Here is a 114,127-nt window from a genome sequence, read left to right as displayed (position 1 = left end):
GTCAAAGTTTAAGTGCCATCCTGTGACAACGCCTTGCTTGTGGTCTGGTTTGGTTTAGGCACAAAAACCACTTGGTCAGGGTTCGGAAGAGATGTTTTGGCTTAAAATACCAGATTTCGGTTGCCACAAACACAGATAGAGATGGTCCGACATCTCATCAAAAACATGATGTTTTGTCGCAACCCACACAGCTGGAAATTGTCATGAAGTCACACTTACAGATGTTGAAAAACAGTCTCCAACTGTGGTCACTGAATTCCCAGCCTTGTCACCTGTTACTCCACCAATCCCTTTGACCTCAAGGCATGAAAAACGTGATATGTTTTATAGAAATGTCAGCAGCCTATGACACATACAAACGTCAATGTGATGTGCAGAAACAGCATTTTATCACCTCTTTTTTCAGTCACGTTTAGCTTCCCACAGTGCTCTGGTTTCATGCTGCTGTGCTTGTTTGAGTCATAGTTCATGGAAACACACCTCTTCTCCTTTGACAGATGTGGAGGCTGGAGCCTGTTATTTTAATGAAGAAGCCCACATTCACATTGGTTCAGTTTGTCTGCAGTGGATCTGAAGGTGAAAAGGTCAGTGGGTTAATGGATCCACCACTTCAACTTTATAAATGACCGTAGCCCTGCTGGGTGAGAGTGAAGGGGAGCAGAGTACAATGTTTTTACTTTTTGACTGAGTTATGTTTGTACTAACTGCATACTGGTCAAGGCCCCTCTACACTGGTCTTATCACTCCAATATTTTGTATGCTGTGCAGTTGATAATGGTGAGCCAGTGGATGTTCTTCAGGGTGCTTCAGACAAACACACACACACCTCTTTTTTATTACATCAAAACAAATATTGCAGATACATGGGACAAATCATCTGTAGGCCCCATGTTGACATTAGATGATAAATCTTACTGTTAGTACCTCTGTGTGACCTGGTTTTATTATGTGGAAAAAAACAGACCCAGGACGGATATAAAGCCTGGCTGACCTGAGAATGAACTGCCAGGCCCGTGAACCTAAACAGTGTTGAACTTTTCCTGAACCGGCCTCTTTGTGTCGAAACACCAGATGGAAAGTGTCTCTTTATTTCTCTAAGGGCCATTAAGACGCGGGTACTCTCTCTGAACAGTGTGTCAAGGATGTTGAGATGTGCTTTGGACTGTTGTTGTTATTGATGCGATCAGACACTGATGCCAGGCTGACATTTCTGTTTGTACTTCATCAGGATGCAAAGAAAGAAAGAAAGAAAGAAAGAAAGAAAGAAAGAAAGAAAGAAAGAAAGAAAGAAAGAAAAAAAAACAACAACAACACAAAGCTGTTAGTTTTCTTTACTGGGAGTCAGGTCCAAAATCTCCACGTTTACCCTGTGATTCAAGCCACGCTAATATGTTGCTGAATCATTGTTTTTCGTCAATACCCAGGAAATACAGTATATTGGTCAGTAATCAACTTAAGTTTGAAGGCTGGAAAACAAAGTCAGCATAGTTTACAAGTGGCCTGACCAGGAATTAAATTTAAAGAGCCTTGTTAGGGTCTCCCATTGGTCACAACTATAAGTCTGGAGTTGTTTGACCGTGGTGTAAATCTCCCCCCGACAGAGGGCAAAGGTTTGTTATAATGCCACCTCAGGGTTCAACCTGTGGTCACAGACGGTAAGTCGACTCAGCTGAACGCGGATCTGATGCAAAGCATGTGGAGAGGTTGACAGTTTGTTGTCCAAACCATAAATGATTTCCATGTAATCAGTAAATATGAAAGATCTTTAATATAATGCTGAGGTCTCAGGTTTTCAGTGATTGTGTTACTAAGCAACTGAGTTAACCCTCTAAATATTAGCTCTGCCATATAAATTTATTGTACCCTGCTCTGCCGTAATGTTAAGTACACCCATACTGGAGTGGGTTTATTAGTTCCAGGTGTGCTATAATAAAAGAAGTGGGACCAATCGTTCATGTTACCAGAATATTAAAGGATGAGTTCGCCCAAAAATTAAAATTCAGTCATTGTCTACTCACCCTGATGTAGATGGAAAGTGGGATGAAGTTGCTGGAGCTTCACAAGGAAGGCCTAACATCCCAAATTGATTTGGAAAAGACAATATTTACTCCCTCGACGTGTGGTCGAGCTCGTACACCCATTTCACATATGAGTGCTAACACTGTTTGCTTAGCAGCTACAGCGAAGATTTAGGCTTTAGAAGATTGTAAATAACGTCTTTTCAATCAATTTTGGACGAGCTGTACGGAGCAATTTTATGAAGTTTTTTGGTAAATGTTTTAAAGTCCCAATCTACCTCAGTTGTTTGGGAGAATGCTGTAATGCAGTCTTTCTGTGTCTGACTGTCTGTCTGTCTGTCTGTCTGTCTGTTGCAGATTAAATCTTTTATCCAAACCACCGTCAGCATTTTATAAATTATGCTGCACTGTTAAACTTCCAAACAACACAACACAAAGTAGTTAAATTAGCTTTTCGACCAGCTACTAGCATGCTGCTTACGCATCGATACTAAAAATGCAGTTATATTTCACAGGATAACTAGCATACTATAACAAGAGATGTTGACTGGAGTAACTGTGACTTGGACTCAAATCGACTCGAGTCACTGTTTTGATGACTTGCTGCTTGACTTGATGGAAAATAAATGACTTGAGACTCGACCTAGACCCGGAAGTTAAAGACTTGTGACTTGACCTCAGAAGAAATTAAGTTTTTGCAAAGTTTGTTTTTGTTTGGTTACGTTTAATTCACTGAACATCAGTAAATGTAACACAAATTAAATTCATTGTCACAGTTTTGAACAGTTTACATAATTTGGCCGATAATAATTAGACTATTATTAATACCTTGTCTTTTGTCGTTATGAAGACTGAACACTTACCTTAGGACTCGACTTAACTTCCCCAAGAAATAATGACTTGGGATTTGCTTGAGACTTGAACCAAATGACTTGAGTCACACGACTAAAACTTAAATACAATATGTGCCTCGGTCCAAAATATACAACATAAACTGCATTAGAAGCGTAGGAACTCAAGGAGAGTTAAAAATAATGTATTATTGAGTTATATGATATGAGAGTTTGTTTGTTTTATTGGCTTATAATTTATAAATGTAAGTTTATCCACTGTAGGTTAGAAGATAGGAGCTCTGCAGTGCTGTATACTAATTAATCACACACACACTTGCTCTACAGTAGGGTGTGTTGTGTTCGCTTGGTGGGTCAAACAGATTTTCTCAGAGTCTGATCAAGCAGCTGGCCTGAGTCAAATACCAGCCCATCATCCAGGCCTTTTGGGAGGATTTCACAGTATCTAGGTCAGCAAATGTACTGTAACAAATGATTCAAAGACACAAGATCAAAAAGGCTAAATGTTTCTCAAGGTATTTTCTGGGTTAAAACATGAGCGTGTAATTGAAGCCTACAGGATTACGGTAATCTGGTCGAAGGAATGTTTTATCTCATCATATGGTTCCTCTGAGAAGGTGCAGACCATCCAGCACAGACCGCTTTTTCCCCAACACTGATCCTGGATTGATGACGGCACAGAACAGATTAGTCGAGTCAACAAAGTCCGCTGTCTACCAGCTTCTCTGCAGCTCATTGTCTGGAGGGTAGTCGGCTTAATAGGCTGATTAAAAATGTGTTCTGTATCACCAAAAGCGCAAACAAACGTTGAAAAATTCAAAACAAGAACAACAACAATCAGTTCAGCAAACAGGAAAAAAGTACAAATGAAAGGATATTTTTTTTATCTATATGTTTTGAGCTTGGAAAGATCAGCTGTGGAAACTGAATTAAATCAAGTACTTTTATTTTTCGAGTACAATTCTGAGGTATTTGTACCTGCATGATGTAACAGGTATGGAGAGAAATACTGTACTAACAGGGGACCATTCATATTATGGCTACTTTTGATACTTTATATACATTTTGTTGCAATATCTTTAAAACTTTTACTAAAGTAAAATACTGAATGTGAGAATACTTGTAATGGGGTATTTTATAGTGCAGCATCTTTAGTTTTACTCACTTAAAGCACCAAAAAAATATTTATTTCAAAACAACAGGAGACGGTGGTGCACGGTAGTGCTCATACACGAGGTATGAGCACCACCGTCTCCTGTTGTTTTGATGTGGTTACTATTTTTCTTTTATGAATACAGCTGTTTGCAGGATGCATAGTGACGAGGTAATGTATCTAATTGTGGCTATGGAAGATTAATAACAAAATAAAGTGTTTGAGAGACGTTCATAGCCTCCACCACAACCTTTGAGGGTGGTGGTGGAAGCTAAATGCTCCACATGTTCATCGGCCATAGTTGCTAACTGTGTCCATCTGCAATTTGGTGTTGGCCAGGTAGAACCAAAACAGTAAAGTTGCAAAACAATAAACTTAAAAGATGCTGAAATGCCCTTTAGTGTTGAGGGGAACTGAAGAGTTTGGTGATCACTTTCTGTGGGTCATCATTATCGATTACACCTTACCAGTATCAATATTTAGGGATTGATCGATGTGGCTGTTTCAGGGCTGATGCCGATTATTAGAAATCAAGGAGATTGAAAACCGATATCTGGGACTGATATCCATTTGCAGTAAAAATGAAAATCTTCGTGTCAAAATTTTCGAACAACCAGTGATGAAATAAATAAAGTACAGTTTATTCAAGTACTGGTCTTACTTTACTTGAATATTTCCTTTTTCTGCTCCTTTGTACTTCCTCTCTAGTTACTAATTACCAATCAGTTACTGTTGTAGGCGGGACATTGTGTGAGAAGACGTTGCATCAGAGCCAAAGTAGCACATTATCAAATTACTTCATTTTATCGTCAATCTGACAGAAAATTCACCCGGTCCTCCCTCATCGATATCTCTATATAAATGATGAATAAGTGCAGCTTTAAAGTAGATTAACAGTGATTTTGTTGTGGGGGTTGGTTAAGTGATGCCTCTTGGTGTGACTGTGTTTGTCTTTTCCTAGTTTCAAACCACAGGAACACGTCTAAGCACATTACTTGTTAAATCTTTTCACATTCCTCTGAGTGTTGCTGCAGTAATAAATCCCACACAGTGAAACAGTATTAGAACTGCTGCACACAGCTGGAACAACTTTTACTTTACTCACTTTCACACCTGTGCCATTATTGATTATTTTGTGTTTGTCTTTTAAAATAAATGGGCTGCACTCTCTCTTCCTTGTTGTACTTTGTGTGAAGTTGGTTTAGTGCAGAGCAGTGTACCTCAGACCACAGAAAAAACGAGATGCTGAGGATGTGGATGAAGGAGAATGCGCACGTGCGCACGGTCCCTCGTGGCCAATCGTGTCCTCGAGATTTCTTTGGAGCTTTCTCTCCTCCTCGTGCCAGTGAGGATAAAAAGCTCACTGGACTCAGTCACGTTCGGGTATTTGTCTTGAAAACTCTCACTATGCTGCAGCTGCTGACCTTCCTGGTGGAGAAGCTCTCTCTTCTCTCCAAGTTCAAACTTTTTGAGTCCAGCTGGTCGGACCGTGATCTGGACCAGAACCGGGAGCGCCCCGTGCAGCGCGGTCCTCCACCTCCTCTCCGCAGGGGAGACCTGCTGGAGGTCCCCAGAACCATCTTCACCCACTACGGCATTTATTTAGGTGATCACAAAGTCGCTCACCTGATCCCTGACATCCTCCCTGTGCTCACAAACGACCAGAAGCTCGTCAGCTCTGTCATCACCAACAAGAGGCTCATCCTCGGCTGCATGTCCAAGTGCGCCACGGTGCGCGTGGACACCTTAGAGGACTTTGCATACGGCTCCAATATCCTGGTGAACCGTATGGATAAGGTGATGAAGAGTGAAGCGTTTCCTAATGAAGAGGTCGCGAAGAGAGCTGAGAAACTGATCGGAGCGATTCAATACAGTCTGCTGTGGAATAACTGTGAACACTTTGTGACCTACTGCAGATATGGATCTGCAGCCAGCAGGCAGACAGAGAAGGTAGAGTGACACTTTCCTTTAAATGAAGCCTGTGTCCTCTGGTTATTGAGTGTGTAAACTGCATAATTATTGTTTGATTGTTACAGGATGTGTTCAGTGTCGTGGCCACTTACTGCACAAACATATGCTGCGTTCAAGTCCTCACTCACTTTGTAAAGTGTGTTTGTAGAGTCAGCCAGGAGGCGTGTTGTCCTCTGACTGACCCCCTTGGTACTGTGTATGTACCCTGTCCCCCCCCAAGTTACCATTAGGTTTACTAAGTCACTCAGTCATACCTCAGATGTTTTGTGTGTGTCGATTAGTTTGAAGCGTAACTTATTTAGGAATATGCGCCCTGTGAACACAGTATAAAGAAAAATAAGGACATGAAACTTGATTTTGATAAAGGACCTCTCATCAGGGTTTCCTGCAGGAAAGGGATTAGCTAGGGTGGAAAAGTGACTCAGATCCTGACACATTCAGCCTAACCAATTAAATATAGCCCACCAGTGAAGTAGAAAGTACTTGAGTAAAAGTAAATGTATCGTGCTAAAATATTACTTCAGTAAAAGTAGAAGTCCAGCAGTGAAGTGAAATAGTACTTGAGTAAAAGTCTTTAAAGCTGCACCTGTCAAATTCATACTCCAAACAAACACGGGGCACAATACTGTTTCACCAGAGTAACTACTAACTGCTGCCAACTGTACTCAGGTAGCTCAGTTAGCCGTGCAGTTAGCAGTTTGGACTGGGTTCTCAGGACCAGGGGAGTGTCAGTGTCTACACCGTGAGCACAGGAGTTTTAGACCGGGATGGGCTGGGGCTAGCTAGTTAGCATGCTAACTTTAGTAGGTATCCCTGCAGCAAACCCAATAAACATCATTATGTCAAAACTTGTTTATGTTGATAATTTTAGATGATTTTTGAATGTTATCTTACATATTTCCCCTTCAAAGTATCTCATATTTAATCTAATTAAGTACCAACAGTACACGTAAAGTAAATTATACATATACTTACATGTATGTATAAACTGTGGGAGTCCACCAATGATCAGCACATAAAATAAATTAATTTAACAGTTACCTACTTTGGCTCTGATGCAGCATACAAACTCAAGAAACTAGAAACGGAAGTTATGAAAATAAATGTAGAGGAGTTAAAAGTAGAATAATTACCTCCAAAATGTAGTGGAGTAGAAGTATAAAGCAGTAGAAAATGGGACTACCCAAGTAAAGTACAAGTAATTTATAACTGTAAAAACAGTACTTGAGTAAATGTACTTAGTTACATCCCATCACTGAAATATAAAGTATGTCATCTGCTGTGTGAATCAGTGCCAGTGCTTAAAACAATGTACAGTAGATGGTCACTGAAGCTCTGAAGGAAACCCTGATAATACAGGGCAAAACTTTCATATTGCACTGCCAGTGGTGCACACATTCCCAAACAAAAATCTGCAAATCAGATTACTGATACTGAAACCTAACAACAGGGGACCTGGTTTTCAGGGCCACTAGGAGTTCGGAGGCCGAGGGTTTGCCCCTGCTGCGCGGGTGGTAATCCGGCTTTGAGTTCAACACAGGGCCGGAGCTGTAAAACCATCACAGGCTACCTCCAGGTTCAGAATGGAGGTTTAACTGTTCATAGAAAGTATTTTTATGTGAGGAAAGATGTGATTTAAACAGCCGCTTTGCAGGCGACAGAGGATCAGAACTGTTCTGTAGCCGTGGTATAAAGTTATATGAATCTATTGAGCAGAAAGTGTCAAATAATAACTGTTTTTCTTTCCTGTTTAGTTCTGTGGGTTCTTGAAATCAATCATCAGAGACCAGCGCAGCGTGATTGTCACAGTCCTTCTTGGAATTATCTCCATCGTCTGTTTCGGCATGGCACCCTCAACTACATTACCCACAGTCCTTATCCCCTTCACTCTGTGGATGGCTGGTTAAAGTAGTTCAGCACAAGGAGCCTGCAAACAAACTGAACTGAACTTTTACAGTACTTGGCAAAGACTGACCGCAAATGTGATGCCTTATGAGTCTGCTTTACAACCATACTTTAATTGTTATTGTGCAGACAACGTTTAATGTCAATACATTAATTAATAATAAAAATTATGGGGGCATACATTAATTCTTTGACATAGGAATACAGTTAGCGACTCATTTGAGACAATACAAATGTAAATATACAGTCTACAACAATATCTTAATGTGTTTGTATATATAAACAGTGGTTATTTTATAGTAGTGCACATAATATAATGTTGTAAATATGCGAAATGTGTAATAAACAATTTATTTTTACTTGTGTGCATCATTTGTGTGCGACTCTCCAACATCTCCAACCACATTAGCTCACCACAACCACAAAAAAACCTGAATATGTGTGATATCTCAGAATATATTTACTTATAGTGTAGATATACTGATTAAAATATAAACACTGAGTAATAATAGCAACATTTCAAGCACGCCTAAGCAGTGTCATCAACCTGCAGAGTCTCATCATTTTGGCTATAACACTGCACCTTTGAATTTTGCTATATATTGTGACGGATTTTGACAAATGTGATGTTACATTTCACATTCACATCATTACATTTCTGTACCTATATGACATGCATACATTTGTCTTAATATCCGATAAAGTGCTGAATAACGATGAGACAAATTTCAGGTGTTGCAGCCCCAAATAAAAGCTTTTTATTTGGGAACAATGGCTCAATATCAGTGACCTTTTAAAGGAGGATTGAACTTATTGCCAAGTCAGCCTTCTTAACGAGGACCCCTGACCTTAATACACCGCAAACGAGGCCCGAGTTTCAAAATCCAACCACAATGCAAAGTAATTAGAGAAAGCTCCTTTATTTCTGTCAAAATCACACTGAAAACATTGACCAATATCTAATCCTGCTCACCACTCTGGCCCCGCCTATTTCCCCAACATAAATAAAAAAGGCTGTCGAACACGTTGCTGCACACTGCCATCATGTTTCTTTACCAGCTGCTCAACTTTTTCTTTGCTGCTTCCAAAAAGGAGGAGAAGGAGGACTCTAAATATGACCTGTCTCTATACAAGCGTGGTGATCTATTAGAAGTCCCCAGGACATTATTCACACACTTTGGCATCTACCTGGGAGACAACCGTGTTGCTCATCTCATTCCAGACATCCTGCCTGTGATTTCCAAGAATACATCTGCAATCGCCAAGATGGTGACGAATAACCGCCTGCTGATGGGGGTCATCACTAAGGTTGCAAGCGTTAGAGTGGACAATGTGGCAGATTTTGCATATGGATCAGAGATTCTGGTCAACCACATGGACAAGGTGTGCAGCCAGCCGGCCCTGGACGGGGACGAGGTGGCCAGGAGGGCAGAGAAGCTCCTCGGCTCTGTCACCTACAGCTTACTGTGGTACAACTGTGAACACTACGTCATGTACTGCAGATATGGGATGGCCATCAGCTACCAGACGTACCAGGTACAGTCCTGCTCTCAGTAGAGAGATTAAAGGATGTGTTGACAGGTTTTCTGCTCATTAAAGATCCTTTACTATCCAATACAAGTGATGGAAGAAAGTGTGAAGAGGAATTTAAATGTTTAACCAAAGATAACATGACACTTTAACAGTCTGAGTTAGTTTTTTTCTTGCAAACTTCCCTATTTTTGTTTCCCCAACAAACTTGCCTGGCCGAGCTACAGCGGACTGATAGTAAAAGGGGAATATTGTACTGGAATAGGCGTGTCACGATATGCCGATATTGACAATAACCGTGATATTTAAAATTGAAATACTAACATTGTGTCAATAATACACACATGATAATATTGTTCAAATAATCCAGCAGGTCTTAAATCATTTCTGTTTCTTTCCGTTATCACTTTGCCGTAATAGGTGGGGAATAATGCAACATAACTGGTTGCCAGCCGCCATAAAACAATAGAATTGTAATTGTTCTTTCTGCACAGTCTCTCTCCACCTGCCTACACCTTTATTACATTATTTTAAGTGTAATTAATTTGCAGAAAGAGAAAAAACACGCAATAAGCATAGTTAAAGATGAATCTGATAGCATTATTTCCCCCCTACATCTTCTCTAGATATTGAGATTATATCATTAATGTGAATTCTTAAGGCAACCACAATCAAGCAGTTAAAATCTGATATGGTGACGGCCCTGTACTTAAGATACATAATAGACTATCAAGTCTGCCTAATGCTAAATACATGAGAAAAGGTTTTACAGTATACTCCTTATTTATAACATCTTGTCTAAAAAAACTCATTTGCACAATTTAGTTTTCAAGCAATGATTCAGAGATTTAAGTGGAAATTTCCCCTAGTGATCTTTAATTCTTCACAAGTGTTTCGTCCTTTGCATCCTGGAGATTAATGCATGCGAAAAGGCACATGCAAAAGCCAAAGGTATAAGGTTCACTGCACGTGCAGCATTTACAATGCTGCCGGTTATTTGCCTGGACTTAGTGAAAAACAGATTATTGCACAAATTTGCTTGTGGCACTCAGTGTAAGGCGACGTTACAGTAAATGTGCTTAAATGTCTTGACATTTGTCACATGAGGATTATTCTCACAGCAGAGAGTTGTTTGCTTCAGTCCACTGGAGTGGAAATTAACTTATTCATGAGGCGAGCAGCTCCATCTAGTGTTAGTTTATCCCCAGATTACTGCCATTCAGGAGCTAATGAAGACCTCCCTCTTGATAATAGACCTCCACTGCACTGCTGCTTAGCCTCAAATCACGGCTAATTCTCATTCTCTTTCTCGCAGTTCTGCACAACAGTACGGAAGATCGTTTGCAGCCGGATGACTTCCTATCTGACTGCTCTGTGTGGTGTGGGGATCATGCTGTATCTGGGCTGTGTGACGCCGCTGACAGTTTTACCCACTCTGCTCATCTCATTCACCATCTGGATGGCGGCCTAACGGCCTCTGGAGAGACGCATCATGAGAAAAGACTAATTTAACACACTAGTGGAAGCTGAAAACGAAGTCCTGCGGTTTAGCTGCGAGACTGAAGGCATTGGGAAACAAATGTGTTAAAAATGTCAGTAATTCACTTTTTACTTTTCTTTGGACAACTGGTTAATTTGTTTTTATACATTAGGTTTTATCTTTCTTTGCCTCGATAATCATCATTTTCAGACTTCTTTCTGTTAGATGTCTAATTTTGCAAGTTATTCATCATTAATGTTCACCAGGCTCTGATATTCAACATTAATCTCTTTAACAATAGCAGCTCATAGATTATAAATGACTCAGAACAGAGGCTGAGATAAAGCTTAAGAGATATGTGGAAAGAAGAGACTGACTTATGAAAACATGATGGAGAATGTGGATCGATGTTGCAGGAAAATTGTACTTCATGTATTTTTTTATTTTAGATTGTTAATTATATACTCACCTCATGCTTCAGTTAAAAGGCTGGCTTGGACAAAGTGCAATAAGTTTCTCCTTAATGGAACGCAGTATAATTCTGATTCGTCATAATGTGCTTGTCTGTCCATTAAACGTGCATTTCTACCTGCTTCCTGTCGTGTTTCTTGCATGAAACATAAAACCCTTTTATCTCCTCTGCTGTTTTAAAACTTCATTTAATACACGGTCCCTGGATCGCGCACAATAAATAAAGCATATACCTTTGTTTGTTTACAAATAAGGAAAAACTCCACAGGGTACCAGACGGATACACGTTTTGCTCGTCTGCAACTTGGTTTCAGTGGCGATGTCGAGCTATGCACAGCAAATAGCCTAACAGCCTCGAGAGAGATGGCCCATGAGAAAAAGACTCAAATTCACCAGGCTCTGATATTCAACATTAATCTAATTTAACAGTAACAGCTCATAGATTATAAATGGACTCTGACTCAGCACAGAGGCAAACTCAGAAGAGTGCAGATAAAGCTCAGAGCTATGGGAAATATTGGAAAGAAGAGACTGACCATCCATGTACACCATAGGGTGTCACGGCTGGTGTGATCTCATTGCAAGACGGTCTCTAGTGTAGTTTGTCATCAGTGTGATACAATATGGAGTCATAGGAGTAAAGAAAAAATACAATTAAAAAAAGAGGAAATATGTGACTGGTCAAGGTTAGCAGACACGGAAAAGACAGGAAGGTTTAATGAACAAAATTAAACTTAAATAAACTTAATTTACAGTGGTAACAGAAGCTGGAAGTCCATGAAAAGAGTGATCCAAATGAGAGAGGTCCAACAAAACAAGTATTACGAGGAGCTAACCAGGAACATGGGAGGAGATACCCAAGGCTAGGAAACCAACGCTGAGGAGACTAGGACTAATTAACTGATGAAAACACAGATGAACAAAGGCAGGACAAAAGGCGGGAAAATTACAACTTTAAGACAAGACTCATGAGAGAGAAACCTTCAAAATAAACAGGAAACGACAAAACTAAAAACCAAAACCATAACAGCAAGGCCCGTTCAAAGCCAGCTGACTGACAGCTTGGCCCTTCAAGGAAAAGCTAAAGAAAAATGTATTCTCTCGGTTATTTCTCCGTATATTTCTGATTTATCTTCTTATTCTTTTACAGATTTATTCTTTTTTATGTCACTCTTCGACTCCATAACACCACATTTATGTTACGCTCTAGCTAAACGAGTCCTCCAGTTTACAACCACAATACAGCATCAGCAGTGAGGATCTCAAAGTCTGGGGGAAGAGCAAGGAGGCTGCTCACATCCGAAGCCAGAGACCATCAATGAACAGAGACAGAAGTTACAATCTTCCCCCCATTTATCACCACCTGTTGCCACATGAAGAAGGTTCAGCTGAAGGTAACTACAGCTGAGCCACATACACGATAACCTGCTGTAGTAAGTAGACCTTGAGGTAAGTCTTATCTTATTTACAAGTTCATGTATGAATCTCTTTAATCAAACTACAGTTTACCTGGCAGACGTCCAGGATAGGATATAAAAAGGTAACAAGGATCACGTGGTATAAATGTATCCCTTCAACCTGAGTGACACAGGTAAAGACCGGTGCTAATGAAGGATAACCGTCTGGACGTTACTCTTCGGCACTAATCCCGCAGTGAGGCACTAAGTATTGATTCCAGAGAGGCTGATGTAATGGGCTCTTCTATTAACTTCTATTAAGCGGAGTGCAGGTGCACAGCTCCTGCTGAGATTGAGGAGTAACTGAGTTTTGTCACCTACGATATTAACGCCTTTCAGCTTTTAGCCCAGGATTCACGGAGGGAAATCTGATTTTCATATCTATATTCCCACAGCGAGCGTCTCCTTTTAGCCACAATTAAATGCATCGAACACGGATCACATGGCTGCTGTAGGAGGATGGATCTTTACTAATAGCACAAATAAACACTTTGTCTCCAGGATGAAGTAGGACTTGAGGCTTGGAACATAAACATAGTTACATTGTCCACCAGTCATAGGGGCCATTACAAGGGAAAGAAGCATTACTGTACTCTAAGTCCCGATTCATTTGTTTATTCAAAATGTATGCTTTTGTGATGGTTTGATAGATGTTTTATCCTTTTAACGGTTGTGACTTTCTTACTTCCTGCTATTTGAGCGCAGCAGTAATTCTCTATTTCCTTGTTTTTACCAGATTTTTGACCCACACCACAGCCTCCGGGGATATTAAAGACCCAACATTCCAGCTGTCAGATGGTTCCCACACCATTTAAAGACTGGTATTCACTCAATTCAATTATTATCCCTCCAGCAGTGGTCTTGTAGAAAGATTTCGATTTAGGTTCAGATGTAGTAAACATCTCCTCTCTTTCAGTTTGTTATAGAGGTTCCTGTGTACGTGAAAGAGCTTAAACAGAGCGCTTCAGACCGAGGGGGAATACAGTATGAGAAGACTGGTGTGATTTTTTTTAACATTTAACATTTCTAGTAGTAGAAATAAAATAAAATTATGAACCGGAAAATGAGCATATGTCTCCTTTAATATCCTTATAAGTAATCTACTTAAAGTGTGCTGTTTTTGATGTACTAACGATGTATTTAATATGATATAACATTCGTGAAAATACTATTTTGAGCCACCATTTAAGATGCACTTACATATAATTCAGTACACATATAATACACTATATTCCAACTATTTAGGGCCCGAGCAGTGAAACTGCGAGGACCCTATTGTAATTGTAATGATTATTATTATTATTATTATTTTCCTTTGTCCGTCATGATCGCATTTTTCACTGCCTGAACATACCCCAAAAGTCACCAAACTTGGAATATAGATCAGACCTGGCGAAAAATTTTAGAATCTGTTGTCGTTGTGAATGTCCACCACTAGGTGGCGCTACAATCAAGGAAAGTGTGTTTTGCCTAATAACTCCCACATACTTTGTCGTACATTCAAAAACCTTATGTCCACGCATTCAGTGAATCTTGCTGAATCTCCTGATATAGGCCAGGCCCATTTTTGCCTGGCGTTTTTTTTCACTAGCTCGCGAAATGTCGCAAACCTACTTTTTCGAACTCCTCCCAGGCAATTTCACCAATTTGCTCCAAACTTTGCACACAACATCTGTGGACCCTCCTGACAAAAAGTTATCAAAAGAATTTTGATATTCCAAAAAATACTCAAGTTATTAAATAACAAGTTCCTGCAGATTTCGTTCCAAACAGGAAGTGTTGCATATCTCCACATTGGTTTGTCCAAATGACGTCAAACTCAGGATCCTACTTCCTCATGAGGCCCTAAGGCTCTGTGCTAAATTTTGGTTGATGACCACTAGGTGGCGCTCTTTAAATTGAACTATTTTATATCTCGACATCGGTTGGTCGGATTAACACAAAACTTGGTACACTCATTGCCACTGCCCTCCTGAGGACAGCTGACAAAGGGGTGACCGATCTGACACTAGGTGGCGCTTTGGTGGCAGTTTCTTTTTATATTTGGCACTGTGCCCACACCATAACACTTATGGATATGAAATTGACAGGGGTGGTATAGACCGACCCCTGTAACTCACACACCAAAAATGACCAGCAGGTGGCGCTATCATCAACACAAACCGTTTTTGCCTAATAACTCCCACATACTTTGTCGCACATTCAAAAACCTTACATCCACGCGTTCAGTGAATCTTGCTGAATCTCCTGATATAGGCCACGCCCATTTGCGCCTAGCGTTTTTTTTCGCTAGCTCGCGAAATGTCGCAAACCTACTTTTTCGAACTCCTCCCAGGCACTTTCACCGATTTTCACCAAACTTTGCACACAGCATCAGTGGACCCTTCTGGCAAAAAGTTATTAAAAGAATTTTGATACGCCAAAGAATACTCAAGTTATTAAATAACAACTTCCTGTGGATTCGGGTCAAAACAGGAAGTGTTGCATATCTCCACATTGGTGTGTCCAAATGACATGAAACTCAGGACACTACTTCCCCATGAGCCCCTAAGGCTCTGTGCAAAATCTTGGCCCATGACCACTAGGTGGCGCTATTTAAATTGAAGTATTTTATATCTCGACATCGGTTGGTCGGATTAACACGAAACTTGGTACACTGATTGCCAATGGCCTCCTGGAAAGCTGACGAAGGTGTTACCGATCTGACACTAGGTGGCGCTCTGGTGGCAGTTTCATTTTATAATTGGCACTGTGCCCACACCATAACACTTATGGATATGAAACTGATTGGGGTGGTATAGACCGGCCCCTGTAACTCACACACCAAATATCACCAGCAGGTGGCGCTATTATCAACACAAAACCACTTTTTGGCTATCAATTAAGACATGCCCGCACAATAACGGGGCAATGGGTCCGGGTAAGGAGCACGCCCCGACAGCAGCACGGCCCGACCCGCGTGGCCTGCGAGGGCCCGTTCATCGCTGCTTGCAGCTTTAATTTAAATTATATTTTGAGAGCTATTCAATCATTACAAATTCAAACAAAAATACTTATAATGTCTTTTCAACACATTTTAATTGAATTATAAATAAATGTCGTATTTGATAACAGTAATCTCTTGAAAAATCGATTCTTTCCTGGAGGGTTTACTGGGGAAACAACTGGGTGATACTTCTGGTGCTCAGTGGAAATAGCGTAAATAACAAAGTATCATAATAGCAATAATGACAGTGTTAGTGTTCACTGAAGAAAAGTCGCTAACCTAGATCTTCATGCATGAATGATACACAGTACCAAGTGCGACTCCGGTTAAGACTGGACACGCCGGAAGATTCAGTGGAGGCCCTCACAATTCTCTGTTTTCTCTGAGTGTTCAGGCAAAGTCCACCACTGTAACAGTATTATCTTCACAAACGCAGACGACACCCATCTGTATGCAAATTAAACCTAACAACTACTCACAGCTCTCCAGAGTACTCGCACACAAAAATGCCTTTTATATTTAATTGGCTGCAAATTAAATCCACCCAAATATTATATGTGAATGACTGGCCCGAATACATGTATGTCATGTACATTTTGGCGATAACTACCGCCAAGGACTTCTGTCGGGTTTCTCTAAGCCTTAACTCTCTTTTTTTAGTTTTAAGCAAAACATAATTGGACAAACATTTTGTCCGTAACAATGCCAAATATAGACTGTGACAGTGGATGAGCCTCTGAATATATGAGAAAACTAAGCTTGTTTTAGTCTTTAGGACCAAGTGAGGATTACTCTCCTATGGTATTACTTCTAACACATAAATTGTGCTTTATGCCCAGAACACTTCCATTATAATACTTCCTCTTATATTCATTTTTGGGATTTGATTATATTGATAAATCGTCCAAAAAACCCAGCCTATTGTTGTGGATAGTTGATCCGGTCTGATGCATGACTGAGAAATTAAGACACTACAGTTGTTGTTTTCCACAGCTTCAAGGTTAATTATTGGACTGCAGCTGAATTAAAAATTCATTCTTTTAACTAAATGATGAACAGTGAGTCAGAGAAGTAGTCAGCCAGCAGACGAAAAAGACTACTTGAGCTGCCTGTGAGGAGGAAGTGTTGTAGACAAGTCTAAATTGACTGTATGGACACACTAGAGGACCCGGGTGATCGTGAAGAGGAAGGACAATGCTTCAACGTTATTTGAATGCAAATGTGAAGCCGCCGTGACTGAAGCTGTATCAAGATCATCTAATTTAGATTCATATAAGACCCTGCTGTGTCTGGAGTTACAGACAGGTATTGAAGTAAACCCACTTAGAGAGGCGTCCTTTAAGTGAAACCTGCACAGCCATACGAAGAGGAGATACCTTTAATCTTATGACGTCCCCGCTGCGAGGCCGACTTTTGTTGTATGTCATCCATCCTCTTTGTCCCCTCATTTCCTGTCACCTCTCCACTGTCACTATCAAAATAAAGGCAAACACATCTGTGAAACAACAGTATGTGTACGGAAAATGAAAATGTCATTGGCACAATAATGTCAAAACCAGCTGCAACACCTAAATGTAATTGTTGATGATAACTGTTACTTTGGCGCACTGATAGTGGTCATGAAAATGAATTCAGATTGAGCCTATTGATGACGCATTTACCTCAAAAATCAAGGGACAAACGTCACTTTTAATGACAAAGAGCATCGGTATCACTAATTCTGGCCCTAGGAATGAAACCTCTATGAGTACGGTCCATCACAGAGAGCATCACGACTAGATTAATGTTACAATACTGCAGTAAGGTCATAAATAGCTGAAATAGCTAAAAACACAATAGCTGCCTGGCATTGAAAGAACAACCATACAAGACATCCATAAAACAACATCCATAAAAGAGCTGAAACCTTTAGAAACACTGCTACAGTTCTTTAATGACGGCAGAAGAAACTTTTTCTCGTGCTGACATTCACGTTTAAACAAGGTTACTTATCACTTACTGTGCGCTCAATCTTTGGGAAAATATCTATTCAAGGTTTCCTGGTTTTTCCTCATTACTCCACCATCTGTGTAGTTGCACCATGAGCGAAGTGGGCTTTTGCCAGCGATGCTACTTGACAGTAACTCGATTTCCAATGGCCACATGGTGTCTTGGTTTATAACAGTGGTAATCAAATTATGAGCCCAATTACCAGCCTGAGGAGCAACAGTTTGGAATGGGTCAGCTGCATCGCACTGCACTTTGAATGGTAAACTCTCATTTCTGTTGACCGTTATGTAAAATGTGACTTCAAGTGAGGTCTCTAATGATGATGAAACATTTGTCTAAACATCGTTTTCAGGCTCAGAGTCGAGTTTTACGCAGGGCACTCTCTGTTTAAGTGAAGTGGACACAACATTTAATGAAGGTGTGTGTGTGTGTGTGTCTGTCTGTATGTGTTGGCCCTGTGTCCGACTGGCAACCTAAAGGTGTGCCCCTGTTTCTCGTCCAATCTGTGCTGGAATAGACTCCAGCCATCTGCGACTCTTCACATGATGCACACACATAACTGATGGATGGGTGATGGTGTTCGTTTCACTCGGTGCTCATGAAATTGTTAGAAAGTAAATGCAACCATGTTACACAACCACTCGCAACTTATATTGTCGCAGGAAAGATGGACACCACATCTGCCTCCAGTGTTGAGTGTCACTTTATCATATCTCTGTTTCAGCTGTGACATCCCGGGTCCTCGTTGATCATAGAATCAAGAAACTTACCCTCAACAGTGGCATACCTTCATGTGTGAATGAGTTCTCCCAAAACAACAAATATGATCTTAAGGGAGTACCAGTGGCAGTCAGCACTCCGAACCTCTGTGGTCACGTGGTTAACTTTGTGAAACTGTCGCTTTGTTAGGTTTAGGCACCAATACTACTTGGTTAGGTAAAAAAGATCATAGTTAAGGTAAAAAAAAGAATGTTTGTCATGTAAAAGTTGAATTATGCACAGTGCATGACTGAAGTTAAAGTGTAAATACACAATTTTCCTTCGGGCCCGTGTCCACATAGCATTTTCTTTAAGGCAGAAAAGTGCTCAGGAGTGGTGAGATGAAGCGTTTGTGCGCTGAAAGAAAAAAAATGCTAGGTTGACACAGGCCCTTATTCCTCCCTCTCCTAGCATTTCCCTGTGGTATTACCGTCGTCTCATAGACAGCTTCAGCAACATGGATACTGTCCAAAGCAAAAAACAACCGCAAGAATCCCACTTTGACTTACGTAGAAAGAATGCCAAGCTTTGTTGTCTATTTTACTCTAAATTGAACCATACTTCACAAAATGAACATCATGCTGTATTAAAGAAGACTTGAAAGAGATTGAGACCATAAACTCATCCGGAAACTGTGTGCTGAGTTAATAAATCAGGTGAGAAGTAGGATTGTTTTCTCATTAGCGTACATACAATAAAACATCTTATTGAAACCAGTGGACTCGCCCCCTGCTGGCCAGAAATAATGCAGGTTTACAGCACTTTAACCACTTTTGAGACCCAGAAGCTTCGTCTGTAATCATACAGTCGATGGTAAGAAATAGTCTCAAAGAGAAGACGACATGTGTCCGACTGGAAATTGTTCCATAAACTCCTTGAAAGTCTTGTTAGTTTTTACAGACAGGGATGTAAACTTAAACAAGGTCACACAACTTCTATTTCATTTATTTTTTTATCTCTCATCAACAAGGGAGAAAGCTTGCCTTGATAATTGTGTATTGTTTGGACGCGCAGGGAACAGCCTGAGGACCTTAACATGCACAGTATGAGGATCTACTCCTACCACCAGCCAGATGTAGTGAGCAGCATCATCAAGGGAATCCTGGTGCTTACTGATCCTGACAACCTAGCCAGAGCATGCTGACTACTCCTCTGGGTGACATACGCCCTGAATCTCAATTAAACCTTCCCAAACTTCGAAAGTCTTTCTTAAACTTTTTTTTGTGGGACTTGATACACTCCACCTAACAACTTTCAAGGTTGCTCTAGCCTTGAGAGTCAAACATGGCTGTCGGTATTTGCACTTGTGAAAGGCTGTTTTGTTGTACGGTTCGAGAATGTTACACATTTTTTCGGAGCCTGATGAGAGCCTTAGGAGAGCCACTACTGGGGTCAGAAGTTTTGGTATGTCAATAGCTTTTTATAACCTTCAGACATTTTATCACTTTAGCAATACTGAAAGTACACCAAAGCTGAAGTACTTTACAATTCATTGCCACTGACAGAATTTTTGTACATGGGAACATTTATTTGGTAATATGTTAACCGATTATTTAATTATTTAATTTAAAACAGGTCAAAATAAATAAGATTGAGGACATGAGGCTCTTTCCTGCACATGTCATGCAGTTGCAGGTGTAGTTCATTTCTGGAAAATGATATCTTCAATCTTATCTGACAACCTGCTGTCCAGATTTAAAATAAAATGCCTCCTCATTCTCCATTATCTTTATTTGATAGTAATGAGAGTTTGATAGTATATGTAGAGATGTTGGCAGCAAACAATCAACTACTTTTTAGTTAACAAAATACCCAAAAGGCTTAAATAGGCTCGATCTTTTTAAATAAACAAATGGCCAGGGATGAGCAGGCAGACAAAGGATCAGTCTGATATATTATGAGATAGGAACAAATATTTTTAATTGTAGGCTTAGTCATATGACACACAATAGACCTACACCTTCTATAATGCTGCCTATAATGACAGGACAAGATAAAAACCTCTTTCTCTATGCCTTTTCATGTTAGTCCACAGAACAATGTGGGTGTGTTCTTAAGAAAAACAACAATAAACGCTTCACTTCGGTCGGTAACGCGCATTGTGACATGTTACATGACATAACTGTAGTAATACATTGCTGAAATATTACTAGTAACGCGTTATATTTTTTTATTACACGTTATCACTAGAATAAATGCATTACTGTAACGCGTTACTTTTGCGTTACCCCAAACACTGTCGATTGCTGTCTGGATGTTGAGAGATTTTCTACACGTACAGCAAATATTCATTGTTATTCATTCAAATACTGAGTTCATCCAAATTAAAATGAATGTTGCAACATTTTTTCCACAGTGCAGATTATTTGATTCTCGCTTATGTTTGCAATATTCCTCAGTTTGACATCAAATCTTTCATTTAATCATTTAATTTGCACTGTCTCCTTCTGTATCTGGTCTGCAGACGCGCTCTCGCTCAGGACGAAGCGCATCGAACACGCCTCGTTGTGAAGCGGTGAGACATCATCCCTCTGTTTGAGGATGTCGGTGAGGAAAGGACGCGTTTCCCTCTCTGCTCCTCAACCCGCCTCATCCGCCCGGCTCTCAGGCTCTCACAGCGCAGGTAATGCGCTCTCGGTGCCAAACGGGCTGCAGTGCGCACTGTTGCGCGGACGCTGTTCCTTCTTGAAGAGCGTGTATGAGTGGTTTATATTGTTTTAGTTGTGTGGATATGGCGGGGAACAAGAAGTATGTCTTTCAACAAACTTCCGTGGAGGCAGAAACAATGAGAGGAATCTGAAAATCTCACTCTGGATATGAAGGTGAGGGATCTTCGATGTGATTTAGATTTTATGATTCGGACCTTTTTCAGTGCGCAAACATCAGTTTCTTCACCAAATGCTTGTATATCGCTGTAATAATTTATTTTTCTTATAAAATAATCACTCAGTGATTACCAACTGCGTTTTAACTCCCAAAGCACTTTTATGGCGTAACCAGCCATGAAATACCAGAATTAATTAGACTGGGATATTCCCATAGTAATTTTCAGTCAAGAAGCAGGCTGTCATTCATCTTTACTCCTGACAATCCGGTTTGTGTCGTGAGGAGACAAATAAAAAGATGATTTTTAATAATGATAATTATAAGATGCAGTTGCAGGAGAAAACTGTAGCTGTGGTTCACGTGTTTCATATCTTCTTAAGGGGAAAATCCACCCTAGAAATGATCATATAAGCTGGAAAACAGAGCAGGTTGATTTGAGTTTTTGGGTGACTGACACTATAATCTCATATAACTTAGTTTTATTTGAAGATAGATTTGGATTTAGAAAATGTGTCCATGCTGCATCAAAATCCCCACAGCTGCTGTCAGAGGGTATCTGAGAAACAGCTCCAGGATTCAGGCTCCTGAAGGCACCATCACACATGCAGTGTGTCTCTGTGATTAAAGAGGACAAATCAAAGATGTGCTGTACAATATTAGTCGTGTGACATGTTTTTAATTCTGGTTAGAGTGCTCGAATGTAACTTAACACATTAACTTAACAAAATTGAGGTACTTGGGTTAGGGTTAGGGTTTTGAAATGTTTCGTGTTAAAACAAAACCTCACCCGACTCTCCCATCGCCATGGGGGTGACTAAATAATGACTGAATTTTCTTTTTTGGGTGAACTTATCCTTTAACTGAAGGAAATGTTCCCTTGAAATCTCCACATAGTTCAGAAATAATACTTCCATCGAGTCACAGCCGTCTGATGCCACAATTTCCACCAATTTCAATTATTTTTGGAGAAATACGGTAAACATTTTGCCATACTGTTGCCTGTAAACTAATTAAAAATCAGAAACATAATTGACTTTGTCTGGGTCACAACATGTGCTTCTTACAGAGTGACTTATGGGGACTGTCGGCCATGGATACAGCAGATCAACTGAACACGACTCAAATGGAAGAACTGAAATCTTCCAACTGCTGCGTGACTGCAGACACAATGCATGACGAGAACTTGCTGAAGCTGGATGACAGCACGAAGCTGGTCGGAGTTCAAGTCGTTCTCATCCTCGCCTACAGCACCATCATACTGTTTGGAGTCACTGGGAACTCCCTGGTGATATATGTCGTCTACAAGTTTAAAAACCTACGAACTGTCACCAATTTCTTTATCGTAAACTTGGCTGTGGCGGACCTGCTGGTGAACATGCTGTGCTTGCCTTTCACTCTTGTCAACACTCTGTACGGCGAGTGGAAGTTCGGCCAGGTGTTGTGCTTCATGCTGCCCTGCGCTCAAGGCATAGCAGTTCACGTGTCCACCATCACCATGAACGTCATCGCGCTGGACCGCCACAGGAGCATCGTCTACCACATGGAGACCAAGATGTCCAAAGACATGTGCACTGTGGTCATTGCCATCACGTGGGCCGTCAGCGCCCTGTTGGCCAGCCCTCTTGCCATCTTCAGGGAGTATGGGACGTTCGATATTTCGCCGGACACGTCTATTCAGGTGTGTACGGAGAAGTGGCCGGGAAGCAGCATGAACGGAAGCATCTACAGTATCTCAGCGTTTCTGGTTCAATATGGTTTACCGCTGGTTATCATATCCGTCGCCTACATTCGCATCTGGAATAAGCTGAAGAAGACTTGCGGAGGTCGAAATGACCGTCACCAGCGCAGGAAGAAGACCACTAAGATGCTGCTGACCATGGTGGTGGTCTTCGCCGTCAGCTGGTTGCCTTTCTACGCCTTCCAGCTGGCTGTCGACATCGACAGCACCGTGTTGTACATGGAGGACTTTAAGCTGCTTTATACCGTGTTTCACATCATGGCGATGTGCTCGACGTTTGTCAATCCCATCCTGTACGGGTGGATGAACAACAACTACAGGACGGCCTTTCTGTCAGTGTGTAAGTGTTACCAGCCCTCCAGTCTGAGGCTGGGATGCTCCGAAGGCAGAGAGACACAAAAAGTTCAAGACAGGGCTTGTACGGATTGCAAATCAACAAATGTCTAAGTGGCACAGTCGGTTCACTAAAGAACGTTTGAGGAAATGTGAAGTTTGTATTTGGTTTTGTGTTGAATTCTCCAATCAAGGGATGATGAAAAATGTCAACTAGATAACCATCACTAACAGTTCAACAAAGGTGGGACATACTAGCTCTCATTTCAATCAATAATGGGAGTCAAACTATGATAGATGTTTTCAGTCTGTTAGTCTTGATCTATTACATGATCTGACTCTGAAACTTGAGCACAGATGGGTCAATCTTTGGAGCGCTGGTCATTTTTTGTCTTTCACTTTTATTCAGACTGATTTTCCTTCTAAAGTCTCTCTGAACATTGTTCTCTTGCAGCCCAGTCGCCAGAATAAAATACTGGGAGGTAACGTTTCTGCAAACCACTGATACATTCACATTTATGTGTATTGTGCATAGACCAACATTTGTAAGTGTGAAACCACTAGGTATTTTTAAGGAGACCTCGGGAACCGGAATCCAGGCTTTGCATCCAGTCTGTCGCTAGGTTTAGGTGACAAAAGCACTGTGGTTAAGGTTAGGGAAAGATATTTTTAGTTTGTGAAAACAGTCACGACATTTAAATCTGTAGGATTCAGTTTGGTTAAGGTAGGGAAAGACTGATTAGCTCTTGAAATAGTGATAGACAGAAATCTTCCATTTTAAAGTTGAGTGTCATCACAGAAATTGACAATTCATGCCAATGTACACGATTCCTATCCATTTCGTCACTAATTAACAAACTGCTTATTCTGGCATACAGCCTGCCTTACCTTATGGGTGAAGTTGCGCTGGTTTTCAAATTGAACTTTTTGCATTTAGTACGTACTGCAGCTGCCCTGACAAAGTACGTACTGTTGCATGCAGTGTGCATACAGGACCTTTGTCTTTCCGCACCTTAAACTTCGAAGGATAACAAAAAGGAACATTCAATCATTATCTACTCACCCTCATGCTGATGGAAAATTCATGATGATTTCTGGAGCTTCGCAGCAAAACAGCATTGCAGCATTCTCTTAAATAACTGAAGTAGATGGGGACTTGTTTTTTGCTTGTGCACCCGCGTGAGATTTCAGCTTTAAAAGGTATAAATAATGTCTTTTGAAAGTGTGCAATTTCAAGGCCTCTGCAGACTTGGATCACAATGGATGAGCTGTATGGAGCTCTTACATTCTCACTTCATTGTCTCCCTTCTGAAACCTCTTTCACATCTTGAGAATTGAAACTACAATGCCATTGTAGAAAATGAAAAATTATCACATAAAGCCAAACTTTTGAAATTCAACGTCATTTTATATCCTTATTGTGCTTCTCTTCTCGTAACTACTGTATCAAGCTATCATGTAATTAAAGTTTAATTCTGGATCACAGCTGTAAAAGATAATCAAAACACCAAAAACAGGACGAAGAACCAGCCAATAAAGTGCAAATCACGATACAAACCAGAAGAATGATGATTTGTGCATACACATATATCACTTTAAATGAAACTCTCACGTATCTTCTCAAACTGTAGAAATGTGAGTCACTACTTTCTACTCTGTACATACATGAAGATGTGTGCAGGAATATCTGTATACAATGATGCAGTCAGTAATGACCTTGCAGCATCATTTTAAGTTTCTGAGTACCTACTATATTTATAATAGGTAACACAGAGGCACATAGTCCGAACAGCTAGACCTTGACATCAATTGAGAACATGTGACAATCAAATACCTTGAGCTTGAACAATTCAGCTCAATCTATCAACCATTAAATCTTCCACAAAATGGTAATGAAGATACTTGACCTCCCTGTGTATGTCAAGAGCCTCTTCACTTGAGTTTAGTTTTGGAGACAGTCATTTTCCATCATTTGACATGATCATTCATTGTTGCGCTGCAGGGAAAAAGTATAAGAAAATCATCTTTCAACATAAAATGATTAAAGTAACAAAATATAATTGTATCCTGTCGCTTTAAATTAGAGCCTGAACAACACTTGATTTTTGGGGCCAATGCTGATACCAATATTGGGGAGTAAAAACTTCCAAGATCAACGTATCGGCCGATATATGTACACATATTCTTTGCATTATTAAACAGTTGTGAAATAGAAATGTAATAGAGGCAGGATGTTTGCAGTTTTATCAGTAAACGTGTCTAAAATGGCATCAGTGCACTGAAACAGTAAACTTCAGAGTTTTATATCGGCCGCGTATTGGACAACGTATACACTGATACTGATATACCTGTAATAGGGCAATATCAGCCAACCGATATATCCTGATATACTGCCACCACCAGTGGTATCATTTGAAGTCATAACCAAATCGGCAGAATAGATATTGGCAATGCAAACCACAGATTTGTTGAAATTTGACATTTCATTCTGTTGCAACTTCTCCGTTCTTAAGGTTTAATTTTGTATTTTATGCTGTGTCTATGCTCTGGTTAGGTTTGGCCACAAAAAACACTTGGTTAGGGTTTGGAAAACATCACGTTTTGGCGTAAAATACCACAAACACTGCTGGAGATGTCCCAGGTTCTCCTTAAAAGTATACAATGGTGTGACGCTTACTAATGTTGAAACACAGCCTTCTCCCATGTAGCTCCACCACCATCCTCTCCAACCTCAATGATATGTACAAATGTGAATGGATGAGTAATTTGCAGAAATGTTAGCTGCCAGTTTTATTAGATAAAATACTGTATATCTGCTGTAAACGTAACAAGGCAGTTTGTTTTTATACTTGTGTTGTTGCTTTTTTCTAGATCAATCACATCAGCTGGAAAATGAAGTGATAATTGGAGCTTTTGTATATATCTGCCAATATTAATGTGTCATCAGTGTTGAGGAACTGTATCTAATTAAATGTTCTTTAAGTTAAATGTACTGCTGCTGTTAACAATCAGGAATTTATCAAAGGATGAAGGAGCTTAATTTAATCAAGCCAGTCAGGGTCCACGTACATGTACAGTAATAGAGGCATGAGTGCCTTGAATTCTTATATGTATATTTTCACATGTGGTTAGTGACATTATACAGTGTATATCCTGTTATGCTAATAGTGAAATTAATGCATCCAAACGATGCATTGCAATCAGTGCAATTAGTAGAGCGCTTTCAAATGAAACTGAATTTTAAATAGGCAGCTACACCAACTTCAGCTAAATATAAGCTGTCTTTAGAGCTTCAGCTTACTAGTGTGCATCTTTTATATACTACAGGCTTATTAAAGGATAAGTTCACCCAAAAAAAGAAAATTCAGTCAATATCTACTCACCCCCATGTTTTGTAATACACAACACATTTCTGGAGCTTCACAGCAAAACAATGATGCAGCATTCTCAAGGAGACGGGCGGGGGAAATGGCTCCATACAGCTCGTCCGGCGTAATCCAAGTCTCCAGAAGCCCTGAGATACCTAACTGATTTGAAAAGATGTTATTTACACCCTTTTGAAAGCTGAAATTGTACCGCACCTTGTCTGAAGTGGGTGCACAAGCTCAGGATGTAAATAACATCTTTTCAAATCAATTTGGGATCTCGGGACTTGTGGAGACTTGGATCACACCGTACAAGCTGTATGGAGCAATTTTATGTTTTGTTTATTTATGTCCAAATCTACTTTAACTGTTGAGGAGAATCCTGTGACGCTGTTTTGCTGTGAAGCTCCAGAAATGCTTTGTGGACTACTGTGGGGGTGACTTGTTTTTGCGTGAATTTATCCTTTAAGTGCTTCTGGCTAACATGCTAGTAAACTTATGACAAAACAATGAGTCAATGAACAGATAACTAATCATTTCTGAGTGAAACTGTCAAACATCGATTGTCTCCTGACGATAAAATGAAGCTAATCACTGACAAAATAATCTACAGCTTAACTGAGGCAGTGTGAATCTCTTTGACATACTAGAAGTTGGATTGTCTTCACAAACCTTGTGTTCGTTCTGGCTGTTGAAAATGATTTTAAATGAACTGTCGGGATTCAGACATAAATGGACTCATGATGTGGCAGAGCCGCAGCGTTTTTGTGATGATTTCCAGTCCTTTCAGACACTGTTAATATACGACAAATGTTGCTCAATGGACATTGAATGGACACGTTGGTGGTGAAGTCTACTGCATGCTGGAATATGGAAATAAATATCTTATTTACATGAATTCACAGCACATGTCATGACATACACGTACATACCACCAATTACCCTTTACATTGTGTGTTTCAGCTTTGACGTTTATGGGGTCAGTGTGATCGGGTCTAGTCCGAGCTACAGTCGAAGCGGGATGCAGATGTTTATGTGCATGTTTGCATTACGGGCTCAGAGGGAAACTGAAATAGTTCCTCCTCCTCCCCGGCTTGTCTTTGTTTGAGGCGAGCCTCCTAATTACCACTATTTGCTTTTACAATGATTACACCGGTGCTCAGGTTCTGAAGAGCCCTTCCTGTTGACCAGGTCCTCACTGATTTTACTCTGTGCATACGTGAGGGGCCGAGCGACTGGGGCATTAGCTCCACATGTCCATTTTTAGTAACCTATTCATGGTGTGTCCAGCTCCAAATCAATAATTGTTTCTTTAACTGTCTGATGTTATTGAGCAGCTGCCACATAGTGTTCCCCTCAGGAGGAGGAGGCATGCTAATCAGATAAATGAACAATAGCTTTGAAACTAATTAAATTCCTCCTTGCTCTCGTCTTTTGGCTTTCATAAGAAAAAGCACTTACGTCACTCCCCCATGTCTCTCCCTCTTGGCCTTGCATCCATGTGTATTAATATTTGATTAATGACATTTTCTCAGTGGACTTAGCATCGATTTTTTTCAATTAATTGTACTTCTACAGTGAAATGTTTCAGTGGAGCCGGCAGTGAAACACAGCGTGACAGCATATTCATCAGAGATGGTTCACTTCAAGTACGAAGAGTCTTCTTGGAGATGGTGGCTCACATGGCTTTATTTAGCCAGTTGAGTCTGTTTAAGTGGGATGAAGTTACTCTACATGATGTTTCAAAGGGTACGCTAATGCTGGGAAGATGAGTTATATTAATCAGGTGTTCAATTAGAAGAATTATCGTGACTTCATTAGGTAAAACTGCACATCATGTCAGTGCAGTTACATTTTTTTGGACAGATGGACATAAAATAGGACATTTTAAATCTAAATTAATTTTTGGAAATAAACCCTGCTGAACAATCTGTCACACACACACACACACAACCCTGACATAGTATTGCCTTTGAAAATTGTTTTACTGAAGCTAAAAGGTTAGCAACAGTTCACACATCCAGCACACGTGGAACAACGCTAACAAAATAGTCATTATTTTCAGATTAAACTCAACATGCCTGGTACACACTGTAGGCATTTCTTAATCTCAACACATTCGACTCAATATTTTAATTTGACTACAATGTGTTCTGCTGTTGTGTGGCCGTCAAAGAGCTACAAAAATATGACACTTTAGCTCCCCCTGCTGTCTTTACAGCAGCAGGAGTCACTTCTCTCAATATACAGTACAGTGTGTGCAGGACTGAAGCAGAGATGTGAGCTACTTGAAGCACGTGGAGTTTTGAAGGTTTATTAACCAGTTAAAGGCTGACATTTAATAACCCAGTATAATCACATCATAAAGATTGTGTTTCTGACTGTTTCAACATTGTGTTACACATGTACTGACCTGATGCAATTTTTTATGACTGCACCAATTTTCAGGTTTTGTTGATTATTATGTGTAGTGTCAGTCTGTGTCAGTTTTAAAAACTCAACATGACTGAGTAATGATGGCGTGCTTCATCCTCAGCGTACTCATACTCAAAAAACAGAAAATGGCTCCATGCAGCTCACCTGGCTTTATCCATGTCTACAGAAGCCCCTAGACCCCAAACTGATTGAGCGGTTGAGCTTGTGCACACACTTCAGATTGGGTGCACGCTAATGCTTTTAGCTCAGCAGCTACAGTTAATATTTTTGTTTTAAAAAAGGGTGCAATCTTGGACTACAATTGACAACAAACGGAAACCAGAACGCTTCTGATACAAAGTCCTTGTCCCTTGCCTGTAGATTCTGCATTCACATGCAGATATCTGTTTACAGAGATTATCCAGGATCAAAGTGGTGCCCCAACCAACCCACACATGGAAATGTCAGAAGTGAAAACAACCTCCATCGTTATCATTTTTAAAAATGTTTTCTTTAATGTGCTTTCAAGGACAAATGTCTAAACTAATGGAGACAGTAGAACAGCCACTGGTAAACATTTGCTCTCCCTCCCTTTTCTTTTATATGTGTGCAAACATTATATATACAGAGTTATTCTGCTTTTGGCCGAGACTATATTTCAACAGATGCGGCTTCTCATCTCTAGACTTAACATGCAGATGACATCTTACAGTATGAGCAGAGGTCTTTATTGGAAAGACATCAAATTTTGAGAAAGGGGCAAGATGGAAATGGCAAATCAAGCGAGTTTAATAATCACTGTGGCCGGGCTCTTCAAACAACCAGACACTTCAATTATCACCTGCCAAATGTTCCAATGCAGAGGTGATTTACTGAGTCAAAACATCAGGAGAAAGTGTATCATTAATCAAATATTATTGCACACAGACAACACATCAAAGTGCAGATAAACACAGATGTAGGACGTAGAGTGTTGGCCAAAGTGTGTCCGTTCATGTGTTTGTGTTTGTGTGCGTACTCATAAGAGGGGAGGCTACGGAGAAGGAAAAGTTGTGATGAGGTCGTGTCCCTCCGGTGGTCTCATTCTAGCGCGAGCGTGAGTCTCACAGTACAGCTGCCCCTCCACAAAGAAATAACCCTTCTGTTTGAGGTTGACGTCACAGTCGGAGCACACGAAGCAACCAGGGTGACGATATTTGTCTCGTGCCTTCACCACCGTCCCGCTGCAGCACAAAAGACAGAGAGGGAGATGTCATAAGCAAAGAATGGAGTGTGATGTGAAACGGACAAGATAATTGAATAGTATAGTAAAGTCAGCAAAGGCAATTTTGAAAGACTCTCCTCATGTGTAATTTTTTGATTTACACTTCCTGTCTTTGTCTTCTTCCCGCCTGTTTTCTGTGTTCACCTGTGTTTCATTTGTTAATTAGTCCCAGTGTATCTAACATTAAGGGGCTGTTTACATGACAATGGTTGTCGAGCATCCCAAATGCCTTTTAGCTAAACTGTAACACAACTCGTCCTATGAAGCATCTGCAACTGGTGTATTCAGTTACTTGATAACACATAAAACATAAATATGTATCATATTTAATGACATACATGTTATTGCATCAGATGATTACAGTGGGTTATTAAGCATGTATTAGCTATAAATACACATGTACAAATGATAGATTGTGAGCACACATTATTATATATGATTGGACTCATTGGAAAAATGTAAAGCTCTTCATCAGGATTTGAAAAATAGGCACAAAATGAGCACAAAGGAACAGTGGTTTTCTTTTTCTTTCCAAACAAACAAACAAACAAACAAACAAAATGAGTTCTATATTGTTCAGCAATGTTGTGTAAAGGCAGACCTTCAATGAAAATGCCTTTATGAAGCTTGTTCAGCTTGTGTATGTTCAGAGAAAGGGCTGCTGATTAGTTTCTCTATGAGCTATAGGTTGTGGCGTCACTGCAGTGGTCTGTATTGTTCCCGTTCTCCGCCCTTTGTATTGTATTGATTTGTTAAGGCTCTGAATGCGAATAACAGATGATTTTTTTTTTCTACTTTTTACTTACACAATCCCATTCCCACACTTGTCGCAGACGGGCAGTTTCTGCAGGTTTCCTGTGGGTGGAGTGGGTTTGGTCGTGGGGGCTTTTACTGTCCTGGTCACAATGGGACGAGTGCCTGCCCACACGGGAGAGAGAGACCAGTCAACAAAACAACCTTGTACTTATACATGACTGGAGGCCGCAAATAAAAACAAAACACTCGAGATGTGAGGCATGGACACTTATTATTGTGTAGCTCGCATCAAGTCAGTTGATGACGTAAAACATGAAATGTACTGTCTCTGTAGTGTTTTTAATTGAATATATATACTTTTTTAGAATCACAGTTGTATAAATACCCCGCGATGCAACTAAATCCTACACATCGGACCTTTAAAACATCTACAGTATGTCTACAGCGAGGCATTCTGTCTTTTTTAGCAGACGGTAAATATATTCCACTGTAGCAGTAATCTTTTCAACCTGTGAGATGTTTTTGTGTTGTGGAGGAAATCGTTTGTGAAGGAGGAAGAGCTCACCATCACTGTCAATAAACTCCTGCAGGGCTTTGAACGAGCCAGACTGTCGAGGAGCTTGAGGCTCCTCCTGGTCTCTCTGTAACATCTGGTACACGTCAGAATCCTCAATGCTGGTCAAAGTCCTGGGGCTGAGCACACACAGACATACAGTACAATACCTGGTCAGGACGCAAACACAAAGTGCACACTCTACTTTCTATGATGGTCTGTACGATAGTGACAAATTAAACTTCTTTCTCCCAGATGGCTAGAAGTTACGGTGGCCCTGCGGGTCAGAACACAACATTTTAGAAATCACAACATTTTGGAAAAACAAAATGTTGTGATTTCTGAAAGGTCTTCTTTTGTGAATTGTTGTGTGTTTTTAAAAGAAGTTGTAAAGTTTTGTGAATTGATGTGTTTTGTGAAAAGCTGTGTGTCTGAATTGTTGTTCTGTGTTGTAAAATGTTGTTGAGTTTTCTGAATTGTTGTGAATTGTTTTTATGTTTTGTGAAAAGCTTTTGTGTTTTGTGAAATGTTGTGCTTCGTTAGAAGTTGTGTTTTCTGAATTGTTGTGTTGTAAAATGTTGTGTTTTGTTAAAAGTTGTGATTTGTTAAAAGTTGTGAATTGTGAAATGTGGTTTCTGAGTTATCGTTGTTTTTTGTGAACTAATGCTGTGTTTTCTGATATGTAGTTGTGTTTCTGAATTGTTGTTGTGATTCCTGAAATGTTGTTATGTTTCCTGAAATGTTGTTATGTTTCCTGAAATGTTGTTATGTTTCCTGAAATGTTGTTATGTTTCCTGAAGTGTTGTGTTTTGTGGGTGCGGCTACAAACTGAAGCAGATCGGTTGAGAGCAAGCCAGCCGGAGATTACAGAGTTAGAGCATGGTGAGTCGATGCTTAAAGGAGAAAGAGGTTTGGATGCCGAATGTGTGATTAGCGAGAACATTCATCAGCCGAAGCGTGCAGAGAAACACGAGAAAGGAAATCATGTTCTATTATATTATAATAGAAAACCTAATGTTCTGGTTATGGTGGCTTTGGATACATTACAATGAAATCTACATCTCTATTTTCCATGTAAGAGTAGTCAGTTGACATGACTTTGGCTTGATACGATATATGTCTTATTCAGAAGTCGTGGTTAAGCCATGGAAAGATGAATTCCTGTGGGCTGTGGTAATATATTCTCAGCGTGACACACCATATATCAGGTAGCCTAATGAGAGCCACATGAACGAAGGCTAACATGCTGCAGCACATCTGCGGCTGTATTTAGCTGCTCTACTTCATCTGACGGGACTGGGCAGTTTGGGAGGTGAGTCATGTAAAGAGCAGGTTGATGACAGTAAATGTAACAGCAAAGCAGACAGAAATCATGTTGCTATATTTGTAGCCCTGTGATGCTGTAATGATTATTACACCAGAAAATACAACATGGATGGATGAAAATGGACTCTTTGCTAATCTTAGAGCCTTTTAGCAGGGGGGACAAACATTTGGCTTGAGGTTGGCGCCAGAGAAAAGGCTATTATTATTAAAACAAATGGTTATTTAATCAGTTAGTTCGTTGATAAATTATTCTAAACTCAGTTCAGCTTTTTTTCCCAGAGCTTTTGACTGGAAAAAGCCGGTTAGTGATCTTAATTTCTCGCCACTGTCGTGCTTAAACTGGAGATAGAGTTAGAACCGTCACCTCTCAGGCTTTTGGTGAACCAGGCCTCGGATCTGTCCTTCCATGGCGTCCTGGATGTTGCCGGACGAGTAGAGGCCTATAGGAGTGTTGTAGGCTGCACTGACCACCTGCCGCTTCTCATCGAGGTTCGCCGCCGCGATGAACGGCTGAGCTTTCCGGTTGTGAGCGGTGCCAATAGGTTTAAATTCCTGTAGGGGAGAACAAGAAAGTGAGGACACTGTTGAGGGAAAACGTGAAGCCATTTCTCACACAAGGCACACAAACCTGCTGCTCGGCTTCCAGGTTGATTTTAAACGGGTGAGCTCTGCCCTCATCGACAACATTTGGGGACCACAGTCTCGGTTCATTCCTGGGAATTAAAAACAGATCCTGGTCAGAAGGTCACAGAGTAAATGATGAACTGACTGTTGTCAATGAGTGTGTGTGAGTTTTACCATAATCTCAACCTATAAAACCTCATAAATAGGGTTTAAACTTCCTGTCACACCATAGGATACATTAAAAATCAAATTGAGCCACAATCACAACCCGTACCAGATTTTACACAGTAAAAGCAACAACAGCACCATGTGTAACCACAACAATGGCCTTTAAACTTAATTTACAACTGAATGAACAGCTGCCTGACACAAAAATGGAACAATATAATCTTCACAAACACTAATTATTGCCAGGCTAATGGATTTAATTTCATTATATGTGCAGGTGTTGCCTTTACTGGGTCCACCACCTGTTCCTGTGCATGTTTTTTTGTTTCAGCGTATAACCTTTCGATAGTAAGACAGAGCTGACTGATGGACTCTTTTATCTTGTTCTGAGCTTCACAGTGCATCATGTCTGAGGCGGGGACTCCCTCGATGGCCAGGATGACGTCACCGGGACACAAGCTGGCCGTGGAGGCCTTACTGCCGGGGGTGATCTGAAGGGGGAGAAGAAGAAAGAATACATTTTTATTTTTATTTTATTATTTGGAATAATGGTATTCATTCCCTCGAGTAGAGTTTCAGAGGTGTGCCCAGGAGGACCAAAGATATTTAAAGCCAGGCTCGTAGTGGTTCAGCACCTTTCTTAAACACAGTGGACACAAAAAGTTCTTCCTAAGACCGTTTGTTTTCATCTTGAGAAAGCAGAGGCACGGATTATTTCAAGGAAAAAAGGAAGAGAATGAGAGCAGAGCAGCCTTCTCTCTTGACTTGCTTATTCGCTGCCCTCCACTTTTTTCATTACTGAATATGAATCCCTTGTAAATAAATCCATAAATAACAACAAATAAATATTTTCTATGTAATAACTTTGGAGTTCCAACCAAACACACAAATATGCTTTGCTCGAAATCAACTGATGTCTCTGATCATCGGGGGTCATGAGAAGTTCGGGACCTGAAAACAGAAAAGGTTAAAAAAAAATCCTGATTCAGCACATCATGAAGGTGAAGGTAAATAAGTCTGTTGTTTTAGACAGTAGGGCCCAAAAGTTGCAACTGAAGAAGACAGTTGTTATGTCCTGCTTTCATTCTATTAAAGTTGCACTATGTAGTTTTTATGCATAAACAAACTAAATAAACAAACTCTTTGTTTTCATGACTGAATAAACAAACTGACCTGAAAGGACAACACAGTTTCAGACTGTTTTACTTTGTTTATATGTGGCGGACCCTGCCACCTTTCTAGCTTCAAACAGTGTTCTGGGGACCTTATTTTCTTCTGAGAACAGCTTGTTTATTCACTTATGGAAAAAAATAAATAGTTTGTATTATTACTTCATTAAAAATGCAATATGAAAGAATTGGCCACCTGTCAAAATCATACTCATAACAAATAAGGGGCAACATATGACCACAGTAACAACTATTTGCTGCTTACTGAAGCTGTTAGCTGGGGAGCTAGCTGTTCAGACTGGGAGCTCAGGGACCAGAGTGTTAGTTGTTTACACCCCTCGACCAGGAGCTTTGAGTAGCTTTGGACCTGGCCAGGCCGGAGCTAGCTGGTTAGCACGCTAATCTTAGTAGATAGCTCTTCAACACAATATGTAGAATTCAGTTCATTTTTTAACTTTTGCTTACATATTGCCCCTTTAATATTGTAAATATTAAAATCCTGGGTTTGAATTTCCTCTCCAAAACTACATACTGCCCCTTTTAGAGGTTCACTACTATAGTGAAAGAATAAGATAATATACTGACATAATAGTAAGTTATTTCACAAAACCCCCAGACTTTCACTTTCTGTCTCTCCGTAAAGCTTTTCTCAGCAGCCCAGTGTTTACAGGTGGGGCAGCCTTGTGAAATGCTTTGGTCTGTTCTCCATCACCCGCACTTCATCTCCTAACACAGAAACTCAACTGCATGCCCCCTCGTTCATGCTCCCCTGCTGGGATCACAGCTTTATATAATCATTTCCATTCTCTTAAGTCTCATCTGGCCTAAATACTCCTGTAAAATACAGAAGTTCACAGACTCCACTGAGAAGCCCAACTATTCAATCAAACTCAAATCAGAGACGATTGAAGCCATTCATGACTTGAATCTACAATTTTTTTTCCCACCACACGCACTCTGTAAAACACTAACTGCTCTCTGAGATGCAGCCGGAGGGCTGCCGTTACAGAAAGGCCTTGCCCTGGTCGGTATGCATGCGTGCAAACCGCCCGTCTCTTGTCATGGAGATAAAATAAACATGTGCTGCTTCCCACTAAGTGACAGCATCCAGATGGAATATGTATTCTGCCGGCCAGGAAGTGATCAAGATTAATAAGAAGTCCCCAAGAGGGTCACGGAGAAGATCTCAGGAGGCAGCTTCAAACCCGACCGAACATTCCCACTTACACTACACAGGCCGTGACCTATGCTCAGCCATATTACATTACGAGACATAGCAAACTTAGCTACACTGGGATGTTACATTGAAACTTGAATGAGGTCATCTGCCTATAAATAACCGTGGATGAAAGTGCTGAGGGGATGTCTCATGCTGCCAGAGAGGGAGCAGTAATTTACAGCAGAGCGTTTGTTGGACTGCTGCTGTCTGTCTGTGTTTTACTGCTCTGAAGTGTGTTACCTGAATCCGAGCACAACTATGCTTTTTATTGGATTCCTTTGTTTCAGCTGTCACGTCAAACGTTTGTCTTTATCTTTCTGTCTGTGTTTTCTTTTGTGCTTTATTCCTTCTGTCCTTCCAACTTTCCTTTTCTCCTCTTTTCACCTTTTCGGTTTCCTCCAGCCTTTGTTTATACCTTACGTCTTTCCCTTTATCCTTCCTCCCTTTTCTTCTTAAACAGATCTGCAAGCATGGAAATCCCCAAGAACAAAACTAAATTCTTCTATTCTCAACTGTGAGAAAATAATACTTGTGTTAGTTTTATAATTATTGATTATTGAGAACCATTCGGTCATACCTTGCCTACATACTTTTATGGAAGTAAAAAAAAAATCCAAAGTAAGAATGGATGATGTAAGGAAAGAGAGAATCCAGTCATGACATTAAGCAACCTACTAACAGCTGCTCTCTTGTCAATGTGTTCATATTAACAATGGATCAGATTATCTATATCACCTCAGCTCCACAAGAGAGTTTCAGCATCTTTAAGCTCATCGTTTTGTTTTTTAGATCCAGTTACTTTTCTTACTTGCTACACTGTCATTTAGTTTTCTTTCATGTCACAGCAGGCAACAAACAAAACTTTTGCCAGAGACCAATTAAAAGATGAATTGTCAAAATTGAGGCAGCAGAGGCTGGGGTTGGGTACTAAACTTGGTACTTGGTACTACTGAGTACCAATTTACTGGCAAACACTATGCAAGCACTGTAACAGTGACGACAACGTAACAGACAATGACAGTGCTGCTTCTTCTACTTTGGATAAGACCGACGACATGAAGCAACGGCCTATTGTTTCCCTCTAATGTTCCTTTTGACAGTTATATATATTTTTATATATAGTCCAACACTGTGCTGATATTCCATCAGTTTCTACATTTTAGTCCGGCTATTATGGTTGAGTTAAGTGCACAGAGTAAAAACAGTTTGTACAACGGCTTCAAGGTCCTTTAACAGCTTCCTCTTTTGAAATGCTGGTGTTACACTCGATTTTGCATCGAATGTTAAATGTTTATTATTACAGAAAGAGTAAAGTATTGGAAAAAATAACTGTTTTGTACTGATAGATTCAAATGTCAAAGGTACCCAACCCTAGCAGAGGCTAAGATCTCCTTACCTAGTCTCATGTATGGGTCAAGCTCCAATAATGCTGGATCCTACGCTCCCCATAATGCAACTGAGTTGTGCCCTCCATTAGATCCTCCCTGCCCACAGCCCAATCGCCAGGATGAAATGTTAGCAGTTAACGTTTCTGCAAACCCCGGATACCTCCAAATCTGTAGGTGTCATAGGCCACGTACCATATTAACATTTCTAAAAAAATGAGGTCATATCATGTACATATTACATATTCATGACCGGACCTCTATATTGGGACATGGAGGGGATGGTGGAGGAATTAAGCAAGAAGGCTGCCAGGCCAGTAACCACAGTTTGAGACTGTTTAGAGATCTTCAATGAGGGACCACAGTGTTTCAAAATGTATAAACATGACATCACTGGATATTTTTAAGGAGACCTCAGGTCAATTTCCAGCTGTGTTTGTGATGACAAAAATAGTTTTTTTCAAGTGTTTTTTGTGCCTAAATATAACACACCATAAGCACAATGTTACTGCGACACAAAATTGAAAATTTAACCTAAAGAAACATAAAGGATCAACATTTTGGGTTGCTGCTTGTTAAATGCACATGCTGAGAAAATCACGATGACTTTCTCAGACTGAAATAGTTCCTCCAGAGCCACAGAAGACACTATACAGCTATTTTTACACTCTAAGCAGTACTCCCCATGACATGAAGCTCAAGTAAACTGATGTGTAGATTCGGCAGAGTGCCCCTTTAAGGCTGCAGTCCTCTGAAGAAAAAGATGATAATCACTTGTGTTTACTTTCCTCGACCAGCTGGGAACACCGGTGGGACATAAAGAGGAGGATGTTCCTGACCAAACATGGCAGTGAAGGGAGACACTGGGCTCACTCCCTTAAATAAATCCTGAGGGTTCAAGTACAGAAACAATTCCTTTGAATCTCTCTCACAGTGTATTGGTGAGGTGTTTCGTCATGTATCTTCTCCTCCGATTTATTTTTACATGAATCACTCTCTTAGATTTTCTTACACGTGGCGTCTTGCGTTTCTGCTCGCATATTGTTCACACACCCTAATTCCTCTCCTTCCTCGCCCATCCAGTCCTCTCTCGTCACTGTTCTCATATGGGCCACTGAGTGTCCGCTAACACAACAGGTGTGAGGTTATTGGGCAGAGCCAGTGGTTTGGAAACCTAACTATGCTTTTAGTCAGTTGTAGTTCCTGAGGTCTTCCTCTAAATATAGACGCACATAACCCCAACAGAGCGGGATTACTGGGTCCCCTCACATCTGATCCCAGAGGATACAGCAGATAAAAGTCTGAATGCTGATGAAGACACCACTGTTCATATTCCAGCCCTATCCCAGCTGGCAATGTACGTTTCTGTGAACCATGTATATGCATACACAAAAAGTTTTATGTTGCAACTTTATGTACTAATAACATTGTGCTCATGGTCTGGTTGGGTTTAGGCACAAGAAACACTTGGGTAGGGTCAGAAAAACATCTTGTTTAGACTTAAAAAACCCTGCATTTGTCGCCTTAAACACAGCTGGAAATTGCCCTCATTAAAAATATCCAGTGGTGTCATGCTTACAAATATTGAAATGCAGTCTCGAACTACAGTAACTGGCCTTCGGCCTTCTCGCCTGTGACTCCAGCACCATCCCCTCCAACTCACGATATGACAGCCAGGTCATAAACATGCAATGCGAACATGATATGACATGTTTTGTAGAACAAAATGGTATGTAGCCTGTGGCACATACAAATGTGAACGTATCAGTGGTTCGCAGAAATGTTAACTGTTAATTTATCCCCGTGACTGGACTGGGCAGCCATGTTTATCGTTTATTATTGTTGTTAAGCAATGTTTTTATGATAGTAGATTGAGATTTATGTTTATGTGTCTGTATGTTATATTTCTTTGTATATCCTGACTTTTATATATATATATGTGTGTGTATATATATATATATATATGAAGATGGAGAGGCTTAGCTTAGCTTAGCATAAGCACACCAAAGGTAAACAGTTAGCCTGGCTCTGTCCATAGTTACCAGATCAGCACTTCTAAAGCTCACTAGTCTTAATCCATGTAAAAATCAAAGCGTAAAAAACAACTTGATGTTTGACAAAAGAGTTCAGAGGCTCCAGGATTGAGATATAAAATGTTACTTAGTGAGTTTAAAAGGCCGTGGTTGGCAGATTTTGCTCCCTTTGGACAGAACCAGGTGAGCTCTTTCCTCTTGCCTCCGGTCTTTGTGCTAAGCTAGGTTAGCTGGACGCTAGCACCAGCTTGCAACTCCCTTTAAATGGAGTAAATTCTTCTAAGTAACCTTCTGGTTATCTCATGATAACACGTGGTTCTGTTTGGATTGGATTGTGTTTGGTTGTACTTTGTGCAAACAGGAAATACCATGTTAATTCCAGGAAATTATAATTTTATCAACAGAATCTGATCTGAATCAGCAGCCATGACCTTCTCAATCTTCTTCTTTTTACCAAATGTCTGTCGAATGAATCCTTTGTTAATGCAGAGAATCTTTAACTTGAGTTACAACAACGATGACAAGCTGCATGATGCTGAGCGGTGACCTCACACTATGAACAGCTGCACTGTTAATATAGATGCATATAAAGTAACACTGTGCTCATCTTCTCCAATCGCAGACGGATTCATTCTTCCATGAGTTGACTCCTGACTCTGAATGTGTGGAACAAGTTTGTCCAGACATAAAAAGTGGATTTTTTCTTTTTTGTTTTTTCTTCATCAGGTTTTACTCAAACTGAACCAACAAACTCTTCGGGATTGTTTGGGAATAACGTCATAATCTCACTGTGCTCCTAAATTCCTTCGCCTGAAATCCACTCAATGAGACATTCGTGCTTGTGTTTGTGCACATGTCAGAGTACGATGTAAGCTGCTATTTGTATCTAAGCCTCTTACATTTGCTGTGGCACAGGTGCAAACCACATACCGCACTGAGTCCGGACAGACTCTTTCTAGAATGAACCCTCCTGGGAACACAAACACTGACTCTTCTGGACTGAGGACTCCTCTAAGGCCTTAAGATTATACATTTTGACTGATCAACGTTAGTCACAACCACAAGTAAAGTTTTTGTTCTGTGAAGTCATTAAAAAGATAAATGTCTCATCATCATCTGTTCTCATAATAGAGACATCCTATCACTTACTCACCCTGGAGATGGTCAGGGGTTGGTTGAAGTCCTTTCCTCCTGTCAGGCGAAACCCCCAGGGGGCTGGACCGTCCAGCACAACATTGAGTGGCATGACCCTTTAAAGTCTCCCCCCGCTGTTAGATAACAACAGGACAGACAGATAACTGCTGTACACTGCGGGGGACAAAGTTAAAGAGCAAAGGAGAATCGAAGTGATGGAGATTTTGAGCCATGTGGGAGGGTGCAGGGGGAGGAGAATGGACAGACACCACCCCAGGAGTGAAGCAATTGGTCAGATTTTTGGGAACTGGCTCCCACCGGCACTTGCTCGCCAGTTTTCCTATTTCTGCGGAGCACTTTCTCTTACTGTATTTATTTTCTCTCTTACTACTTCTCTCTCCAAAAACAGGCCAGTGTTTTTCCTCTTCAATCAGGTGCTCCCACTCAAATCACAGCCTGTGAACACCTACACGGACACTTGTAGACAGAGTGAGGATGTTAACCAGCAGCCCCCCCCCCCCCACTCCCTCGCTGCTTCTCATCCCCGGGCAGCTCACAGTCTGGCTGGCCTCCTCTCGCTCTGGTTGACGGGTCTTGCTGCTCCTGTCCTTATTTGGTCTGGAGGCGCAGCTCCACTCTGAGGCCCTCGAGGTCCCACAGGAACATTCCAGCCACTATTGATCTGGATGGGACCCAGGACTCTCACCCCCGAGCTTATTAACACTTCAGTTCAACACATAATCACTCTTTTTCTCTCCTTATACCAGAAACTAGGTCTGTTTTTCTCTCTTGAACTAAGCCTTGCCTAGAAAAACCTTATTTACTGTGATCTTTATGCTTTATCCAGCCAGCTGGGGATATTTTTTCGTTCTACAAGCACCTCATGTCTGCATCATATCCAAAAATATGAAAAGAAATATACGAAAAAGGCTTTAACAAACTCCGAGTGAGGCTTCTTAATCTATACGTCAACACTGATAGACTCTCTCCGAGTTTCCACCATGTAAATGAATTTAAAAAAAAAAAATCACACCACAAAAATCCCTCATCTGTGCAGCGTGTTGAAAGTCTGAGTCCAGGCAAGTATTTCAAAGTGGATTAGAGTCGGGGTTTGTTTCTGCAGTTGCCTTGGCGATGTAACTCCCTGACAAATAAGGCAAGTTGATGATGATGATGTATTCATACTGCACAACGTCTCTCTCTGGAAAGACATGTAAGAGTCAGCAGCTTTATTCGTAGACTCATTCTCTCTTTCTCTCCGTGACTAATTCTGCAATAAAAGCATGTGAGCATATAAAGCCTTTAGACAGCTACAGTGCCTCAGACACTGTCTCCTTATGTATGTTTTACCTGCTCCACCTGTGAAAGAGTGACTGATGTTGGATAAAGTGCTTGAAACTGCTTGAAGTTGTAACTTTTATATTGGCTCAGCCAGGTGATAGGATGCCAAGTCTATTTACAGTCAGGTGAAACATGAGGCTTTTCTGTGCTTTCCTCTAATGTCATCCCTCTGTAGAATGACATCACCCAACATAATTTGGGTTGTTTACAGCATGTAACTTCTGATTTAATGTGATGAAGTGAAATAATGATTTTGTTTGATTGTATTCATGTACTGTGTATAAATATGTAATTTAACACAGCTGCTAGGTGCTAGAGAGCTTAACACGGCTGAAAATGCTTTAAAAGGGCTTGAATTTGACTACAGAAAATATGTAGGAACCCTGAGTTAAAGGATAAGTTCACACAAAAATGCAAATTCAGTCATCTACAGTCATCTTCATGTGGACGGGAAGTCAGGTGAAGTTTCATAGTCAACAAAACATTTCTGGAGCTTCGCAGCACAACAACATTGCAGCGTTCTCCTCAACAACTGAAGTCGATGGGGACTTTTTCTTAAAGGTCCTTTTTGTGAGAAAAGTTCATTTTTGAGTCTCATTCCCCAATTGGTCAAAAACTGACACTTTGGGATGGCAGCCAACCCATCTCAGTTTTTGATGAGTTGGGATTGAGACACAAAAATCAACTTTTCTTACAAATTGCACCTTTAAAACGTAAGACAACGGAAAATATCATAAAATGATTCCACACAGCTCATCTTCGGAAACTCTGAGATCCCTCAATGATGTGAAAAGACATTATTTACACTCTTTTAAAAGCCAAAATCTTCACCGCAGCTGCCAAGCTGTATGGAGCCAATTTTTGTTCAGTTATTATCAGTTATCAGTTATTTAGGAGAATGCTGTAATACCGTTTTGCTGTAAAACTCCAGAGATGTTCTGTGGATGATTAAAACTTCACCCAACTTTCCATCAGCATGTGGGGGAGTAGATGATGACTGAATTTTCGTTTTTTGGGTGAACTTATTATTTAAGTTCAAGATTTTCATGAATCTCCAACTTAACAAACTTTTATTCATTCATACGTTTTGCTTAAGACTTAGTAGAAAGAGTACTTCATCTCACGTTGTAGTGACGCACCCTGGAGCTGCAGCAAGCCTGGGACAAGCCTGGTGATATTTTATATCATTAACATCAAGTATTGTCTGTATTGCTAAAACCCATCAGGGAGCCACAAGCATTTCACTGGGTCACACGTTCCCTCATTAATCCGAACATGGGAACTGTAGTTTATTTTCCTTTCATTTTCTCCCATGCACCTACCTAGTCCCCAGACAATACAGCTCTGACTGTGAGTGCATGTCTCTTTGTGTTTATGTCTTTTGAAGATGGAGGTCTTGTATTCCAGTTTTTGCAGCTTTGTTTGATAGATTAGTCATTGCTGTTTTTTTGATAGTTTAGGGAAAGAAGTTCTTTGAGTGGCCGGCCGTGACTTCCCAAATCCTTTTGTTCTTTACGGTCAGGCCTCCAGACTCCCAGAGTTTTGGTTGATTTATTCTGGTATTATTTGTAAAACAAAAAATTATTTATTTTTGCAAACTTGTTCTCGGGTATGGCGTCTTTTTTGTAAGTTGCTGGACGTCAGTGCCCCAGAAAATTAACGTTTTTTTAAACCTTCTAACCATCCGTGACGTGTTTCAGTAGGAATGTGGTTGGAGCTGAGTGGAACAGAGAAGGAAAGTCAGAATGTATTGAGAGATGGACTTGTGAATTGGATGGTTTCTGTCTTTTTATGGGCTTTGTGGACAATTGGAAAAATATATAACACCAGCCTTGAAAAGCTATGAAAATAATCAAGCAATAACAGCTTTTTTCAGGTTGCTATTTAAGTTTCACCGCTCATAACAGACTTTTTATAGCATTGTGCCAAATGATTTCATCAATTATGTACACAGCCTTTTTCTTAATGTTTTCAAACTTCTCTCTTTAGTTGGCTGATTTTTACTGCACATTACCGCCACCAACTGTCACCCTGTGGTACTGTGTGTAACAGAGATATAAATGTGTATCACGTCACCTCTACGCTTGGAGTGAAATATTGGAAAAACTCTGCAGTGTACCTTTAATGGTCATAAACGAGATTCCCTTTTCAGTCCTCAACTTTTCTGTTAAGCCGAAAAGAGAAAAATAATTAGGAATATTTCATCTACCAGCTGGATTTTATTAGCAATACAGCCCCCGTAAAATCATCCAACAAATGCTAAGATATTGTAGAAATACTTAGGTCCAAGAGTGTGCATTGAATTTGATATTAACATGAATAACATATAAGATTTACAGTTTTATTACATGTATAAACATATCAGGAGTCAAACTCATGTCTTCAATCCAAATCTGTTCCTAATGTTGTATCAAAGGCAAACTAGAGTTTGTGATCATGTCCTGTGCACACGTCCCGACACGTTCCTGATGTTTTCTAAACTATATATGCATAAATTAACTTTTTTTTGCATCACAGAAGAGGTTTACATATACATGGCTATTAAAATTAGCGAGTTGGATGTAAGGCAGCAATCACCAACTCTACTGAGTCTACCTACAGTAACTTGAGTTTAAATACGTCACTGGCTCCTAAAACAACAAATAACTGGAGGAAAAAAAGGCCTACATGCCCGGCTATGTTCATAACTTCTGAAAATTAGCACCACTGATGGAGAACGTGAAGAAAGAAAGAAGGAGAAGAAACCAAATGTGATGGTGGGTGAGAAAAAGCTGACTTTATAAAGCAAGTGGATGTTGGCCATTTTACAGCTCTCATACAAAAGGCTTACAAAAACACCACAGACGCCAGACACACACACTCACTCACACACTCACGCACACACACAAACACAAACAAAGTGTTCTCACACCAGCTGAAAGAGTGGATGACATGGAGGTGACATGTGATGGGTGAATGATAAAACAAAATATATCTTAAGGTGCTTCAACAATTGTTTTTTTGTCGTCAGTGTCCATCCTATGTGAAACACGTAAAATGAGAAAGAAAATAACATAAATCACATTCACTGAGCATGACAAGATACGATGGAAATTGCCAATAATTCCTAATATAGTATATAACTACATAACACAGTGACAACTGGGTTAAAAGATGCCACCAAAGTCTAGTGGAAAAAAACTGCAGTTACATGACTGAAGTTTCTGATAAAATGCCGTCTCATCCTGCATCTGGCTTAAATAATTCAACATAAAACATCATGACAACTGGCATTAATCATAGCCCATCAACTATAGTGTTACTGACAATTATATTTTACTTGACAATAAAAAAACAACCCTTCAAATATGTTGAACGTGTCATTTCTATCCCTTCTAAAATCGTCTCATAACACAGTTTGACCAGCACTTGTCCTCTAATAAATATAATACCTAAAAGGTTGGTGACCTTTTTGCATACACTTTCCAAACATGACCAATATACCCAGAAGCCCCACAGTCCTATTAACCTCTAATGTGAAAAATCTGAAGTGAAATTTTGAGCTAAAACAAACACGAAAATGTGTTAAAGTTTTGTTAAAGTGCATCAATCCTAGTGTGAAGATGTTCATGAAGAAAAATTTTGTGTTTTCTAATCTTAAACTTTAGATCTATCAGGTTTAGACAGCGAGTACACCAGCGTCAATGATACTTTTTGCCACTTTTACATAATTTGAGATAATGATGTGTTTCTGGACAAATATATACCCAAATTCTTATGAGTCAATCAATACCTCGGGTAACACGTAACATTGATACACGCACAGTCTTTTCTGTGGGAAGTGACATCCTTTTACCTGAAATATTGGCTGCATGGCTGCAATCCCTTCAACACAATTCATATACAACAGACCTGCTGACAGAATACTGTTTTTACAACACTCTCTGCTCCGTCTTTGGGGATATTTGTGATTGAACAGTGAAATTAAATGTAACAGGTGTTTTTTAAATGTGCGGAAATAAAAAAATAAGGTGATAGTTGTGATCTTACTGCCCTTTAACAGAAAGAAACGCACCACTGCGGTGTCGTTTTCTATCACTGAATGTTTGCAAAGTTCCTTTGATATCCTTCCAACACTGTGAAAAGTTAAAGGTCACTGACTGGAGCACAAAGTTTGGGTTCTCCATGATAGAAAAATAAGGATAAAAAGACAAGATTAAAAAAACAACATTATCTTTATAGAAGTCTTCCATTAAAGATGGCTAGTTAGAGCTAAATGTTCTGTCTGTGTGAAGCCGACAAGCCACACATACACGCAAACACATAAATGTGCGACACGTCTTGAGGGACGGTGTGAGTGTTGGGAGGTGGCGTCCTGCGGGTGCTGTGCTGAGGGCGATGAACGTGTCACAGAAGGGGGCGGGGCCAGGGGCGGAGGAGCCTGGAATCATCATTATAGCTGCTTCACGTAGTTTCCTGGGAAGGTTCCAAACAACTTGCTCCTCCGAGAGGTCCCTTCAAAAACAAAGAGCGATAAAAAGGAAATGGTCAGTGCTTATAACTCTCGCTGAAACTTGGCGGCAGTTCTCACTAATATTATTCCAGCTCACTGCAGTCTGGACATCAGCCAAACCTGGAGATCAAACTGAAACACATGAAAAACATCTTTAGAGGGCAAAGAATGTAAATATTAGCATGATTAGCAGATTCTCAGAGTCACTGAACTTTAACTGTGAGGTTATAATATATGTGCTGGGATCACAGTGCCATCTAGTGGAAAATAAGGTTAAATACGCCAGATATGGATTGACATCTAGCTACTGAACACAAATTATTTACTTGCCTTCTCTCTATTGTACTGCTCACTCAAGTCCTCTACTGCATGTGTTTTTGTTTTCTGTGTTTGAAGCAAAACAGAAAACCCAGAACTCCCTTTTCTTACCAACAAACCAGCCATCATCACACTTCTCCATCACATCCACAACGTCGCCCTCCTTCAGCTCCAGCTCATCCTCGTTGCGAGGCATGTAGTTGTACACGGCCTGGTACCTGTGTTGGAGAATGCGATGGTGAACTCACATCCACGATAATGCAGCAGTAACGCTACCTTTCTTTTTGTGTTTAAATTTAATACCCATAAAGTTAATGTAAATTTAAGTTAAACTTGACATTGTTTATTAAGTATGTATTACTTACAGTTACTGCACACAAACTGTATACCTTGCTAAGCCTATAGTAAAAAACACAAACAGTCTTTTCTTGGGTAAATATGATTAAAAGTAAATATCACTTACGGGTCTCCTCCACCTTGAAGTGCGTCCTGTACTAATCGCTGTAGAAAAGACAGAAACAGACAGACAGTTAAAATGTTTGTGAGGCTTTTGGATTCAGAGTTTCTGGAGGTAGAATGCAAAGACTTGTCTGCTGTTGGTGACAAATTAGGCATAATTTCATAATCAGAGGTGTGACCATTTCCTTTAAAACGAATATAACAAGGCAAAACCAAACAAACACTCAGGCCTTGATTGAGCAGAGAGACTAAAAGGAAAATCACACTGCATTTGAAAAACAGCAAACTTTACTTTACATGCTATTGGACATGTGGTGAATGATGTGTGTATTTCTAAAGATTTCCTTCCTGCACAGTCAGATCATGGTTGAATGAAGACATGCCCCCCTACCCTTCGACCTCTAATGGAGGACAGATGGGACCTCCGGGACAAGATGGGGCTACGAGGAGGTTTACCACCCACAAGTGGATCCTGCTTAACAGGCAGAAAGACCAGAAGGATCACAACAATAATCTACAACAATAACTGAGTCAGCAGGCTTCACTATGAGCTGAACACACAAGCATGGAGGCCAATAACGTGCTGTAAAATGTCACCCAACATGCCGATTCCATTGATAATTCACCTCAACATAGAAGAATACAACCTACACGAGCAACACACCAATTCAAGAAGGTTCTCTGCTGTCCATAACTCATCCCCATAGCACTTACTTGATAATGTACAATTTATGTTAGTAAGCCACGGCTGCAGCAAACAAGTATTTTCCTCAGCTGTTAATCTGTTGATTCATGTTGATCAATGCTTCAGTCTATTTTAAATCCATAAATAGTGAAAAACGCCCATCACAATCCACAAGAGCCCAAAGTAACATCTTGAAATTGTTTTTAGTTAATTTTACACTGACTACGTTTACATGCACAAAAATATTCCAGTTTTTTTGAAAAGCGCTTTAGTCCCTTCCAGATGAGGAGGCGAGAAAGGGACAAGAGTCAAGGCAACACATGTTGACCAAAATGTACTGAATGTGCTCAACTAAATATGACGTGGCACAGCTGCATCATCCTAAATGTAAAAGAACACCTGCTCTGCACCCACCATGGCCTGTGTGGAAAAGAATCCCACATAAGATACATGTGCATCCGCCCTCAGCACCTCCAGCAAGCCTCCTCTCTCCTCAAAATGCATTTTAAGGAATTGAGACATCCTTCAAAATGGCTGTTTGAGATCAATTTCCAGGTCACAGGCAGGAGGATGGAGGAGAGGAGACAAGGAGGCACACAATAGAGAAATGAGAACAGCCTGTGGGCTTTCATTTGTGCATGCATCACTACCCCAGCCTGATGGCTAGTTGGTTTGTGTAAAATGCATCCACGACAACACACAGAGCTGACCGTAAACAGGCTAAAGGCAATGTGTCACAAAACTGTGGTAAAAACCCAAATTGAGTATATTCTAAATGCACAGCTATGTTCAAAGAATGCTCCTAAAACCTGGCAAATATCGGTATATCCCACTTATCTTAATCAGAAAATACTGCATTCAGAATAAGGCCTATTTCCGAATATCCAAAATGAAAATTCTGTTTATCTGCGTATCAAATAAGGAATATTGTCATATTCTGAATAAACTAGTATGCATGTAAATGTAGGCAATTATATGAGGCAGAGAAAATTGTCACTGCATTTTTCCTGCTTAGACAACATAAACAAATAATCAGATGAATCACAAGAATCACAAAATGTCGTCCATTAATATTCTGTCAGTTGATTAGTTGACAAAGTTTTTCCACCACAGTTTCAGCTGTACTAACATTAACGACACAAAAGTTAGAGGCGGGTATTATCAGATGAGCTCTTGTCATAACCCTTGGCACCACAAACACGATCTAAATCAACGGTATCATCTCCACAGTGCAGCTTTACCTTCACCTTGGGAGACCTACGTCCTGGATGGGGTACAATGGGGGGAGTAGGGGGAGAGCGTGGAGTGGTGAGGGGAGGAGAGACAGGTTTATGGGAAGACAAGGCAAGAGGGGAAACAGTCACTTCTGAGTCAGGGCATGATGTGACCGGATGAGAAAGACAGGGAGTGACTGAGACAGAGCGCTGTGAGGGAACATTCGAAGATGAGTGAGAGGAGTGCAGGGGAGGAGGTGAGACAGGTGGAGAGGGAGAGACTGGAGGGAGTGGTGACGTCATGAGGCGAGGAAGGGATGGGGGCCGAGGGGAGACAGGGGGAGAGGGAGGGATGGTGTTATGATCCTGCTGTTGTGACCGTGAGAAAGAAGATGAAGAAGGAGTGAAAGAGGAAGTAGAAGATGACGAAGGAGGGGGAGGTAAGGAGGTCAGAGGTGGTGGTATGGAGGGTGAGGGGAGGCCGGGGTGAGGAAGCTGTGTCAGAGTGGAAGGAGAGACGTCAGCCTATGGAGGTAATGACACACACATCAATTATGAAGCTGAATCACTGATGCTAAAAGCTGATTTTGCTGTATTTGACAGAGCCCCGGCAGAGACATGGAGGAAAATATTTTACATGGAAGATTTCTTTTTTTAAAACACCTTCTTTTGAGTGTTATTCTAAGAAAACGTTAGCATTATCCCAAGAAATGTTCTGCTTATGTCCCACCACGATAAATCCTTAAAAAAGCAATTAACTAAAGCAGTTTGTCTTTTAAGAAGTGATATTTTAAGACCTGAGCGTCAAAAAATAGTTCTCCTAACAGGTACAGTAAAGTATCCATTAACTGCTCACTATAGAGTAAATTATTTGGTTTATTATACAAGTAGAAGAAGGAGGAATCCTCGAAAGAACCATTGTCATTTAATGTGTCTACAAATCTTGAGTTGTAAACAGCAGGTGATCCGTGCCATACAAAATATTTTATTTCCTGTGCCTTCCAATGTGAGTGGGCATGTTTGTTAAAAAACGCTCTGTCTGATTAGAAACAAAACATTAAACACAATGCACAGATTTGACTGGCTGAGTAGCATCACATGAAGTATTAGCAACACATGCAATTGGTCTTTCAGTTTCCTGATTTCCTATTTTTTTCAGTTATAGGTCCGAGTCTGCCTACTAGTGATCTTGGTTGGACGTAGAGGGATGGCAGGTAAACATGAAGAGCGCATTTTTGTCATTTTGCTAACAAGGGCAATGGTGTCCCCCCTCAAATAACCTCCTGGTTATAAAATATGCTAACGGCAGTATTTTTAAATCACTTTCTTTTATTACAACATGGGCTTAGGAACACTGTAAAACTGTTGTTGGTAAACACAGCTTGTAAGTGAATAACTGAATTCTGTTTTTATTTACGTTTTTATATTTTTTTTTTCAGCAAAAAACATGCCAGACACACTTTAGAGAACTTTTATGTATGTCTTAATACATGTGTGAAGGGGATCTTTAACTTAACTATCTTTAACCCTGTTTTATCCACAACTCCTTCTCACTAGCAGAGTTTCACTACAGAGTTTCACTGAGCACAAGGTCAGTCAGAATCACTGCAATGGATGAGAATAATAAAACAATAAGTAAACTAGGACGCACTCCTCAGCTGTTTAGTTATTTAAAATATAACACATTGTTTCTCTATCAATACATTCAGGCTTACCAACAATTACTAAGTAACACAAGGACACCGAACATCAAACTCCTTAAAGAGAATACAGAAGTTGGTCTGTTTTTCTTAGATTTAAAATATTTGCCTCCATCTCAATTCCAGGGCGCTGTAGTGTTTGCAAACTCAACAGATGCAGCTCACACCATGCTCTACCTGTGGACTGAGTCTCTTGTTTAAACCTTTAATGTCCTCCTCTTTGTCCTCTCTAGTTTCGTCCTCTTCCTCAATGAACAACTCAGTAAATCCCCTTCCTTTCACCGATGGTGGTCTCTGAGACTCGACGGGCGGCTCACTCAAAGTTTTTGACCGCCCTTCCCATGTGATGGAAAGAGGCTCCATCGTCACAGGCTTGTGAAACAGCACCTCTAACTGAACGCCGCCTGCCGAGTCACTGGCTGGGGACACCGTTGTGGGTTTCACTGCTGGCTGATGGGATTCTTCTGACTTTAGCTTAAACCTGCACTTTGATTCATTGGTTGGTTTAGCTGGTGGGAATTCTACAGGAGATAATCTTGAAAAGTCATCTGTACTAGTGCAATCATCCAGGATCATGGACAACAGCTCATCATAAGGGTCTTTAACATGCAGCTCAATATTGTGGATTTTGCTGCTTTTGTTTTCTTGCACATTTAACTTGTGCTGCAGAGGAACGTGTGTGGGTGATTTGATTGGCTCTGGCACTGTGCAGTACAACACCTCTGGCTTAGAAACACGTGAAGTTTGGGCTATTCCTTTGCCAGTGTCATACTGCAGTGAGGAGTCTGGCACTGGAGAGCTAAATGAAGAATGAGGAAGGGGAGGAGGAGGAGGAGGAGGCGGGGAGAAAGGCAGGGTAGCTTGGGTGTGACCTAAACCCTGTCTCCCTTCTTTAAAAAGAGGAGTTCTGGTATATGTCTGGGCTGGCAGGGCAAAGCCTTTATGTGAGGGCACAGGTGAGGGTGCCTTAGGCTCCTGAACCTTTAGGAAAGGTGCAAGGTCAGCGGGGAGAGGTGGTGGTGTGGGCGGTACAGGGGTGGTTGTGAGGGAGCGAGCTGGAGTGGGTGCTGATGAGTCCAGTGTGAGGGACAGCCACTCATTGGTGATAGCTTGCAGGTCAAGCCTTCTCAGCGGAAGGTGAGGGGAGGGGAGGTCACGAGTTGTGGAGGATGGGGGTAGATGGTAGAAGGGCTCCATGAAGGTAAAGTGAAAAAGAAGGAACAATGTAATTTATAAAAGAGGAAGAGAAAGTAAAGTATTTTGTGTATGTTTTATGTCATCTGAGGGCTAAACAGAGCTTAAAAGCTGTATTTACTCCATTATACAGATGATGTGTTTACTTATTTATTTAAGTATTCACGAGGAAGTAAAATGTTTGTTGGCATTTGTGATGTGGTCCACAACTAACACTGCTGTCAACGAATATAAACAAATAACCTAAAATAAACAAATCAGTCAATTTACTTATAAAGCAGCTCAAAGTGCTAAATTCCTTGAATTTTAAAACAAATTGCTGCTTTACCTCTATTGTATCGTTTTTACTGTCATAATGTGTGTGTAGTGGTTCCCCTACCTTGATGGGTGTAGAGCTCGGTGTCCTGGTGCCAGGGTAACCATGTGGGTCTATGTGGTGGGTGGAGCTCTTGGACGGGGAGCGCTTGACGATGTCAACATATGACACAGGAAAGATGCCCTGTTTGGTTGTGTCTGGGATCTTCCCCTCATACCAGTTCTGGTCCACCTGCCTTATCACAATCACTCTCTCACCCTACAGACACGGAACACACCCAGAATAAACACATGATTTTTAACTGCAATACAGCACTGTTAAAACAAATAAAAGTCCACAGTATTGACCATTATGCTCGCCTGCTATTGTTGACTCGCTCAGGTTGTGTTCATTTCATTAAATTTCCATTTTTGTGCTTCTACCATGGCTAAGTATGCTACGTAGCTAAGGTTTTGTTGTGTATGTGTTTATTTTGAATATTTATGACTTTGTTGTGCCATAGATACAGAGCCTGCTGCTGTTTTACTTTGAAAATTGACCGAAAGCTCTCTTCCCTTTCTGTGTCTGACTTCCTGCCTGGCTTGATATGCTCTGTGAAGCTTGACGTGGCTCCTGAGTTTATACAATCACTTCAAAGTCTAACTAATACATTCAAAACAGTATAGTTCTTCATGAAAATTCAAGGTTTCTTCATAATTATAAAGTATTGTAAACCATTATTTCACCTTTTTTATTGACACAAAAATACTACCTTTCTAAGAGACAGCTCCACATTAGTATCAGCATTGAAGTTGTAGCGAGCTACTCCCTCTCCGATCTCTCTGACATGTGCTGGTGGAGGTGGACGAATGGGCTGCTGCTTCTCTGTGGACGGCATCCTCTGTTCATGTGTGTTGAAGAAGGAGAAAAATCAGTCAGGCAAACTAGGGCAGAAAAAGATGCATGTCTACAAGACTCACATAGTGTTTCTCAGTTGCACACTTACTTCTACATATGACATGGGGAATATCCCAACCCGTCCGCGGTGCTCCCCTTCATACCAGTTGTTGTCTATCTGCCGGATGATGTTCACTGAATCGCCCTTCTTAAATGTCAGCTCCCTGCAACATGTTCATGTCAAAAAAAGTGCCAGCACTGACCGCCTCAACCAGCACAGCACATTTCATTTAAACAACATCAGCTACAGAACTTCAGCCACAGAAGCAGGATGAAATAAGATAAAGTACAACAGAAATGCAGAAAAGCTTTTTTCATGCTTATATTTAAAGACTGGAAACAATAAATCAGTTAAAGCCATCCAGGTGTGGTGGTAAAATGTGACAATGAAATTATCTTTTGAAAGAAAAGAAACTTTATGCAAGATATGCTTAAGAATCTGAAGAATGCAATGAGTCGAGATGCGCTGAAATGCAGTTAGGCATTCATGCTTTAAAGCTTGGCTTCCTTCTGCGTGCGTTGTGCATTTACTGTACTCACTTAGCTGTCTGTGCCTTAAAATCATAAATGGCTCTCGCAGGCTGTTTCTGATGGAGGAGAGAGAACAGAATAAGTTGTGTCATCTGTTTATGGGAGACCTAAGAGATGGGAGTGAGAAAAAGAAAGCCGGCAAAACATATAATATAGCTTTTGAATTTTTGTGAGAAAATGTACATGTGCTGTGGTATCTTCAAGCTGAAGACAAAAAAAAAAACAACCTGAAAAATATTTTTATGGTGTCAACCAATTGTCACACATTATAATTATAATTATCTTTGAATGATTTGGTCCTACTATAGAAGTGCACACTGGTGTTGAGAACACTAGAAATCAGTTTCACTGTTGTACCTCTCTGTCAGATCTTCTACTCTGGGGTGTGAGGCGTCCATCCATGCTGGAATAACACCTGGAGACATCCTGGTCTGTGTTTAGCAGAGACACATAAAAATGTCACAGGAGTTACCATGGCAACAACTATTACACCACATGCATGCTCACAATACAAAAATGTGCTTTGGAAAATTACAGAATGGTACAGACATGATGTCATTCCAACAGGTAAATAAGGGAATGAAGGCTTGGAGTCAAAAACAGGTGTGTTTTATTTCCATTTAAAAGGAAAAAACATGGAGAATGTGGTTCTCACAATGTGACACATGCAATCCTACAAAAAAGCTCAAAACACAAATGAAACAAGGGGAATACAGCCCAAAGGTATGATACAACCATTAACAAACATGAACATACAAGCAAATGGCTTGAGGGAAGGAATGATATAGGGATAAAAAGGTTATTTCATCAAACTGCAAAACAGACAAACAATACAACAAAAACAATAATCAAATTAAAAACAGAGGGATATTTACATTTATTTAATCCAACCAGAGTAATATACTGTAAATTCTCAATTATTTTGTTAAATTCATTTGAGACACCTGCCCACTTAGCAAAAACATATCCAAAAGACGTCAATTCAACGTCTGTGATGTCTACTCCATGCAGCGATAGCTAGAGGGTGGATTCCAACCCTGAGCCTCAACCTCAGTACCCTGCATGAGGCATGCACTTTAGGAGGTGACCCATTTATCAGCTTTATCAAATACCATGTTTTGGTCATCCAAACGTTGAACATTAGCCTACCTGATGAAGGTTGGATAACCAAAATTTATAATAATACCTTCAAATCATTTTATTGCAAAGTTTCAGATTAATAGCCATACAGCAGGTCAAGTGGCATAATTCTCCCATTTTAGTAGCAGACCTTTAATGTGAAACAAAGTGTTTAGTTTCACTGTCAACAGCTTACCACAGAATTAAAGAATGGTCGTTACTTTAATACCAGGTTTTACTTGAGAGTTTACAGCAAACAGGTGTCAAATAAATATAATAAAAAGAACAGTAATGAATGCATCGGCTGACCGATGAGGGGACAAGGGCAACATGACCAAACAATACTGAAAGAGACATTGAGATGAATGTATGTGGATTAATTTGGGGTGGATATGCATGCATGTGTCTATGTTTATGTAGAAAAAAACTATACGTAGGTGGCTATATTTAAAAGTGCACATGAGCATATTTGAGGTGTGATGCGTGTATTATCTCCACCTGAATAACAGAGACCATTTCCATTGCCCTGCTCCTCGCCATATTCATTATTGTTTGAGGTGTCTGAGTGGCGTCCGTAACAGGCACTGATTGGTGACTGTAGCCGTGGTGACTGTAACTGTGGTGTTGGGGGATCCCCTCTATATGAGGCATACCCAGTGGGACTCCCATCTGGGTACAAAGATGCAGAGGAGTGACCCCCCTGCAGACAACCCCTCCTCCCACGCAATGAGGAGCTTCGTTCAGGCACATTTGGGAGCAGTTCGGCCAGTATTCTTCTCAGGATGCTGTCATCAGGTGCCCTACTTCCTCTGTGGCCTCTCTCTGCTTGAATGTGCTCATAAATGTCTCTCAAGGCTGCATCTAGTGCTTCATAAATGGCCTGTTTGGACTTGGGTCTGCTACCTCGATCTCCGCCTTCACTCCTTCGTCTGGAGGTAGGTGGTGAGCCCTTTTTCCTGCGGAAAGGCACTGGGCTGACCAGGAAGGCCAGCTTGGACATCGCTTGCTGGGACTGTGAGCTCTGGATTTGGGAATGGCTGCTGCGGCTCTGCTGTGAAGGTCTCTGGCGCTCCTGGCGTGCTCGTTCTCTCTCGTGGCGTAGCATTGTTGTAAAACGGGTATAAGAGGCTGGGCAGCGGCCTTTGCAGGTGCTGATGAGGTGGCGGTGTTGGTAGCCTTGGTTCTGGCCTATACTTTGGTGACCAGGGTGGTGGTGGTGATGGTGGTGGTGATGACGGAGGTGGTGGTGGTGATGGATGGTGGAAGAGCCATACAAGCTCTCAGAAGAGGTTAGTGAGCAATGGTCAAAGTCACTCTCACTGCAAAATGAGGAGCCCTCCACCTGGATAAAGTCACTGAGGTCTGACGCGACAGCGTCTTGTTCACTGTCAGAGTAGTCTGGGTTGGCTTGAGAGCTTCGGGGAACAGAAGGAGCAGGAAAGGACTGCCCACGACTGGGCTCGGGTCCAACCCGAGGCTGGCCCTCAGGTGGGCTACGAGGTCGATGCAAGTGATCCATGGTGTGGGGTACTGTTCCACTGTTGCCGTTGTTATCTTCCTCAAGTAAAGACTCTATGGAAAAACGGCGTTTAGGAAAACTGGGTGTGCAACCACCACCACTGCTGGCTCGAGATGATGAGCCACCTGGTGTGGTAGTGCCTGAAGGCAACTCACCATCTTCCAAGTTAGGCATGGATTTGGACTTCTTAATAAGGCGCTCATATTCAGTAATGCGGTTTGGCACCATATCACGTGGCACTTCCACGCCCCAGGAGGGTGTCCAAGGAGAGAGGCGATGCCGATGCAGGTGAGGTTGGCGCTCTAGGTCCAGGATGCGAGCACGGACAGAGCGGATGACTTCAGATGGGATGAGCTGAGCTCTGTCAATCTGGTGCATCTTACGATAGAGCTGGAGAAAGCCCGGTGAATCATGTGCCCGTCGCCGGTGGGGGCGAGTCAATGAGCATGTGGAAGTGGAGCCAGTCGAACCTGAGGGATTCCCATCACAGACCAGTGACCCAGCACTTTCTGATCGTGTGGCGTTGCGCCTGCCTGAGCCAGAATGCCCATCATTGAGCAAGTCATCACAGCTACGTGATTTGAGCTTGCCAGGGGAGGGTGGTACCTCCTCCGCACTGCTCCATGTCTCAGGATTCTGGCGTTTTTTCTGCCAACTGTTCTTACAATAGACAGACTGCTTGGAGGAGGAGCTGCCTTCCTGGCTGCCATCCTCGTGGCACTGGTCAGGGTCAGAGGGGACAGGGGGCAGACAGGGGCCCTGATAAGACCCTGGGGAGGTCAGACTGTTTGAATACATGTTGCATGCGTCCCCACCTTTCAGATGTCCAATAAAGAGCAGCGTGGTGAAAAAGAAGAAGGAGGAAAGCATGTTAAGCAGTAATACCCAGCAAAAAGGTGGAAGAGCTGGGGAGAGGAAGAAGAATTAGTAGAGAAAAGAGGGTAGGGAAAAAAAGATGACTCGATGCTTTTTCTTCAGACTTCGACCAATACCAATCAGAGACACTTATGACCAAGACAGACTGACTTTATATTGAGGAAAACACAAGAAATATTCTTTGATTTTCTGGCGATGTGGTAAGTACAGTACACACATATGACAGTCTGGGGAAAAGCAGGGAATAGAGAAACACAGAGAAAAGAATATCGAGTGAAAAGGAGATGTTGTATGTATGTGTGTGTACCTTTGGCTCTGGAGGGTGAGGATGGTGAGGAACGAATCACAGGTTTCTTTAGGCTGCTGCTGGGTCTGTAGGCATCCACTGGTTTAGGGGAAGTTGCAGCTCTGTTCTGAGACTGAGCATTCACTTGGGAACTTGATGGCTCAGACTTCCTTCTCTTCCTGTAGTCGCTGGCAGCACTGCAACACAGTCAGACATCAATGACAACTGCTTTCAGAAAACTATGCACTGATGAATGCAGTTACCACCAGGTCAATTGAATTTGAGGTACCACAAGTGTCTTGTGAGTATATTCTATTTTAATTTATTTCCTGGATCATCAAGCCTAGTATAGACCAAAATATAATAAATAATGACAACGTGAATAGTGTTTCACATCTTTAATCACCTCTCTGAATGAAGTGAAAACACTGTGAAACACTTTAGTTTAGAAAAGAGTCAAAGATGAAGACAAATTAACTATACATTTATTGTTACTGTAAGGCGGAAGTTTCTTTTCCAATTTTTTTCATGTCTAACTTATACTGAAGGTTTTTATAGTCATGCATGGAAAGAGAGAATGTTACAGTCTGGCATTAGTAATGCATTTTTAAGAATAGCCAAGCTCACCTAACTATAAATTAGGCCATTATCTTTGTGTCCGAAAGATGAGACAACAGAGTTACCGTAACTTCTCTGATTCAAAATGTCTAAAAAGTAATGGGCTTTCTATTCAGAGGAAACCCACTCAATGTCACTTAAAAGAATTACATGGCCTATTCATCACATCCCATTTCTGCCCTTTCTGTTCAGCGAGGAGAATGCGACTGAATAAGCAGGCCGCTGGTGAAAGGGACTAGGACAAGGAGGAAGAGTGGGGGTTGAGGGAAGGAGAGGAGGTGAAGGGCAGAATCAATAGGTTTGCTGGGTTAATTTATTCTGGCTCAGTTAGTGGGAGGGAGATGCAAAGCGTCCTGCCTTCAGTGACAAAGGCAAATAAAGACCAAGAATAAACCTTGCAAATCATCCTCAATAGAAGGCACAGAGGCTATTTGCACCAGAGCGGAGGCAAGAAAGAGCAGTTTTGATTCCTTGCTGAATCACAACAAGAGCCACTGCTGCTGAGAGGATGGGGGAGAGGGAAGGGGTTGATGCAGAGGAAAATAAAAGAAACAGAGTTTACCTCGCAGGTCTCTCCGGAGCCTTGTCAGCAGGAGCGATGTGCAGGGATGTCTGAAATAGGGCAGACAACAAAAGGGAAAAGTGAGCTCCGCAAGAACAAAGACTCGAGGCAGAGCAGCTCACAATGCACAGCCTGCATGCGGTTGTTGCTGTGCCACTCTTAAATCGCTCCCCCAGCTTAAGGTGCGGTGGATGCTGGTTCCACATGGCACACCTGACTGAGAAGAGGCATACCGGTGTAAGTGACGAAGATATATCTCTGCTCTCTCGGGCTTCTCTGGAGGATGATGGCAAAGGTGATCTAGCAAAGGATGTTATGAGCTGAGCTCAGGGGGGCAAATGTTACCCTGCAAAACCTGGCATGGATCAGCTGGAATGGGTCTTGGTGGTAAAAAGGGTTGATACACTATCATAGCCTCTGCCTCAAAGTCTCTTCAAGGAAAGGCTAAACCATAAACTGCAATCACATGATAATTTTGGAAACATGGAAACATGATTTCAGTGAGATAAATGGGAATGTGAATTTGACTTGTTCCATTGGCAGATTTTTCTTTAACTTGTTTCAAGCAAGACACACCTTGTAACATTGTCTTTTATTAACTCATTTTTTAAGAGCCATTTTTTTCCAGGGTATATCGGTGCTTGTGGGAATGTAAGGAGATTGAAAGATTTTGGAGTTCAGTGATCCGATATACTCTATCTCTCAAAATACATCATCTCCTAACCTTAAACATGCCTAAACTGTATATAATAAGCATTTATCCAGTCAAATATCCGATAGAGAAAGAAAAACGACTGATCCATGTCTACTACAGTAGGCGAGCACTACTTTTACACAAGTCTGGGTCTTCAGAAACTCCCTTATATAGTTTGGAAAAGATTCAGAGTTTTACAACATTTGGGAGGTGTTTTTGGAATTTGTTAAAAATGGTGATATTGAGGAGGCATGTACATAGATTGTGTTAAATGCATAAAAGCAATAAATTAATGATTAAAAAAAGATCTAGACCTCACTTTCAGCGGAGAAAGATGTTAGCAGACAGCGAAAAGAAATAAAACCAGTGTATACGGTATAACCAGCAGTATTTCATATAATGCCAAGCAATAAGATGAATGGCATTTTAAAGCTACAAGGTCAACAGTCTTCAAAAAGCAGCATCATACTCATTTTGCGGTGGATGGGTGGATGGACACTGAAATGTTGCCACCCTACATTAGACTCATTTAAAGCAATTATATCTTACATTTTTCTTCACAACATAGATTTTGATTCCTGTGATTGGTTAGAAATTGTGAGATTAACAACAATACTGGAACACTCATGAATGTGAGATTACCTCAATGCGCTGGCGAGCGGAGATGTCTGGATTATAATCCAGCCGTTTTTTAGGAGGCTTGAGCCCCAAGCAGCAGCAGTAGTGAGCAGGAGGAGGAGGAGGAGGAGGAATAGAAGGAAGGTGAAAATGAGGTGAAGGAGGAGAAGCAGTGGTGACATCATGGGGAGAAACCAAAAAACAAGAAACATGTGGAGAGAGTGACACCCGTTAGAGAATCTGAGTAACCAGAGATGGACTAGTTCACAAACGTTGCACATGTGCTTTACATGTACAACGCATACATGTGCACACACTCCACACACTTTTACATACAAACACACACACACACACACACACCTACATATAATACATGTTTGTTTATAAGCACATTCTATTGCTGCTTTATTCTGATACTAATATTATAATAACAACAATTTAACTACAGTATGTTGATGCTACCAACCTTTATATCACAAACACACACACACACACACAGAAATGTGCCCATGTACCACACACACATGCAGAGTGTGAGAGCAAGCTGTGAAGCAGAAGGCAGAGTGAAGCACAAGCTGCAGTGTTGTGTTTATTTGAGTGCAAAGAATTGTACGATCAAATGCTGTGATTCAGTGCTCGTTTACAAAAGTGCAGATAAACTAGTGTTCACTCAGTCGGTCAAAACTTCTCAGGACTTCTTGTGTCACCTCAATAAACACTCAAACACTGAACATACTGTGAGAGTTTGTCCCAGCTGGACCAGTCAGTGCATGTAGGGAAACCACCTACACTCTAAGGGCTTATTCAGTGATGTGAAACATTCAAAATATTGCAGGTAGAAATCTCAACTAACAGGCCAACATGACTGTGGGAAGTCATGGCAGTTCCAGATGTGATATTTTCACCTGAACATTTCGAATAAGCCCAACAAATCATCAGCTGATGTCATGGTGACATGGACAGAGGCATGTCCTCATGACACTTTGTAAATCAGTCATGTTGGGGTAATTTGATCCCCGATCTGTGGCTAGAGGCAACCCCTGCCCTGAGCCACCAGGATGTTATTACAACTGACATCCAGCAGAGGGCGCTAAAGTATTTAGCTTGAAGTTATGAGGAGCATTCCTCCACCAAGAGTGGAGATGAGCAAATATACTGGTAGAAATGAATTAATGATAAATTAATAAATAGGCTTAATAATAGGCTGATTAATTGACGCACATTTTAGCATGTGCAAGAGATGAAGAAACTGTGCAGAGTCAGATTGTTATGTGGAACTAAAGGATAGTCTTTATCAATAGAAAACTAATTGTTTGCATATTTATAAATGTTATGATATATCGATTGACTGATCTGTGCCGTTTAACCAGGTCATCTAAAGCATAGGGGGCATCTAAAGGAGGCTTTAAGTCTTTTGACCTATTTTCTTGCTTATTTTTGGACAAGATCCAATAAGAAACCAACGGAAATAACAACTTCAATACATAAAGGTTTGTGTGTGGACATTTCAGTGCCTGCTAGCCACCAGACCAAAAAACCCAGCAACGCAGAGACATAACACAGCCCGTCACAGGGGTGGGGGGGAGCGTGGGGGGTCACAGCACCCAACAACTACCACATGCCCAAACAACTAGCCCCACCCAGTCTATTGGTGTACACATTAAAAAAAACATGGGTGGGGTGGAGAGAGTGGGTGTATGCCTATGGCAGGGTTGTGGTTCAGGGAGCAGCTACGGCCCTGACTTACCGGCCGCCCAAACTCCAGCTCGGAAAAGAACTTATACCAAGGCTCGTTCTCTAAATCTATGTCATCATAGGTCTGGAAAAGCATGACAGTGACAGAGAGAGGAGGTAGAAAAGAGACAGAAGAAAGGAAGTGTGGAAAGAAGTGACACACAAAGAGAGACATGGACCTCATGGTTAGGAATGGGCCAAGGTGGCACAGGGAGATGGGCACAGGATGAACCAGGATGAAGATATAGACTGGCTCATGGGGACGAAGAAGTGATGCGAAAACCCATTTCTTACAGACGAATCCTGCTAAGAAATCGTGCTTCACCACTTTAACTGGTTTGACAGTTATTCCAAAACATTACGGCATCCATGTTATTTGTCAGACAGCATGTAATAGTGCTATATTATCAGACAGTAATTAGACTTGTTTACACTAAATTATCTAACATGCACAGTCCAACACTTGTCACCGTTAGGGACTGAAGAGGCAGACTATTTCAACACCTCGGGCCTTTGGAAAAGATATTCATTCAATTCATACACATAAATTAACAGGGCTGTGAATCCGATGACAGAATCACATTACCACTGCCTTATTTCTAAGCCAAAGCACAGGTGACAGATAATGAAAATCAGCATGCTACTTTGAGCATTACATATCTAACAGCCAACCTCATTATCCACACCTTTGTGCGGGCTCAGTGGATGGCTCACTAAATTCTCACCGGGAGAACTCATTACATTTAGGAAGAGAAAAGGGCACACATTCAACATCGCCTCCAATAACCCCGGGTGATGCTCATATTGCTTTACATTTTCATCATTGTAACCTGAAATACCTGATCAGCGTTAATGTACTATGACTCTTGTGCTATTATGTTCTGTGAGTAATTACTTAGAGAACTGGGAAAACATAAAACGCTAAACTGGCCAAACAGATAATATTTCCAAATAAGAAAATGACTGAACTTTTCATTATTAATCTTAGGTATGTGTCTTACTATATTACTTTCTGTTACTGTTCCTGTGAATTACTCTATTGTTGAAAGATGCTATAAAAACAAATCACTCACCCTTGTAATCATCCCCAACAACACCCAATATGTTTAATAATGGAGGTATTTAAAAGTCGGATTTCACTAAGAGTTCAGAACCGACATGTCTCTTTGATTTTGCAGCATGTCAGCTGCCACGCAATGTTCAAATACTGTCTAACATCCACCAATTTCCATTTATGTAATGCCAGTGTCATGTGCTTGTACTGTATGTAAGTTTAGATGTTTTCTTTGATATTTTTGGTTTTACCACTTACTTCCCTTCCCTCAAGAAGCTTTGCCTTTTGCCAGGCTGTCATTGTACATATCAATTTGTTCTTAATGACCTACCTAAATAAAGGTCAAATAAAAATAAAATAAAAATAAAATGCCTAGCATGTAAACGACGGACAAATTGCCTTTGGGAAGCCAAAAATCTTATCTCTGCTGATGTCACACGATGGATTATTAGACCCAGCTCTTCCTTTGTATCGCAGATAGATTCATCCCATCTGACAGTTTTTCGATTTGATTTGAAGATGTAAGTATTCACATGCAAAAAAAGTAGACAGATAAGCAAAAACAATATTTTCTGCTGTGTATCAAGTTAATTATCTATGTTAATCAATGTTGAAACTCCAACAAGACAAGCTTTCTTTCTACTTGTTTCCTTTTACACACTTCAGCATGTACTAGAGTGAAGAGGCTTGTTCATTTTAGAAGCTTTGTTTCAACCGTAGAAATGATGCACCGCTGGTTTACTACACTGTCTGCTCTTTCTAACCCCGTTCCCACATGAAACTGGAGTTTTCACGCCAACTGAAACACTGCCAGGAGATGTTTTGTAGGTGTTGTGGTGTCACATGTCTCCTGCTAAAAAGAGAATTCGGCTTTGAGACAAATGAGTCATCCTGTTAAAAAGTTAAACCTAGAGCGCTCACACTAGCACTGTAGATGCACACACAAAAGAAAAAAAGAAACAAACAAACAAATAGAGTGCTGGATAAAACACTGTTGTTTACTGTCGCTCATAATTACCCAAATGGACATCTAACAACTCAAGATCAAGATTTTGTTGGGTGCCATTTCTTTCCTTGAAGACTGGAGAAAAAAATCTAAAAGTACATTCATAAAGAGTCTCTGACAGCAGATAAGCCAGCGTGGGTTCACTTCTACTCTCTCCAGCTTTCTCCTTTTATTGCTACATCAGGAACTGACTCATGCATTATTGCCCTAGGAGAGCTCTCTCCCTCTCTGCAGTCATTACAATAAACCTTGACAAAAACCTTCTCTTGTCAATCTTTCCCCACATAACTGACTTCACTTCTATAACACGGTCTCCATTATCTTGTCCTTATCTCACATACATCATGTCTATTATTTTTTGCCCTCCTTCTACACAGTAATTATCTCTGCTGTCTGCTTTGTCATTCACCCCACACAGAGCGAACAGCCAACACAGCCACTAAAGGATGCAGCGCTGGAAACCTTCGCTTTTAAAACGCCCACACTGTGTCTGGTGGAAAGAAGTCCAAGCAAAAGCCCATATTATGAAAATATATTTATCAACACAGTAATGTCTAGCAGGTAAAAAAGGTAAATGTGCTCAATTTTTGAAATGTGTTTGTTTTTTTTCTATTCTATAGCTCTTTCTCTGCCGTGCATCATATTTACATCATATTGCTTCATGTTTGGTTGTTTTCCTCTTCAGAAATGGACTTTCTATTTAGCTCCAAAGTGAAGCAGAGCAGCAACGGAACAAATATTTCACTAAACAATAACAAGATTAACTACAACAATAGTAACAGAAATGTATACAGTAATAGAAATAATCTTCCAAGATGTTGGGGCTGAGGAAGTGAGCATCACGTCTTCTAAATGTTATAAAGAATAAACTTCACAGGGCTCACAGGTTAAATATGAAGGAAGGCAGTAAAATGATGAAGGCTACCAACTTTTAACAAACATTTTTAAAATATACTCACTGGTCTTTCCTGTTCCAAAATAGAGGACTTCCCGGGCTCATACTCAAAAATACTCTTGGGCTCTGCACGGTACTTTCGTGTGTCCACTTTTCTGTTGGGAGGTCCCCATTCATTCCTGGTGATTAAAAAAAAATAAAAAATGGAAAAATAAAAAAATCTTACATGTTTTTTCATCAAATTTTAATAAACAAAAATACAAGATATATTGAACCAAAAGATTTCTAAATGTAGAAACATGAACAAAATATATCCTAACATGCCATAACTTATTTGAACTATGCACATATTATATCCATTTTATGAGCAATGTATAAAGGTGTTTTGATCTGCAATAGAAATGTTTCACCTGTGCCTACATTGTTTTTTTTTGTTTCTTTTTGAGAATCTTCAAATGCTTAATATGCTCACAACTACAAGAAAAACTATAATCAAAACTACAAAATACACTATGCTCAAAAGTACTGACTCTGACTATTTCTCTCAGTCTCTCTCTGACAACTATCAACCTGCTTCTCTGCTCCCCTCCTGCTACTCACTGGCACCACTGTGGGCTGTCACAACAATTTGCTGCACACGTATCGTAACGTAACATAATGACGTCATCACGTCAAACAACATCGACAAAGAGCTGAAGTGGAAGACACAAGCCATGGCTTTCTGCCTGAATGCTCTAGCTTTTATGGTTTATTTTTTGGAAAACTTTAAACAGGATCATGTAAACAATGATCTCCCGGGCCATTTCAGGGCATCATCTGGTGCCACCACCTGTTGTTACCACGTTTTGCATCGCACGTTACGTTATGTAATGAAGTACAATGTGATGAGGCAGAACACAAAAATCCTTAGCTTTACATTGTAAAAAGAATGACTGTTCTAGCTATTATAATTTATATTTCACATAGATTTAATTAGGATCATGTAAACAACGATCTCCTGCAGCCAGTTGAGGGCTGCCAGCAAAAGGTCAGGTTTCTTAATGTAATCTATGGTGTGTGAATTTTTATGTGAGCAATAAAAGTTAATTCAAAAGATAAATATAAGATGCAATCAATCCCATTCATGAGGTCTTGTACATTTCAATATTGACTGGGTGCCAGTATTGCATAACTAATGAGGTGTAATAAATGAAAAAAAAAGAAAAAAAGACAAAGCTCCTCTTACGAATCAGGCGAGTCTTTCTCGCGGTCACTGTCTCTCGCCCTCAGCTGGAGGAGAGATGGCATGGGCGGAGGCGGTGGGGGTACAGGGGATGGTGAAGGCTCCCGAGGCCCCAGATGCCCTCCATTGTCCGAGGGGCTTTTGGTGAGAGGCCTGTATGTATGTGTCCGGGGAGCAGGATGGGCCATAGTGGGGTTTGACGACTGTAGGCTGTAGTCATCTGTTAAGAGCAGGACAGAGGAGGGAGAAGTGATGAAGCAGAGCAAGCCAGACAGGAGGAGACAAATGGGTTGGGAAGAAATTACTTATCGTATAACACACATAAAAACATCTCTCACCACTGTTTATGACAGCATATGTTGCATTGTATGTGTCAGAATAGTCATCATCTGTAGAAGAAAGGCACAAAGAGTGATTGGGATACACATAAAGTATTTATAGCATAGAGGGTACAAATTTGTAGTCTCCTCTCTGGGGAGAACAGCACCTTCAGTCAGCTTGAATACAGTCAGTTACAAACTGAGCAACTTTTCACAGCGGGGGGGGGGGGATCAAAACCATCCAAGCAGCATGAACTACTTCTCTGTTTGTCCACAAGCCCAGCGTGTTTATTATTTATTTTATATATATTATTTTTTTATATTTATTTTGACGATATTACAACTGCGATAAGATTCACTATTAGTAGGAGTGATTTTGATAATATTTTGATTAACTGTGCAGCCCTATTTTCCAATTTGTCTTTTGTTGAGTTACTAGAAGGACAATAACAGCCCACAGAAGCAGCGTGTCCACCATAATTAGGTGTAACTTTGAGTATTTGATTCAGTCTGAATTCAAAGCTGCTGTTTTCTGCAAATGAGAAAACTACACATTTTCTCGACACTTTTGCAGGGAGTTCCTGGAATACTATTATATAAATTCAAGGGAATTTGTGAATATGTGAATATTCATCATGGGAACTCTTCAAGATGCATCATAAAGATGTTTTTCAGGCGCACTGAATAATGAAAAATTGCATGTGAATGTGTGTGTGGCGCAGTAGAAGAAGCCTGAGCAGTTATGAACAAACAAGCCTTGTACTGACTGTGCGATTCTGTCAAGCCCACAAAATTAGAGCAGATTTCCCAGGACAGCTCAGCGTCTATTAGAGGTTTCTCTCAATTTCTCCGCCTCTCCAGACTCTCTTGCTCTCATCTAATGAGTTCTGGCTCAGAGCTGCTCTGGCACTTTTGGTTTAACAAGAACCGACATGCAAAGACAAAGATTACAAACATGCGTGTATGCATGACCAATTCTGCAAAAGGGTCTGATGATCAAAACATCAGATAACGGGACATTTCTGCTGTTCTGTGTGATTCAGTACAGACTTACCTGCTTTGTGAACCTTGTGGATCTGTTTGAACATAGTTTTGTACCAATCCTTAGGCCTATCCACCGTCTGTGAAGAGAGAAATAACCATAAAGATTAATGTGCCGTGAAATACAACATAAATTGGATAGCTGAAGATAGAAAGTAGAGAGGGTTCCCACCATTTTATAGAACATTAGTGAGTAGAGAAAAAAAACAGCTTTTCTTGAGATCCATCTTTCACTCACAGAGAATTTAACTTATGGTGAAATACATGAATAAATTATTTAGAAGATACATTTATCACATTTGTACGCACTCTCCATGACTTGCCTTTAGGAAATGTTGATTGATTAAAAAAATCCTCTCAAGAATCCTTTACATCAGGTTACTTAACTTAATTCAAGGTAACTGCTCTATTGAGCAGCTATAAAGGATAAGAAACAAGTGTGAAAAGTGGATTTGCTTGGTTCTCTCACACACTCTCTCACATTTTTCTCTTTAATATGCTAAATGCGGGTACTTAATATCAAAATCCCTTTCCCTTCCCTTCCTGGAAAACTATTATACTTTTTGATGATTTCCCTGCACTTGAGGGACGTTTACATACATTTATCCAATCAAATGTGACAAGCTCATCCCCCTCATAGAAAAACACACTCAACTGTCCAGCTAGTTGGTTGTAGTAGCTAGCAGAGCAATATCACAGTAGGATTTGTGTTTCAAGGAACAAACTCCCATGTATCCAATATGTAATATTAGACAGATGTCTTTTGTGTCAAGCAGCAACAAAAATGTAGCATGATGAGTTTGAGTTAATTTGCCCTACTTGACAATGCACATCCTGCGATGTGACTATTGTGAATGCACATTGCAATGTCGATGCTGATATGATAAATTGTGCATCCCTATGAAAAACATTATCACTCATAAAATCTACATTTGTTGAAGTGGACATATTTCAGCTTTTAAGGATACTCAGTATATATACTGCCACAAAATCCAAACATACAGCCAACATGTTCACAAAAAGACACGTCAATGCTATCAGTAACTTGATAAACTACTACACCATTTGGTTTTGGTATGAGTGCGTCCTATGCTATGTTAAGGTGATTGTGCCTTCTTTCAGAAATCATTGTCAGCAGGCTTGATTTTGCAGAACAGAACCAAAGCAGGAGCTTCAGGTGCTCTGGCTGGAGAAACCCTGGTATGTGTCTCTTTGTGTATACAGTATAGATCTAACAGCCACTTCAAAAAAGAGCTATCAAATGGCAGAGAGACTTAATCCTCTCTTTATTCAGTAGCACTAAACAGCGAGTCTGGACTCTGGTCACAGAAGAGGCGGTTTGGCTCCACAGTGAAGGAGAGCGTGTGACTGAGCATGTAGCATTGGCACGGCCATGAGACGGGCCAATTACCACTTCACTCTCCATGGCTACCATATAAAGTGTCCACAAAAATGTTTGTCTGCTCACAATAAGGAGCATCTGTTTTTCTTCTCTGCTGTTTTTTTTTCTTTTCACCTTTTCTCTTCTGCTTTTATTGGCTGTCTTTCATTCTTCCTCTTACTTTCTCTGGCTCACTCATTCTGTGGTTTAACATGTCTGCCTTTAAATGCCGCTCTTCAAGAAATGGATAACTGAGTGGTACTGGCACGAAAAGCCTTAACACAGATAACACACAGACACACACTTTGACGAGTAAGCAGCAAGGAGGACCTTGCAGTACGAAAGTAAAGTCCTTTTCTAAGCTCATCTTTATAACTAGCTCACAGAGGACGAGTAAAAGAGATACTCAGAGATACTGGGAGCAAGAAAAGGCTTTTAATGGAGTCAAAAGCTGCTGACAGCTGAAAGTAATCCCCTCTTGTGAGCATGATCACATATCAACACAAGAGAAATGGGTCAAAAGACACTCCCGTGCAACATTACAGTACCTAACTGATCCAGTCTGCCGCAAACCAATGAGTTCAGCTCACCGTGCGGATGGCAATAGGGATGCCAGACTCATCCACGGGGCCGATGCCTTCATAATGAGGAGCTTTAATGAGGGACACCTTTTTCTCTTCTTCTGAGAAGCTGGCAATGGGCACAGTGCTGCTGACGCTGGTGTGGCCCGACATCACAGACTCTCTGGTGACTGACTCGCTGCCCTCTGGATACAAGGAAGAAGAAGAGGGAAAAGAGGAAGACACACTGTCAGTTGTAGCTGCTAATAATCAAAAAGGAATTCAAATTCTGGGCAACAATGCCAGCGAAGATTAACAGCTCTTTTGTTTGCTTTAAAATGTGACCTTAATACCCTAATTGATGTGGGTCAACCATGATGATAATTTGCTAATCCTTCTTGACATATACTTAATTGAAAACAGTTTGTAATATCATGTATAACAAATGAATGTTGATATTGTCCAAGAATGTTTCAATGCAACATGTGGTGTCGTCGCCTCAAATAAAGGGACAAAAGACCAGTGACTCACCTGAACTCCTGCTCTGTCTCTGGAGCCCAGTGTGGAGTGAGACGGGGGGAGGAGGGTAGGACGGGGGAGAGAGGGGCCTCTGTGGATGGCTAGTACTTCCATTCATTGCGTGAGAGAGGACCTGACCCTAGGAGTGACCCACAAGCCAGAAACAAAGATAAATAGTCACTTCCAATCACAAATGGCATAGGAAAGTACAAATGTTCATCTGCTATAGTGGAGAATGTTGCTGCTCTGCCCTACAACATTAGATAATGAGTGTAAATGTAAAAAACAATTAGCGAAACAAGAGAATGATTAGTTTTATGAATCCATTATTAGTCAAAATATTGATATAAAACTTAACATTTCAAGAGGTATGGCAATTAATGTACATGTAGACAGATATTGGGGCTGATATGATTCTTAGGAACTGCTGAATCTGTGACTGTACAATGTAAGAACAGTTAGTGAGGGTAAGGGGCACTCATTGATCACTTCACTTCAAAACAGACAGAAGAGATTAAAACAGTGACAGTAAACAAACACAACTCTTTCAAATTCACATACAGTTCATCATAAATTAGTTGCGACATAAACAAACGATAAACGGACACGATACAGTTACAATGGGAGGCTCTTCAGTCGAATGCTCTCCCATTCAACACAGGAACATTTGACTTCATCTGACAGAGGATAAAAACATTTTAATTAAAAGGCCTGTGTGTTCAGATTAAAAATTCATGATAACTCTAAAACCAAAAACTACTGTACCCATCAAGCAAAGCAACAATCTGAAAGTGATGAATACACTTTACAGCAACACACAAACACTCGGTGGAAAACCCTTATTGTGAGTGTATCTAACAGCCTGTCTACACAGGAGACGTTTCAGCTCTGTTTTTTATTTGACTGGGTCATACGTGTCTGATGGAACTGATATGTTTCTACTCTAAAAAAATCCAGCTCTCTACAGACTTATTTGCTCAGGCTATACATGCCCAGCTGCGACCTATAGTACAGTTTTATGCTTCAAGTCTATTTATTTCTGTAACTTTAGTGTAGGCTTTGAGTGCTGACTTGCAATCAATACTGTGTCTGAACACATCCTGTGTGGACAAAGACAAAGCTCTGAAGCTGCTGCTGCTGCTCTGCTAACATACTGATCCAGTCTCAATCACAGTCTTACAACTGAGAAGAAAAACCTACACGTGGAAATGCATGCCATAATATAAAGATGTGCAATTCTCTGGCAGGGTCCCTTATATTGATTCTCAGGAAGATGAAGCTGAAAGGAAATATTGCTGCAGTCCTCACGTATGATACATTATAAAACACTCAACCTGTCTTTCAAGATGCAAGTCACCTGCTGCCAGCAGCTTCCACTCTCACTCTGCTACAAGTGCTGAAAAATGGTTTTCTTTCACCATGAATATTTTATGTGAACTGGCCTTTAAGAAACAGTATTGATTGATTGCATTGGATTGCAAAAAAGGGCATAACAAAGAGAAACATAGACAAGCACACAAAGACATATAGTTCTAATGAGTACAGACATTAACATAATAAGGGAACAGAGTGGGCTGAATTTATTTCTGGTATCTGACAGGTAGGTTGTAGTTGGTGGTTAGTGAAAGGTAAAAATCGATAGTAATAACACATTTTGTGAAGGTCTGTTTCAGCCATCCAAATGAGTGTGGAGAAGGAGGGAACCATTTGTTTTTGGTAATGATATGTGTTACAGCAGTGACATGTTGGGATAATTACGTTAGTGAAAGTGGCTGCTGCAGCAGTGGAGGCCACAGTGGTTGTTAGCACATCATCAAGGCCAGCAGTGGATGTGTAGGCAGAGACATGGCTGAGGGTGGGCGATGGTGTGGGTGAGGCGCCAGGTGAGTCCAGGCTACAGATCTGTAGCTCATCCAGCAGCCCCGCCGTGGACGACGAGTAGTGGCTGAGGGCTGACACCGTCACAGGGGAAGCCGAGGGTGACACGCAGCCACCGGTGCTCACACTGCTGACGGTGGGAAGGCTTGGCTCGCTGACTGCAGCAGCTGTGCTGCCAGCTCCACTAGGAACATATGGGGTGGGTGATAGAGTCTTGGGCATTAGGCCTGACAGGTAGTCGAGTGAATCTGAGCTGTGGCAGCGATAGGGGGAGTGCCGTGCTGCGGGGTCGAGGGAGGGAGGCCCCTGGTGTTGGAGGGAGAGGGAGTTGATTGGAAAAGGAGGAGAGGAGGAGAGTGCTTAGTGATATTACTCATTAGCCACGTTGTCACAAAGGATGTGTGGAAGTAACACGTGAGCCTAACAGAAGGTGAAATGCTGTTGTGAAACCACACCGGGCGTCACGAGGCTGCAGCATCATCTTCCGAAACGCGATTAGTGCTGTGAATTGAAGAGGCTCTGTTAGTTCAAACTGGAAGGCAACAAATACACAGACAGTAAAAATAAAAGTAACAGTTGGTTATCACGCATACAGTGTGAGTTCACACATATGTAGAACCATAATTAGTTTGGTTGTTGGGTTGGATGGCAGCACCAAGACTAACAAACTCAAGGGCAACACACACAAGCAGCATATAACGTGCATTAAAACAACTGCACCTCTGTATCTTGACTACTTTTTCTGTTTGTTTTATTGATGGCATGTGCCAGTGTGTTACCCTTTAATCACTCTTGATGTCACCACGATAAAAACCCAAGGATGTTTTTATTATAGTGAGACACAATCATTGCTTTCCTTTGTTGTATTGTTACTGTATGTAGTCAGTTATGTACCAAAAGCTGAGCAGCAGAGGGTCTTGGCGGTACTGCAGGAGGAGCCTTCGTTATCTCCACCTGGGTTGGACCTGCACTTGGGGTTTGTTTTGGGGCTTGATCGGGGACCTTGAGCTCCACTGTGTCTTTTGAAGACTCTGGATGTTTCAGATTCTCCGGGCCCAAGTTGACAGAAAATGAGGCTGTCTGTGTCAGGGGTGGAGACAGGGTGGGACCCTTTTGTGGAGGGGGGAGAGTGAGTGGTGGGGAACCTGGGGTCTTAGTTTGGGGGTCAAGGTAAGAGTTGCCGTGAGCTGGGGGGTCAGGGATGGTGACAGGGGTTAGTTTGAGGGAAGACACCTTACGCTCCTGGGACTGTGAATTAGTGGTGACAGATGCACTACAGTTGTCATTTGGGACAGTGGACTGGTGTGTCTCTTGAACTGGGTCTGTACTGGTCTCTGAGTAGGAGTAGGAAGATGTGCTGCTAATAGTGTAGGTCTCTTTCAAGATTGCTTTCTCATTCTGAGTGAGGGTTAGCGTTCCTGGGCTGAAATCATTGGCCAGTGCAATGATAGAGTTGTAGTCTGGCGGATTAGTGCCAGTGGGCGAAAAGTGGAAACTCTCTCTCCGGGGGGGTGGCAAGGGCACGTGATTGCTATCCTTATTGGCCAATTAGAATGCAACAGCCAAGCGAAGTTCAGGCAACAACAAGAAGAAATCATCAGTATAAAGCTTGATACAAATCATCAAGTTGTTCCCAACACATACTCAGAAATACAGTTTGGTTCTGTGTAAATTATCCATAATTACGATGGTTTCTGGTCTCATTAAGAATATCATTTTTCACAGAAACAGGACTTTTTCTCTCTAAAAAGCATTAAACATTTTAAAATGTAAACATCTGTCAATGTTGTGTGTTCAACATTTTACCTGTGTTGGAGACTTTTTGTCCTGTAGGTTGGGTCTGACGCTGCGAAAGCCTTTGGCAGCAAGAGATGAGCTGCTGGCGTCTCCATTCTTAAGCCCATCTGTTACACTGCGTGACCGCCAGGAATCTAAAGATAAGGTTAATAATATTACCGTGACGCTGTGTTTTAATTAAGTTTTCTGGTCTGCGACGGGGCGTTTAAAGCTTCTTTAGTCATGTACAATCAAGATTCTCCACCTGAATTCACCATAAGTTGAGAGACTTACCCAAGTCTGATGAGTGAGAATCACTCCCTGGGGAGGAGAGGAGACAAAGCAAAAATAAATTACATGACTGAATGTGTTATAATATTCATCCCTGAAATACGTCCATACCACTGAAAATGATTACATCTAAAGTAGACGTCTTCTCACAAAATGCTTGTGAGAATGTTTAGTGTGACAAAGACAGAAACAACACAGAATAAAGAGGGAAAAGTACAGGACAGTACAGGGCTCTTTTATAAAAATGAGTACGGACCGTATAGCCAGCAATAATGAGCATCTGTTTCGTTCTGTGATTACTTTCGGTCAGACTCATAGACAAGCAATTGAAATGATTCATGTGTATAAACTGTTATTTAGAAAGTTGGAGGAGATCCTGATTTATGTTGTTTTGCAAGACTCCTCATATCTCTGAATCTCTACAACAAAGGTGGCGAGAGCAAAGTTAGCACGACCCATAGAGCCACAATAGCCACATTCATGGGAAATATGCCAGGTTTCTACAAAAGAAAAAACCCTGAATTATCCTTGAACCAAATTCTTCTTGAATGCTTTCATACACTCATGGTTAACATTTTTCTGATTATGGATATGTCTGTCAATTTCTTCCACATGTCTGGTTATGTTAGCTAGCTCACAGAAATGTAGATGGCCCATGCTTGGACGATCCACTCCACAGCACACAAAACACTCTAAACTGATTTGTTAACCTCAATTCTGTGGTGTACAGTGTTGAAACCATGCAGGAGAGTGATTTCAGTATAGGAACCAGCGTTGTTCCTCCATGTATAACAGCATGCTGGATGACAATGCTGACTGTATTTTCCATCCCTGCCATGGCTGAGGGTCGCTCTCAAGCTGATGTCTGCACATCTCCTTCACAATAATACTAGTGGCTGCCCACGGGGTCCTAAAGCCCTCTGAATGGTGGTTTGATCAGTCTTACCATACTCCTACTCCTTCTATATCTGATAACAGTTTGTCAGTAGAGTACCCTGCTTTTGTTAAAAGAAAGCATATAATGCTGAGATGCCTACGTGGGTGCAGCTGTTAACCTGGATGCTGACAAGGTTCAGGCACGAACACTGCTCTTTCAGCAAAGAAATAAAATAGGCAGCTGAGGCGACCAGCTGTAGCCTCTGGAAAATGAGAATGTACTTAAGGTTCAGCTTTTTCCCTCGCTATTTAAAATCCTCAGTTATTTGTCTTAATGTGACCTGCAATTTCAAATTATGTGTGAGTAATAGGATAGTTTAGAATGAAGGGGCTTATTAATACAGCAAATTTACAGTAAGTTTGCATGCATAAAGCTTAAAAAGACTGAGCAGGAAAAACTGAGCCGAACAGTGCCAAAACAGAAGGCCCATCCAAGAACATGTCCACATTCTCCAAAGCTCAGGGTCAAGGGAGTTGTGCCATGTCTAACCAATCCATGCTGACAGAGGAGAAAGAGTAATAGGGGAGTAAAAGAGGCAGGAAAAACAGTGATGAAAAACACTAGGACCACAGGAAGAGCGGAATAAACTACCCATAAAGGAAGGGAAATTGTATGGAGCAGACCAAGTGCATGACATATGAGAGCTGTCAAAAGGAAGGAAGATTAAAATCAACAACATCAGGTACAGTATGACTTATGACTGATTTAGGAAGCAAAAACAAGCCCAAGACGGAAGAGGCTTAAGTAAAGGAAATAAAAGAATTATACAATGAACTGATCAGCAAAAAATAGCATCCCACAATCAAAACATTGCTTAAGCTGAAGCAATATCAGGCAGATGAAGCCCAAACATGATTCTGGAAAAACAACAAGCCACTTTTTCAGACTTACCTCATTGCTTTGACAGTTTAGTTCAGTCAGTATCTGCAGTGGCTTGTATTTTAGCTATTTAATTGTTCTTATTCAAACATTTTAATTTAAAGTGTGGTCGTGAGTGTTAGTACCTGTGCCTAGATTTGGTGAGCTCTGGACCCTCTTCATGGGAGAGAGTGTGAGTGACAAGGCCACACTTTTGCGAGCAAATCCTCCGCTATCTGAGAAATCACAGCCAGGCAGGTGATCATCGAGGCAGAAGCAGCGGCGCACACATGCACATGCATATAAACAAAGGCACGAATGCACACACTTTCACACAGAAAGGCTTCCAGCCAGAAACAAAACAAACAAGCAAACAAGTAGAAGTAAAGCACATGCATTTAAAGAGCCTGATTTGTACTGCATGAGCTCAGGATATTTGATGAAACTGGTGCAGAGCACAATCACAAGGTTTCATTGTAAAGTAGAAGTTTGAAGATGCCCTATTGCATTAGTTTACACTCGACCATTTCTGTCAGATACAGTATGCTTATGACACAGGAATCATGTGTATCCTGACTTCAGTAAGACTCCTGTGATATATGAAATTGAAATGAAAGTGGGACCTTTAATTACAGTGGAAAAATCAAGTGATCAGCCAATGTTTTTCAGGGCGGATGCAGATTATTAGTAATTATGGAGACCGATAACCTGCATTTGGAACGGATATACATTTGCAGCAAAAATGAAAATCTACGTGTCAAAATTTAGAATAATCAGTTTACTCAAGTGCTGTACTTCAGTACAATTTTGAACTACTTGAACTTCAGTCTTTCCATTTTCTGCTGATTTAAACTTTCACTCCACTACATATTGGAGGTATATTGCACTTTTTTACTCTACTTCATTTAGTTAATAACTTGTTCAGTTCTGTTATTGTTCAGTGTTGATAGGCTATTGCTTGACGTGTAACCAACCACATTCTGTTGTGGACTGGACGATCAGTGAGACCGCAGTGTGGTGATTACAAACAGTCAGAGAGTCAACTGAATCTGAGCCAAAGTGAAACCACAAGCTAACAAATGCTTCTCCACATATTTTTTGCTCACTTAAGGACACGGCACTCCTGTAGCAAACTAGAATGTACAATATAGGAATATAGGAAGTTTAAAATCTGTGACAATTTTGTGGAAAGTGGGGGCTCGTCTGGATCAAAGTAGTTTGCTAGGAGTAAATTAGCTTCAGCATAATGCAGCCTTTTTAAGTGTGTGTGTTGCTTCCTTCTTCATTCGACAGTGCCACTGATTTGTAGTCTTGTGGGAGTTGTTTTTGTTGTGTTGTTTTGTTTCTCCATCAAATTAATTTTCTGTTCCAAATGTTATTGGTTGTTTTTCAACACACAGCACAGCTATTTTTGTATTGTCTTCTAGATTGTAAATAGAGGCAAACAACCAAGATGAGTCAAGCTACCACTGGCAGAGTGTTGGTGTGTGGTGTCTGAAGAAGACTGAAAGACGGATTACTCATCATTGATTCTCTGGCTGAAATACACACTCGGGATGACTGCCAAGTTTAGGACAGAGCTTTGGAAATGTATTAAAGGAGGAGTACGTCACTGTGGTTAAAAGCAACAGGCTTACTATACTTATTGATGCTTTAACTCACAATAACCCAGGCCCAAAATGGACCGATACCAAAGTGGTGAAACAGGGTCAGGGTTAGAATTACAGAGTCATGCCAGTGGCAGAGGAAAAGTAGCACACATAGCTGCCTTTAAAATAGCTGGGTGGTCTGACATGTGGACAAATATTTATGTTTTTATTACAGAGTATTAAGTGTAAACAAAAGTTTTATGTTTATTTATTTTGTACTGGTAAATACAAGATAAATTTTAAAAAAGAAAAATATAATTATTCAACTTGAATGGACATGAAGCGGATGGATGATTCCCCAGAAATCACATATAGTTTGTGGTTTGTGTATGTATGTTTGTGTCTGTGTACTTGTATACCTGTATTCATATTGAAGAGCACTTCTTACTGAGCAGGGGGATACACTGTCCTGGAAAGCAAAAAACAAAGCATTTCAGACACAAGAATTCAAACATTCCAGAATAAATATCTTCGACCCTCTACAAGATTTCCAGTAATTTCCACTCACAAACTGATCTCCCTGAGACTGCAACAATAAATAATTGATGGATTGGAATTCTGAGACGCAACCTCGTTTTTTTGTGTAAACTCTCTAATATGAAATCTCTAATCTAAGCATTTATTTTGGAAATCTGCCAGTATCCTGCTGGCTGCTGCCCACAAGGTCATTAGCATTACTTTGATACAAATCAGACATTGTAAAGAGCCAACATCACTGTGCAGGGAAATTCTGGAAAGATTAATGATGTTTAGAAGTAGGAATGCAGTGTGCTGACATACCACAGTTGACTGCAAGTCAGCTCAATTTTAAACTCCTTTCACACATTTCATTTTTCCAATCATGAGAAAACCAACCAGGCTGAAGTATATATCTCCTACAAATGAAATGTGACAAACCGAGGGTTGAACTGAGTCATAAAATGCAAAACTGAATTTCCAGGCAAAATAAAGAGCCATTAGACCTGAACCACCATCCACATCTCTGATGTGTTCACCGATTCTTTTGAAGTGAACTGAAAAGCTAGTTAATATGGCCATGGTTCAGACTGTAGGCAAATCAGACTTGCTTCTTGAATCAGATCTTCAAGTCAGATTGTTTCACTCTCCAAACAATCACACAGTCAAGTCAAATTTATTTGAACATGACTGTCCAAAGACTTTTGTAATCTGTGTTCTTTTCGACACAGAGACACTTTGAAATCCAATAAAAGCAACCAAAGCATCCGAACTGAGATGCATCTGTAGAAATGTGATTTAAATCTCATTTCAAGCCACTTGAAGCCATTTTGCTTCTCCAAATGTAGTCTGGATCTGAGTTGCAAATATCACATTTTCTTTGGATAAAAGTAATTTAAGGTGTTTTCAGTATGAACAGAAATAGGTGCGATTTGATGTTTTTAGATCATGATCAATCTTGAGGGCATCCAAAATCTACTTTTCAGGTTAATTTAACAGATTTGTTCTCATCTTACTTCGGTTTCCAAACTTCACATAACCTCATTAACTAGCAGATCTGCACTACGTGCACAAAAGTGGTGTAGCTAACTAGATATAAATGCTGTTTGGACAAATTACATCAAATGGCTCTTCCTAATATATTGAATATAATGCAACCCGAGTTATATCTAGTTTAATGGCAGATAAGGAGCTTGTGCCACAAAGATGATCTTTAACGCAGTATTGTGTTTTAATTGTGCAAAAGGAGAAATTCACAGGTTATTTCAAGTCTGGCTATAAGCATTTGTGTTTGTGATTAATAGAGCGTTATATATATATTTTTTTTACTAACCCTTAAACAGAAATATACGTATAACTGGCTGTGACTGTGTGCAGCTAAAAAGGATATAAGCAGCAAAAAGAGTTCCTGATATCTGTTATTAACAGGTGTGGATGTGCTTAATAGCAAAACAACAAGCTCACTTAAACACTTCTGAAACAAATCTCTCTTCCTTGAGTTACCATGCAGCAATGTAAAAATGTAAAAGATGAAATTAAATCAACTCATATTGCCTGTCATGTTTAAAACAATGCTTAACCCAAAGCCTAAACCCCTGGAATCCAAATGTGGGAACATAACTTATCTCCCAGCTGAGTGAGAGACTTAATGACCTCAGCACATACTTCACGGCACATAGATGAAACATAAATAACTTAAATGGCACTGATAAATGATAGAGAATGCCATGATTACTTAACTGTACCCATATGTGATGTCTGTCTCTTGCTATATGGAGACCTTTTCTTGGAACTGTTGCAGCGGGGTGTATGATTGATATGAATGGGGCACACATCAAAAGCCAAAGGCACAGCACGGACTGTTGCATCGCTGTGCGAATGCATGCACGTGTGTCATCACGGAACTTAGTATGTATGACAGATACTACAAGCGACAGCCTACAGTGGCTGCAGTAGGGATCATACATGTCTGGTATCTAAATAACTATGACATACAAAAGGCTACGTTTGCTTTACACACATACATGTACTGTTGTTATGTTTTGGGAATGTGATGTATTGTAGCTGTGGTTTGTTTGTTGTTGTAGAAGGCTCCAGAACTCTTGAAATGCTCCGAGACATTATGACTGGGATGATTTCAGTATCTTAAAACCAAGCAAGATGTATTTCTCCAGTTGAGGTTGGGGGAGTTTGATAATACTTATCAGTGATTTAAGAGAGCAATCGTGTTTAAATAGGGTGGTTAAATGGCCGCATTACTTTTTTGAGACATATCCTTGTCTATTTCATGCCCCGAGCCACTGCCTGAGGATCTAAAAGCAGCTGGAAATGTCAAAGTCTTTAAAAGTAAACTTAAAACCTACCTTCTCATGCTGGCTTTTGATTAAAAATGGTTTATAGACATTCTTTATTTTATTCACTTATTTTATTGTATCTATGTAGTAAATTGTATTCTATTTTATCTTCTAATGTCATCATTACCATCATTATTCTGTTTTTGTATATATTTATTTATTAGTTTGTTTCAATGTTGAGCACAGTGGAGCAAAATGCAGAGATGTTTCGACTATGCCTTCATCAGTGCACCAAGTAATTAAATCTGTACAAATGATGAAACACTAGTGTACATTGAAAGTCTTTGTAAACAAGCACTTGCTTACGAGTGATGAGGGATCTCCCTTAGACATACAGGCTGTGTACTGATGAAAGCATACACACAAATTAGCAGTTTGTGCTTTAACTCATGTTTCATCCTTCTGAGCATGTGTTACAGCTCTGAGTACGAACAAACTGACAATAGAAATGATGCATTTCTAAACTAGACCCCATTGCACATTGAGCAGGAAAGTACTGATAATTGTGGCTACCATTTACTGGGGCTTATTTTGGTAAAGGTATGCGATCATACCCTGACCTGAATGTGTAAACTGCTTGAGCAGTTGGCTCTAGTGATGAGTGGCATCAGATGTATAGAGTAACATTAACAAGTATTTGACCATGCTTAAAATTTTACAGGCTCGGCTCAGATGAGAATATGGTAAACATCCATCCATCTCATTTCTCAGATCCTTTCCCCATTTTAACAACTGGTGAAGACTTGTAATATGCACTCTCATAAAGAAAAATATTTTCAATATGACAATGTATAGTACTGTTACGTTGGTAAAAAGACAACTTTACCATTATGCGATATCACAAAGATATGTTTCTCACTGTGGCAGTAACAGCACAAGCACAAGGTTTATCATTAGTATTACAACTAGATCCACACTGGCTGATATTACAGATAACTTATCAGTATATATGTTACGTTTTGTCACCTAAACGCTTATCTTACTTTGTCTCACTGTCTCCATGCTGTCTTAGGAACGATAGTTCACATAATAGTTACACTAACCTCACTAATTAGTTATGCATATGGTGTGATTAGTTATGCATGGGTAGAAATTTAGAGTGCTATGATTGTTTGCAAAATGTAGTTTCAATTAATACGAACAGATTTATCTCAGCTACTGCCAGATGTTCCATTAGGAGGTAAATAAAACCTTTATCTCAAAGACCTAGCACTGGCTACATGGAGATAAAAACAACATATTGTACCATATAGGTTAACATAATTCACAAAGTATTTCTTATATGAATATATGAATATATGAATACGAATATTGAACTTTGGCAAATGTAAATGGGGGCAGATGATAGAACATCATGCATGGTCTTTCAGTAATACTTACAACAGCTTTTAAGTACTGTAAATCACCCTCCTACAATTAATAATCATTAATATACCCTCATTATCTACTTATACCACTATGAGGATTTCCAAACAAAGTTAATGCTGGTGAAAAGGAAGTGCTATCACTTGTGTGACTCCATTAAGCCATACATCGTGGGATACTTTCAGTCCCTCAAGACCTTATCCTCACCCTCATACAGTATGCCCTCGTAAATCTATCTCTGAGAAACACACATACACACACGCACTGGGGTAAATCATGGGTCTGGCGTCGCAGGCAGTCGGCGTCCAAATGATGGTCAGATTATAAACAGGATCATGTTTCTTGGGGACAGATCAGCGGCGACACAGCAGCTGTGGCCATGGTGTAATGTTATGGCTGGACATGGGAAGAAAACTCGAGAGGCTCTACACCTCTGAACAACTCTGACTGTCCAGACAGACTTTTAAAATATTTTTTAATGCAAAAATGTGCAGCACTCTCTGAAACTGATGATAGATCACTATTAGCAGCTAATGCTTTTCAGCATGTGTATCACGGTATATACTGGAGGGGTGCCAAATGTTTCCATAAATATTCAGTGAGTTGTGTAAGTGTAATGCTCCAAGGGAAGAAGTGGGAATAAATGTTGACAGAGCAAAGATGGGTTACCCTCCCTTTTTTATAATAATGTATAAACTTCAATGTCAATTCCCAGAACTCTTCTCTACATTGAATGTTGCTATATCTTCCCTAAATGAAAACTAAATGTGCTAAATAAATGGATAATAAACAAGAGACCATTTCTAAAGAGTTGTTTGCAATTCTTGTCCTAGTTTTGTTGGCCAAAACATTTGGTATGTCAAGTTTGTTTCGAGTCACTTTATTTTCTTACTCTGCCGTGGTTTATCCCCCGACTGTAATTTAGACATTGGTGGGCCACTCCGGAGACTAGTGTGTATATAATTACTGAGTGTAATAGCTGTGGGACTGCAAATACACAAGTCAGAGCTATAAGCCACAGAAAGTCATGACGTCCAACACCACAAGCCCATCAAGTCTCATTAGTCTGTTGAGTGACCCACTGGGACCCATACCGTTCATATCAGTGGACTTACAGGGTTTAAGCCTCCAATCCCTTTTAAACATAAGAAACTGTAGTCTATGGTAGGGAGCTCATCTTACTGTTTCTTTATTAGAGGAACATTACTATTTATATGAGCTCATCACCAGAAAATGGTTTCTATCATGGCATGCCCAATTTCCTCCCATTTGACAACAAGAAAATTCACAAAATTTGACAAAACACATGAAACTAATTCAATTCTAAAGACAAAAGATAAGTCACAGTGAGTATATGGGAATTTCCATGAGTAATCTTTCTCTCTTTGCACTGTTACAATTATCTCATTAAATGAGCATGTAGACAGCACTTAGATGACAAGGCACGGGTCAAGAACTTTCAATGCTACTAGAGAATGAGGTTAAAGCCCTTATCCCCCTTATTAACAAAAAAGGAACATTAAGCTAGGTCATTATACTAAGAGAAATGTCTCGACAAAACAATAACATGAATAAAAATGTGACGCAGACAGTGTAATGGAAACACAATAGGAAGGAAAGAAAAACACAAACACATCCTCAAAGAGCACTTGCCGGGATACCATTAGTCACTGGCAGTCCGCCTCGGCATAGACAAAACAAGTGTCTGAAAACAAATTGCTCACCATCCTTCCGTGAGAAAAATGATAGCAATGAAAACATAAAAAAATAACAATGATTTAACTAGCTGTACCACCCAATCTTACCCAGCAGATCATCAGAATATCACTGGTAGATCCCACTCCCATAGCAAAAACATTCAGCAGAGGCTGCAGTAACCACTAGCAATGCTTTATGGTACTGTTTATTTACTTACCAACCCTTTACTTTGTTTGCCTTTTGTACTCAAGTGTTTCCCTTGGCAGTAGTTTATCTATTTTGGTGGGAGGGACTGCTTGCAATTGCTCAGGAGGAGAGTTAAAAGGTCTTACTATTCCTGTTCATGAATTAATTCCTTCTTCACTAGCTCATGATGATGTCTTCCCTTCATTCATAGCTTGTTCCCTTTACAAGACAAGAGACAGACTCAAAGATTTACCATTCGGTTATTTTTCAAAGTTTCTTATTTCAGTTTTTATACTCCCTGTTGAAGTAAATGTGCCATAATGGAGAGAAAAAAACATAAAGGAAAATGGCAAAATATAATCAATGATTATATAAATAATAACATAAACTGTAAAAGTCATGTAACCAATTAAAACTCTAACTTAAACTCCAATCAAATTCAAGTAATCAGGATGAATTAAAACCTAAATGTGTAGCAGCAACATTTTATCATAATTCATCATTCATATCTATTTAACTGAAGCCATTTTTATTTCAAAATTCCACGTTTCAATTTATTTAATCTCAGAATGGCAACAAAGCTTTTAAAGGTCTTTTTTGTGCGTGTGCGCATGTGTGAAGGCAGCAGAGAGAGTGAACAGTCGTTGGAGATAAGCCGACTATGGCCTCGAGGGTCCTGACCCTGGAGTGGTCAGCCACTCTGAGACATACTCACAGAATGTCAACAGATTAAGCTCCTTAGCAAATCTATTTAAAGATCTACCAAAAAGTCATCAGATAGACATTTTCTGTCCAACTGTTCTGTATACAAAAGCTTGTGAGCATTTGAAAGCTTACTAAGACCAAAATATTACATTCTGGCAGGACAGTAGGCGCAATTTTCGAGGTAAAAATAATAGGAAACTATGCATTATGTGCCGTCAAGCTCTGCATTGAATATTAGCTATGAGCATGGCTTCAGCAGTTTGATGGGAATGAAACTGAAGTGCTAATCTCACTGTTGGAATCAAAGAGAACAAATCCCTTTTCAAAAAAGTAGCAGATTTCCCTTGAGGTCCATAAATCCTAATCGAGACATGGCCAGTCTGAAACCCAGCTCAAAGGAGAGACACTCCTCCAAAAAAGGCAGAATGTAGAATTGCTTCATTCCTAAATTACTGAATTGGAGCCAAGTTATTTTAGTTGTGCATTTTTGTGGTTTAGATGCGGGCAGTACAGGGTTGTGGTTAGAAAAATAAAGAAAGGCTTGGGAATCAAAATAAGAGTCTAGCTATAGGGAAATGCCCATTGTGCTTTGAGCGACAAGTATTTCTAGTACTTCTATTCATGTTAGACATCAGCCAAACAAATAAACACTTTAACAGTATATAACTCAGTGCTAAAATACACAGTGCAGGAGAAAGATTGCTGTATTATCTTGGGTTTAGCAGTTAAAATTTCAACAGTGAATTAGTACACTTGAGCCACCTAAAGCAGCAGAAACGTCACCATATTCATAAACCCAAAGCAACCATGACTCGCTGTTGTCTCCAATTTATTGGCTCGATAGTCAACCTGCTGGACTGAGCATAGTACAGTGGAGTTTTATATCTGATTTTTACAATGTCAACGTCAAAGAGAAAAAAGGCCGGTACTGCATACTTGCTCGGTACTGTTGGACCATACTGTATAAGCATCCAAATTAGCATTTTCATACAAACAAGAGAAGAAATTAAACCAACATTTTTTTATGTTCTGAAAACTATATCCTTAACTTTCCACCATGATGGTCTCATCATTCAGTTAACACTGAATTCAAAATTAATCAGAGATTGTGACACTAGGTTGTAATCCACATCAAGGTGCATTTAAATCCTTACTTAGTGTACTTCTTAGCTGCAGTGTTGAAATCCTTTAATGCACCCATCTGAGTGATTATCCTGCTTATACCCTGGCCACTTGCCAAAAAATGTTAAACAAGAACATTCACACTTTTTTTGATGTTTTGGACAGGTTTTGCCAAAAGGTTCTGAGGTAAAAGTTAGCATTCATATGCTTGGGTTGCTATTGTTTCTGCACCCTGCCATGGTTACATAGGTCTTTTATTAACTTTGTGGCTGGCCTGTATTTTAATTTAGAACAGATAATGGCCCTGAGGCCATAACAGTTTAGGCATGGTTTAAATCTAAATAAATACAATACATAAAGGGGCTTTAATGCATTACTGCAGCTAAGTGCAGAATTATAGCTTCAATTAAATACATCTTCATGCAAAGAATTGTTTTAAACTTCTCTTTCACAAAAGTACAAAGCTGCTTGTGGTTAGATGCAGGCCATTTTATGAAGAATATTTTATCAACAACATGTAACTGTTCTACCACCGCATTACTGCCACTAGTTGAACAACAGCCACTTCCAACAAAGTCTCTGTTATCAGCCTTGTTTGTTCAACCTTGCCACTCATTAGTAGACCCCCCTCTGGCTGTATGAATGGATAGGGAAGGTCAATACACTGACCCTACATGCCCACTCACTACCCATACTGCAAACAACAGAGGCCCGTGTGTTTGGCAGATTGCATCACAACTTCACTAACGAGCAGAGCCATTGGCCTGAGAGCCCTAATGCAATTATGTAACACAAGCCCCAGCACTGTGAGACAGGACTATGAGGGAAGAAGAATGAATTGGATGTGACACTTCGTGGGTTTGTTATCTTACCATTACTATACAGAACTAAAGATGCATTCAGTGTATGTACTGATACACAGAGAGGAAGAGAGAGATACAGACCAGATACAATAAAAGAGTGTGGACAAGCATTGAAGCATTTATTCAAGACAAATACAAACATAGACAAACACAGAGAAAGATATAACTCCAAGAGGATGGAGGTAGAGGAAGGAAGAGGAAGAGGAAGAGATGAGATGACAAATAAAGGACTAAGTTTGAAAACACTAGAGAAAATGGAACGAAGCAGATATTAGCATGTACTATTATGTAAGCTGTCTGGCTAAAGCCGTCTGGGGACACAGCTTCATCAGTAAACAACACTTCAAGAGCCGCCTCTGTTTCATCTCCTCTTCTCTAAGATGCGTACACTACATTGAGAGCTCTGTAATAAAAGATAGTGATTACAACACTACAGAACCCCAGGCTGCAAACCGAGACAAACACAACAAGCTAATATAAGCGTATAAGCAGAGTTATAATGACGTGATAGGTGCACAAATGGGGGACAACGTGACTTAATGCTGAATGCCAAAGCAATTCCAAAGAAGATGATTGAGCTTTTCCTGACTCAACATTTTGACTCTGTAATAGCTGGGCCCCAGTTACGGTTCAGCTTTTTCAAATGGTTGAGTGACGGGAGAACAATTGTTGGTCAACTTGGAATCTCAAACACTTTAAAATGTGATGTTTAAACTTGAATGCTGTCAGCTGAGGACAAACTAAACCACTGCATCCTACACTTTTCTTATCCTCTGAAAATAGTGAACTAATCTAATTTCTTGAAATGCCTCCTCAGGAGCAGGAATCCATGGCAGGTAAATGCCATAACTCCCACCTCATACAAAAGTTTAGAAGGGGGTCTAAGATGAGTATCATAGCAAAGACAGGTCATAGTCATATTGTCAAAGGCAGTTAAGAGATTGTAAGTTTCATGTTCATACTTTTAAGAAAGAATATTTATCTCTTGCAATGGTAAGTTTAAGCCATCCAACGATGGTCCCTTTTCTTTCACTTATTTGAATCCAGTCTGGTACCAATGCATAAAGCCTAGAATTATAACTGAACATGGCACTATCTGGTAATCATGAGCCCTGCTGAAAGGTGGGCTCAAACTACAGGAGTTTAGGGCCCATTTAATCCTGATTCCCGACAATCGGAGGAGAAAACTGGTCTGGGACCTTGGTCAGTACAGAAGTCGGGCCCAGATTATCTGGTAAAGTGAGGGATTTACAGATCCAAGAGACATTATGCTTTTTGGATTTCCTACCTTCCGAACTGCTCGCAGAGTCTTCGTGGCCACCCTGATCATTTCAAACATGTTTGATATTTAGGAGAAAAAATCTGAATGTTTACATCAATACTTTCAGATTTGGATCACAATAGTCAATGAGACAGACGTCCCGGAACAGCTGATGTTGTTGCCAGACAACGGTAAACACTCTGGCCCCTGAGGCTAACGTTTAGCCAGCATACTACTGTTAACAGAAATGGACACCTCCAGTCCCTACTGAAGAAAAGACAACCCATGTTGACTCTCTCTCCCGAAACATTTTCTCATCCAGATTTGTATAACCTTTCGCTTTTGATTTTTCTACACTACAAGTTGCTTTACCAAGTCAGTCTCCATTTTGTTTACATCTACTTCCTCATGAGATCACCTGAGAGAGATGAAGTGAGGTAGTGCATCGCTGTAATGTGTAATGCGTCATTACTTTCAAATCATTTACATCTGTGAAATTTCTTCTTATGTGCATGATGAATCCCGAATCTTAAAACTGTTAGGATTTTAAAACTGTAGTTTAAGTCAGTTTAAGTCTAAGAAGAGATATTAAGGAGAGTGCAGAAGTTAACTTATTCAATAAGTGGAGTAGTAAACACTTTGGTTTAGAGAATGAGGGAAACAACATTTTCAAAAAATTGTCTTTCTCAGCACCTCCACCTAAATTTGTAAACACTGCTTATTATTTATCAGTTAGTTCTGTGCAACTCACAGCATGAAAGGGAAGAAGCTTTGTGGATCACTGCACTTCAACAGGAAAAATGAGTGGCTGAAGAACAATACAGTTATCTCCTCAAGAGATCTGACAGAAAATTAGCTTCAAATTATATTTTAAAGTACAGAATTTGTATGCCATTCTTTTATAGATTCTTCAAAATCTAATGATGAAAACAAATGAAAAACTTTGAAGCAGTCATTTGACGCAAGGGGTACACTGAAGCAGAATGGCTATCAGCTGTGGCTAAGATTACATTCCCCATACATAGTCTGGATTCCCCAGGTACCAGTGTTAAGTGTCGAGCATAAAGATAAGAGGAACTTGATTAGCAGGGGTGCTATATTTACTACCATTACGCAGGACCCTTAACCCTCTAAGGTGGTCTGGATCATTAGGAAAATCCATCTGAGGAATCTTTATGTACTCCGGGTGTACACGAAGAGGAAATGTTTTACATTTTCACTTCCTAATATTAACCAGAGACGTGGTAAACTTCACAATCACAACCGGATGCACAACTTGAAGTATCTGATTATCTCAGTCACTATGCATAAGACATTCTGTTTCGGTCTAGACTAGACTGAACTGCAAATACTCCCAGAGTGTCCTTAACAGTCCTGTTAATTTTGGCTTCATTAAATAATAATCTAGCCACTGAAAAAAACTGTAATCATCTTTCAAAAGTATAGCCAACAGACAAGTAATGACTATGTGTATGAATCAGCACATTCTTAAATGTTTGTATAAATAAAGGCATCTTAAAAAAGGCATTCTGCATGTCAGACCGAGAGACTTGCACATTCACAAGAGACTGTAATCCTTGAGCGCTGTGTTTTCTGTTATTCTGTAAAGGCAACTTCTGAATGTCTTTGTTCTTTTGTACATAAGCCTTTGAACAAATACCCAGTATCAGGTAGGAATGAGGAAGAGGAGGGCAAAACAGGGTGACACTATCAAGGGAATTACAGTTTTTAAGCTGCTGAAAGTGAAACAATAGTATTTCTGTAAAGCCCAGATAAGCCTCCTGATTTGCATAACACACATACCTCAAAACTTTCTGTAGTTGCTCGTATTAATACAGGATTCTTTGTTAAAAACCTGGCTTATTTCGGTCTCTTTCCAACAGATTAACTACTTCCTACATCCCCATTACAGGTGATGCAGATACAGCCAAGAGAGCCAGCCATTTATGTCCCAAATATTGGTAATAAATGTTTTAGGAGAAGTCAACTAAATCATTTACATGTATTAATAATGTCATATTTATTTGGAAAAACAGGGTGCCCTCTGACATTTACAGGGAACAGAGAAAGTGCCTCACTCTATGTCAGGTCCAGGTGAAGGGAACCAAGCGAACCCATGCTACGAACCAAGGCTGGGAACCACCCCTTACTGTGTACCCAAGGGTCAAGGTGACATTCCACAACACCTCTGAGACTGGCCTAATGGAGGGATTGGTGCATGGCTTTTGTTGAGTGGGAAAGAGGAGACCATGAAAAAGTGTGTAACAAGATATGGAAGTATGTAAAAGGGACACAGACAGGAAAATGAGATTCTGGGGCAGAATTATGAGAAGGTACAGGGGAAAGTTTTGGGGGACTGAGTTGATGTTTCGCCACTTTTAGTCAATCAGAATATAAAAATATAAAATAAAGTTTAACAGGTGAATTTCTGTTGTATGTGCAACTAATTTCAACTTTTCGTTTGTGACAGTTAAGAAGTCACAAACCTTATTTTTTTCCTCAAGCCTTAATATATCTTCTAGGGTTTACGTATAAAACTTTTTTAATCCACAAAACTGTAATCGAAGTTATTTCCTGGTGCTATATCCGAGGTGACCGTGGTAGCAGGCAGGGTTTTATTTGACACCATTTCCCCTGTCCACTGTCACAAAAGACAAAAATTCCTCTCTCAGCCTATAATTGTGGGCTTTGGCAGGACAGATAAAAACAATTCCTTTTTGGTGTTTGGATTGTAAAATCTATTCACATCTCTTATAATTTGCATTCCCTTTAAAGCACCGATGTCTTCATACCAAGTAAGGCAAATCACAGCCTTCAATGATTTGTTTTTGCATTCAAAGAAAGTCGTTAAAAGACAAATTTCAAAACACAAATATATGTAAATCATGCAGACATGTAATGAAATATTATATTAATTTGTGATTCATGTATTAGGAAGATGCATAAAACATTTTTTTTTTCACAATTTATCATAACAATTCTTCAATCCACTTTAAAAGACTGGAATTTAATAAACAAAGTTCTTCTGTGTTTTATCACAACCCTGCAGTCTGATTATCTTTTACGACATTTAACCCTAATTGCTTGACCTCTCAACCAGCAGAGTGCAGGAGGGAAAATTCAACTCTTACCGTCATAAAACCAAAAGACTGGAGACTTGCTAAGAAGAGTCAGGTATAGGTGAGCTGTGAGCCCAACTTCCTTTTCCTTCCTCTTTCTCTTCTTATATTCTGATTAGATCTTTCCTTCTTCTTCCCTCTGCTCAGGATAACTCTCTCCTCCCGATCAAGCTTTATTCCCAGATCTTACCCTGTTTAATGCCTAGGAAGCACAGAGACAACAGAACGAGGAGAAAGTTAGAGAGCCAAAGAGAGGGAGTGACAGAGAAAGAGAGAGTTCCCTGTTTGGGTGAAGCAGTGATCAGATACGGCTATTTTCAGACTCAGGCATGCTCGTCTATGAGACTGGAAAGTTACCCCCCCAGTGTATATGGGTGGGGGCTAAGTGACAGGGCCGACTATCTCTATTTTACCACACGCACACATGTTTGCATGCATGCATACCACACAGCATGCACACACAAGCACGCAAAGACAGACTACAACTTCACATACTGCACACACAACACAGTCACTTAAACGTTGTATTTCTACGGTACAAAATGCATCAGGTAACGTAGGTACACCTCTGAGGGGAGTGGCGCTAGAAAGTCTCTCCTCCCTGGCTTTAATGTCACACAGTAGCTGATGTCGTCAGTGCGGGACTATGTAAAGTGGCCTTCTCCACACAGAAACTGACAGGAGTGTCAAACTGTTCTCACATGAGATATTCTTTGACTCTGTGTTGCTGACACGTTGATTGCCTGTGAATAGGGGTCACTCAGAGATGTGCTAATGTGCACGCAGACACACCAACTCTAAAAAAAAACAAAAAACAGTCAGTATCATATCAGGCTGTGGATATAAATGGACTAATAAAATGTCCACTCACCTGTGTCATTAATAATCTTATTGCTGTGTAATCCATATGGGAATGTATGTATTTTTGGAAATGACCACACACATACACACGGGCTGAATATACACAGCAGAGAGGTCAGCTAGAAGCACCTCTAGACCCCAGACTCCCTGCTATTCCCAGAATGATGATGTAACTACTGCTATTAGCATCTCATATTTAGAGCCTGGATACCTAAAACCGACCAGGCAGCTACTGTGCAATAGGCTTTTTTGGACCTCCCTTCACACCCGTACTCAACAATAAACAAAACAGGCACAGAAATCTGCATTGAATAAATGATTGTGTTCAGGAGTTGTTCAACAGTAACTACAATGGAAATCCGTTAACTTATAAAGTAAGTAAGGTAATGCAGCACCATTTGTGGCAAGTGGATGCTGATAAGATTGCTATGCGGTGACTTGTTTTCCCTACAAAACAGATAGCCAAAACACCTGTGATTAGCCGTGTTCCCATCTGATGGTCAATTGAATCTGAAGCAAAAATGTCTCAAAAAAACAAAAAGAAAAGAAAAAAGCAAAACAATTAGGCCCTGCAAAGAGTAGTTTCACCATAAGTTTGTGAATAGGATATGTTACACACGACTGTAACAAAGAGAAGAAGAAGAAGAAGAAGAAGAAGAAGAAGAAGAAGAAGAAGCTTTAACCCTTTTTGAAATAAGGCAAAAACCACTATATGTAAGCATAAAAACCGTTTTACAAAATTGACGAAGTTTTGTCAATTTTTGCTGCCATTACCCACAATTGCAACTGTTTCAAAAACAGTATGTTTAAATGGGTCAACACCCAGTACTTTAAGCATATAAATCCACATAGAGAATACATGAGACTCATGAAACACAGCCAACTGTTGACATGTTGCCAACCTTTAAATCAAACATGTCTGGACTTAGTTGTCCCGGATCAGCACTATCTGTGTCTGCTGTCATCGTGCAAATGATGAAGTGGTAATGTAAAAATCCCATCTAGACGAGTGCACGCGGCTCCAATGATAAGCAGCAAGCTGCCTCGAGCTTTGGGGTTCCCGCAGCCCCACTTCAGTGATTGGTGTGTCAGCAGATGTAATCAAACAGCAGCTGGCCCCCAGAAATCTCTGGTCACGTGCCAAGGATCAAGGAGGTATGGTGAAAAGCTGGCGACTGACAGGTGCTAATGATGTAACTTCAGGGCCAAAATCGGGGGAGTATCAGGAGACCAATAAAGTAGTGAAGGGCCAAAGTTTAGTTCTCTATTATAATCGTTAACTATTTACTTCAGACATTATCCTTTAACCTAAATGAAGCTTGAAAAGAGATCTCCATCAATATCTGCACAAACATCAACAACTGTTTCTGACATCTGATTGCTGTAAGCCCACAGTTCTGGATTCAAACTCATGCATTAAAACTAAAATGTGACTTTGATAAGCACCTCCTATCAAGTTTTGCATGTGAAGGAATGGTTGAAAAAACAATTAAAACCAACACGACACTGCAGCAGCTTAGGAATGATCTCCTTAAAGTACCAGCGCAAACTTTTTTTATAGAGACTGACACACACTCACCCTCAAACACACCGACGCTTTGACCTATGAGCCACTCTGGACTACAGTGACCGCGACGACATGGTCTCACCCGTACAGTTTCAACACCTAATTCATTATCAGCTTCTGCAAGGCCCTGCCATTCCCAGTTAAGTAAGTGGCAGGTTATAAAAAGCAGAAGAGCTGTGCGTGTACACATTAGTAAAGTGTCACTTACTAGGAAACACTTAAACAAGACCAAAAAAAGGAAAAAATAATACTGTATATCCACAAATATATAATTCACCAGACACAGTGCCAATGGTTTGTTGCTTTGCAACAATACACGATGCAGAGAAGGTAGTCTTCCAACACAGCTAAGCAGGAGAGACGAACTCCTCTTTGCTGTGTTGTTAATCTGTTTAAAGTGTGTCTCTATCCTCAACTACTTATAGCCGGGTTTTTTAAATTCAGTCTTTATTATACTGCTCTGCTAAACATGTTACATGTTCTTCCTGAACTGGATACATTATAATTCACGGAACTGAAATAGTATGTGCATGCCAGCATAAATTTAAAAAAATACAGGACCCTTGCTGGGAAAGATGAACAAGTAAATTAATTTATTGTTTTTATATTAACATGTTTCATCAATTCTACTTATTGAGCTTTAAGATACAAAACTACTAAATGCTCTAATACTGCATGGACATTTTGAAGTCAACTATATAATATATATAACATATACTATACAACTAACCATCCCATGAGGTCTTGGTTGTGTAAAGGTATTTCCTTTTTTAATTTTTAACACATTTTAAATGAGAACGCAAAAAATCAATGTGCCCTTTATTTTAGTATCCTCTTTTTCTGTCTCCAATACTACTGCATGTATTTCTTCACATTTGATCACTGTAAATGTGTAAATATTATATCAAAGATACCTGCGTGATGTCCAATCAGCACATGAGATGTTTCCCCTTGTGTTCATTGTCAGTTATTGCAATTATAACAGCAGCAAAAAACAAGATATGAGTATAGATAGGGATGTACGATACATATTGGGCCAACAAACTTTCTGCCCGATATAGGGAAATTTATATTATCAGCTATTTATCGTATCGGTGAATTTATGGCTGATAACCAGAGCCGATAATATGAAGCTCCATTGCTTTCCTTGACCTAAGAAGCAAAGCACTTACAAACAAATAAAAATAGCATCCTTGATTACAGATGTTATCATTTTATCCATACTTAAATAAATAACGGAAAGGCATGAGCTTTGTTTTCCATGATGTGATGCTATTAGCCACCTTTATAGTAGGAATTCTTAATGATTATCTTAATAATTAAAAGACACATTCAACATTATTGGCTCAAACTCACCCAGAATCACTGATCATTTCAGTCAAGCTCCACGGTCGATAACAAATTAATTTTGTTTACAGACAAAAAAAAGGAATTGCTCTGCATTTTAGGTATAAAGTGCCGATCATCAAACAGCTTTGTCGTTGATAAAGCTCAGGCAGCAAGCGTGGCCTGCGTGTGGCACCTATTATCGGTGAGATTGTGAATTAGCCAAGCTTTTCACACATCACTTGAGGCATGACATCAGCTTCTGAAGGAGAGGGGAAGATGTGGAAGGAAAGCACACCAAAAGGGACAGTGAGAAAATCTAGGACACCAAAGCAAAGAAATAAACAGACAGAGGAGAATTAAAATTAGATGTTTGTGTGTGAGATGGACAGAGATAAAGAGAGAGCGTCACGGATAGATAGAGAGAAAGAACGTGAACTATGAGAGTAACCCCCCCGTCACATTCTGTACTTTTAGGAGAAAATGTATCACATTCTCCTATTCCCCGATGGCCTGCCTTGATCCCCTTTCCTCCCCTCTCTCTCCCTCTGCCTCTCTCACTCAAAGATGCATGTACAGTCTCTCTCAGTAACTCTAAACTGGCAGGTGCAACCGAGTTAACGCTAACAGAGACATACTCGCTGGCTCATCAATCAAGTCAAAAGGCTATGATCGCCCGTTAAGTGTGTATATTTAAGCCTCTGTGAGAGGATGTTTATTGGTGCAGCGGGCCCTCATGAGACAGATAGCAGCCAACTGTTGCTCGTCATGTTGCACCCGCTGTGCCGCTTCCTCTCTCCCAGACATAAGTATGCGCTCATAGAAATGCATAAAATATTACATCAAACATACCTGCCATTAAAGCCCACACACACACTCATACTCACACACTCACACACAGGGCAGGTAGGCCACACTGGGAGTGGTATGAGGTTCCCGGAGTGATAGTATTACACTTTGTGCATCCTCCCCGCTCTCCCTGTTCACCCAGCATTCAAATGGGTTTTACTGATACCATCCATCGCTGCTGGCCTTTTCTTTTTTTTCCTCATTACATCATCCCTTTACACCAGTTAGCAGACAGCATTATAGAGCACCACTGGTTTTCATCTCAGCCCTCTCATGCCGATGAGAGACTTTAACAGCAGGTGAATGCAACAGACACTGGCTGTAGGAGGGATGAGGAAAAACTGTACCTCAATATTGACTTTACGGTGCCTGGTGACGCATGGGGGTTGATAATACACCATCCAGATGTGTTGGGTGATAAGCGATGGTATCATAAAATAAGTAACTCCACGGGGCACAATACTAACCTCAGAGCCCTATTTTCTCCAATAAAAGAATTGAGGAAGATAAACCCACACAACAGAGCAAAACTAACAACACTGCATGTGTTTGTTTATTTCATTATCTCACACAAAAAAAAAATCCAGCACTGCACTGTGGAAGTGGGAGATAACAATAGAGATTATCCTAAGCATTTGGGATGTAGGTTAAACATGGATATCTCAAGTCATGCTTACTACTACCAAACATCCTGCTGTGATCGTCTCTCACGCTGACGGTCTTCAGGCTGCTACTAATGTTGATGAATATATCGGGTTGTTTTTTTTATTTTTCCACAGCTTAAAAGCTTGTGGTTTTGGAGTATTTATCATCCTTCCAAGCCCCTGACCGCATCTTCCCTTTAATGCACTGGAAACAGCAAATCCACCGGAATGCACTTCGGCGGCGACCTTACCGCATCCCGGATGAGCTGATTCATTTAGCCCTGGTCACGCCGATTACAACAACTGGAGGGTCGTTGTCGCTTACAACGCACTTTAAAAAAAACACTCAAAAGGAAGCAAACATATAGTAGCGACAACAGTGCAGTGCTGATGCGTGCCGCGTGGACCTTACCTTAAAACGACCGCCGCCTCACTCGACTAATTCCCGCAACATATCGTCGGGCCACCAGCCTCTTCTTCCATGTGGGAAGTCCTCACTCGAGCAAACGCAGGAGTACACACACACACACACACACTCAGAGAGAGACACACACACACACAGGAACACGGTGGCTCGGAAGCTAGTGCGGTGTCCGTGTGATGAAACCGTACACCTGTTTTTCTCGACGCGCATGGATGTTGCCGGTCAGCTAACTCAAAAGGCAACTCCCTCTGTCGGGGGGTCACCGCGGGGGGGGGCTCGGATAGCACCACTGCGGTGAAGACACAAACCTCCACGGAAGAGGCGGCACAATTAGTTACCGCATGCCCCCTTTTTTTTTCCTCTCTCTCTCTCTCTTCTTCTTCTGACAACAAGCGCAAGGCTCGCACCGCTGTCCCACAACACCCCGCCACCGGCTCTTAAACACTCGCGTCCTTTTCCAGAAATGGGCTGAACCTGCCTCCTGTTTCCGTTTTTGGTTTTTTTTAATTATTATTATTATTATTGAATGATGCCGCTGCTTCATGCGCAAAATGGCCTCTGTTATTTTTCATTCAGCAACAGTCCGGCGCGAGCTGTCTCTCATTGGGTCTGCGTGTAGCCATGGCAACGGCCGTGGTTCAATCAGTGTGCCCAGAGGACGCACACAGCACACAGTGGGCCTGTGTGTGCAGCTCACTGCTAACAGAGGAGGGCCACTTTACCTTCCTGTCTGCAGTGGAAGACACAAAGGAATGACCTCAGCTATGAAGGGCTGAAAGTTTTATGGAGGCTGCATGTTGTGGTAATGAATAGAACATGGTAATAACTTAGCCGGGTTTAGGGAGCGATCCGCAGAGCCCGCTAGAAATAAGTCAGAACCGTGCCAACATTTGAATCTGCTTTTTTCCCCCCCTGGCAGCGTATGGTGTTGTCATCAAACAGTTTCAGGGGAAATGTTGAGCTATATATACACACGGCAAGTATGTTATAGCTTGACATCCTTGTAGAATATAGGCTACTGGATGGATCTGAGGAGACGGACTTGTGTTCTGAGGATAGGGTTACAAATTCTAGCAAAACATTGCAAAAGAGAGCCTCAGATGAACCTGCAGAATGAGCACATGTACGTTTTCATTATCCTCGTAGTCTGTAGAAGTGCAAACTAATAATGGATAGAGATTATCTGGAGCACAGGATGTAGGTTAAACAAGGATGGCAGTTGTATTACTCTCATTAGGTTATTGTAGACAGTTACTGCTTGTAAATTTCTGCAGAGACAATTGACGAAATAACCTGAATTATTTTTATCTGTTCTCTGGTGGGAAAGGTTAAGAGGATGGGATAACAAATTATAGCAGCCTCAATTCCAGCGTTGTGCTCTAGATTAATCAGTTTCCGTAGTTAGCCTCTACCAATCATTAAAGGGGCTCTGGTGAACACAACTGTGTCGTACTGAAAGTCACATCCTTTGGACTTTCCTAGAAAATCTGATCCGAGTCCTTCACAAAGAAATCCACAGTCCAGCAGCATTAAACAACTTTAACGAACCGTCCACAGGTTGTATAGGGTACCGAGACAGACGAGGAAGATCTCCTTTTTCACGTCAAGTAACAGTCAGCTCACAAGTGGCCAATAAAAAAGGCATTAATACATTTAAAAATTGCTAGAAAACTTTACATACAGCCCCTTTAATCATTTTGGCACACAGCAAACGTTTCAGTGTTAACACCCCAAATATTTTGTGGCAGGCAGCGAAATCCAATAATGATCTGAAAGTGTTAAACTCTGATAGGTGTGGATTTATATCAGCACTGGCATGGTGTTGGTTTTAACACACAGTATTTTAAATTACATCTGACATATTTGCTGTGAGGTTTTACGCCCTTGCTTGGTATATACGCCAGAGACTGAATTATGGTTTTGTTCATTAAGTGTAGCTCTGTAGCAAAACTGTTTTTGTTTTTAATGTCTTTATTAAGCAAAGCAACTGGACCGTGTCTTGATTTTTGATGGCTTAACTGGGGGAATTCTCCCCCCTACACCCCTGTGTCTGTCTGTCTCTCTCTCTCACACACACTGAGCTGTTAAATTATTTACAGACGGGATGGCAGTCCTGAACAGTCAATGCTAGGTATCCTGTGACCGTGGCACAAAACACGGCCTTCACACATCCATCTCGTTGTTTTGCTTTTGTTTCAAAGGAAACAGCGGGAGTAGCTTTCCCTCTGTGCACTCAGAAAGGCAGATAAACCAACAGGTTTGGAAAACAAAATCGATCTGCCCGTCTATCTTTTTTCGCTGATTGCAAATGTGGGGTCGCAAGTGCAACATCAGAGACAGATCTGCAGCAAAAGCCCTATTGCTCATGAATTCTTAAAACATTTAGAGGGTTGTTAGAGATGGTCTAGTAGGTTGATACAGAACAAAAAGCAAAGATATTCCCCTTTCACCTGGTTTAAAGGACACTTTAGGAACGCATCAATTAATATTTGACAAATACAAACCTTTCTGAGCTCATGTATTAGTGTCTGCTCCACTGTATGTGTTCACCTATCCAGCCACATGCTGTTGTTAATAGCTTTTGTGATGATGCACAGCTAGCTCTTATAATTTACTTAACAGCAGCATCATTTGCACTGATTGTGTAAATACTAATAATGAAACCACTCGCACTTGATTAAATTGATAGACTACATTGTTTGCTCGCAATGATGCAGTGCTTTTAATCTGTAAAGTACCTGGTTCTGTGTTTATAAAATGTAACTCTTCACTCAAATTGTATTTTTTAATTGATTTTCCTGTCAGTTGATTTAGTAAGGTGAATATTACCGACCATGTTTTGCTGTTAAATCTTGCACGATGAGGAAACTTCTTAACGCGGTTAATTAACATGCCATCTTAGATATAAATAATACATTAAGTTACGTTAACAACAAACAACTAATCAGCATGTTAAAAGCCGCTGCAGTCTTATTTTGTTTCAACGCATGCATAAAGAGCCCTTTCTTCTGTCAACATTAAAGGTGTACAGATTTAGACCGTTATTGATAGCTGACCTTTTCCGAAGTGTCAACGAGACCACATCTGTGAGTGTGTGTGCACGTATGCTTGCATGCGTTTGGTCTTTTATCACCAGCTCTTATGTGCAGTGTAGGCAGCCCTCACTGAATCTTACTGTTGTCAAGTAGGTGCCTTTTTATAGGTGGTATGTTATCCACAGACATACTCTTAGCGGTCCTTTCTGACGGGGCGAGAGAGGACGATGACGATATATTATGTCTGGTATGCCGTGGTCCATTGGTAATACAGGTGCAGACATACCAAGGGCGGACCCGAGGATTTTACAGCTCATTATAGAGCAAGGCTAACGTCTTGTCTACACAGGAGGTGTTACAGACGTGTTTTTTAATTGTCTGTTTCAAACACATCTGATGGAACAGATTTGCTTTTATTTCAATCAATACAACATAGGTTGCATAACAGCTGGCATTCACTGCCACTATATCCTGTAGCCATGACCCAGAAGTGTCATTTTTATACTTCAAATGCATTTTCACACTCCATGTATTGGGCTGTGTAGAAGAGTGTACAGTTATACTAATGGTTCTGAGAGGGTAGGCACTGCAGCCCGACCGATACGTTTGTTGGCTGATATGTGCTGATATGAATGTTAGGTTTTAATGCAGAAAAAGATGGTTGGGATCATTTATATTAAAAAAAAAATCCTTGTATGTGTAATGTTTCAGTGCACATAGGACAATAAAATGCATTGTTAAACATCTGTCCTATGTTTACATACACACGTACATGTTTGTCAGAAGTTTGATAACTACATTTGAATGATCATTGCAAAAAAATTGCTTATTTCAGCAGATATATGGATATCAGAATTTTTCAATTCCTAATATGGGTATCGCCATCAGGCCCATAAATCAAGTATTAGTTGGCTGTAATAGGCACAGCTGTGCTTTCAGCTAAATGCTAACGTCAGCAGTGCCAACATGCTCACAATAATGATGCTAAGATGCTCATGATGTGCAGGTATAATGTTCACTACTGTATGTTCACATGTGTTATCTCATTATCAGTAAAGACATAGTACTACTGAGGCTGTCAATTTTAATTTTGCACACCTATAAGTAGTATGTGTTGCATGAATTTGGATTTGGATATCTTCACCAATTCATCCAATAGTTGTTGAGACAGATCACTAAAACACAAAAAAAATAAATAAATGGTGGTCTTTTGGCGCTAGCCCTAAACTCAGGGGATCACCAAAGTCAATTGGCTTCATCCTCTCAGAGCCATCAAGCAGTTAGCTATTTCAGTTCAGACTGAAGTGATAAACCACACAAAAGACCATCCAACAGACCTACATTGCCATCCACAGAGACATGGGTTTGAAAACCAGGACAGCTTGGCCTCCTGGACTGTGTCACTACATATAGTCACAGGAATCCTTCCCCACCCCCATCTGAGAGCCAAGAATGGGCTGCAAGCAGAGGTAGTAGAGGTGCCACCACTGTGCAACATTCGTCTAGTGGAGTCAAGTGTTGACGTGAGTGCAGTCCAAAAGCTGGCCTTGGATAGAAGATATGTTAAAGCTGACCACAGTGAAAAAAACAAACAAAAAAAACCCACCACATCACAATCCACACAAAGTACCTGGATCTGTGCCAGACCTCCACAATCAAATGTGTAATAATGCTTCCCATTATAGTATCTCCCTTTTAGGATGGCAACATGAACCTTATCTTAGAGGCCGTGACATCAATAACCATGTGTAATGCTTTTATGGCAGCAGCTACCTATCCTCATCCCCATCATGTCTGCAATTACCCTATGTCCGAGCCCCTCGCATATACGACCACCACACCCTCATGGCCTCTCTTAGAATAGCCCACAATAAAGCAGAGCAGGCTGGCACATGGATCTTGTGAGAAAATAACTCTTTTATCTTAGCAGTGGCACTGTCTCACATCTTTCCACTGTTGCTTTCCAAAGAGATCCACATTTGGAACAGCTGATACCGAGGTTCACCGGTCTGGCCAATGTTAAAGTAGCACAGTGGTGCTGAATGAGTGGATGGCATATGAGTGCATGAGGACATTGTCTGGCAATGACATCATGCCGTTTCGCCATTTCAGACTTGCTTTGATGTCTAAGAGCTGACCAGGTGAAATGCCTGATCAGATTTGCGAGAGAACAAGGCTGCTGAGTCCTCCGTCTTCTCTCTGTTGAGCGGTGTCAGAAAGTGCAAATCAATCCTTGACCTTCTGTTTAGCACTGGCTTGTTTTTTTATGTTACCTTTATTGTTAAATTTCGACTCCTTTCAGCTTCATTAATTGCAGTTAGTGTGACGTCTATCTTAATCAGCAACACTGGCTATTTCTCTTTTTTTGGGTCAATCAGTGAAGAGAACAAAATGCTGAAATCTGTCAGCCAGCCATCATTTAGCCAACAAAATACAAATCACACTTCATCTCACCCAACACTCACCCCGGCCTCTGCCATCCCACTGCGCTATATCAATCAAAAAGAGTCAACACTGCCCAACGACAATGCCAGCGTCACTCAGGGCTCTTCATTATGTATATAAAAGCTGACAGTGCAGTGTTGTGACAGATGTTGGGGAGAGGCTGACATAACAGAACCGATAAAAATGGTAGAAGAGGGAGGATGAAGGATAGCAGAATAATAACTCACACACTGAAGGACATACAGGAACACAGACGCGAGATAAGAGTCACTGGCTGGATTTTAGCTTATACAAGTTGACATCATCATTTGTCTGCCTGTCTAGACAGACTACCTCATGTAATCTCCACTGGATGACAACACATATTATGACTTGAGCGAATCCTTTACAATGAAGTTTCAAACGTTAACATTATAATTCTGCTTAAACATTTCCTGATAATGTAATAATGACATTTGTAGCTGGCAGAAGATAACTCGGAGTCAAGCTGCATAACAGGAAGACAATACAAATCAAAAGCATATGGATGAAATACAGCGCAGGAATCCTACTGGTGTGGTTATTGTTATCTTAGAGCTTTGCAACAGCCTATAAAGTGAAGATAGCTCACTGATGGATGACAGACTCACACAGCCATTCATATCATATAATGCATTCATTTTCTGTATTATGTTTTGAAAATAATAATATGTGTTGAAGGCAACTAATAAAGAATTGCTATTTTAATACTTTTGAATTACTGTAAAGCGTAAACTCTGAACTCTAAACTCTACAGTGCTTAGGGTGTTTTAAAGCCTCTTTTAGCTCATTGTTTTGGTTGTACTTGCCCCAAATTCCATTCTTATAAACACCATTTCCAACCACAACAGGCAGCTGTTTTCAGCGATAAAGCTCTAAGAAACCCACAGTCCCAGCATGAAAATGCACACAGACAAAGATAGTGTAAAGACAGTAAAACAGCTAGCCAGAGAAAGACACAGTTACTTCTCTGAGGATTTTTTGGAGAAAGCTAAAACAAGATGAAAATTAGACTTCCATTCATATTTGAATGCTAATGCTTTTAACTAGTTATGAAACGTGCAGTCTTAATATAATACATATATAAATTAGACCATCAACAAGAAGGGTGACTATTCCTCTGTTATTATTTTTAATGCCTGTCACTATCTTGGATTCCCAGCAAGGTGACAATATACAAGAGTTGTGTTTTCTCCCCTCCAGTGAGAAAATAAAAACATTAATGTAGCTACAATAATTGAAAACAACATGGTCTCCGAGACTCATGTTTAAAAAAAACACAGACACATGCATAAATAATACCCCCTGCATGTAAAACTTAACACACACAATACAGTAATAAACAGACACAGACTTGAATGTCCATGTGAATCGGGTTTTCAGTTTTCTCATCTTGAGTAAACCCGTCATGACCCCAAGCTGACACTGTGATTTTCTTTCAAATTAGAGACAATATTTCATGTTCAGCACATCTGCATGGCACTGAGTGAGGCAGGCCCTGCTGGTTTTCTCCCCTCAGATGGGGAGTCAGCAGCTGTCAAGCATTCAGAGGCAGCTCACACCAGCAGAGCTGTATAATGAACACGAGTCAAACACTTACAACAGCAGGAGATGAGGATGCTTTAAGTCTACCAGAGTGCTAATTTCTCTGCCAATGTCTCCCTCTTACAGTTTCCTTAAGTGTGAAGCTACACCAGGTAATAATTCATTTCTAAAACACAAACAGGTAAATGTGTTCAGACGATTGAAAATCTAATTTGTGTTGAAATAACTTCGAGGTGTATGCTTAGTGATGTTGTAGACAAACATTTTATAGTCAGACAATCTTGAACAAAATTCCACAACCACTTTCAAATATCCCTAAGGTGTAGGGGGATGTGTACTGTTAAGTCTCCTCAGCATTCAAACTGTAATAACCAAGGCCAAAATCATTATTTGTCCAATAATTTGCTTTGTTCAACATTTGTAAGCACTTCACTGCATTTGTGGCAACAAAAAAAACTATATGTTTGATGTGGAGTCGGTGGATCTCCAGCTGTGTTTGTTGTTCCAGCTGTGATTTTTGTGCCTAACCAGACCATAAGCACAGCGTGAACCTAAAGAAACATTGGCTTGGCCACACAGAGCGGCTAGCACGACTGTAGACTCTTGTTCTTGATTCTGCTCTACCTTATGTTTGAGTAATCATATGCATATCTAATAGTTCCAGCACTGGGATCATTGTGATACCTACAGTGTGTACAGTATGATCCGTTACTACCCCACCCTGATATTGAAACATCTAATCTGACTCTTGGAGCTCACAACCTCATGCACCTCTCTGCCTTTCCTTATCAGGGCATGGAGCGAAGGCAGGGTGGCTTACGCCGGTTATGCAACTTGCCTCTTCATCTTTCCCACGTGTGTCTTCCAAACACAATTACTGATAGACAGTCCCTCTGGAACACATTTCTAATATTACTCTGCACTTCATCCACCTCAATACCCTTCACTGATGTTGGTAAGCCAGGCCTCTCCTGTGTGACTGCTAAGTGAATTGATAAGTGGTGTAGAGGCTGATGAAATGTGGCATAGTTGGATGCTGATGCGGTGTCTGCCAGAATGCTCTCCAGGAGAGCGGGACAGGAAGTTGAGACTAAGCCGTCATAGAAAAGACAAGATAAACATAAAAGACAAGGAGTAGTGAATGAAGAAACTTTGAAAAATGAAACAATGGACTGCAAGGAAGAGAAGGGAACAATGAAAAGTGATGTGACGTGAGAGAAAAGGTATTTCCAAAAGAAAGGGATTCCAGTCTGGATATGCCAGCTGGCTCAGGCTGTGTGTTCACATGGTCTTTGAACCTTTCAGTTTCACACTATCAGGTGTCTTGTGAGAAAATACACACAGTGGTTTGGAATATGCCTACATGGAGCAAGTTATTCAGTTATTTTTTAAAATTAATTTTACGGTTAACACTGCAAAATCAGTTGAATTTAGCAGAACAGCGTTGGAATTGTTGTACATTACCCAAGTGTCAATATTCAGCTTTTTTTTTCATTGTCTATAATCAACAATAATGTTTAAAGCATCATTAAGCAGGAGCTGTGAATGAAATCTCCCTCTGCAGCCAGCTTTCACAGACAGCACAAACAGGTGACTCCGCCAAACAAACCCAAACACAATCAAACATTTGGACCGACTGTGTACTTCATGTCACGCTTCAGATGCTCAGGTATTTGCACTCCCAGCTGTTCTCAGCCAATTTGTACATTTGCCATTGTTTTGTTTTGAAGCATACTCTATTCATACATTAGATGGAGTTTCAAGTTTTTCTGAAGCCAGCCAGTAGAGGGCACCACAGGGACCATCTCAATTGATCCTATAAACCCGTTTCTGATACCTCTCATGATGTTTCACAACTCCTATAGTCGCATATCCCAGCATAAGTTGAGAAAAAAAGATGTGACATGTTGACAGCCGGCCAAGTTTCTGTTAAATTACAGCAGGACTCTTTGCAGTATGGAATGTTGTTGTGTTTTGACCCCCAAGGGCCACCGTATTAAGAGGCAACTCCCCCAATTTTACACATTAAAGTGTGTTTACAGGTCTTGGGGAATACTACTGAATATGTAAAAAAAACTCCTCCAGTGATGTCACTCAGTGGCTAAGTTGCATTGTGGGTAATCCAGGCACCAGGTTTTGAAAAGCAAGAAGAATAGCGTGGGATAAAAAAAGGCGATATCTCTTGTTATGTTGTACCGATTTTAATTTTTTGTTTTGAAACTGTCCATAATGAGTCCAACAGTGTTATAGGAGCGCAATGACCAGCAGACTGCTTTTCAACATCTCATGCCTACATTACCCCTGCATTACCCATGCAGAAGGTGCCTACATTGCACCTTCTGCAACTTAGCCACTGAGTGACATCACTGCAGGCAATGATGATGTTAAGTTAACTACAGATATCACGATCAGTCACATCTCTTCCTCACTTTGACATTCATTTTGTCTGGATTGAACATGTTTGCAATTCTCAATAACACTAATTTGATGTCTTTTTTGCCCATCTCTGCACTCTGCCATGTTCAGATTCTTTCACCGAGTAATTATTGTGACGCTTCCTTTTCAGCAGTAGGGAAACCAGCTGGGGTTGCTTAGACAGAGTTGGCAGAATTAACCGCATTACCAACTCTTTCCATCATCCACTTGCTAATGAGCCTGTTAGTGCAAAGTATTTATGAAAGAAAAAGATCTGCTTCAGAATTCTGTGCTTGATTTATTGGTAAAGCTGTAAATCCTCTTCATAGATTTTCAGCTTCTTCTCAGGCTTGTAATTAAGTAATGGCTCGATTAATCCTATCAAACCTGCATTGCCAGAGGGCAGAGCTGGGACATTCATTAGAAGCCAACTGGAGGAGATTAATACAGATCAAACATACAAAAGCACTGGGACACTGTTGTGCACATAGTGGTGAAAACAAAGACACCAGTTTAGAGGATTAAATAAAATAATAAACAACCTGCCTCATCTCCGAGGCATCTCTGAAATGTGCATACAAAATAATTAAAGAATCGAGGGAAGAAATGAGCTTTAGTGAAATAACAGTGTAGTGTTTACTTTTACCTTTTTTATAGAAAGGATGAGCAGCACAGAAGATCACTGCTAATGAATTTGGCTAACTCCTCTATTCTAAATTCCAGTATGTTGTGATTATTTTGAGCACAAACATTTCACAGGAAATGGTAATAAGGGTCGAATACTGTTCTGCTGTCGTTAGGGCAAAGCAATCTGTCCAGGCTGAACGTTTTTAGGATGAGGAATGTGACCCCTGAATCTCCCTCTTCCTTCTTTGGTAACAGCGCTGCTGTGCTACATCAAACGAGACCTAAATCGCTAAATCAGTTTTGACCACATGACCCGGAGAAATATTTGTGTATTTAGCCACGAGAGGATGAACTTATTATAGAGGGGAGAACGGAAAGAAAAATGCCATGAGTGTTTATGTATTTGTTTATTTTTCAGCTAAAACCTGCACAGACAATCTATCAAAATAATGGATCTCTTTGCTTTATTTGCTTTGGTCAAATCTGCTTTTCTTGCTCTTTTGGTTTGTTTGTTTGTTGGACTGACTGTGCTCTGTCGGATGATGAATATTCTACCAGCACATAACAAACCGTGCAGTCAGTTGCAATAACATTTGCTTTCTCCGACAACATGACAGTGAATGAGGATGATGAGTGACAGCTCTCGTGCCATACTTGACTTTGAGAAATCTTACTCGTATGGTTAAAGGAACCATTAAACCTCAAACATTCCCTCGAGCCATATGGCTTCTTAAACGAAGACGGCCCATCTGCTAACTATCACTGACAGGCTGGGCTGTTGGTACCGCCAGGCTGTTGTGGCCAAAGCTTAAGGTGCTGGCACAAAGCTCTGCCTGCCTCCATGCACTCAGTCTGGTGCTGGAGAGGTGTAATCTCCCTCTGAAAAGGCCACTTGTCTCACAGCTTTTAGCACATGGTAAAAGCCACGCAGTGTTAACTCAAATGTGCCTGCAAAACCACTGGCCTGAGCTCTTGGCAGTGCCTGTAAACCGCAGGCACAATTTCACAAGATCTAATCACATAGCCCTTTGAAAAAGACGTGAGAAGCTACAATTGTTGACATAATAGTTGACATAATGAATGTTTTAGCTAACTGTTCTGATTTTTAAGGCCCAATATTCTACTGTTTGGTATTTGGCTCGACACCAGACAAATTTAGCAACTAGCTTATCTCGGGGTGTGGTGGAGACCAACACAGAGCTAAAAAGATAGTGAATAATGGACTACATGCCAGGTGGCTAAAACCACAACTCCAAAAAAATGCCTTTGGTAGTCGCTATATGAAAAACAACAACATTAATGCCTGATCTAGTTGCCATTATGCTGAAAATGGCAAGTTACCCTAACAATAGCCTGGTCTTTAACGGTACAAACCTAAACAAGCTGCCAGCTATAACCTTTTCCTTTGCTTGGATGTAGCCATTTTAATGCCCCTCAACACTAAGTTCCCCTCAACACTATTTTGAAGGTGCACCATCGCTGCATCCTGGGTTTAGCTCTGCCCCAGATATTTGTGATTGGTTTAAAGAAATACAGACAAGCCAGAGCCTTTTATGATCAACATCAGAATGAGAATCGGTGCAACTAGACCTTCCTCCATTGTTGATACGGCGCGGTGGAGATACTGTAGATCTGGCTATGGGTAACCAGGTTCCTGTAAATGCAGATTATACTTATTGCTCCTCTCTGTTTTAAAATATGCGGGGCAGCATATCACCAGAGAAACCAACAACTGCCGCTCTTTGCCAGCTATCCTTGGCTGTAGGTAGCTACCGTTAGCTAATTAGCTTGTGGCCCAGTTAGCTGTGGAGCCAGTCGTGCTAGACTTTGCCTCTTGAGGTACCAAAGATGTATTGTGAGGCCAAGGCTACCTGGTTAGCATGCTAACTTCAGTAGACATCCCTGCAACGCAACACATACACTTGTTTCCTCGCATTCTCTTGGTAATATTAGTATTTGTTTTTTTATGTTTCAGACACATTGTTTTTGCCATTTGAGGCTCCTATTGTGGCTACATTGATTTGTTTATTTGATCAATAGTAAAACTATCCAGTAACATGGAGTAACTCAGGCCTAATGTGGTTTACATCGTATCTGCCACATTTCCAGCCGTGCTCTCCTTGCATTTTTGCGCTGCACTGCAGAGAGTTAACAGTCTAGTAGTAGATCCATGCTGCTGATTCCAGTTCAGTATTGATGTCCTGTCACCCTCGGGGGACCACTTATAGTGAGAAGAGACCTGAGTCAGCACTTAGTGGGCACTAGCCAGTTGTAGAAGCACATACCATCAGCTAATGCTCAAATGAGAAAAAAAAAAATGCAACAAATATGTCGATAATTGCACAACAGCGGCAGCTGACACTGAATGTTCTCGCTGATGATAAGCAAAGTAACTATGGATTGTAATTTTCCGTCACGTAGCAAGTCTGTTTTCTGACATGTGGGATTCATCGACTTTCACAATTCTTTAGGATGACATTGACTGCTCATTGTCGCTGCCATCTTGTAGAGTGACACATTGTGGAGTCATCCGTGTAATGTGTGTGTGTCATCTGATAAGGAACGCTGAATCTAAAACAGTCTCTCCTCTGTTCTACCTTCTCTCCAGCATGGGATTGAAATCAAAATGCACATACATCCCTACAAACCATTCGCCCCACCCTTCCTCCGAGGTGTAATAACCAGTGTTATTGAACAAGCCGTGTGTCAGTGGCTGACACCAGTAGCAGAGCTGGGCTGTCTGACCTCCAAACATCATTGGTCAGCAAACTGGGGAGGGGGAGACACACAGTACTGCAGTGTCTTTTTTTCTGCAGAGGGCAGAGTGAACATGCTACAACATTGCTGCTCCTGCCTGCACCACTCCTTGTATGTACATCACCCTTTTCTCTCCTCCTCATCTCTCCCTTTCATCTCACTTAGCCTATTTCCCCTGTTTCATCTTCAGCAGTCTCATTTGAGGGTGAAACGGGGAATTCACCCCCCTCTGCATAAAATATCAGTGCTAAGCCAAGCTAAAAGAGACCTCACTCGCCACTGCTCCCCTGCTTTTTAGGAATACTTGCTCTAGTTTTTTGTTCCTCTCACCTTAGCTGCACATAAACTAAACAGTAGATTCCCAGTTACACCAGACGATGACAATGCACTGCTGTGAGACTACAACAAACTAGCTCCTTCATGATGTTAATAAAGTAAATACACAGATAGATACAGTGTACAATTTTTGGCTTTCTGGTGATTTGAACACATTGATAATGGAGTCACTGTGTGAGTTAATGCACAGGATTAGATAACACGCATCCTCTGTGTATAGCAGTGAAGAGCCAAGAGGGCAAAAACTCACCTTTTGTTTCGAGGCATTCCAACACTCCTGAGATTCAATCAGCAAATGAGGGTGAGGAGATTTACCCGAGGCGGTAAGATGAAGAATGTTGCGCACACACTCCCATTGATGGAGCCGCTGCCCCCCCCCCCATCCCCAGTTATCCCTTTTGCATGAGTGCATTCAATCACACGTACGCATGACACGCAGCAGCCAGTCTCTGGGCTGACTGAAACATGTACAGCAACGCTTGTCACTCCTCAGTACAGCAGGGGTGTTTCTCCTTACTTTTAATCCCTCATGCCAGTGCCAAGTTGTCTCTCCTGAGAGAATCTGATGCGCACCTAATTCCTGTCAGCTTTCATGTCTGTTTGCCTCCTTCCTCCTCAGCTGTTGCACTTCATGATTCAGCCAGTAATAAAGCAGGACAGAGCTGCAGAAACGCTCTGGTTCTCATCAGGGCCCTCGCTGTCTTACATGCACCTTCTGCTCTAGTTCCCTGCAGAAAACCCCTGAATCTTATTTCTTGTTTTTATTCATCACATTAACTAACTTGACCACCAGCACCACCACAGCGCAGACCACACTAGCTGTCTACACTTTTTACAGGTCTTCAGCAGCAGTCCAGCCATTGGCACAAAGCCCTGTAAGCTGCCTCGGCTTAGCACCGGGCTAAACCAATCAGGTGGCCTGAGGTCTATCCCAGGAAGGACCTGCTCTATTAATCTGAGGGAGTTAAGAGGAAAAGAGAGGGGATAGAAAGGTGAATATGTCTGTGTCTCACTATGGAGGATGAGGGAGGAGTTTATGGCTCGGGGGGCGATGTAATGTTTCCTGCTTTTCATATTGTCGAACCACCAATGTGAAAGGTCGCAGCGTCAGTGTTCTCCTCCCACAAATCTCCACAAAATCAATCTCTCAGCAAAGAGAGTGCACAAGGAAGCTGGAAAACAGGAGGGGAAGCTGACATGCCATGTCAAAATGGCAGTGAAGACATTTGTAACACGTGTTAAAAATGATAACTTCCCCTATTAGTGCATTTTGCTGATCTTTTCCATCAAGTTGCGAAGTTATGACATTACAAAAACGAGTTTAGTCAGTCGCAATGACGGTTCTGGACATTAATTAACAACATGTATTATGAGTGCCAGGAATAACACCAACATGGCGATATGCGGGTATACATATTATTATGTACATGATCGTAGTTCAAAGTGTTAACTAACATTTGCTGGTTAGCAGTAAAAACAAAGTATAGCTGAGGATAGTAGATTTCATTAGTTTTGCAAGTATTTGATCAAAAAACTAAGTATTGGACAAATTTAGACCTGATGATGGAACTTTAAAAGTACGTAAAGTTAAAGGTGCAATATGCAAGAATTTTAGTTGAAAACATTCAAACATTAGATAAATTATCAACAGAATGTGAAGAAATAACAGTTGTGTATTGTGTTGCAGAGATATCTATTGAAGTTAGCATGCTAACCAGCTAAACCCCAGCCCGTCCTGGTCCAGAGCTCCTGTGCTATACACCAACACTCCTCCGGTGCTCTGAACTCCCAGTCTGGACTGCTAGCTGCGTGGCTATTTGAGCTAACAGGCTAGCTACAGTTAGCAGAAGCCCTCTAGTTGTTTAGAGTATGAATTTGACAGGATGCCAAGTTTTGCATGTTACACCTTTCAAGAAATCAAAGTGATGCAAATTATTTTAAGAACTGAGAATGTTTCTCCCAGAGTTTCTCGAAAATCCATGAAATAGTTTATTAGCTTATTTAAATAAAAACTACACTGCTAAAAATGCCACCTCAAAAATGAGTATAAAGAACAATGAATACAAGGTGAATATGAACACAAACAGGTCTCATTTATGTCACTGAAATGCTACTTTTTAGGGGATTAGGCCTTAGATAAAGTGTAATGAGATATTTTTGAAATTAGAAGATAATAATAATAAGACTGAGTTTTTGTAGTGTGAAAATGTCAAAATTCAAAGTTGGGATTTATAGTACAAGTATATTTAAGTTTGGCCAAAGTGGTGGACCAACACACAGGCAGTTCCACTGAGCCACACTGCTAGCATGGCTAAAAAAAAAAAAGGGTTTTCACAAATGCAAAGATAGAATGGCTCTGTGTACAGCATCTGATCCGATACAGCCTGAACAATGACTTTAAAAAAGGCTGGAAATACAGACGGATACTAATCGAAGTTCATAATGGACTCCATTGGATTTCATCCATTTCAGCAGCACTTTGACACAGTGCAGCTTTGAACAGTGCCAGTGTTGGTCTAGATTAATGGAATACGTGATAATGGTGGGGTTTGTTTGTGCTCTGCTGTGTGAGGACTGATGGCAGTCTAATTAACACACTGGTTAAAGGTGTTGATATGAAGCGATTTAACATTTGAAATGACTCTGAGGGGATTCCAGTGGGAGATGTGCTCAGTTAGGAAACTGTCAACAGGAAAAGAAATGACAAAAAGAAGTATTTCTGTCTGAAGTGAAAGTCAGTTGCACTTGAAAGGACGTACTTCAAAGTTAAATCATTGATCCTTTATAATAATGTCGTTATGACATATCACTTACTCAGAATCGATAACAAGACATTAATTCTCTTTGCTTTTACAAATGTAATAGAAAAGTCTGTTGATCTACTGCGGTTCTATTTAATGAATCATTTAGCATCATCAGCAGGTCATTTCTGCTTTCACGTTACTGCTGACCTGTCAAATAGGTTTGGTCATGTGGTTATCTTCAGATTTATTGTTTGGACTGTTTCAGTAATGCACTTACTTTGCTGCCAAGAACTGTACAGTAAGATCATTTTCAAATAAATTACCTTTACTCCAATAAGTGCAATGTACACTTTGAGGGAAATTAATTTCATTTAAGATAAATGTATTCTTTTTTTTTTTTTTTTTTTTTAAAGGGGCACTATGTAGTTTTTTTGGAGAAGAAATTCAAAGTCAGAATTTTCATATTTACAGTATTAATGAGGTAATAATACTCAGACATATTTATTTTTTCCATAACTGAATAAACAAGCTGTTCTCAGAGGAAATTAAGGTCCCCAGAACACTGTTTGAAGCTAGAAAGGTGGCAGGGTCCGCCACATAACAAAATCAGTCAAATCTTTCTCTTCTGATTCGAATTTCTTCCCCAAAACTACATACTGCACCTTTAAATAACCGACCGATCATTTTAAACAAAAAATAGGAAAAACAGGTTTACAAACACAGACAAATAGTTGTAGATAACACAGATCAACATGCACAAAAGAATAACAAGAGATACATTTGTTTAGCAACTTCCAGCATCCTGGCTTGAGTCACCAAGGAAAGGGAGACAAAGATCCTCGACTACATGATCAGACCTCTGTGCCACCAGGACCAGGAACATGCTGTGTGTAGGCCGCTGATCCATACTGGGATGTGGAGTGGCTCATTAACAGCACTTTGCTGCCCTCTAGTGGATATTTAAAAGTAATCCAGGTATTTTTTTGGAGTTTCGGTTTCGTTTCTCTGGTACTCTGAATGAGGGCATGTCGAGTTATATAAAGTAGTAAAACTATGAAGAATTAGAATAATCACGTGACTAGAAAGACTTCTGTTTTCTCAACTTGGCGGATGCTCAAAGCAGCATGTGAATGGAGAACAGCCACCTCTGCCTCCAAACTTTTAAACAAGGCGCTGGCTGCACGCCTACGTGGAGTCTACAGACCTCTTGGATTGTTCTACTTCTGCATTCTGACTGTTGGAGGGTTTTTTTTAGGGAACCGCAAGCCACAGGTGAGCGATTCTCTCAATTTCGCCTGCTAGGGGACACATGTGATGCTATATTGAAAAGGCACCAGCTGATCTTGTGTATTTATGGGTCACACTTTATTTACACACAGCAGGTAAATGCTCATAGTCAGCCTCTTTTGTCTGTGTGCGTTGTAAGTCTGTCACCTAATAGATGAACTACACAAATATAAAGTGATTATTGTTCCTGTCTGATTTCTGATCCTGCATGAGGAGTGTTGTATTCCATGTACAGATAAAAAATGTGCTGCAATTGCAACCGTTCAGTTTATAGGAAGACCCATTCAGTCCAACATAATGACAATCTTTAAAATATAAAGTTTGGTGGAGTGGATTGGAGCACCTGGCATTTCAGGTTATTTCAGACTGGGCCTACCTGAATGGGTGTGACATCATGGACTCATGTCAACAACAGCAGATATCAAGAAGTCAGACATAACAAGAGGCCAGGAATCATGTTTGGTTTACAGTGGATGAATCAGTAACAGCACAATACAATAAGACAGCACAGGGGGTACATTCTTATGCTCTTTCAAACTTACCAGAGGCTTTATAGTTAAGTCACAGAATACATGCTGGTTTAAACATGTACAAATCATCCGTCAGTATCAATATAAATGCAGTATGCAATCGATGTAGTG

At 40.6% G+C, this 114,127-nt stretch overlaps 6 protein-coding genes across 7 annotated transcripts in view; 4 read left to right on the top strand and 2 right to left on the bottom strand.

Annotated features, from left to right (window-relative positions):
• The first annotated feature begins 5,259 nt into the window (after window positions 1-5,259).
• LOC140998908 (lecithin retinol acyltransferase-like) lies at window positions 5,260-8,257 on the top strand. Its single transcript, XM_073469329.1, has 2 exons — window positions 5,260-5,972; window positions 7,748-8,257. The coding sequence occupies exons 1-2, from the start codon at window positions 5,265-5,267 to the stop codon at window positions 7,898-7,900; spliced, it is 861 nt and encodes a 286-aa protein (XP_073325430.1). The 5' UTR covers window positions 5,260-5,264; the 3' UTR covers window positions 7,901-8,257.
• A 685-nt stretch (window positions 8,258-8,942) lies between these two features.
• On the top strand, window positions 8,943-11,501 carry LOC141000229 (lecithin retinol acyltransferase-like). Its single transcript, XM_073470891.1, has 2 exons — window positions 8,943-9,434; window positions 10,744-11,501. Exons 1-2 carry the CDS (start codon window positions 8,943-8,945, stop codon window positions 10,897-10,899), a joined length of 648 nt encoding a protein of 215 aa, XP_073326992.1. The 3' UTR covers window positions 10,900-11,501.
• Window positions 11,502-22,474: 10,973 nt separating this feature from the next.
• npy2r (neuropeptide Y receptor Y2) lies at window positions 22,475-23,581 on the top strand. The gene has a single exon (XM_073477235.1). It carries the CDS (start codon window positions 22,487-22,489, stop codon window positions 23,579-23,581), a length of 1,095 nt encoding a protein of 364 aa, XP_073333336.1. The 5' UTR covers window positions 22,475-22,486.
• Window positions 23,582-29,736: 6,155 nt separating this feature from the next.
• On the bottom strand, window positions 29,737-40,990 carry pdlim3b (PDZ and LIM domain 3b). The gene is made up of 7 exons (XM_073466677.1): window positions 40,898-40,990; window positions 34,278-34,429; window positions 33,775-33,859; window positions 33,511-33,698; window positions 31,833-31,960; window positions 31,318-31,429; window positions 29,737-30,470 (listed from the first exon to the last, which is right to left on the bottom strand). Exons 1-7 carry the CDS (start codon window positions 40,988-40,990, stop codon window positions 30,281-30,283), a joined length of 948 nt encoding a protein of 315 aa, XP_073322778.1. The 3' UTR covers window positions 29,737-30,280.
• A 3,974-nt stretch (window positions 40,991-44,964) lies between these two features.
• Window positions 44,965-96,529, bottom strand: LOC140994935 (sorbin and SH3 domain-containing protein 2-like). The gene is made up of 26 exons (XM_073464788.1): window positions 96,266-96,529; window positions 90,619-90,808; window positions 77,837-77,886; window positions 75,975-76,064; window positions 74,037-74,063; window positions 73,773-73,897; window positions 71,847-72,272; window positions 70,101-70,227; window positions 69,600-69,775; window positions 67,642-67,708; window positions 66,609-66,656; window positions 66,271-66,487; window positions 65,110-65,224; window positions 62,104-62,175; window positions 60,381-60,437; window positions 59,045-59,094; window positions 57,886-58,061; window positions 55,682-57,517; window positions 54,422-54,495; window positions 54,074-54,171; window positions 53,583-53,697; window positions 53,346-53,477; window positions 52,661-52,855; window positions 47,493-47,530; window positions 47,141-47,247; window positions 44,965-46,713 (listed from the first exon to the last, which is right to left on the bottom strand). The coding sequence occupies exons 3-26, from the start codon at window positions 77,844-77,846 to the stop codon at window positions 46,652-46,654; spliced, it is 4,440 nt and encodes a 1,479-aa protein (XP_073320889.1). The 5' UTR covers window positions 77,847-77,886; window positions 90,619-90,808; window positions 96,266-96,529; the 3' UTR covers window positions 44,965-46,651.
• Window positions 96,530-113,275: 16,746 nt separating this feature from the next.
• The window catches only part of tlr3 (toll-like receptor 3), an 8,280-nt gene continuing 7,428 nt past the window's right edge, over window positions 113,276-114,127 (top strand). The window contains exon 1 of one of the 2 annotated variants that reach the window (XM_073469333.1): window positions 113,276-113,471. In XM_073469333.1, the coding sequence (XP_073325434.1) occupies window positions 113,310-113,471 (162 nt within the window). In that variant the 5' untranslated portion in view covers window positions 113,276-113,309. The remainder of the gene's footprint in view (window positions 113,472-114,127) is intronic. The other variant, XM_073469334.1, reaches the window with a different exon arrangement.

This window comes from Pagrus major, chromosome 1 (assembly GCF_040436345.1).
Source record: "Pagrus major chromosome 1, Pma_NU_1.0".
Taxonomy (NCBI): domain Eukaryota; kingdom Metazoa; phylum Chordata; class Actinopteri; order Spariformes; family Sparidae; genus Pagrus; species Pagrus major.
This window is presented reverse-complemented; position numbering and strand designations above follow the sequence as displayed.

What these genes read in the sequence shown, in the direction of transcription:
- LOC141000229 (XM_073470891.1), top strand. Translation starts at nt 8,943, where the DNA reads ATGTTTCTTTACCAGCTGCTCAACTTTTTCTTTGCTGCTTCCAAAAAG. An exon ending in TCAGCTACCAGACGTACCAG is followed by an intron (nt 9,435 to 10,743) that starts GTACAGTCCTGC and finishes TCTTTCTCGCAG; the next exon opens with TTCTGCACAACAGTACGGAA.
- LOC140998908 (XM_073469329.1), top strand. Translation starts at nt 5,265, where the DNA reads ATGCTGAGGATGTGGATGAAGGAGAATGCGCACGTGCGCACGGTCCCT. An exon ending in CCAGCAGGCAGACAGAGAAG is followed by an intron (nt 5,973 to 7,747) that starts GTAGAGTGACAC and finishes TTTCCTGTTTAG; the next exon opens with TTCTGTGGGTTCTTGAAATC.
- pdlim3b (XM_073466677.1), bottom strand. Translation starts at nt 40,990, where the DNA reads ATGCCACTCAATGTTGTGCTGGACGGTCCAGCCCCCTGGGGGTTTCGC. An exon ending in GGAGTTTATTGACAGTGATG is followed by an intron (nt 31,430 to 31,832) that starts GTGAGCTCTTCC and finishes CCGTGTGGGCAG; the next exon opens with GCACTCGTCCCATTGTGACC. An exon ending in AAGTGTGGGAATGGGATTGT is followed by an intron (nt 30,471 to 31,317) that starts GTAAGTAAAAAG and finishes TTTGTGCTGCAG; the next exon opens with CGGGACGGTGGTGAAGGCAC.
- npy2r (XM_073477235.1), top strand. Translation starts at nt 22,487, where the DNA reads ATGGATACAGCAGATCAACTGAACACGACTCAAATGGAAGAACTGAAA.
- LOC140994935 (XM_073464788.1), bottom strand. An exon ending in CTCACCCTCCAGAGCCAAAG is followed by an intron (nt 57,518 to 57,885) that starts GTACACACACAT and finishes GACATCTGAAAG; the next exon opens with GTGGGGACGCATGCAACATG. An exon ending in TTTAAGGCACAGACAGCTAA is followed by an intron (nt 53,698 to 54,073) that starts GTGAGTACAGTA and finishes AACATGTTGCAG; the next exon opens with GGAGCTGACATTTAAGAAGG.